The 144,179-nt window shown below is 36.7% G+C and overlaps 7 protein-coding genes and 4 non-coding genes across 11 annotated transcripts; 8 read left to right on the top strand and 3 right to left on the bottom strand.

Annotated features, from left to right (window-relative positions):
• Positions 1-10,241: 10,241 nt before the first annotated feature.
• Positions 10,242-10,345, top strand: LOC113341692. The gene has a single exon (XR_003356096.1). It is a non-coding gene; the product is annotated as a small nucleolar RNA R71 (small nucleolar RNA).
• A 19,979-nt stretch (positions 10,346-30,324) lies between these two features.
• LOC113324664 (wall-associated receptor kinase 2-like) lies at positions 30,325-32,875 on the top strand. The gene is made up of 3 exons (XM_026572965.1): positions 30,325-31,240; positions 31,340-31,519; positions 31,644-32,875. Exons 1-3 carry the CDS (start codon positions 30,325-30,327, stop codon positions 32,873-32,875), a joined length of 2,328 nt encoding a protein of 775 aa, XP_026428750.1.
• A 15,001-nt stretch (positions 32,876-47,876) lies between these two features.
• LOC113276629 (peroxisome biogenesis protein 7-like) lies at positions 47,877-49,184 on the top strand. Its single transcript, XM_026526257.1, has one exon. The coding sequence runs from the start codon at positions 48,026-48,028 to the stop codon at positions 48,977-48,979; it is 954 nt and encodes a 317-aa protein (XP_026382042.1). The 5' UTR covers positions 47,877-48,025; the 3' UTR covers positions 48,980-49,184.
• A 9,509-nt stretch (positions 49,185-58,693) lies between these two features.
• Positions 58,694-61,303, top strand: LOC113276618 (F-box/LRR-repeat MAX2 homolog A-like). Its single transcript, XM_026526246.1, has one exon. The coding sequence runs from the start codon at positions 58,821-58,823 to the stop codon at positions 61,020-61,022; it is 2,202 nt and encodes a 733-aa protein (XP_026382031.1). The 5' UTR covers positions 58,694-58,820; the 3' UTR covers positions 61,023-61,303.
• Positions 61,200-71,167, bottom strand: LOC113276609 (probable serine/threonine-protein kinase SIS8). Its single transcript, XM_026526237.1, has 17 exons — positions 71,000-71,167; positions 69,407-69,800; positions 68,881-69,084; positions 67,870-68,061; positions 67,467-67,726; positions 67,070-67,195; positions 66,863-66,952; positions 66,282-66,380; positions 65,356-65,448; positions 64,646-64,754; positions 64,063-64,363; positions 62,950-63,073; positions 62,845-62,864; positions 62,537-62,693; positions 62,055-62,343; positions 61,858-61,930; positions 61,200-61,481 (listed from the first exon to the last, which is right to left on the bottom strand). Exons 2-17 carry the CDS (start codon positions 69,653-69,655, stop codon positions 61,399-61,401), a joined length of 2,469 nt encoding a protein of 822 aa, XP_026382022.1. The 5' UTR covers positions 69,656-69,800; positions 71,000-71,167; the 3' UTR covers positions 61,200-61,398.
• Positions 71,168-88,584: 17,417 nt separating this feature from the next.
• On the top strand, positions 88,585-88,656 carry TRNAP-AGG. Its single transcript has one exon. It is a non-coding gene; the product is annotated as a tRNA-Pro (tRNA).
• A 1,088-nt stretch (positions 88,657-89,744) lies between these two features.
• Positions 89,745-91,949, bottom strand: LOC113276601 (peptide-N4-(N-acetyl-beta-glucosaminyl)asparagine amidase A-like). The gene has a single exon (XM_026526225.1). The coding sequence runs from the start codon at positions 91,829-91,831 to the stop codon at positions 90,035-90,037; it is 1,797 nt and encodes a 598-aa protein (XP_026382010.1). The 5' UTR covers positions 91,832-91,949; the 3' UTR covers positions 89,745-90,034.
• Positions 91,950-107,470: 15,521 nt separating this feature from the next.
• On the top strand, positions 107,471-110,744 carry LOC113324655. The gene is made up of 4 exons (XM_026572955.1): positions 107,471-107,474; positions 108,321-108,480; positions 108,823-108,872; positions 109,032-110,744. Exons 1-4 carry the CDS (start codon positions 107,471-107,473, stop codon positions 109,415-109,417), a joined length of 600 nt encoding a protein of 199 aa, XP_026428740.1. The 3' UTR covers positions 109,418-110,744.
• On the top strand, positions 108,227-108,298 carry TRNAP-AGG. The gene has a single exon. It is a non-coding gene; the product is annotated as a tRNA-Pro (tRNA).
• Positions 110,745-110,921: 177 nt separating the features above from the next.
• On the bottom strand, positions 110,922-111,002 carry TRNAL-AAG. The gene has a single exon. It is a non-coding gene; the product is annotated as a tRNA-Leu (tRNA).
• Positions 111,003-131,436: 20,434 nt separating this feature from the next.
• Positions 131,437-132,690, top strand: LOC113324651 (pentatricopeptide repeat-containing protein At1g31790-like). Its single transcript, XM_026572951.1, has one exon. It carries the CDS (start codon positions 131,437-131,439, stop codon positions 132,688-132,690), a length of 1,254 nt encoding a protein of 417 aa, XP_026428736.1.
• Positions 132,691-144,179: the final 11,489 nt, after the last annotated feature.

Raw genomic sequence — 144,179 nt, 5'->3', positions numbered from 1 at the left:
AATGCGCGCCGCTCTGGTTGCGAAATCAAGAGGATTCGTTCGGAAAGAAAACGAGACGAGGTGCTTCTATGGCTAGTGGGTGTCTTAGTGGTTTCCCGATGGGTTGGAGCCGAATCAGAAGAATAGTACACTTCATGTCGCAGCGTTCTTGGCTCTTTGGTTATCCAGAGATATTTTCGATAACAGCTCGGGTAAAAAGGAGATAAAACAGGAACTTATCAAGTTTTCCATAAAATTTGCAAAAGGTGTCGTTCTTCCTATTTGCGGCTTGTTTCTTGGTTCTCTGTACACACACTTGGATCAGCTGGTCGCGGACATGTGCGCTTCAAATGGTTACATGAAATTGGATTTGTATATTCATGCCGCCTTTCTCCAAGCGTGGTTGTGGGAGAACTTCGAAAGGTATGCTCCAAAACCGTTGGCCGTACTTCCCGAGTCTTGGGATGGCTCTAGGATACTACGTTGGTCAAATAGGAGCCCAAAGATTGGTTCGAACCTGGTTGGATTCCTTAACAACTCGCACAGGGTCAATTTTCATCCATGGGCTACGGTGCATGCATCCATAACTCAGATCAGTACCTTTGCTCCTGCTCCGAGCATGTCTTTGTATTCTGATAAAGAGGATATGAGTATTGGAGAGATGGTGTTCATGCGAAGATGGACGCCCGGTTATGTGTCGTCTTTCTTTCGAGGATCTTGCAAAGCAGTCTCTTACAATATCGATAGGGCAGCTCGGCATATGGGTTTTGACCAAGGGGTCCCACTTGTTCGCCAGCCGGTTGTTTCAGAAGTATCGTTGCCAACTGTTCTCGATGCTATTGTTCTTGTGTCGGGTAAAAGTCTCCCTTTCCTGCTTGCGGAACGAAATCCATCAACAACCTCCAAATATAACATATTTTGGCAGGATGAGTTTCTCGTTTTCCATGGATTCGTGAATGATGTGGTAGAAAACCGTCACGGTAAGCCTTCTCCTGCAGTTTTAGCGGATCATCCACTGCTGAGGGATCCTTCTTTTGCCCAAGCGAAAATTCGTTATCCCGAATGCATATAGTCCCCAAGTGAAGGAGCGAAGATCTAAAAGCCGTGCAGATGGTTCCCAGTCAGTTTCGACATCTCTACCGACTTGTAGTTCGTCCAATACGTGGGTACGTGTGATTTTTCTCTTGACTTTAGTTGGATCGTTTATATCCTTGTTTCTTTCCTGAGTATCCGTCTTTGTATCTTTCCTAGGGTGTCAGCAGCATGAACGCCCTTACCAAACTTGCAAGTAGTCAGAAAACATCACTTCTCGAGATGGAGGGTGGCGGTGCTAATCCTATCCGTGGCGATGGGGAACCCTAGAAGGATGAAAGCTCAGAGTTCAGTGATGGCGAGAGTAGTTCTTCCGACAGCAATGCTGAATCTTCCTCTATCCAGTCTGAAAGCGAATCAGTGAGTCTCCCACATGTTTTTTTTCTTTCTCTTTGGAAAATATCTAATCCGTGATGTCATAGAGGGAAACCGTTTCTGAAGATGTCCCTGAGACGGAGACTGGTGGTGATATAGCTTTGTCTCCAATTGTGGCAGCCGCACCGGGCGACCTTGAAATGGATGTTGATCGAGATGAAAACGTCATTTTGACTCAGACAATGGAGAGTACTCCAGTGGCCGCAGGTGCAATTGTCGTAATCCCTTGCCGGTTGCTGATGTAGACGCGGGCGCCACTTTCAACCCTCCATACCTGGTTCCTTATCCGGATCATGTGTTGATCGGGGGATTTAGCGTTCCAGCCAAACATGCGGCGCTATACACCAAGATATGGGAAAGTTACGGACATATCGCCACGACCAAGAAGGTTATTAGTCAATTTGCGTTGGTTAAGCGTGTGGAGGAAGCTTTGTCTTCGATTAACGACATGTGCAACGTGACTTGTAATACTGTTTCTGAGGATGTAATCTCGAGCTGGAGGTTCCATCGTGACATGTGTGTAAACTTCGAGTTCAATTTTCCTTGGTTCGTTGACGGTTTCTTTGAGGTTGAAAAGTTGTTGGTCGAAACAGTCGAAGGTCCTTCTGCGAATATGGTGAAGAAGCAGGAATCAAAAGTCGAAAAATTGTCCAGGAAGCTGAAGTTGAAGATGGCGGCTCTCCAAAGCACGAAAGAGGCTCTTGATAAGAAGAGCAAGCCATTGTTGAAACAATTTCCTTGAATGTATTTATGTCTTCTGAACTTCTTATTTTTAGGGTTTTTTTTTTGAAAGGCGAATGAAACGCCTAGTTTATGGTTTTGATTTTTTATATTTTTGGGTTGATAGACAAATGTCACCTTGATGGTTTTGGATTATTATTTTGGAATGAATTGTTTTGGGAATGATGTTGTCTTGGTTACGATTGCAAGTGATGTAAACATCCCAGGAAAACCATGGAACCGTGAGCATTGCGTGTCGGTAGATGACATGGGGTGAAACATAACATGGATATCGGTTTTATTATTCCCGTGAAAACTTGAAATAACAAACCATGTATTTTGTCTAGGTAAGACTTACTCGGTTTTTCAGGTCTCCTGATGAAAAGGGAATCTTCCGGGTGTAAGACCGAGTTTTACGGGAGGCACCGCCGTGATTGTGGAAAGTCCCCAATCGTCTCATCTGATAATTGAGTCGTCGATCCCTGGTTGGATCGTTAGCTTTTAACCTCTAGGTAGTCCTCAGTCATCCCTCGCCGTGTCAAGACTGATAATCGGGTCGTCTGGTAACTGAGTCGTCGATCCCTGGACGGATCGCTGATGTGATTTGTAGATAGTGGTAAAAGTGGTTCGATTCTCAGACTTGCGAAGGATATTAATTAGACTTAAATTCTAATATTAAAATAGAAAACTCATTAAAAATTATAGCAAACTCAATCAAAGTTGATATCAATATTAAAAGAACACTGAGGCTAAGATTCCATTATTTTCCAAGTTCAAAGTGATTTAATCCAATATTTATATTCATACAATTTTTTTCGTTCAATTTGATTCTAAACTATTTCAACAAATAGATTCCCAAAATAACAAGTGTATATCCGAAGCATAGAACATCAAAAACCTAGGTCCAAGCGTGCTGTATCAAAATAAATAACAATTGCTTAACAAGAATCATTCAAACAATTTTCACTCAAGGCAAAATAATCATAAAAATAATTACGATAAATAAATAATTAATAATATGCCACTTTTTGTTAGAAAAATAGCTTCCTCTATCGTCTCAGCAATGGGGTTTAGCTCCTCATATTAATCACTTGCTCAAAATACATGTTTGTTGCTCAAAAGTTGATTAAAAGAGTGAAATGTGTAAAGCAGCTGATTTGAAACAGCGTAAAAGTGTTACAGAACTCTGGTACAAAGAGGAACAATGATTACTGTTGTATATAAACGTTACTTATCTTCTGCAGTTGAACAACGACAGTTTTCTGCGACAGTTGCTTGTGCGTCAATGTTCTTCGTGTTCTTCCTCTTCAGCAGCAGCAGCAGCAGAAACAAAGTTTGATAAAACTCTGATTTCCTCTTCTCTGGCTCTCTTCAGGTCCCCAAACTCTCGACACCCCTTCTATATGACCCAAGCAATCTATTTATATCAAAAATACCGATTAAATCTCTCCCAAATCTTCCAAAATCTCTTTCCTTCTCTTCACGGCAAAGTTGCGGCAATTTCTTGTTTTAGAATTTCTACGTGTTTCTGAGCTTTCCTTTTTATTCCAAACTCTTCCTTAGATAGATACAAATATTTGGGAAGGTTTACAGCACTTTAATCTCTCTAAAATTCCCTAAAACAGGTCACACACGTGACTTTCCATATATTTCTGTTGTGATAAAAATCCGTCGATTGATCCCAGTCTAATCGATTTCAACACCCATATCAGATTCTTAGACCCATAAGGAGTCTATTTTATGAAAATCAGAGATTTAATCGACCTCAAACTCCTCCAAATCAAGAACCCTAATCTGTTCTTCACTGCAAAGATATTTCCCGCCAAAACTTATAATTCAAATGTAGAAGATGGTCGCCCCCTATCCAGAGTAGGGGTGCGATTAGCAGCTGCATGGAAATGGGATGCCCCTTAGTAATTAGGTTACCCCTTATCCAAAGTGAGGGTCCGAATAGCAAATGTCCTCCCATGAACGCAAAAAAAACTTTTCGAGCCAATTTCGCCGCAAAATTTTATTTTTCCAAAAACACCTACAAAGACATAAAAAGCCAAAATAAATACAAAATCGAGCACTAACAATATATACAATTGAGATTATATCAGACACAAAAATGTGTCTATCAAATACCCCCAAACCTTTTATTTGCTAGTCCTCGAGCAAAAATAAAATAGAAATAAAATCCTAACTCATTGTCGCAAGCAGCGTCGATTGCATTTAGCGTATGCAATAAGCCTTGAAACCTCTAGGTGTCCCTAGTGGCGGAGTGTTGTCTCCGGAGGGCTTACCAGAGGTATACCCACAAAACCTTTATACTCCAGACCCTATCTATCTACACAGAACCTTGGAAGGCACTAAAAAATCTCCTTGGTTGGCATACTTATTGAATACAGGAGGAAGTACCCTGATGTGAAATTCCAATTGTTGTACACGAGCTCGCACTCAAGCATACTAAAATTCATATGAAGTGATAGAGCTCTACTCAGATAGTCGCACTATGGACATCAATATTCGGAGTCAAAATAATCACATGGATAGATCAAGAAGATGAATATAGAAAAACATAGATGGTTTTGATGTTTACTGGTTGAACGGTGTTTCTCATATCTGACTGAAGGCCTCCGCCAAAATGAACCTCCTAATGGACTGAGATACTAGTCTGACTAATATCAAAACACTGGCATATAAAAGGGTACCAGTGGTCGATAATCCTAACTCTAGGTCAACACAGCTGGCATATATCCAGTGGTCGACTTTATTGAATTTATTCCAGTTGGTCTGATGGTCTGGTCTCAATTTTTATTTTTATTTTGTATCTCAATCACTCTAATTCACCCTAGCATTGGTAACAACTTGAATCGTGAGCCCCACCTAATCACTTAGATAAACATAGTTTAAAAACAAAACAAAATAAAAACAGAAGTGAAAAGGACTCAACGAGATATGGTGAAACTATCATGTTATTTCAAACACCTGAGCTCTGTGCTTTTATGAATAGACTCTTTAGATGTTTCCACCTAGTCAGATTGGTTCCTCAACTCCTACAACCAAAATGCTTCCATCCACTTAGATTGGTTAGTGCCATCCTTAATAGGCATAAATTTCTAGGCTCTGGAGTTTATTTATTGCAACGAAAAGGTAAAAAAAAGTTCTACCCTACCCCCAAACTTAAATCTAACATTGTCCTCAATGTTTCTAACTAAAGAACATTACCAAAAATATAAGTAACATGAGGAAATAGTAAAGAGAGAAGCCGGAAAGATAGTACCTGGGTGAAGTGTAACCAAAAACCTACAAAAATATTATACAACATACAAAATCGCCTCAATGGTCAATCAAGGTAAACAGGGTCGTCCAGAGGGACCTCCTCAACATCACCTGTAGAAAAAGGCTCTAAAAAGGGCTTCAATCGCTGACCGTTAACCTTTGAAGAACTACTACCATCTGGTGTCTCAATCTCAACAGCGCCATGAGGAAAAACAGTACGGACCACAAAAGGACCGGTCCACCGAGAGCGCAACTTCCCGGGGAATAGATGCAAACGAATGTCATACAGAAGAACTTTTTGACCTGGAGAAAATGACTTTCGTAAAATATTCCTATCATGCACAAGTTTCATTTTGTTCTTATACTACTTAGCACTATCATATGCATCTCTACGAATCTCGTCCAACTCATTGAGCTGGATATTTCTTTGAGCTCCTGCCTTATCAAGTGAAAAGTTTAAGTTCATAATAGCCCAATAGGCTCGATGCTCTAACTCAACAGGCAGGTGACATGCCTTGCAAAACCCTAAACAATAAGGTGACATTCCAATGGGTGTCTTAAACGCAGTATGATAAGCCCATAATGCATCAGTAAGCCTCGACGACCAGTCTTTCCTATTTGTATTAACTGTTTTCTCTAGAATACGTTTAATTTCTCTATTGGAAACCTCTACCTGACCACTATTCTGAGGGTGATATTGGGTTGCTACTTTATGGGTAATACCGTATTGTTTCATTAAAAGAGCAAACGGTCTATTACAAAAGTGTGAACCTCCATCACTAATTATAGCTCGCGGCGTACCAAAACGTGTAAGTATATTCTCTTTCAAAAACTGGACTACGACCATGTGGTCATTCGTTTTACACGGAACCGCCTCAACCCACTTAGACACATATTCTACAGCGGCAAGTATGTAAAGATAACCAAACGAAATAGGAAATGGACCCATAAAATCAATGCCCCACACATCAAAGACCTCAATCACTAAAATAGGGTTTAAAGGCATCATATTTCTATGGGAAATGGTTCCTAACTTCTGGCAACGCTCACAAGAAACACAATGACTATGGGAATCTTTAAACAACGAAGGCCAGTAAAATCCACACTGCAAAATCTTAGCAGCAGTCTTCTTAGCACTAAAATGACCCCCACATGCATGTTCATGACAAAAGGAGATAATACTAGACTGGTCACTCTCAGATACACATCTCCTAATAATCTGGTCCGGACAATACTTAAACAGATAAGGATCGTCCCAAAAGAAATGCTTAACCTCGGCTAAAAACCTAGAACGATCTTGCTTACCCCAATGTTGAGGCATTCGACCAGTAACAAGATAATTCACTATATTTGCATACCAAGGTGATTGGGAAACAGAGAACAATTGTTCATCAGGAAAACTATCCCTTATAGGAAGGGAATTATTAGGGGAACTAACAACTAGCCTAGACAAGTGGTCTGCTACTACATTTCTGCACCCTTTTTGTCTCTAATGTCTGGAAAATTCTTGTAACAAAAGGATCCATCTAATCAATCTAGGTTTGGTATCCTTCTTAGACAAAAGGTATTTCAAAGCAGCATGATCAGTATAGATTACGATCTTAGAACCTAATAAATAGGATCTAAACTTATCCAAGGCAAACACGATGGCTAAATTCCTTCTCGGTAGTTGTAGTTCATTTGGGCATCATTCAGAGTTTTGCTAGCATAGTAAATCACATGGAGTAATTTGTTTTCTCGCTGACCTAACAACGCCTATAGCATAATCTGAAGCATCACACATAATTCAAAGGGTAGGTTCCAGTTAGGTGCCTGGACTATCGGGGCAGTAGTGAGTAAAGTTTTAAGCTTATCAAAAGCCTTAACAAGCATCATCAAAGACAAACTTAACATCTTTGCAAGCAAATTGCAAAGAGGTCTAGAAATCAAGCTAAAATCCTTAATGAATCGACGGTAAAAACCTGCATGCCCTAAGAATGACCTAATATCTTTTACGGTTTTTGGGACCTGTAAGTCTTAATAAGGTCAACTTTGGCTTTGTCTACCTCTATACCCTTTTAAGAGACGATGTGCCCTAACACAATTCTTGATTTAACCAGGAAATGACATTTTTCCCAATTAAGCACTAAATTTTTTTCCTTACACCTAGTCAACACTAATGTCAAATGATGCAAGCACTCATCGAAAGATGAACTAAACACTGAAAAATCATCCATAAAGACCTCTAATAACCGTTATACCATATTAGAAAATATGCTCATCATACAACGCTGAAAAGTTACAGGGGCATTACATAGCCCGAAAGGCATGCGTCTATACGCAAAGGGACAGGTAAAAGTGGTTTTCTCTTGGTCTTCTGGGGCAATAACGATATGATTATAACCGGAGTAGCCATCTAAGAAGCAATAGTGACTATGTCCAGCTAATCGCTCTAGCATTTGGTCGATAAAAGGAAGTGGAAAGTGATCCTTCCTTATGACCTTGTTCAATTTCCTATAGTCAATACACACACGCCATCCCGTGGTCACTCGGGTTGGGATTAATTCATTATTATCATTCTGGACTACAGTGATACCTTATTTCTTGGGGACAACCTGAACAGGGCTAACCCACTTACTGTCTGAAATTGGGTATACCTGCATCTAACAACATAAGCACCTCTTTTCGAACTACCTCTTTCATGTTAGGGTTCAGTCGTCGTTGCATCTCCCTAGAAGGTTTGGAGTCTTCCTCTAAATGAATCTGATGCATACACACAGTAGGACTTATACCCTTAATGTCTGCTACAGTCTACCCTAAAGCTTCTTTATTGTCTTGAAGTACATTTACTAGCCTACTTTCCTGATCACTATCCAAATCGGAAGCTACAATCACAGGTAAAGTCTCAGATGGGCCTAAAAACACATACTTTAGAGTATCGGGTAGTGGTTTAAGGTCCAACTTTGGGGGCTCTTCTAAAGAAGGAATTAGGGTAGTCTCAGAAACTGGTAATGGTTCGAACCTAGCTTTCCATCTATCAGTGTCTAACATAGGGGTAGAATCTAATAGAGCATTCACCTGTTCAATAGTGCTATCGTCGTCAAAATCTAAACCAAAATGGGATAAACAACTTTCTAATGGGTCTTCAGACAAAATGTTTGGTAATGACTTCTGAACTAAGGCTTCTATCATGTTCACCTCTTCAACACATGTGTCATCTAGCTCATGAGATAGCTTACTGACATTAAAAATGTTCATCTCCATAGTCATATTACCAAAATCTAAACTCATCACACCATTTAGACAGTTAATGATCGCATTAGACGTAGCTAAAAATGGGCAACTTAAATTAACAGGTATCTGGTTCTCTGGGTCAGGGATAGGTTGGGTATCTAGGACCACAAAATATACTGGATAAATAAACTTGTCGACCTCAATAAGAACATCCTCGATAAAACCTCGAGGGATTTTAACAGACCTATCAGCTAACTGCAGTGTCATCTGAGTAGGTTTCATTTCACCAAGTCCTAGCTGTAAGTACATGGAATGGCAGTAAGTTCACACTGGCTCCTAAGTCAAGTAAAGCTTTTTCTACCCGGAAGTTACCTATTGTGCAAGCAATGGTAGGAGAACCTGGGTCTTTGTACTTTGGAGTTGTGGTGTTCTGAATGATTGAACTTACGTGACTAGCTAAAAAGGCTTTCTTATGAACGCTAAGTTTTCGCTTTCGCGTACACATATCCTTGAGGAACTTGGCATAAACAGGAATTTGCCTAATTGCATCTAATAAAGGAAGGTTTATGGTAACTTGCTTAGAAACCTCCACTATGTCATTAAAGTTCGATTCCTTCTTTGTTGGTACTAATAGCTAAGGAAATGGGGATCTAGGCACAGATTCAGACCTCTCAGGGACTGAGTTGGCATCATCAAAAATTTTATCAGTTTCCTTAGCTAGTGGTCCTGATGGGTGAACTACAGTATGTTCACTATCGGGCATGGTTACCTGATTGTCTACTATTCTACCACTCCTAAGGGCTCTAATAGCATTCAATTGATTCGATGGTTTTGTACTTACTTCATGAACTCCTCTAGGATTTGGATTAGTCTGACTATGGAACCTACCATTATCTCTTTCACTTAAGGTCTTATCTATTTGGCCGACTTGAAGTTCTAACTTAGCAAGGCTCTGAGCATTAGTTTGAAAATTGTGCTTGGTTTCTTGTTGAAAACTAACATGGCTCTGTGCTAACATTTCCTGAGTTTTTGCTAACATTTTAATAGATTCCTGTAAGCTAGTTGTTTTATTTTCTTGGCCTGATGTATTCCTAGTGTAGCCAAAACCTAGGGGAGGATTAGAATTATTAGACTGACCCTGACTCTGGCCCTTAGACCATGAAAAGTTCGGATGGTTCCTCCAACAAGGATTATAGGTTTCTGAATATGGGTCAAACTTCTGACGATTATCAAACCTAGTGTTATTATATAGAGCATTGACTTGCTCTTCATTATTATGGCCTTCCCAAAAAGTCTCCAATCTACCACTAGTGTTGCCCACTTCTAAAGCTTCTAACCTTTTCGCTATAGCAGCAATTTTGGCATCTGATTCACAGCCACCTTCTACCCTATTAACGTTTCCTCTGCCGAGAAGAATTGTTTTCTGGGGTCCCCTACTACTTTCCCATTGTTGGGTCTTTTCGGAGACTTCATGAAAATATGTCATCGCGTCATCAACTGTTTGGTTCTCAAATCCACCAGTACACATAGATTATATTTTGGTTGTGGTGGGATAATCTAAACCCTCGTAAAGGATCTGAACTAACCTAACCTTCTATAAACCATGATGAGGACATTGGGCTAATAAATCATTGAACCTTTCCAAATACCTATACAAAGTTTCTCCCTCCTGTTGAGAAAACGTGCAGATTTCCATCCTAATAGACGATGTTTTATGCCTAGGGAAAAACTTGTTCAAAAAGGCAGATGTAAGTTGTTCATACGTTTCGATTGACCCGGAAGCCAAACTATATGGCCACGATTTAGCTTTATCTTTCAGGGAAAAGGGAAATAACCTAAGTTTCAAAGCATCATCATCTAAGTTTCTAATCCTGAGGGTACTGCAAATTTCCTCAAAGTCCCTAACATGGAAATAGGGGTTTTCATTTTCTTTCCCTAAAAAGATTGGGAGAAGTTGTAAGGTCTCAGGTTTAAGTTCATAAGTTGCTTCCGTCTCAGCTAACCTGATACATGAGGGACGAGTAGTCTTAGTTGGATTCAACAAAGCTTTCAAAGTTGCCATTTCTGGCACTATCGGAGCAACAAGGATTCTCTCCTCAGTCAAAGGACGTTCAAAAACAGACTCTTCAAAAGTCGGACTCTCTAGATTAAGGCAATCGAGACGCTTCGATCTACTAGGTTTCTCTGTAATAAATCTACCTAGTGCGTCTCTTTTACGTTCAGGCATACAATAGAATTTTCTAAATTGGAAGGGTAAGCAAACACAGATCAAGGCCGACTCAACCAAATCAAACCTATTGATTTCTAGCAAACAAAAAGCATGATGGATCCACTTAGATTGTTTCTAGACCAGCTTCTAATCCTTCGAACAGGAATTCGCTAAAATTTAAGCAAACCCCTCTGGAATCAATCCGAGTTAACGTAAGTTGAATAGAGGCGAGGGAAGCTCGGTGGAGCTTTGATACCCAAGGCCACTCCGGTATTACAAGGCGGTGCAGTCACGCATTCAACTTACAGAAACCGTCAAGAAGTTCGAAGTATGCTTAAGAGAGTAACCAATATTTTTCGAATGACTTTACTGTTAAGCTCGTTACTCTATCGGTCTCGTTCTAGTCAAAATTTTAGGCTTAGGTTCGCGTAGGTTATGTGTTCCTAAAGCGGGCAAGAAGAGAACGGTGATGAAATCTGAACCCTTATCTTGTATGGCCAGGCCTTGCCCTTTACTACAAAAATAAATGTCCGTATTCAGTCCTCAACATATATGCATACGAAGGAGTCCAGTAACTCGCTGACAGGGGATTCACGAGTGTTTAGAATCTTACCTTCCGTTCCAGACGGGGGATGAATCGGTTGTAGTCGACTCAGGTCACTAACTCTGATGTCAAGTGTACGAACTCAAGGTGCAGAGACAATATCGTAATTGTCCTCCTTCTCTGCAAACAGTTTATATTTAAAGTACCCTTTCGTAGGGTAATAAAAAGAATAAAACAAATAATGTCCCAAAGTTCAAAAGTCCAAAAAGAAAAGAAAAAGTACAAAAATAATAAGCCCTAATACAGTTTTATTTTATTTTCTAAAAGAAAATAAACAAACCCTAAACTAAAATTGTATAAAATAAAATTGTCTTCTTTTCTGTTATTTTTGCTTTAATATTTAGCTCCGAGTCTTTATGAAATCACCAAACTCTTTGGCTCAATTTTCTTTATGATCCAGAACCTGTAGACACAAGATAAATACCCAAAAACATAAAAAAGAACAAAAATAATAAAAAAATAAAAATAAAATAAATCTAAAAACCTAAAAACAAGTCCGCGTCGGCGGCGCCAAAAATTGATGTGATTTGTAGATAGTGGTAAAAGTGGTTCGATTCTCAGACTTGCGAAGGATATTAATTAGACTTAAATTCTAATATTAAAATAGAAAACTCACTAAAAATTATAGCAAACTCAATCAAAGAAGATGTCAATATTAAAAGAACACTGAGGCTAAGATTCCACTATTTTCCAAGTTCAAAGTGATTTAATCCAATATTTATATGCATGCAATTTTTTTCGTTCAATTTGATTCTAAACTATTGCAACAAGTAGATTCTCAAAATAACAAGTGTAAATCCGAAGCATAGAACATCAAAAACCTAGGTCCAACCATGCTCTATCAAAAGAAATAACAATTGCTTAACAAGAATCAGTCAAACAATTTTCACTCAAGGAAAAACAATCATAAAAATAATTGCGATAAATAAATAAATAAGAATATACCACTTTTTGTTAGAAAAATAGCTTTCTCTATCGCCTCAGCAATGAGGTTTAGCTCCTCATGTTAATCACTTGCTCAAAATACATGTTTGTTGCTCAAAAGTTGATTAAAAGAGTGAAAGGTGTAAAGCAGCTGATTTGCAACAGCGTAAAAGTGTTACAGATCTCTGGTACAAAGAGGAACAATGATTACTGTTGTATATAAACGTTACTTATCTTCTGTTGTTGAACAACGACAGTTTTCTGCGATAGTTGCTTGTGCGTCAATGTTCTTCGTGTTCTTGCTCTTCAGCAGCAGCAGCAGCAGAAACAGAGTTTGATAAAACTCTGATTTCCTCTTCTCTGGCTCTCCTCAGGTCCCCAAACTCTCGACACCCCTTCTATATGACCCAAGAAATCTATTTATATCAAAAATACCGATTAAATCTCTCCCAAATCTTCCAAAATCTCTTTCCTTCTCTTCACGGCAAAGTTGCGGCAATTTCTTGTTTTAGACTTTCTACGCGTTTCTGAGCTTTCCTTTTTATTCCAAACTCTTCCTTACATAGATACAAATATTTGGGAAGGTTTAAAGCACTTTAATCTCTCTAAAATTCCCTAAAACAGGTCACACACGTGACTTTCCATATATTTCTCTTGTGATAAAAATCCGTCGATTGATCCCAGTCTAATCGATTTCAACACCCATATCAGATTCCTAGACCCAGAAGGAGTCTATCCTATGAAAATCAGAGGTTTGATCGACCTCAAACTCCTCCAAATCAAGAACCCTAATCTGTTCTTCACTGCCAAGATATTTCCCGCCAAAACTTATAATTCAAATGTAAAAGATGGTCGCCCCCTATACAGAGTAGGGGTGCGATTATCAGCTGCCTGGAAATGGGATGCCCCTTAGTAATTAGGTTACCCCTTATCCAAAGTGAGGGTCCGAATAGCAAATGTCCTCCCATGAACGCAAAAACACTTTTTGAGCCAATTTCGCCGCAAAATTTTATTTTTCCAAAAACACCTACAAAGACATAAAAAGCCAAAATAAATACAAAATCGAGCACTAACAATATATACAATTGAGATTATATCAGACACAAAAATGTGTCTATCAATCGCCTGCTTCTACCGCCTTGATGTCTGTGTCGAAGCATGAGATCGATGGTCGAAAATTGACATTGTAACCGAAAGACCAATCTTCCACTGTGGTCGCCAATTGTTTGAGGGTGAAAACGGTTTCTGCTGATTTCGGTAATTTCGGACGTGTGGGTGAGAAACGAGTCTAAACCCTAAACAATGTACTGCAAGGGAGTACTTTAGATTCGAGAGATCAATCTGTACAAATCCGGCCTAAGCCAAGAAATGGCCGTTCCAGACTTGCTTCGGTCACAAAGTGAAGGAGAATGGTTGGTTTTGTGGAGGGAAGCGAAGAGAGTGTTGAGACCAGAATAGTTGATTCTGGAAGAGTAGTTGTTTAGTGACTTGTATCAGAAAGTGGGAAGCTAACATATGGGAAAGCTAGCAAACGTTTTCTGAGTGTTGTATGCTCCTGACCAGAACTTGTTTTTCGGTGTAAATAGGTAATGCATATTTATACAAGTCGAAGTGAAAGTACTCTTGTCTCGTTAAGAAATGGAAAACAGGTGAGTAAATGGGAGAAGGTGGTAACCGGTAATGCTTGGAATTGATTTTCCATAAAAGAAAGCGTTTCACCATTACTCCCTATAATTACTAACCCCCTCATCCTTATGACACTTTCTTATAACGAGTGTAGTATACGCCGCACGCTGTAAACCGCCAAACCAATACCCAATGAGCATCCCCCAGTTTGTGACATGTGTTGATGTCTCGAGTGTTTTCGTGGAAAACATGTAACATGTTTTTGTTGTCTTGCAAGTTGAGCTTGGGAGACTTGCCGGCTCGGTGGTGACCTTCAACGGTCGATATTTTGTATCTTAAGAGGAAGGTAGCCGTTGATTATTGCAACCTTTCGTTTCGTAGCCAGTGGCATGAAAGTATGATCAGTATGGCTTTAATGTGTCCCAGTTTAGGCGCGGCCAAAAGTTAGAGTTTTAGTTTTGTTTAGGCGCGACCAAACTAGGGCCAAAGGTTGCCATGCGTTAGCTGGTAACCTTGGACGGCTAAGATTTGCATCTTAGATGAAAAAGTGGCCGTTGATTGTTGCAGTCCTTCATTTTGGTAGCCGCATAGGGAAGGCCGGCATGGTATGGCGCGGCAAGGTGATTGGCATGCCATTTGGCACATGTGGCACGGCATGCCTTGGCGCGGTTTGGCGTGGCCAAAACTAGGGTTTTGGGCCAAAGGTTACCACGCGTTGTTTGGCGACCTTGGACGTCTAGGATTTGCGTCTATGATGGAAGAGTGGACGTTGATCGTCGCATGCCTTCGTTTTGGTAGCCGCATGGGGAAGGCCGGCATGGTATGGCGCGGCAAGGTCGTTGGCATGCCATTGGCACATGTGGCATGGCATGCCTTGGCGCGGTTTGTCGTTGCCAAAACTATGGTTTGGGGCCAAAGTTTACCATCCGTTGTTTGGCGACCTTGAAAGGATAGGATTTGCATCTAGGATGGAAAGGTGGCCGTTGATCATCGCACGCCTTCGTTTTGGTAGTCGCATAGGGAAGGCCGGCATGGTATGGTGCGGCAAGGTGGTTGGCATGCCATTGGCACATGTGGCATGGCATGCCTTGGAGCGGTTTGGCGTGGCTAAAACTAGGGTTTTGGGCCAAAGGTTACCATGCGTTGTTTGGCGACCTTGGACGGCTAGGATTTGCATCTAGCATGGAAGGGTGGTCATTGATCGTCGCACGCCTTCGTTTTGGTAGCGACATAGGGATGTCCGACATGATGTGGCGCGGCAAGGTGGTTGGCATGCCATTGGCACATGTGGCATGGCATGCCTTGGCGCGGTTTGGCGTGGAAAAAACTAGTATTTTGGGACAAAGGTTACCATGCGTTGTTTGACGACCTTGGACGGCTAGGATTTGCATCCAGGATGAAGGGTGTCCGTTGATCGTCGCACGCCTTCGTTTTGGTAGCCGCATGGGGATGGCTGGCATGGTGGGGTCAAGGAAAATGTCGTGGATGGCTTGGCATAGTGGGGCCAAGGGTTTGGTACGGACGGCTTTGCAGGGTGGGGCCAAGGAAATGTGTGGTTGTCTTGGCATGGATGGGCAAAGGGTTTGGCATGCCATTGGAGCATGGTGCGGCTAACACGGTTGGGGCCAAGGCAAGGAGCGGTTGGCTTGGCATGGTGGGGCCAAAGGGTTTGGCATGCCATTGGCGCATGGCGCGGCTAGCATGGTTGGGGCCAAGGCAAGGGTTGGTTGGCTTGACATGGTGGGGCTAAGGGTTTGGCATGCCATTGGCGCATGGTGCGGCTAGCATGGTTGGCATGCCTTGGCGCGGAGATGTGGTTGGCATGGTTTGCTATTGGCACAGTGGTGCGGCTGGCATGGTTGGCATGCCTTGGCGTGGAGATGTGGCTGGCATGGTTTTCCATTGGCACAGTGGTGGGGCTGGCATGCCTTGGCGTGGAGATGTGGATGGCATGGTTTGCCATTGGCACAGTGGTACGGCTGGCATGGTTGGCATGCCTTGGCGCGGAGATGTGGCTGGCATGGTTGGCATGCCTTAGCGCGGAGATGTGGCTGGCATGGTTTTCCATTGGCACAGTGGTGCGGCTGGCATGGTTGGAATGCCTTGGTGCGGAGATGTGGCTAGCATGGTTTTCCATTGGCACGGTGGCGCGGCTTGCATGGTTGGCATTCCTTGGCGTGGTAGCATGAGAATTAGGGTTTCGCATAGATGATGTCGGTAAATGTTAAGGGTTCTGCCGTGGAACATGACACATAAAAAAAAAAGGTACCATGGTAATTCTTACGTGGGCATGCTGATTGATTCAATAAATTTGCTGACGGTCATAGCGACGTCATGTCAGTTGTACGGTTTTACGATTTTAACCCTAAGCTAAAAACCACCATCAACTCATATATATAGGGAGGGATAGTTGGTTGAAGGTGCATATGCGGACTTGTACCAAGTAAGCTTTCTAGCTTAGCCGGAAGAGTATAAATGATGCCTGAGGCTCATTTATAGTTGCGTAGCTTTGCAAAGAGGGCATTTGATGCTTAGGCATGCATCACTATGCCATGTCGAGGACCCGAAGATGCATAATCATTGTGAATCTTGACGGAACGGCCTATATGGACCAGGCCATTACCATTATTGCAAGGACACAGCCTTGCAAATGAGTTTGCTTAAGTTTCTGACCCTTCGAGGATGAACTACGGTCTGTGCTTCGTCCCTTTATAATAGGGAAGGGTACGTAGGCAGCCGCAATGAGTTGCAGCATTTCCGGTCCAGCACGTTGGCCCTTCATATCATCTAATCACGGTAGCTCGACGCAAGAGATGATTGTGGCCAAGATTGATGAGGCTTAGTTGCATGCCAGCAAGTGCGTGCCAGGCGTAATTTTCAGGTCCGTCACATTTGGTATCAGAGGAAGTTCCGAGAAACTCTAGGGACTGTGAGTAATGGACTCATCAAGCGAGTACTTTCCTTAATGGAATCTTAAAGTTGGGGAGTATGCCAACTTTTACGCGGTAAGAGTTGGTAACTGCTTTGCCAGTTACTTTGCGAATCGAGTTAAGCTTGTACTAGTGTTGTGAGTTTCCTGGCCTAAGTGGCACCCCACTTACGAGTGGATATACGGAAAACCATCTGGGACAGTGCGTAGACAATGGGACTGATCATCCCCACATGTTGGCAACTGGCCAATGGTATGCGTTGTCAGGCCCGGCTAGCATCCCACTTACGAGTGGCAACCTAGATGACCGTCAGGGTCGGTGGGCAAATGGATCCTGTTCCACACAGTACTGCGCTAAAATATTTTCATTTCGATGACATCTCCAACCCTGTGAGCTTTAGGGACTCCTGAGTGTGTAGTATGGGATGCACATTTGGGATACCTTGTTGAGATATCCTTTTGGCCTTTAGCCAATTGAGATTCTTGGTAAAGTTTTGGACTCTTTTTGGATTCCTGGGCAGGCAGTATGTGACGTTTTCTCAGAAGGTCCTAATTGATGCTCCACGACAAACTAAAGAAACCCGTGATTTCTGAGCATCTGGTATGGTACTTTTGCTCAAGAAATCCAAACCGAAGACACTGTCCACAATAGTTTTTGTTTTGAATTTCAGGAACGAAATTCTTTAAAGGGGTGAATAATGTAACACCCCGTGTTTTTAGGATGGCGCATGCTGAAGGATGCGCCATGGCATGAGATGAAGCTACATCTCAAGTTTTTGTCGCGTTAAGAGGAATATTGGCCTAGAGAGCCAATCTTGCATCATCATGATGCATTAAGCCAGTTGGGTAGATGGCCTTGAGCTTGCAGCGAAATCATTGCGCATTACGAAGGCTATTGGTTTAGAACCAATATCGCATAATCATTGTGCATCAGGCCAGAGAGGGATGGCCGAACGAGTATTGTGCAATCATTACATGCAATCATTGTGTGTATACGCAATCATTACGCGCAATAATTGTGCGCATACGCAATCATTACGAATGAATATTGAAGCAAGCATGTCAATTTGCTCCCTTTTTCCCAGTTGTAGAAATTGCAAGTTAACATATATAGGTAGGGGTAGTTGGTTGAAGGTATAAATGATGTCTAAGGCTCATTTATAGTTGCGCAGCCTTGCAAAGAGGGAATTTGATGCTTAGGCATAACTGTGCCATGTCGTGGACACGATGATGCATAATCACTGTGCAACTTGACGGAACGACCTATAGGACCAGGACATTACCATTATTGCTAGGCCATATCCTTGTAAACGAGTTTGGCTTAAGTTGCTGACCCTTCGAGGATTAACTACAGTCTTTGCTTCATCCCTTTAGAGTAAGGAAGGGTACGTATGCATTCGCAATGAGTTGCAGCATTATCGGTCTAGCACGATGGACCCTCATATCATCTAAGCTCAGTAGCTCGATGCAAGAGATGATTGTGGCCAAACTTGATGAGGTAAGTTGCATTCTACTCCTTGGATGCTCATACTTCCTATCAAGCTACACAGAGTTGGTAAGACAAGTCGGTAATGCATGCAAGAATGCATTGGTCTTGTCCTTCTGGACTTCTACCCTTTTGCGGACAAGGGTAAATTTGGAACAGTGTGGAAGCTAAGTTAGATGCATTATGCTCCCCGAGCATGTTTGCAAGGGAAAATGGACGTGCATTTTCCTAGCTTTAAGGCCCGGATGGTAGCATCATCTTGGCGCATCGGAGAAGTTATGGCCTGCATGCCTAGGCATGCCAGGCGTAATTTTCCGGTCCGTCACAGGATTGGTAAGAAATATCAGCATCCAAGAAAATGAAACTTAACTCATCAAGTATGGAAACAATTTTATCTTTCTTCACATTGCCAATCCATATTATATAAGCTACCACAATATCGAAATAACCTCGCAATTAGATGATGTGAGTGACAGTGTACTGGACTATTAATGTTGCAACTCATTTCGGATGCCTATGTACCCTCCTCCGTGGATCGAAGGAATCAAACAATGACCATAGTTCATCATGTCATGACAAAAAACTAAAGCAAACTCGTGTTGCAAGTCCAAAGGCCAAGAAAAGCCTACACCATATAGGCCAAAGGGTCCTTTTCAAATGATGCGCAAGAGGGTGCATTATTCGCTATTCATTCATTTTCCACCTTGGTGGTGCGACCTTAGTTTCATACCATCGCAACAATGATGCCTAAGCATCATGAAACTCTCTCGAGTAAGCAATGCGCCATAATGATGCTTTGAAATCTTATAAGATTTATCAGCTAAGATTTGAAGCTTATTAGCGCATTCCTCCTAAATGCACCTTCGAAAAACTTCCCCTCCATATATATGTCTTATTTACAATTCTACAAATTAAATTTGGCGAGCAATTTGATATGATTTCTTTGTTATTCATGGTATTTATGCCATACACCCTTGAGTAATGCACCATGGTATTGCATTATCGAGTTTTGTCCCGATGGCCAACTTGAGTATTGCATCATAGTGGAACATTATCGAGTTCTTGTTTAACCTTTCACTAGCCTGATGCACCATGAAGGTTCGGTTTTAGCCTTGGGCCAACTTTGCCTAAATACACAACATAGGCTTGAGATGAAGCTTCATACAATTCAATGACGCATCTTTGAGCATGCATTATGAGAGTGGGTGTTATATTACTACCCCCTTTTAAAAAGTTCGTCCCTGAAATTCAAAAGAAAAACTATTATGGACAATTTTCATCGGTTTGGTTTTACTGGGATATGTCTCTGTTAGAGCACTGCTCGGTCGAACTCGCATGTGTTGCTATCTCAAGCATGTTTGCCAATGTTAGTGATCAAAAGTATAAGTCTTGATTTATAGTCTGTTTATAGATGTCTCGGACTAGGACATAGTTTGTGTAGTTGAGCTTAGACTTCACGACGCTTATCACTTGAAGACGAAGAACTACTAAGGAGAGCTTATGGAACTTCATCGACAAAAGATATGTGGAGACTTAAACTTATCTATCACTTGGAAAGTCTATTTCTACTTTATCTCCTATATTGATACATAAATCGTGTTATGATATAGTTTTCTCTATACACATTTGAGATTTCGAGCTGAGTATATCTCGCTTACATATTTATCGAAATATGTGTTGGTAAGCTTTCGCTTTGACCAAGTTCATCTTATATCATGAGAAAATTTTCGAGTAACATCTTACATGGTTTGTGTGATAAAATCATTTGATGTAAGACTTGGAATATTTCAATAATGATTATTTCAATATCTTGAAAATTGCTTTGATGCTAATAGTGTGTGAAAACGGCTATAGTCATTATAGAAGAATGTTTTAATGATTGAAATAAAGAGTTTAGAATCTTGTAACCATGTTTGGATATAACCATAGTGTGTTCGCACATTAGTGTATAAAGCTAAAACCGGGAGCCTAAAGTATGCATACTTGTGTGTATACAAAAAGATTGTAGGAGACTGGGTAAGTATGCGTACCCGTACGCATACTGGAGGAAGTTCACGTCCGTGAATTTATGCTGAGTTTGAAAACCAAAACAAAACTTATCCGGTTACCTAAAATAAGCGTACCCGTTATCATAGTGGCGAAAAGTTCACGACCGTGAATTTCTGTTGATTTTGAAAATTAAAACAAACTCAAATGCGGTTACTTAAGTACGCATACCCATAGGCATACTTAAGTGGTTAATTTCTAAGATCGGTTTGTACACGAACCTAAAACATTTATCAATAAGGAATGCAATCTTTGCAAACCGTGGCTATAATGTTCATGTATCGATTCAAGTGAATCAAAACGATTTTGATTCAATTGTGTTTTTGTATAAATCCATGAGAATATAGCAATTGAACAACTCTTTAACTAGTTTCATTTGAGTCATTTGAACTAGTTATTGTTAAGATGAATTAGGTTGATATGAGAGTAATCATATGGCTAACCTCAGTTAACTATTTGTGAACCAACATGGTGTACACATTTAAGTAAGGTTACATAAATCTAAATGAGGGTACATTTCATTTGTGTGTAACAAACTAAGTTCGATATGATGGTTGAAAGATATTAGCTTGGCTGAATCAGGATTTTTCATCTAACGGTGATTATTGAATGTTTTGTTACCAAGGTAACTGGGATTGCAAACCCATATTTGAAAACTATATAAAGGAAAACTCTAGCACCAGGGAAACCTAATCCCCACACCTCATGTGTGTTACTAGTTGTATAACTAGAGTCGATTCTCCTTTAACCTTAGGTTTCTTCTCGAGACCATGTAGGTTAACGACTTGAAGACTTCATTGGGATTGTGAAGCCAGACCCAACTATTCTCTTTGTAGTTACGTGATCTGATCTTGTTGTTTCTATCGTGATTGAGTGTAATTGTAAAATTGTCTAGAGATTTATATCTCCGATAGGCAAGATAGAAAAGTAATCACAAACACCTTCGTCTCATCGTTTTTGATTCCACAATAACTTGTTTCGCTAGTCGATTAAGTTTATTATGAGGTGATTGATAATACTAGGATGTTCTTCGGGAATATAAGTCTGGTTTATCAATCGGTTCATGTTCACCTTGATTTATAAAAATACGGAACAAAAACTCGTGGGTATTTCTGTTGGAGACAGATTTATTCAATCATATAGACTTTTCTGTGTGAGACAGATTTGTCTATCAAGTCTTCGACTTTGGTTCGTTGCAACTCTAAGTTGTGGGTGAGATCAGCTAAGGGAATCAAGTGCATAGTATCCTGCTGGGATCAGAGACGTAAGGAGCGCAATTGTACCTTGAATCAGTGTAAGGTTGATTAGGGTTCAAATACAATCCAGTCCGAAGTTAATTGGTAGTAGGCTAGTGTTTGTAGCTTCTTAATACAGTGTGGTATTCAAACTGCACTAGGTCCCGGGGTTTTTCTTCATTTGCAGTTTCCTCGTTAATCTGGTGTTTGTGTTATTTCTTTTCCGCATTATATTTTGTTATATAATTGAAATATCACAGGTTGTGCGTTAATATCAATCAATTAGAATATCCAACCTTTGGTTGTTGATTTACATTGATTGACACTTGAGCATTGGTCTTTGGTATCGTTCAAGTAATTCCTCTTATATTCAATCGGGCTCGCAGATTTCTATTTGCTGGTTGCAGATTGAATTAGGAGTTATAGATATTAAACTCTTTGATATACTTTATTCTAGATTGAGTCTGAATGTCTAGTTGATTCTCTAGAAAGTGTATTGGAGTAAGTCCTCTCAGATTGTCAAACGAATTGTTGGGTGTGGTTGTTAGACCCCCGCATTTTCAATTGTTATCAGAGCAGGCAAACACGTTAAAGACCTTATAAGTCTGTATTTGTAACGATCTGAGGATGGATGATATTGTCTCTGATAAACGCATCGCCAGAAATAAAAGTTATGTTTCATTAAAGTCTATTAAAGAGAAAGATTTGTCAATCTCGAATATAGATGAACCTAGTGATCCAATGAAATAGATGTACATTGACAAGTGTTTCCCTGACTACCTTATTGGGGAGTCTGTCTCAGAAGTTGAAAGGAATGCAGCCAAAGAGAGTTCAACGATTCTAAAAAAATTTAGGATCCAGGCTGATAATGTCAATCAATTGAAACATAAAGTCAATGTACTTGCGTTGGTATGTCTAATAAGCATGACTCTCTTCTAAAGGTACTTCGAGAGGAAAACACCTCATTCATTGAGTAAAACCTCAAAAAGGATGCTTTGGAAATTGAACATCTTTTGAGTAAACTATCTATTTAAGAATGTTCCAAAGAATCCACAATACCAACTGCTTGTGATAAAACTGTAAAAGTTTATGTCTTAGAAGCAAAACAGAAATCCCTTCTTGTTGGAAATAATGTGGTTGTATCTTCCTCTAATCAAGGAATGTTCACATCAATTGGAAGGAAGAAGTCTCCCAAAAATAATGTTGATTTTGTTATTTCTAATCACTTAAGTGATCAAAAACTATGTCTCTTTTGTGATTCAAAAGGTCATGGTGAACAAAAAAAGAAATCTAGGTTGAATGACAATTCTTTTAGTCGTCTTCAACACAACTTAGACTTAATTCTCGAAGGTGTAACCGACATTCGTATGTATAAACCAATTGGCTTTAATACTTACCTTGTGTATTCTACCAGGAAAGTCAGTTCGAGGTGTTCTTCAAATGTTCAAGAATTTAACAGACTCCCCAATGTTGTTCGATCAAGAAGAACTCATAGTTTTTCTTCTTTCAAAAAGGAAGATAATGTTGTGAAAAAGGTACCAGAAGAAGGAAGCAAAAATGGAGGTATGGAAGACAACTTAAAAATGATAATTGAAGGATATAAAGAAATTATCAACAGGCTGTCTATTCCCTCTAGGAAAAATCCTTCAGGTGAGAATAAGCACTATGCGTCATATTTTGATGATATCAACTTTTATGATAACTTTTCACATCATAATAGTTTTCCTCCAAAGATCGGGAAAAAGAGGTTTAACCAGAAACAACGTTCATTTAATGAGCTCAAGGATCATACTTGTGCTAATTAATCACAAGGTTGAAATCTCACTCACAACAAATCCTGGTTGAGTGAGATATGGTTAGGTATACTTGATGGCAAAGTGTTTCATGAGTCTCTAGCTATTTTCTTATCACTCTTAGCTGGATTATCAATCACAAACATTTTTTCATAAGTCTTTGTGTTTGTCTTGTCAAGCTTTTAATTTCTTAATTTCTGTTAGAAATTTTGTGTATCAGAATTTCTACTCTTATGCTCTAAATTTTCTCTCATACGAGTATACAAAATTTATTGAGCTAAGATCTGTGAAACTTCTCACATAGGCAAACATTCCGTGTTGAAAAGTTTTTTTTATTGAGATATTCTCTTCTTGAGTTGTTTATGTATAACGGGCCAAGTTTGTGTTCGTACATGTATCCTTGCTTCATACTACGGACCGACTTTAGAAACCCTAATCTCCTGGTTCCTGTGAAATCTTTTAAATACCAAACCCTGTTTAAAAAGTACGCATACTCAGGCTGCGTTTTCGTCAAGAATGGCTTATCTGTCTGGAACTTGTAATTTTCCAAGAGGATTTCTTGATAAGGGTTTTTGTTTCGAAGAGAAAGAGGAAAATTCTCTAGTGGAAGTTGATACATCTTCTCAATCTCCTGATAACTTATCAGATTTTGAGGATGATGAAGAGATTTCTAATGAATTTGTTTGAAACTTTATTGATCAGTTTAATGATGCAAAGAAGTTACTTGGAAACACTCTCAAAGATCTTGGTGTGTTAAGAACCGAGTTGATAAATGTAAACTCTGAAATTTCTCTTATGAGGACACGACTTAAGGATCGCCTCAATGTCGTGTCTGAAGATGCTGTCAACTCTGTCAGTCAAAAACTTGAAGGTCTAGGTACCAGTGAAGCCTCCGTAATTGAACTCTGATCTCTCCCTGAGAAGTGTTTTTGATTTTTTAGATTGGTTCTTTTTGGTCTAGTAAATCTTCTCTTTTTATGTTTTTAGAAGAATAACTAGGGTTTGGAATAGCCATTATTGTGAGTACACATAGCTATGTCCAACGATTTTCATCTTCAATGTTTTTATATTTATTTATTTAAATTCTAAGTTTTTGGAAGATGATTTATGCAATTTTAATCTTTATGATTTTACATATTGCAAATTGTTATGAGATATGTTGTTTACGTCCGTGAACCTGTGACTATCCCATATTTGTTCAAAAGTTATCTCTATTATGTCGGTATGAAAGTATTGATAGAAGATAAAATGAACTTTTGACATTACAAAAGTTAAAGCCTTTTATGTCACTGTTTTGATGGAAGAAAGGATAAAACTTTTGTTTACAAGGATTAAGTCTATTATATGTCATTGTGCAAATAGTTTTGGAAAATAGAATGAATCTTTGTCTATTCCGTAGTATTGGTCGATCTCCGATCCACATTTTTGTGCATATATTGTGTTGCTCCATAAGTTTTCTTATGTTTGAGCATGACCAATTGAATTGATAATTTTCTTGTGGTCAGTTTAGTTGTTGCTCCGTAAGTTCTCTTATGACGAGCATGACCAATTGAATTGATCACTTTTTGTAGACGGAAGAGCATCCGCTTTACTAAGTAATATTGTAGACGGAAGAGCATCTGCCTTACTTAACTTAGCAAGGAGCCGTGGGGAAACACGGTCACTCCTTGCATGGAAATCTCACAATACATATCACACAAAAACACATCATAGCAAACATCGTACATACAGATACCACATAAACATTATACTCAAAGATACAGGAATGGTACATCAAAGTTCACGCAATCATGCACAAAGATAGTAAAGTCTCATCATGCCCGCAAATAAAGGAAAGATTAATGATTACAAGAACGTTACAAGGTTCCCACCTGTTTTGATGACAAGCCATACATTACCTCGGGATCCACAATCCACTGGTTCATCTTTTAGATCGATCGTTGTTAATAAAGAGTAACTTAGCCTTTGGAGGATGTTCTATATGTTTTACATTATATCTAATCACTATCAGTAAGAACTCCATTAATTATTTTCTTTATTATTTCATGAACAATAAACCTCTCTTCTTCTTGCTCATCATCATCAACACAATTAAAAACTTCTTCCAAGTTAATCTCTAGTTATTTCTGTTCTCTACTCTCATGAAGGTAAGAAATTTGGGATAAACATATATTTCTCCATATATATATCTAAGATAAATATTTAAGTTCCTTGGGATTACTCACCCTATGACTCACCTCTTCTTACACAACAGCAGCAACTTAGAATTTGAAGAGGATAACCTTGTTTTCAAACGAAAATATCTAACAATATACTATTAATAATTAATTAAGACTAATTAGCTAATAAACATAATCTAACCTAATTAGTTATTAACTTAATTTAAACAGGACAAATTTAGGTTTTACCATTTCAATCATACATAAAAAATTATAAGGGGTAACCCTTTGGTTAAAGAAATATTCGGTCAACTCAGGTTGACTCTCGCGGTCAAGGTCAAACGTTGGTTATTTCGACGTCTGAATTCTAAATGTAATATCTTCCTCGATTCATTTCTGAATGATCTGTTCGAATAGTCCATTTTGAATAAATTTTCGAGATCTAACTAATGGTACTATTTTTTTGATCAAAATATTTTTAGATTATTTTTATAGATTATTATTCATAATTAATTTATTATGTCATTAGCGGCTTAAATCGTCTCTTGACTAGTCTAATAGCGTTGACGAGCTTGAGGGTCCTTACATTCTCCCCATCTTATATATTTTCTTCCTCGAAAATCGAACCATCCTTCTGATCTTCATAACTTCCTACCTTATAGAGAAATGTTATCTCTCGCCTAAGAAAAATACTGCTCATACGTACAAAGGCGCGAAAACTAACTCATTTCAAATGAGTTCAAAACAATTTGAAACGAAACACGAATCTATATGGCTTTCTATCAGAAAGTTTCTATATGAATCTGAAATATATCAAATCAAAGTCGACCTAATCTGCACTTATCTAAACACTAACCAATAAACAAGTCTAAGTTCCTCACGCTAATTTTCCGTCCCATTAAATTGATAGCTCTGCGTATAAGTCAAGGTACTCCATATATTCCTATATGAATTTCAAGATCTATCAATATACTAATCTCACTATTTATTTATTTTTTTATTATTATTTTTTTCAGTCCTGGATTTGATTAAGAACTCATAATTTTTAAATTAATTTTTCCTAACTTCTATAGAAGCTTCTAAACCATTATATAATTTGTTCAACCTATAATTTTTACTTTGCAATAAATATACAAACCAAAAAGAAAACGAAATCAATCAATCAAATAAATCTTTTAGTTCTTGATAGATTTTAGTGATTAAGATTTATCTCACACCCAAATCGGTTCTAAACTATTCTAATTCAATGACTGGCACTAGTTATTATCTATTGTTGACCATGCAAGATATAATAGTGAGCTCTGATACCAACTTGTGACGCTCCAACCATACACAAAAAATTATAAGGGGTAACCCTTTGGTTAAAGAAATATCCGGTCAACTCAAGTTGACTCTCGCGGTCAAGGTCGAACGTTGGTATTTCGACGTCGAATTCTAAATGTAATATCTTCCTCGATCGGTTTCCGAATGATGTGTTCGAATAGTCCATTTTGAATAAACTTTCGAGATCTAATTAATGGTACTATTTGTTTGATCAAAATATTTATAGATTATTTTTATAAATTATTATTCATAACTACTTAATTATGTCATTAGCGGCTTAAAACGTCTCTTGACTAGTCTAATAGCGTTGGCGAGCTTCAGGGTCTTTACAGATGATCAATCCCTTTGTGTACCTACTATTTGCAAAAGTCTTTGGGTCACCAATTATCTCTTGGGTCGCCATTTAAGGCATGGAAAACTCATGACACTCGACTAAGTCTAACATGATTCCAAAATAAGTACAATAGCAGTTACAACTTCTTTTTCCGCACAACAGTTGGTCTACTCTTCCGACTTATCATTTCCTTTTTGAAGCAAATTTGTTTGTCGTCTCATTACAAAATTTTCGACAACGAATCTATAACACACAGTTCCAGGTGTTTTCTTGGGACTTTCTCTGATACGCAATCATGACGGACTTGAAAATTTCTTCTCCAGCTCCCAACCGCACAGGCAAAGACATCCCGACGCCTTGCTCGTAAAAGCAGTGACAGGGTCATAAAACTTCACTTCTCACCTGGGAAATGCACGTCGATTTTCATTTCCAAGTATGATTTGCAATCATGATGCCTTCAACGTGGCTTCCATAAGTATCTCCAAATTGTTCCAAACTTACCCTTGTTCTGCAAAGTGTATATCGCCGTGAAGGCTAATGCTGATACATTTGCATGCATCACTGGCTTCCGGGTTCTATCCAGGCATACTACGTGCCTTGGACTTGCACATAGGCCATTGCAAGCGTATTTTCAGCTTGCTTACTTCGCTTTGTCCTTGCTGAAGGCATGCACTGATGATCTTACACGTGACAAGGGTGTATCAGTCAGGCTCATGCTATTCTTTCCATGCATTATCTCTGTGATATGACTGACTTATGTAAAGCATACTTGGAAAGTGTCACCAAGTGACAAATAATTCTTGGTGAAGTACTGTGAGAACCCAACTCTAATCCCAATGCGGCTTGATGAAAGGCACCATCTATGACGTATTTCCAGTTACCTATAATAATAGGTTTCTAGCCAACGTGACAATATCCTCCCAGATGGGTGTTGGGTGATCAGTCACAGTGCCATTAATAGTCAGATACCAGTCACCGCCCTTGACGAATTTCCTGGCAGACTCACAGTGCTCGAACAAGCTCAACTCGACTTACAAAGTAACTTGCTGAACAATTAAGAAGTTTTTTCCGCATAAAAGTTGGCATACTTTTCGAACTTTATCTTTTCCTTTCAAGGAAAAGTTTGTAGTCTTATTAAAAAATACTTATTGGTAAGTTTATAACGTTATTCCACTCGTGTTATCTCGGAACTTTCTCTTGTACCAACTGTGACAGACCGGAAAAATTTTCATACGGCCCGCAGCCGAAATTCCCTGATGTACCACTCTGACGCTAGTGACCGGATCCTAAATCTTATTATCCCACCTGAAAAATGCACGTCTATTTTTCCTTGCAAGCATGCTTAGAAAGCATGATAACTTAAATATAGCTTCCACACTGTTCCAACTTTCCCTTGACTGTAAACGGTATAAAGTCATGAAGTGTAATGCTGATGCATTTTGCATGCATCACTGATTTTCGAGTTTTGTCAAGGCATGGCGCATGCCTTGTATTTGCACATAGTCCATTACAAGCCTATTTCCGCTTGGCATTTTAGATGAATGCATGCACTTGTCTTCCTTGTGACAATTATATCGCATCAGTCAGGCTCATGCCGTATTTTCCTTGCATCATCCTCGTGATGCAAGTGTGTATGCAAGCTCCCCCTTACTTACATACTGATTTAAATTCCTTTCCTGGTCATGCACAATTCACAATCGTGCATGCCTACCTCGAAATGACTTGATAAGAAGTATGAGCATCCAAGGAATAGTCTACAACTTAACTCATCAAGTATGGCAACAATCATCTCAGGTGTCGTAATGCCGAACCATATGGTATGAGTTACCATAATGTCGCAATCACCTCGTATAGATGATATGAGGGACAAGATACTGGACCACTAATAGTTCAACTCATTGCGGCTGTCTACGTACCCTTCTCCATACTCTGAACAGATTAAGCATGGACCGTAGTTCATCCATCGTCGGGACAAGCAACTAAATTCAACTCGTCTTGTAAGGGAAAATCCAAGCAATAACCTAGTCCATATAGACCAAAAGGTCATCTGCAAATGATGCAATCAAATGAGTGTACATCATTGACATTTCCTTCGTTTTGCACCATGATGCTGCATCTTTAGTATAGCAAAGCCGCAACGAATGATGCCAGATTTCACTTTATCACCCATGATAATATTATTTCTTTTAAATTTTTTGAATGGTAACAATGATAATTAATGAATAATAGATAAATTTTCATTACTTTAAGTCAAGGAATTATCACAACTTAATATTTTCATTTTGATGTAAAGTGTATTTTGATCTTAGGGGTTGGATTTAATTTTTGCAGTGGTGGTAATGGATAGGAGAAAACGATGAGAGGTGTCAGATTTTAGTTAATGATAAACGTGTGTGAAAAATTTGTGTCATCACTGAGAGTAATTTAATCTGACTCGGACATTTATATCAAATCCGTCCTAGTTACTAAGTCAACTAGGATTTTTATTCTTCTCAAATCTGCTCTCCCTCCAACCAAGATCTGCTCGCCCTGATACAAAAATCAAATCAAAACAGTTGCACTTAGAATGTGATCTCCACATTGGAAAAGAGTTTGACATTTTGAAGGAAACAACAGGTGGTATTGTGGGGTCCATGTTGGTGTGCACATAATTGGAACCAAGGAATTTTAAACTGTTTTCCATCTCAACGACATGGAACGGACTACATAATTTAACTATATATTGATTGGATATCAATTAGTTTGGTATAGGGCGGGCACGTTGTGATTTGTGGAGCTCCACTAAGGGAGAATAGACTGTACTTGGTCATAAGGTGCACATAGACTTTCTCAAAGTTTATGAAGTGCAATACAACATTTCTAATTCTCTATGGAAATTAGAGTGTTCACGTTCAAAAAAGCTCAAACAGATGCAATGTAAGATTGGTAACTAATGATCGATAATTAATCCATCTCTGATCTCTTCCTTTAGAGCTAGCTAGCAAAAGAAATTAACATTCAGTTATCTAAAATTATGGATCCACGGTGTTTCTTATTAATCCAGATCTCCTGCTGGTTAGCTTCAGTATCGTTTGCTGCTGCATTGGAGGGGACGAAGCAAGGTTGCCAACAAAAATGCGGTAATATTACCGTTCCGTACCCTTTTGGTATAACTCCTGGAGGTGCGGATGACATTCGAGGAGCAGAAGGGTGCGCCATTAATGGAATTGGATATGGCTATAGCGTCAACTGTAATACTTCATATGAACCTCCCAAGCTTTTCATAGGAACAGGTAATGTCGAAATATTAAGTATATCAGAAACCGAAATGCGCATAAAAAACTTCGTACCTAGTGTATGTAACAGTATGAATGGTGATTTGGGGAAAAATCATTCGGACGTCGCCATAAGCTTCTCCAAGACTCATTTTACATTGTCGGACACAAAGAACAGGTTTTTTGTGGTCGGGTGCGACACTGGAGGGCTTATTTCAGGGTATGATCAGCTTGGAAAACCCTACTCAAGCACCTGCCTATCGTCATGTCAGAACATGGAAAAGGTGAAGGAAGGATCTTGCAACGGCAGTGGCTGTTGCCAGAGTACCATCCCAAAACGGATACAAAATTATAACACAACGGTGACGACGAATATCAATACTACTAAGACATCTTTCTTGTCCTTCGACCCTTGCGTTTTCGCCTTTGTGGCTGAATATGAGCAGTTCACATTCTCAATAGCATATCTTCTGGCCATGCCCGATGCAAGAGACATCCCGATCGTTCTTGATTGGGCAGTAGGGAATAAGACATGTGATGAAGCACAAAAAGATCCGACCACTTTCGCGTGCAAAGAAAACAGTCGTTGTAGCAATTCAACCAACTGTTCTGGGTATCATTGCACTTGCCTTGAAGGCTACAAAGGGAACCCTTATATCAGTCCTGGATGCCAAGGTATGTTTGTATGTCTGTCCTTCCCTGTATCATTGGAATTTCATTATTCGTGTAAAACTTAACAAGTTCAAAGTTGTGTATTATTTTGTGACTCAACAGACATCAATGAGTGTGAGGATGCAAAAAATAATCCCTGCGCAGGTATCTGCATCAATACGAAGGGTAGCTTCAACTGTACTTGCCCAGCAGGCAGTCTTGGCGATGGGAGAAAAGACGGGACAGGCTGCACTAGCAATATCGTCAAAACCGAAGAATTTCCAATCATAAAAGTTACTCTTGGTACGTACTGCTTCCTTGATAAGCACATAATACTGTTTTTTCGCTTGAACCTGTCTTATATGTAGCAATAATGCACGTACTTTGTCCGGCTAGTACTTTTTATGAACTTTTACTATTAACGCAGGTATTGGTTTGGGGCTATTGTTTCTGATTATTGCAACTTCTTGGATATACTTGATTATAAGAAAAAGAAAGCTGATTGAACTGAAAGAGAAATTTTTCCAACAAAATGGTGGGTTGATATTAAAACAACAACTATCATCAAATGAAGGTAGTGCAGAGACTTCTTCAAAGATATTCACAGCAGCAGAGCTAAAACTAGCAACCAATAATTATGACGAGAGTTTGATCCTGGGAAAAGGAGGCTACGGAACCGTTTACAAAGGAACCTTGTCAGATGGCCGGGTAGTTGCCATCAAAAAGTCCAAAATAGTTGATCAGAGTCAGATCGAGCAGTTTATAAATGAAGTTGTTATTCTAACTCAGGTTAATCATCGAAACGTGGTGAAACTCTTGGGTTGTTGTTTAGAAACTGAAGTTCCGTTACTTGTGTATGAATACGTTTCTAATGGAACCCTCTTCGAGCATATTCATTCCGGTGGTGGAGCGCCGTCGCTCTCCTGGGAAGCCCGTTTGAGGATTGCTGTTGAAACTGCCGGTGCACTTACTTATTTACACTCATCAGCTTCAATACCCATAATTCATAGAGATATCAAGTCTCCCAACATACTTTTAGACGAAAATTACACAGCGAAAGTAGCAGACTTTGGAGCCTCCAGGCTGATTCCTTTGGACCAAACAGAATTATCCACGCTGGTACTGGGAACGTTAGGATATCTGGATCCAGAATACTTCAACACAAGCCAACTAACAGAGAAGAGCGATGTTTATAGTTTTGGTGTAGTTCTTGTAGAGCTCTTGACGTCAGAGATGCCCATTTCTCAAGAGAGATCTGAAAAGCAGATAAATCTTGCTCCCTACTTCACTTCGTTCGTGAAAGAAAATAAACTGTTCCAACTTATTGATCGTCGAATACTCAACGAGGGGACTCCAGAACAGTTCATTGCAGCTGCTGATCTTGCAATAAGATGCCTGAGGTTCAACGGTGAAGAAAGGCCAACAATGAGACAAGTAACAACCGAGCTAGAAAGTTTGAGAGGGGCAGAGAAACAATCTTTGTCTTTACAACCAAACCACGGGAAGAAGAAATCGAACTCCCAGTTTGAAGTACCGGCCGATCTCTGTAGTGTACCAATAACCTGGGCAACACCTGCTGATCACTCTGGGCAGTTCAGCGTGTATTCTGAGGAATCTGAGCAATATGGTCTCATAGGTCAAACGAACATGCCTCGATGATTGTGTAATGTTTGTATCTCGATTGGTATATGATAAATCGAGTTCGGTTGGATTTTGAGTTGATTGCAGTTTGCTGTTAGCAGTCCAAACGTGCGTTCACCATCTTTTTGTAAATTCCAGGAATGTTGTGTATGTTAAAATACAGTACAAATATTTTGGTGCATTAGAACATAAATTAATAAACAGATTGTTTCTAATATAATTTGCTTCAAGATGTCGATCATGGAGAATACAAAGCTCAATCTTGTTCATTCCATATCAGTATTGTTTTTCTTGGTTCTCATTCTATCGGTATCGGCACAAAAAAATGCAACACATCCTGTTTGATGGTAAGATTCTAGTTGCATTTGCTAGCTCATTGATAAATCTTCCGTTCCTATTTTGTTTCCAAAAATACTAATACCAATTAAGATAATCAATATTTTCTCCAAAAATACAAAAAAAAATACATTTGTTTTTGTATTTTTGGAAGCAGAATTCATTGAAATCAATTAACATGATAAACACATGTCAACATATTATTTGTCCCTCATGCACCCATCAAAAAACGCCCCCATCAAAAAATTTCTCTCAAAACCGTAACCGAAACTCAAACAAGGTGTATATTTGGATCTTCCGGTCTCAAGTTCAGGCAACAATGTTAAAATCAGATAATTGTCCTTTTGATACTGAGGTTCTGGAAGAACTCGTAGAGGCTGAGAAAATCTATAATTTAAAAGAAGTGCAATTAAATAGCAAGCAAATTTCCTCCACACTTCTATTAAAAATAGGCAATCTAGAAACTGTATTAGTGAGCTTGAGGATGCGAGATATCATTACAGACCAAAAGAAGATTATGAATATGTTGATTCAACACTTTGAGAAAAAATTTGAATATCAAGAAATAGATAAAGTTGATTCATTATTAGAAGATATTCCTTCAGTTATCACTTTTGAGGACCAAGAGATGTTAGATGCTAATCCAAATGAGGAAGAAATTAAAACTACTCTTTTTAATATGGAACCTGGCAATTCCTCAGGCCCTGGTGGCTTTTCAGGCAGTTTTTATAGAGCATGCTGGAATATTATTCAACAAGATGTTATTAAAACTGTGCAATTCTGTTGGGGTATAGAAGGTTCATTCCAAAGGGGTTGAATTCAAATTTTCTTGTTCTGCTTCCTAAGACAGAAGGTGCCAAATCTCCTAATTAATTTCGACCAATTGGTCTTAGTAATGTGAGTTTTAAAAAATTTACCAAGATTATAACAATAAGAATGACCTCACTTATGTCAAAGCTTGTATCTCCTCAACAAGTTTCCTATATAAAAGGAAGATGTATTCAAATTGTACTAGCTTCTGAGTTGGTGAATGAGATGAAAAAGAAAAGAAGTTGTGGAAATGTGGGTCTAAAATTAGATATATCCCAGGCATATGATTCAGTTAGCAGGGAATTTCTGCTTCAAGTTCTTAGCAAATATGGCTTTTCTGCTTCTTGGTGTGAATGGATTCATACAATTCTTAAATCTGCTAAAATATCAGTGATGCTAAATGGTGGACTCAAGGTTTTTTCTCTGTTATAAGGGGCTTAAGACAAGGAGATTTGTTCTTATGGAAGATGTCCTCAGCAGAAGATTATCTCAACTGGTTCATAATGGTTCAATACTTCCAACGGTTATTAGAAAAGGTATTCATCCAACCCATATATTCTTTGTTGATGATGTTTTTATTTTTTGCAATGGTGCCAAGAAAAGTTTAGAGTGTATGGTGAATTTGTTAGATGATTATCAAAGAAGCTCAGGTCAACTCATTAATAAAGTTAAAAGCAAATTGCTTGATGATGGTACTTCAGAGGTTAGGAAAATGCTAATAAAAGATGTTATTCAAATGAAACTAAGTGCCTTTCCAGATAAATATTTAGGTGTCATCCTTCATTCAGGAAGAGTTAAAGTCTCCACAGTTTGGCCCATGGTTGAAATAATTCAAAAGAAGCTAGTTGCATGGAAGGGGAATTTTTTATACTTTCAGGAAATATTGGTTCTTATTAAGTCAGTGCTTTGTAGCATTCCCATTTATAATATGGTTGTGTACCTGCTTCAGTTATAAAAAGGATTATTAGGAACTTTCTGTGGTCCGGTGATGGAGATACAAGAAAGTATACTATTCTTGCTTGGGAAAAGGTGTGCACTCCATATAGTGAAGGTGGTTTGGGAATTAAAAGATTAGAGGTGGTCAACAAATCTTTATTAATGAAATTGATGTGGAAAATAGTTAATTCTAACGAAGAATGGGTTATATTTATAAAGGCAAAGTTTCAAGACAAAAATGCACAATGGAGCAATATCTGGCAATTGTCTACTGTCTGGCCTGGCATGAAATGGGATTGGGATTGCTTAAAAGAAGATATCAGATAGTGTGTTGGGGATGGTCAAGAAATCTCTTTACGGTTTGACAACTGGTTAGGTGAATCTGCACTTATTGATAAAACTGGATACATTATATTTGTTAAAAGTAATATGAAGTTAAGGGCGGCTGACATTCTCAAGGAGGGTAAATGGAATATACCTCATAAAATTTAACAGTACTTTACATCTGTAACCATGCCTGAGGTAGGGGGTTTGAAGGATGAAATGATTTGGAATTGTGAATTAAAAGGGGTCTTTACTACTTCAACTGCAATCAATAAAACAAGAAGTAAGGAGCCTGTGTTAAGTTGGCCAAGGAAAATTTGGAACTAATTTCTATATCCAAGCGCAGCTAGCAATGTGTGGAAAATTATACAAGAAATTTATGTTGATGATTCTGTGATGGTCAAGAATGGTTATGAAATGGCATCAAGGTGCTGCATCATCTCCTGTGACATCAAGATGCTGCATCATCTACTTTCTACATACTGTCTCTGAGGAAGAACAAAACAGTATGCATCATCTCCTGTGGGAATGTTCCTTTAGTAGTGACATATGGAATTGGCTATGTGCAAGTTAACCCTCCAAAAAATTTCAGTGACATATGGAATAGTGCAAAGAATAAAAGTTCCCTTATTAAAGAAGTGTGGATTACTACAAGTTGCTCTATCTTGAAGGAACTTTGGTTTCAAAAAAACAAAAGAATTTTTGATGAAGTAAATCTCAATTCTCGGTGGTTCAAAAGTAAGATCAAAAAAATGTTCTTTGAAGGAGGCTTCAGAATGAAAGGTAATCAATGGAATCAAAACTATGATTTGCAGGTGATTTCATTTTTTAACCTAGGGCCAAGGATCATTAAATTTCAAAAAATCAGTGTTTGTCAATGGTATCCTCCAAATATAGGATAAATTATGTTCTGGTGTGGTGGTGCTTCTATTAGAAATCCTGGAGCCGCTGGATCTGGAGTGGTAATTAAAGACCACCTTTGTCAGGTATTGGGTACTCTAACTGGAGGTATTAGAAATGCAACTAATTATATTGCAGAAGTTTATGCATTAATATGTGCTTCTGAATTGGTTGTTGAATGGAAACTGAGTCATATAATCTTAAACTATGACTCCAAAACTGCAATAACTAAGTTTGCAATAGGTCAAGTTCCATGGTTTGTTAAAATTAGATGTGATAAAGCAGTGAGTAAAATTGAAGCCATCAGATTCTGTCATAGTTACAGAAAAGCAAATTTTTCAGCAGAAGCAATATCCAAGAAGGGGACCCAACTAAGGCCTTCCCATCTATCAAGGATTGAAATACCTGGAGTAGACTACTATAGATTCAGTTAAGTCTAGATTGGGCTTATATTTTTCTTAAATGTGCCTATGTAGTTGGCCTTCTATTTTAAGTGTCTTTCTGTTTTGGTTGTGTAATAACTCATAATTTCATTAATAAAATTCGCGTGATTCGGCAAAATATATATATATATATATATATATATATATATATATATATATATTTGGATCTTCTTAAATTGTATCTGGGTATACAAGTTAAGGAAGGATAAAGTAATTTTGGCAATATATATATATGGATCTTCTTAACTTGTATCTGGGTATACAAGTTAAGGAAGGATAAAGTAATATCTATTTGCTTTGGGTGTTGTAATTGTCCTTTGGTATTTGAAACTTCTTGGAAATCCGATTTAATTTTTCCTAAAAAAGGTTAGTTCCTTAAATACCCTTTAAAATTTATATCTTTTTACTCTAGGATTCTCTTTGTTTCGTAAAAAGATCTACTATATGGGATTGAGACTGGTGATTCTATATCTTCATATTTATTGATTTTAGTAATTGAGATTCTGTCTAAACTTACGAATCGGGCAGTATAATATCCCACTTACAGATTGCGGTCAATACTCTCATCTTTATTGATGCTAATGTTAAAGAAGTTACAAGAATTTTCGTCATTCTTTACATCTTTGAAGCTCTCACAGGTATGAAGCTTAATTTAGAAAAGATGTACCATGATTAGAGTTTGAGATGACGACGTTGTAAAAATTTTGTCTAAAAAGCTGGGATGTAAAAATGAGAAGCTTTCTGGAAAATACTTGGTTTTTCCCATTGATGCTAGCTCTAGAAGTCTTTCTTTTTAAAACCTTTTAGAATCTCTTGGCCTTTGCCAAATATTCTGAAATAATATTTTCGAAGATTGGTAATGTTATGTCATGAGGTGCGATGTAAAGAGCCATGAAATATTATTATCTATTATGTGATTATGTGAAATATTTGGAAAAATAAAAATAATCGTGATTGCCAAGGAAAGTCAATGACTGATTTTATTATTCTTGTCAAGCATTTAGTGATTTCTTTTGAAAGAAGAAGGGGATTCGAAGATCCACTAAGAAATTGAGGTTCGAAGGGTTACATAGAAGAGGTGGTAATGACATGATTCTCCGCAATTGGATAGAAACACCTTCAGTTTCATTCGTAATGACATGATTCTCCACAATTGGGAAAATGTGTTGCATATGTAAAAGATATGTTCTTTGTATTGGGTTCTTATTTATTTTTTAATATAAATTTTAACATACTTCGTTCTGTGTGTGATTGATCACAAGAGATTCAAGTGGTATTTTACGGGTTTTGAAGATAAAAGAAGATTTGAAGACGAAAAAGAATTCTTATTAGTTTTTGTATCTTTTGGATTTAGTGCACAAACCTTGATCGGATGGGATCCAACTAGAATCGATTTATCTTTGATAAATCTGATTGATTAGTTGCATGTGATCGGCATTCTCCATATTTATCTTTGAGATCTATATTGATTGAGTGTGAATCTATACTTGACTATTTTGGTAGTTAAAGTTAGATTGATCTAACCAGACACAGGAGTTTATTAGATTAAACGGAAGAGCCTTTGTCAACGACTCATCTATATCTTTAGCAAGATTGATTTGAGTGGTTAGCAAACAGATTCTTCCTTTGTTGTTTGGAATACGATCCAAAGGACTTGCTATTCACGTGCGTGACTCTAGAATTCAAAGGCGTAGGGATACTGAGGAACTAAGTAGCTAGGATTAGTTTGCTTGGTCTCAACTATACGAAGTTGGTATTAGATTTTGTATATCGGCTTAATTCTGAGAGTATTCAAAACTGGACTAGGTCCCGGGGTTTTTCCTGCATTTTCGGTTTCCTCGTTAACAAAATCTTACTGTGTCATTTACTTTTCTATTCCGCGATTATAATTTTTTTTATTAATTAAAAGTAAATTACACTTGTATGTTAACTCCGCAATACTTGATAGTGTTCCTACAGAGTTTGGTGATTTCTGAACCTATTATCAAGTAACACACTTTGTTGTTATATTGTCTTGATCTTCTATCCATAGTCAATCACGCAAGTTATCTTGTTGTCGTACTGTCTCGATCTCGTATCGATCCATAGATGATCACATGAAGTGCGAACCGAATTTTCATATTGTCTCGAATTTGTCCATAGAAGATCACATTCGGTAAAATACTTATAGGTTGAAATAAAAAGATTGTGGTGTATTTGGGTACCCTCATCTTTTCAATATGTTAGATACATTCATGTCGAATAACTTCTACCATTCCCACAAAAACAACAAGTAGATCTAAGTTGATGCTGACTATATTTGAAATTAGTATTACCTTTATTGTTACCATTCTTGAACCTTGGTCGATTTCCATTATGAGAAGAACCATAACCATTTCTATAAGTGACATCACGACCATAAAAACCGGCTGGTTTTTGAGTGTCAAACATAACATAAGAATCTTATTCTTTATCAATGAGCAACTGCTCATGAGTTAGCAATCTAGCCTTCATCTCAAGATATGTGAATGGCATTTCATGATTTTTTTCAAAAATTACAAAATTTACATAATTAATCTCTCCCAAAACCATTCATAATGTGCATCATAAGATCTGACTCACTAACACGGTGTCCCATAGTTGTTAATGAATCATAAATAGTCTTGATATTATGAAGATAATCAAAAACAAAAAAACTTCTCTTCCTAGCATTATGTAATTTATTCCTTAACGTTGTTTTCCTAGCAAGAAATTGAGATCTGAAATTATTTTCAAGAAACAACCATATTACAAGAGAAGTAGTAAGACCAAGAATGTCACCTGAAATGGTATGAGTAATCGTAGCTTTGAGACAGATAGTGACAAACCTATCTAACTTCCTCCAATAGATCCATCGTGGATTAACAATCAAAACGCTACCATGAACAACTTGTTCTGTAGGTGCAATATATTCACCATTAACATAACCATAAAGATCAGTAGAGACCAGAATGGATTCAAATTAATCTCGAAATAACTGATAATTAGTTGAATCTAATTTGTATGAAACAAAATTAGAGATGTTAGTAATGAAATTTTTTATTTACTGAATCGGCAATGGAAGAATGCTCCATTAATATTGATTGGTGACCAAGGATTCTGAAATCTTTGTTGTTGAAGTTGATTTTTCAATGCTTCGAGTTGTAGGCATTAAAGATTTCAAAAAAGAAGATGAAAGATTTTAGGATAAAATTTCAGATCGAAATACATGATATAACAACCTTGAAGAAAAGATGAATAAAGATGTAAATAATCGTAATCAATAGTTGAAAAAAGATGTGTAGATATTAAAGATAAAGATGTACTGAATAATTGATGAAAAATTTTAAAGAAATTTTGTGGGAAAAAGATCGGCCCTAACTGATACCATGAGAATGTTTAGAGAGAAATCATACTTGTTTATTACAAAATAATGGAATGTGATAATGCTTTTACAAGACTTACACACAATATATAAAGGGAGTCCACACTAGTCAACACCTTGACTCAGGGAGTCCACGCAAGTCAATAGCGATTTTGAGTCTTATACTAAACAAAAATAAAAGTAAGTAAAACAATCTTTTACCTCCTGGTTTTTCTTTATTTGAATAAACTTCCATTCGATGCGCTCTTGAAGAAATTTTTCTTTGTTCTTCTGACTAGTATGGTGAACTTTTTAAAATGTGTATATGTATTTTCCTTGAATTCTTCTTGCCTTTTAGCTTCAGGTTTTACTTGGTTAATATCCAAAACTTATAGAACTTCTTTTCTTTTTACCTATTTTATATAACTATCACATATCTTGTTAACAACAGTTTCAAGTATTACTCCAGAAAAATCAAGTTGAGTTGACAAATCAAGTTGGGTATTATATTCTGGCATTTGGAAAAATTTGAGAAAAAAATATTTGTGTAAACTTTTTGGTGTAAACATCAAGTTGAAAATCACCTACCTATTTGTAGGAGATAGAGAAAGAACAGTTGGAGATAGAGTTTCGACCGAGCGACACAGACTTAATTGCCAAAGATAAAGACTTTATCGTTGGCGCTCTCCACATGGTTTTGCGGCGTTTGCCAGGACATATGGCATGGTGATAAGCACGTATGTGCAACATTTTGTACCCATATTTATATTAAATATGACTCAATAATATTGCCAATAACACTATTTTAATGCTTTTGTAGAAAGTACAAACTAATTCAATCATCCGAAGATAAATGGCTAAATTGAGAAGCTAATTTGGCGTTTGCGAGGATAATAAAAGTGGCTGGCCTGATATGTGTCTATATATCAGCACCATTAAAGTTGCTCGTAGCACCAAAAGAGACGGATTAGGATTGTGGGGTTCCTTATCAACTTGTTATGCACATGGCAAAGAGTTACTTTTATTTGTTTACTCACCTTAATCCCATTAGTGTGCATATATTGTTGATACAAGTGGAATATAAAAAATTGCTTTGTTTTGAGCAAGCACGTGACTGCACTAACGGATCGTGAGATGTGTCCAGATCTTCCCATTTAGTATTGAAACAAAAATAGCAGCCTTCATTCTTATTATTCCATTCAAGCAGCTGCAGCACAACTTTTATTCATGGTGCGAGATTGAGTATTACAGAGAAGTGAAAATGAGCTGGAAAAGCTAACGGCAAAGTAGCAGGGAATGAAGAGTCCATTGCCGATTGATGTTGGCAGTAACAAGAAGATATCAGGCTTTGGAATTTGACTCTTATGCCTACATCGAGAGCAACAACAATTGATATGGGGATTGACTGAAATTGTAAAACAGATGGCTATATGTACGGAGTATGGAATGATACAAGGATGTCAGAACAAAGAAAGTGGAGATGTTATGCGTACGAAGAAGGATGAGGAATGGAAATGGTGTACGCTGAAGTTTATGCAGACAAGGTGGCGATTGAAAACGGACCAAAGCAACCAGTGATGACGGCCAGATAGACGTAAGGATGCAGTGGCCTAGGTTAGAGAACAAGAAAGGTGCTGGGTATGAACTGGTGCCGAGAGATGCTGAGACGAATAGAAGTTGTGTTGTAATGGATCAGATGGACTGGGCCTTGGCTAATGTTGCTCGGGTTTAGTTGAACTTTCCTCAACAGTACATACATATATATTGGATGTGAGAAGAACATACTTGAAGGAGGTCGACTACTGGAGCCATAACTGAAAAAGAAAAGAGACATGGAAGCGAGAGCTTGGAGTTGTCGTGGAGGCTAAGAGCAGAAAAGCAAGAGAAAGGGAAGAAGATCCGTACTGGGGTGACAAACAGTGATATAGGTTTATCATTTCTTACTTTTGTAATTTATTTTTATGGGTTTTGAGAAATCCATAGCCATGTTCTAATTTTTTTGTAACTAGGGTTTTATGGTTGAAACTACTTTGGGTATTTTGATTGATTATATAGCAATAGACCATTATGATTTGAATAAATTCATCTTCGAATATTGTTTATTGATTTATTGAAAAATGAGTTGTTGCTCCACCGGTTTAGTAATAACCTTTGTGCGTAATTGGATAATTTTACAAATAGTTTTGGTCTCGTTATTTGATAGTTCATGCTTGGGTTGAATCCTTTGATGGGTTATACTTAGAAGAGCCGGATACAATTTGTGAATCAATAATTTAGTTTTGTATAACTTTCTTGCTAACACAAATTGATGGTGCTTGTTTGGGTTTAGTCTTTTGATGTGCGATGTTTAGGGTGTACCAATAATATTTGCGACTCTAATACATATAATAGGTGGTGTAGATGGAACGAAGAATAAACATATATTTGCAATCATGTTTCATTTCAGTAATTATATAGAGATAGTAGTGGATACCATGAAACCCTGGTTACCGACTCTCCCATTGAATTTCTTTTATTAGTTTAGTTTAATTTTATTGTTTCATTTTACATTTCTCAATTATAAAAATCTCAAAAACATCACTTCTGATTATTAGAGATATTGATTACAGTATTATCACCGCTCCTCGTGGGAACGACCCGTACTTGCCTCTGTCTACTAGTTGGACACCGTGCGATTGCGGTTATATAAAATAGGTATCTCCGGATCCTATCAATTCTTGGCGCCGCTGCCGGGGAGCGGCTGAGGAATATTGTGATTAGTATTTTTGATTTTGTAAATAGTTAGGTTTTTTATTTTTATTTTTTTGTTATTTTTGTACAATATTTTTATTTTAGGATTTCTTTTTCCTTTTGACTTGTTTTCTTTTGTTAGAATTTTGTTTCAGGTATCTTTTTGAGGATGATGACTCTTTCTCAGGAGATGTCACCTAATATGACATTGGCGGAATATAAGCGTAGAAATTCAAATTATCAGGCAACCTCATCTGAGATGACGCTTGGTGAATATATGCATAGGAAACGGTATGGAGTTTTTTCTCCACATGTGGTAATTGAAGAATCGCCTTTAACGATATATGAGAAGTATTACAAGCATACACCGCTCAGTTTGGAGCAAAGGTTGAGAATTCTAGCATGCCAAGAGTTATATGCAGATGATGATTTAGAGGAACCTATTTATACAGAGGATACTATTATTGAGTCTAACGACTTAGAGACAGTGGAAATTCATAATGAGGTACCATCTAGTCATTGGAATAGTGAGACTCCAATAAATCACTTAGTCGATGAGTCGATTATTCAATATATTGTTGCTCCATTGAGCTCATGCGTTGCTGACCCATCTTATGATCTTCTAATTGCTGATATGAATGTTAAACAGATTGATACTGGTATTGCTGATTTTGAACCAACCTCAGTTTGTTTAGCCCATTTTACAGACTCTGAAGACCCCATGCTTATTGACATTTTCAATGCATTGCGGTCTCCAATAAATAATATAGGAAACTCAGCAAATGAAGCTATTTCTTCGGATTTAGAACCAGATTTAGAGTGTACAACGATTGTTGAATTCTCTGAACATTCTTTACTCATTATCCATGATTCAAATTTACTTCAGATAACCACGTATGATGAGAAAGGTTCAAATTGTGTTCCGAATAAGAGTGAATTGAGTTTTGGCTCTTTGGGTACTAATCAATACTATTGTTGCAGGGTCATCTTTTCAGCTAACCTGATTTGTTGGATTGATCCCCAACTTTTCAGACTTTATATATATGCTTTGCAGCTTACTTTGGTGTATCATCACCTTGTTTGGGAGAGCAGATACACAAAGATTATGCTTTATGGGAATCAACCCATACGATTTCGCTTCGTGGGAGTCAACCCATCAGATTTGTTCCCTTTTATCTATCTTTTATTTTTATTTGTTTATGTTTTTTATTTTATAATTTCACACCTTAATTCATATATGTTGGATGATTCAATTACATTGAGGACAATGTAATGTTTAAGTGTGGGGGAGTGGTTAAGGTTTTCGCTTTCGTTATTTATTTTAAAAAAATTGCATTAGAAAAAAAACAACAACTATGATCAGTTGTTTAGCGGGTCTTAAAAAAAATTGCATGATGTGATCAGCTGTTTAGCGGGTCTTTTTTTCTAGCTGTTTAGCAGACATCTCTATCCATTGTTTAGTGGATCCGTCTAACTGTTTAGCAGACATCTCTATACCGCTGTTTAGTGGTTCCGTCTAGTTGTTTAGCAGACAATCTGTCTCGTTGTTTAGCAGACATCTCCCCATATCTAGTTGTTTAGCAGATATTTATCCAGTTGTGGAACGGATATATTCTTTTTTTTTTTTGCTCGAGGACTAGCAAAATATAAGTGTGGGGGTGTTGATAAGCACGTATGTGCTACATTTTGTACCCATATTTATATTAACTAGGACCGAATAATATTGCTAATAACACTATTTTAATGCTTTTGTAGAAAGTACAAACTAATTCAATCATCCGAAGATAAATGGCTAAAATGAGAAGATAATTTGGGGTTTGCGAGGATAATAAAAGTGGCTGGCCTGGTATGTGTCTATATATCAGCACCACTAAAACTTCTCATAGCACCAAAAGACACGGATTAGGATTGTAGGGTTCCTTATCAACTTGTTATGCACATGGAAAAGAGTTACTTTTATTTGTTTACTCACCTTAATCCCATTAGTGTGCATGTACTGTTGATACAAGTGGAATATAAAAAATTGCTTTGTTTTGAGCAAGCACGTGACTGCACTAACGGATCGTGAGATGTGTCCAGATCTTCCCATTTAGTATTGAAAAAAAAATAGCAGTCTTCATTCTTATTATTCCATTCAAGCAGCTGCAGCACAACTTTTATTCATGGTGCGAGATTGAGTATTACAGAGAAGTGAAAATGAGCTGGAAAAGCTAACGGCAAAGTAGCAGGGAATGAAGAGGCCATTGCCGATTGATGTTGGCAGTAACAAGAAGATATCAGGCTTTGGAATTTGACTCTTATGCCTACATCGAGAGCAACAACAATTGATATGGGGCTTGACTGAAATTGTAAAACAGATGGCTATATGTACGGAGTATGGAATGATACAAGGATGTCAGAACAAATAAAGTGGAGATGTTATGCGTACGAAGAAGGATGAGGAATGGAAATGGTGTACGCTGGAGTTTATGCAGACAAGGTGGCGATTGATAAACGGACCAAAGCAACCAGTAATGACGGCCAGATAGACGTAAGGATGCAGTGGCCTAGGTTAGAGAACAAGAAAGGTGCTGGGTATGAACTGGTGCCGAGAGATGCTGAGACGAATAGAAGTTGTGCTGTAATGGATCAGATGGACTGGGCCTTGGCTAATGTTGCTCGGGTTTAGTTGAACTTTCCTCAACAGTATATACATATATATTGGATGTGAGAAGAACATACTTGAAGAAGGCCGACTACTGGAGCCGTAACTGAAAAAGAAAGGAGACATGGAAGCGAGAGTTTGGAGTTGCCATGGAGGCTAAGAGCAGAAAAGCAAGAGAAAGGGAAGAAGATCCGTACCGGGGTGACAAACAGTGATACCGGTTTATCATTTCTTACTTTTGTAATTTATTTTTATGGGTTTTGAGAAATCCATAGCCATGTTCTAATTTCTTTGTAACTAGGGTTTTATGGTTGAAACTACTTTGGGTATTTTGATTGATTATATAGCAATAGACCATTATGATTTGAATAAATTCATCTTCGAATATTGTTTATTGATTTATTGAAAAATGAGTTGTTGCTCCACCGGTTTAGTAATAACCTTTGTGCGTAATTGGATAATTTTACAAATAGTTTTGGTCTCGTTATTTGATAGTTCATGCTTGGGTTGAATCCTTTGATGGGTTATACTTAGAAGAGCCGGATACAATTTGTGAATCAATAATTTAGTTTCGTATAACTTTCTTGCTAACACAATTTGATGGTGCTTGCTTGGGTTTAGTCTTTTGATGTGCGATGCTTAGGGTGTACCAGTGATATTTGCGACTCTAATACATATAATAGGTGGTGTAGATGGAACGAAGAATAAACATATATTTGCAATCATGTTTCATTTCAGTAATTATATAGAGATAGTAGTGGATACCATGAAACCCTGGTTACCGACTCTCCCATCGAATTTCTTTTATTAGTTTAGTTTAATTTTATTGTTTCATTTTACATTTCTCAATTATAAAAATCTCAAAAACATCATTTCTGATTATTAGAGATATTGATTACAGTATTTTCACCGCTCCTCATAGGAACGACCCGTACTTGCCTCTGTCTACTAGTTGGACACCGTGCGATTGCGGTTATATAAAATAGGTATCTCTGGATCCTATCACATGGAAAAAGAATTTTTTTATGTCACTATGCAGCAGAACCGGCGTTACATAAAGTAGTCAAAATTTCTCCCCGATCCTCCTCGGTTGTGGTTGGGACCTATTTATTATAGACATCATGAGTCATGAGTTGTGCCTAATTTAAATTAATTATTTTATACTATCTTGTAATTAAGTGTGTAACATTGTTATATTGAACCTATTAATCATGTTTTTGGAGGTTTTTACATTTGATAACTCTCATCTCATCTGAGGGGTTATGAAACTTTTTCTTTTCTATTTTGATGCATGTAAGGCCAATTCGGAAAAATCGTCAACTCGTTTTTCTCAAAAATCGTTCCAATTCGGGGAAATCGGTCGCCTTAACCGCTAAAAATCGAAAAGGACTTGGAATGGGTAATCACACCGGTATAGCGAGCAACGATTGCTCGACGACTAATTAGCTTTGGAGAACGATTTTGACCATACTTACAGACCTCTATCTGGCCGTCCAAATTGAACGTGTTGGATTAAACGTTATTAGTTGACCTAACTATATCGTAGCATAATAGTTACAACAAATAGCACCTGAACTCTCTGAGCCTTAAATCTAAATCTCAAACAACGATGGAGTATAAACTTAGAGAGAACTCGAAAGACTCGAGAAATTGCAGAAAATTAAAGGAGATATTAGTTTTTTGTCCTCTTAGTTTTCTTTAAATTTTTTTTTTACTTTTTACCCATTTCTTTAATACTATCACATATCTTACTAACAACAACTTCAAGTACTAATTCAGAAAAATTAAGATATGTTCAAATTTTTGGCAACGTACACTCCACAGATGATCTATCTTTTTTCGAGTTTCATCATAGTGGCAAACTTGATGTGCCAATCTAGCCAGATTGTTAAATTTTAGGATTTGTTACAATAAGGAATACGTTACAAAAATTCAAAACAAATTCCAAAAAAACCTCTCCAAAACCGAACGTAAAAAATGAGTCATGGCTAGATTTGGGAGGTATGCAATTATGTTCCCTCCTTGTAGAAGGAAGGAGGTCCATCCATGGACCTTGTAATCGACATTTAGGGCCTACTAAATGAACACTGTACGAATCGGGTTAACGTAACTGAACGTGCTGGATTGAAAGTTACACCATGTTTGTTTGCATCTGACTCGCGATCTGAATCTGAGTCAACTCCTGACTCGTCGCGAGCCAGATGTCAGACCGTTTGTTTTCTATTTTGAGCCAGATCTGACTCGATCTCTGACTCAGACCTAACCTCTGACTCGGACTCGTTTGAGTCAGATAACTAAATACCCCTGATTCATGGAAGCAAATTACTGACTCACATTTTTTTGAGTCAGTTGCGTCAGATCTGACTTAAAACAAATATATTGAATCAGATCTGACTCAAATCAGGTAATTTCACTCTGATTCAGACGACTCAGATACAGATGAGTCAGAAGTAAACAAACAGGGTCTTCGTGGTTGACCAAACCATATCGTACCATAATAAGTTACAACCATTAGCACCTAAACTCACTGGACTCCTAAATCCTAATCTGGACTCCTGAAGAATACTCGAAAGACTCGAGAAATCGCAGAAAATTCAATGGATAGATCAGTGAGAGATAGATAGCTAAAATAAAGATTTCTGCGAGCAAAGAATTTGAAAAATTTTATCAAAAAATCAGAAATCATGCCGATGTTTAAAACCCCATTTAACGGATACTCAGTGAAATTCAGTCCATTCTATGAACACAAATTAGCAGTAGCAACATCACAGAACTTCGGCATACTTGGTAATGGAAGAATTCATGTCCTCGACGTAAATCCAGCAGGAGGTCCAATGGCGGAGATATCATCATTCGAAACAGCTGATGGAGTTTACGATGTTACATGGTCTGAAGAAAATGAAAATCTTCTCGTTGCTGCAATCGCCGATGGTTCTGTGAAACTATACGATTTAGCTTTACCACCAGCAGGTAATCCAATTCGATCATTATCTGAACATACTCGTGAAGTTCATTCTGTTGATTGGAATCCAGTTCGTCGCGATTCGTTTATTACGTCTTCGTGGGACGATACGATTAAATTATGGACTGTAGATCGTCCGACGAGTGTGAGGACGTTTAAAGAGCATGCTTATTGTGTTTATCAATCTGTGTGGAACCCTAGACATGCTGATATATTTTGTTCCGCTTCGGGGGATTGTACTGTTAGGGTTTGGGATGTGAGGGAGCCTGTTTCGACTATGATACTGCCTGCTCATGAATTTGAGGTTTTGTCTTGTGATTGGAATAAGTATGATGATTGTTTGATTGTTACGGCTTCGGTTGATAAGTCGATTAAGGTTTGGGATGTGAGGAATTTTAGGGTCCCGATTACTGTGTTGAATGGGCATAGTTATGCGGTTAGGAAGGTTAAATTCTCGCCGCATAGGCAGAGTTTGATTGCGTCGTGTTCGTATGATATGACGGTTTGTTTGTGGGATTATCAAGTTGAAGATGCACTTGTTGGGAGATATGATCATCATACTGAATTTGCGGTAGGTGTTGATATGAGTGTGCTTGTCGAAGGTTTACTGGCTAGTACCGGTTGGGACGAGATGGTTTATGTATGGCCGCATGGGACTGATCCAAGAGCACCATGAAGATTGGACAAGGTAAAATGAGGCAAATGTATCTGGTATGTTTTTTTCTTCTTTTCGTGTTTGTGTTTGTGAAAGTATGAATAAATTACTAAATCGAATTAGATGAGAAAGATAAACCCTGACTCCAATTTAATAAGACTGAGATTTTGTAATTCTGATTTTTGCTAATGGGGTTTACTTCAATTTAGTGTGCGTATATCTTCTAGTTCTTCTACTGGCGACTCTAATACCTTAGACATTGTTTTTGTTACTAAGTGGTAAAGAAATGCTTTTGTTCGAGATAATCTGGCAACAATTTGCTTAGTAAGCATTTGAGGTTTAGTCATGGCATTCATAGTCTATTTATGGCATTAGTGATGTTCTTAACTTCTGAAGAGAATGTCTACCCTTTGTCCATGTTAGTGAAGCATCCACACAATTGTCTTTATGCTTGTCTGTGGCTTGTGAATGAATTTATCCGAGACTATGGTCAGATTGAATTTGTAAAATTGGAATTCCCTCTTGGGATCCTAACTGTGTGGAAGTTGATTTTTTCGAGGTTCTCCAAGGAGCTTCATCATAGACTATCCTAGTAAGTCATCTTAGGGCAGGTAGTAATGCTAAGTGATCCCAGATTCTTTTGGACTCATTGAAGTCTTAACCTTGAAGCTCATATGCTTGAGTTATGCAACCTTTGCTTCTATTATTTTGTGATCTTGGGCAGTGTTTCACCTCTTACTGGTTTCTGTCGTTGGTAAATTGAAGATGCTATTCTAATGTATTGGAAGAAAATGACCAAATTCTCTAGCATAAAATTTTTATAATCATCTGAAAGGCCTTCCTTATTATGTTTTTGTAGCATTTTTCCTTGCTATAATATAATATTTTCTCTTTATTTCTTTTTCCTCCTCCTTCCTTTCTATACTTCATTCCTTTTTGTGTTTGTATTTGTGAAAGTATGAATAAATGACTAAATCGAATTAGATGAGAAAGATAAACCCTGAATCCAATTTAATAAACTGAGATTGTAATTCTGATTTTTCCTATGGGGTTTACTTCAGTTTAGTGTGTGTATATCTTCTAATTCTTTTACTGGCAATTCTAATTCCTTAGACACTGTCTTAGTTGCTGACAAAACTAAAGTGGTAAAGGAATGCTTTTGTTTGAGATAATCTGGCAACAATTTATTTCAAAACATTTGAGGTTTGATTATGGCAATTGTAGTCTATTTATGACATGGGTGATGTTCTATATTTTTCTGATGAGAACGCCTACCCATTGTCCATGTTACTGAACCATCCACACTATTCTCTTTATGCTTGTGTGTTTTTTTTATGAATGAGATTATTCGAAACCACGTTCGGATTGAACTAGTGAAGTTGTATTCCATCTGGACATGCTAACTGTGTGGAACTTGATTTGTTCGATGTTCTCCAAGGAGCCATATCATAGACTATCATCCTAGGGTAGGTAACAAAGCTAAGTGATCCTAGGTCTTTTTAAACTCGTTGAAACCTTAACCTAGAAGCTCATATGCTTCAGTTCTGTAACCTTAGTGTCTATTGTTCTGAGATCTAGAGCACTGTTTCACCTCTTGCCGGTGTCCAAGGCCGGTCAGTTAAGACTTCTAATGCAGTGGAAGAAATGACCAAATTATCTAGCATACAAAATCTAAGAATTATCTGCACGCCTTTTTCTCTAGGGCGTCTTTGTTAAGTTATGATATTATTTTTTCTTTGCTATATCATATTTGCTCCTTCTTTCTTTTTTTCTGTACTTTCATTCCTTTGCTTTGCAGTTGCAATTAGGATTCACTGGGAACTATCAAATATCTACGGACAACAATCTGTCACGGCATGAATTTGATCAACTAAGACCAGTCTCGTGAAAATGTTTCATTTCTTTATATGATATATATATACACTTGTACTCTTTATCGGTATCCATTTCGAATAAAATTTTCATCGCATTCCTTATTTTAGCCTTAATAACTAAGTGTTTATTATGGAGATACAACTATATCTGAAAAGGAAACTGAAGAAAGTAGAGATGGAGGATAAGTAGTGTTTTTTATGTGGACAGAAACGGTATTGCAGTAGTAGCGTCAAGAGAACATTGTGCACTTTAGTGGATATCCTGATATCTTGAGTTTGCTGGATATCCTTTAATTCTGAGGGTAGTGTATTTTGGTCTTAGGTTTGTGCATTAGAACATCAACTTAATAAACCGATTATTCGACCTTTATAAGGTGTATCAGAGAGTTGGAAGTAGATTGACTTAAACCAGTTACAAGAGTGCTTCTTTTGAACCTGTCCATCCTACTTTCGTGTAGCTTGGGTTGCTTCTCCGAGTTTGTTCTTGTATTGAGTTAACTTGGAGTTGGTTACCACATGGCAGTTCTCAGAATTTCCATTGAAAGAGTTAAAGTCTGAGATTTTACTTTGTACCTCTAGGTGGAAGAATTCAGAGTTGCAGGGTTTTCCTCGTAAAACCCTAAGATGTTTTGAGATATATGCATGTTTAGTACTTTCTGTGCAACGGAACATCAACTTAGTTAACTGATTTGTGGACCTTTATAGGGTGAATCAGAGGGTTTCAGGTAGTTTATTAGATTTGACTTAAATCAGCTGCAAGAGTTCTTCTTTTAAACCTATCCTTTTTTCTTTTTTTTTTTGGTGTAGCTTGGGTTGCATCTCCAAGTTTTTGTATCTGTTTCGTCTTACCTTAGTTTGTTACTTGTATTGCATTATCTTGGGGTAGGTTAGCACATGGTAGTTCTCAGGTTTTCCATCTAACGAGTTAAAGTCTGAGATATTACGCCGCCGACTTGTAGTACCTCTATGTGGAAGAAATCAGGGTTGCAGGGTTTTCCTCTTTAAGACTGACCGGACCACCTCCAGCCTTGGTTGGTGTGTTTTGAGATATATGCATGTTTAGTACTGTCGCCTAGGATGAATGTTGTTAAACTAACAGGTCTGTTGTAAGATTCTAGAATATGTAATATTTGAGCACTTTGTTTTCAGAGTATGTATAGTTTGCTAGCATATCAATGGAAGCAAGAAATGAAATCTGGATGGGACAAATGACTTGTCTAGACCATACGGACTACAGACTATTGTTGCTCCAAGTGTGTGTCAACTTGAGAACCTCATAACCATCAAAAGCTGGATCTTGTAACCTTTATTTTTCAACCAAAGCTGCAGGGATTTGGGATTAAATCAAGCGGGCCACACTGGCTCATTCATTGGTCTTGTTGGTTCATGATTTTTGCGTTTGTACTTTGTTCTCTGCATATAATCATTTTATATGCACACTGATAAAAAAATAAGATAGTGGATAGACAATAAGTGTAAAAATGAAAGAAATCATGATTTTTGTGTGATGATTGTTTTTTTTTTATCAGTGATGCTACACACATCGAGAATTCACCGACACTCACAGTCCCGGGATCTCACCACCGTGAAAAAAAATGACTGTGAATCTAGACTTACTGTTTTTTGATTTCGAAGGCAGTAGTACTACTTTGGACGATCAAAACCCAGAGCACTACATCAAATCTAAACCATATTTCTTATTGTCTGAAGGCCGCAGGAGTGAAGAAAAGTGACCCCATAGTACTACTTCCTCTTAGTGGAGTTTCCAGGCCAATTATGGCATTTGTCCTTGTTACTGAGGTCACGGGATTGATAGATTTTGTTAATACAGAGGATTGATAACAGACAAATCAGTCAACAATAACACCAATCCATCACCATCCTTGTTGCCAAAGGAGGATTTGACGAAGAGAAAAGAGATCTAATCTGATCATGACTCACCTCTGTGATACCCTCGAGGATAACATAAGGATTTGATTGTTCGCATTCTCTTTGGGCAACCAACGAAGTGCTCACATGTGGTTGTTTTTTCTGCCGACTCGATGTACCAGTCAGATGTGAGATTTTTTATTTTTTTTAATTTTGAGTTAGATCTGACTGACTGACTACTTAATTAGATTGATATACCGCCGAGTAAATCAGTAACTCCTGTAGCAATGATAGATAATGATTTTGACGTCTCAATTTTTGTGTTTTTGATAGTGGTCTTGGATGTTGGATGAGCTTTGAGACCGTGAACGTTTGACATCATTTTCCAAGTGATTTGAAGATGCTTTGTCCACTAATAGAAAGAAAAATTGAATTATCAAATCCAGATTAAGCTACTCGTGCAAAGAACTTTTTTACTTTTCCTTATTGGTTCCCATCTATTCTCTCTTGGTGATATATATCAACCATCCAAATAATCTGGTATATCAAATGGCATAAAGCTTCATTTGCATATAGGAAATGACATTCTACTTGGAATATGCTTACCTAACATCGTTAAAAAGGGTAAATCATTATACAACATCGCTAATGGGGTTGCCGAATTATTTGGGAGGATACCAAAACCTACATAAGATAAAGGATTTTTTAATTTGTCTTATATGAGTTCAGGTACCTTCATCAATAAACGAGTACCCTATTAATAGCCATGATCATTATACATACAATCTTTTTCTTTCTTTCTTCTTTTTAATATTTTTTTTTCTTTTCTGTAAAGAGTGATTCTACAGTCTACACTCCCAATGTTTTTTCCCGAGATTTATCCCAAAAGGAATTCGTACGGTAGTTGGGATAAACCTCTCAACACTTGGATATGTGCGGGCCACGTGGGTCCAACATTTTGTCTCTACCGGTGTGTATTTCGGGATTTTATCCACGGGATATCTAAAGTTATTTTTCGGTAAATTTAATAACTAAGCTAGTCAGTTTATATGCAGCTCTCTTCTCATAAAGGAGGTCCTCCCTGTTTTAATAACAATTTTGGGCATTACAGATACCTATGCATACACAAGTTACCGATGCTTGTGCATATACAAGTATTTGGAGGAGGAGTTCACACCTACGCAAATATTAGTAGTAAGGCCAAGCACAATGGTGGAGCATTTCGTTTCGCTACAACTTAATTGAAGTTAAGCGAAATGCATATAAGGTGCATCTCATTATGGGTGAGGGACATCTGAGTTTACGTATAAATAGTGCCAAAAGGAAACTGAGATACTGTTTTTTTTCTTTTCTGCAAAGTTTATTTCAACTGTCTTAGATAACATATTATTTGTGGGTAAAAAAAACTTTTAAGAGAAGAAAAATAGAGATATAATAAGAAGAAAAAAATGAGTTTTGGTAAAATAAGAACCAAAGGCGAAAAATTAGGAGTAAAACTGAAATTTGGAAACGGAAACTAAGTATTTGTTGAAAATCACTTGGCAGCTGAGTTTCTGTACAGTAACTTTTCAGTGTTCGTGCGATTTTCGTTCGCTTAAAGGGGATCAATACTGATCAACTTTTTAAAATAGCAAAGAGATTTCGCCACATTAAAGCGAAACGAAGAAACCATAGTAGTTGGATTTCGCTACACTTAAGCTACAGCGAAACGAAATCTAACACCATTGTGCTTGGCCTAATAGGAAGAGATGTTTCTTTAGTGGTTGGTGCATATAAAGGATGATCAAATTTTGCAGGACTTTCTCAGAAAATTTGGGATTATATTAGCAACTCCATTGGAACCGTTAATTTGCTCCTTTGTCCTTCAAAGTTGATAGGCAAATTCAGTTTTTCACACGTCTCAATGGCATATTAAATTATGGGGATTTTATATATAATTTTAATACTCTTTTGTCCATGTTTAGATGAAAGTTTAGGTGTTTTTACGCAGATTAAGGAAATGAAAAACAATAAATATCATCTCATAAGGCCCTATTTATCTTAAAAATCTTAAATTTTTTATAATTTGTATGTAAAATATTATCAATTACCGGATATAACTAACATTCATAGGTTTTTAGATTATAAAACTAATGTATGGCGAGAAGGTTTGGCTGATAGGTCAAGCCTTGGATGAGCCTCGTCCAATCGTTAGCTGATCGACAAAAACGGATTTGATCGTCTCAAGTTGAATTGATCGATTTAGTTTGAGATGGGATGGGAAAATTCTCAGATTTCTCTCTAAACCATATCGATGTTATTGTCTCATCTTCCCCTCCTTGGCTCTTCATTGACTACTATGCTATCCCTTATGACTTGAATCAAAAAGCTGAGTCACGAACAGTGGTTGAGAAAATTGTTTCCCCCAATAACTTCCCATGGTTGGTTATAGGAGATTTCAATATCATTCTGCATGAATCTGAAAAGTATAGTTCTTACTCCATAGACACCAATTGAGCAACCTTCTTTAGTAACAAAACTGATGATCTGGAACTTGTTGACATTGGTTATACTGGTTGTCCCTTCACTTGGTCAAATAAGAGAACTAGTCATACTCTCACTGAACGAAAACTTTATAGGGGCCTGGTCTCTGAAGATTGACTTTTTATTTTTTCCCAACTAGTATTATTTCCACAATACTTGTTATCGACTCTTATCACCATCCCATTCTTCTCAAGACCAATCCTTATTAGAAATGTGGCAGTATACCTTTAAAATTTGTTGGCCCTTGGATGGATCATGTATCAAGAAGATCATTGTTGAATATTGAAATAGAGGGTTATTTGAGTCTTCCACTTTTAGTATAATTCAGGTAAAAACTTGGAACAAGGAAGTGTATGACAACATCAAGATTGACCTAAAGGACTGCAAGAATCATCTGGAATGGATCTTCAAGAATTAGTTTAGGGAAGACAGAGGCAACTAATCAACAAAGTCAGGAAAAAAGTCAGTGAATGGTGTGGTATTTAGAAGAAAAAAAATGGAAGACTAAAAGTAGACATCAAACCATTAAGCATGGAGATAGAAAAACTAAAATTCTTTCATCAACCAAGAGAAGATTGAGAGCATCAAATATGAAAATGGAAAGTGGATAACTGACTCGAAAGATGTTTCCTCTTGTTTTATATCCCACTTCATTATCATGGATTCTGCTGAAGACAACATGCTCAAACCAGATATCATTAACCTCATCTCTTCTACCATAACCCAAAATCAAAATGATATCCTCAATAAAATACTTGACTCTCAAGAATTCAAATCTATCATATTCAGCATGGTTGGTGACAAACCTCCAGGACTTGATGGATTTCCACCAAATTTCTTCCAAGTAAATTAGGATGTAGTGGGAGCATACCTGGTTAAGATAGCCCAACAATTCTTTTCCCCTTGACCATATATTATTAAGGAAAAAAACTCAAACTCTATTACCCTCATAGCCAAAGTTGATAACCCCTCAATCCCAAGATAATTCAGACCCATCAGTCTTTGCAACATCATATACAAAATCATCTCTAAACTATTAGATCAAAGAATGCTTAACAAAATCATATCCGCATATAAAATGGCATCATGGGTATTAAGATTGATACGTCAAAGGTCTTTGACAGGGTTGACTGGAACTTCTTAATTGATATCACAAAGCAAATAGGCATTAATGATAAATGGTGTAACAAAATGTATCAGTGCATATCAACATCTACCTCAGTTGTTCTAATAAATGGTTTCCCAGGAAATTTCTTCAAGCCCTCTAGGGGGATCATACATGGGGACACCCTATCCCCATACTTATTTCCCTTATGCATGGATGCCCTCTCCAGAACACTTATGCATGCTGAAAAATTGGGTCTAATAACAGGCATAAAAATCTACAATTGAGCCACCTTCTGTTTGTTGATGATTGCATGGTCTTTTCCAAGGAAAACAAAATGGAAAACCAAAATTAAGTTGATATCTTCAAAATCTTCGGTGCAACCTCATGACATCTTATCACTAACTATGGAGTCTTCTTCAGAAAATATACTGAGAGGACATTGGTCTCTCTATAAGTAACAACATGGAGGTTCAGATGATTTCAATTGAGGATAAGTTTCTAGGCTCTCCCATTTTCACTCAATAGAAGTAAAATTCTCTTTTTCCAAGCCCTATCTGGAGTAGCTTAAGTTGAGACTTGCTAGACGGAAAAACAACTCTCTCAACCCAGTAGGAGGAGCCATATTAATAAGCTTTGTGACATTTACTTCTAGCATTTGTTGAATTGTTTCAAGCTACCCAAACATACCTGTTAGGACTTAAACAAGATTAGAAGGGACTTTTTTTGGGCAAGGACATTTATAACCCAAAACGCTATTATCCAAAGGCTTGAGCTACTATCTGCAAATCAAAGGAGTTAGGTGTATTAGGTTTCATGAATATGGAATTTTTTTAACAGTGCAATGACAACCAAGTTTGGTTTGCGCCTTGAAGAAGAGAAGGTCTCCCTCTTGTCTCAACTCTTGAATGCCAATTATCTGGCAAGAAAGAAAACCTCAATATGGATATGAAACAAAAAGCTAGTGACTCTTGAACCTATAAAGGAATTCTGGAAGGCATAGGTAACATACATGAGCGTAGCTCTTGGAAAATTGAGACTTACAAAAGAATCAGCACTCGAGAAGACAACTGGTTGGAATTTACCACTATGTTTTTATCCAAACCTGATAACTGCCCAAGAGATATTTTTAGGATTGAACACCGCTTCCTTACAAAACTACTTATGCCAATGCTTGCTGGTAGATTTGGAAAGCAAAGTGTGATATTTTTTTCAATCATATTGAGCCAAATGCAAGGCAAACCGCTCAAAACATTAAGCAGCATATATGTTCTCAGTGGTGCATAACATGAAACATATTTCCCAACACCGTCTCACCCTCTCCCACAGAGGGGGTACTCGGGGCAGTGATCAAAATCCACACTCCAAGACCATGTTTTCTAATTTTTAATTCTATACTAGTGGCTTATGACTTTGTAGGAGTTTATATCGGGTTTAGAGGACATCCAGAATACAATGAGGAATGAGAAAAAAACAGTAGAAGCAGATTTAGTTTTTCAATAAGCCAAAGATGTGCAATGCACCGATGTAGAGTTCAAACAGAGGACATGAAAATGCTAGTCAAATTCACTATGCTTTATCAAAATGTATTTCAAGGAAGCTATCACAAATAATATGGAAGAGATTAGGAGAAAGAGTTGTAAGAATTCTCAAACCAATCCGAATTCGAGAACATGATGTAACCTAAAATTTTCCTTGCCTACAATTTTCAATTAGAAAAAAAAAAATCAAGATTATGTTGATTTCCTTTTTTGTGTTTTACAGCACACTTTGTCTTGATGTAATAATGTTTTCCTAATTTTTCTTTTCTCTGTAAAATAAAACAAACATAACTACAATAATATTATTATTATTATTATTATATATTCTCTCAAGCTCTTGCAAACTTCCTCTCCTTTTTTTGTCTGGTGCTCTGATCTGGTCCATACTCCATAATACAGGATAAAATCCACTGAATTATTTCTTAGCATCACACCAATTATTATTTGCTATTAATAATAAATAATTTTATTATTATTGGATAAAAAAGTATTTCATTAGCTTCAACAACATACTACTACATTAATTGAACAGGTTGTTGAGCTAGCCTGTTATGGGTAACCTAGTCAAGAAAAGTATCAGTAAGGGATAAATTAACTTTACATTTCATATTAATTTCTACAATATTATATCATTGAGGGTTCGAAACTGGAACCTCCATGAAATTTTGGGAAGTATCAGCTGAGATAGGTATCTATTTAAATTTTTTTATTAATTTTGAAAACATGAAAAACAAAAATAAGAAAACAATGATAATAAAATCACATGGCCCCCCTCAGAAACATGTCACGACAAACCCACCTGTTTCCATCCATCACTCCTCCATTTACTCTTCCTCTCTACCTCATCTCATCTTCTTCTTTTCTTCCTCCCCAAAACTCAAAACCTCTTCTTCACCTAAAAAAACCCTCAACAAAAAACTCCAATTCATTTCAATTTTTCATATCAAATCATGGGTTCTTTGATGTTAAACGGAAACAGCAGTAATCTTCACAGCAACACCCATTTATACGATTTACCGGATGTAATCCTCTCGACTGTATTCTCACTAGTCCAAGACACCCGAACAAGAAACTCCATGTCTTTGGTTTGCAAGAAATGGTGTTGTCTTGAAAGAAGTACAAGAATTTCACTAACCCTTCGTGGTAATGTTCGTGATTTGTTCATGATACCGAATTGTTTCAAATCAGTAACAAATCTTGATTTATCACTGTTATCACCATGGGGACATTCATTTCTCGATTCATCGCCTTATCCGTCTCTGTTACCTCATCTTCTCCGGCAAGCTTTTCCGCTAGTTACTAATTTGACTATATATTCTCGCAATCCGTCGACGCTTCAGTATCTTGCACCGGAATGGCCGAATCTGAGCCATGTCAAGCTCGTCCGTTGGCATCAGCGGTCGCCGTCGCCGATCGGTTCAGATTTCTTGCCGTTGTTCCAGACGTGTGCGTCTTTGAATTCGCTTGATCTGTCGAATTTCTACTGTTGGACTGAAGATCTGCCACAGGCTTTACAGGCTTATCCGGTTGTTTCGTCTTCGTTGACGAAACTAGATCTGCTTACTTGTTCTTCAGCTGAAGGGTTTAAATCTCATGAATTGTTGGCTATTTCAGTGGCTTGTCCTAATTTGAGACATTTGCTGGCTGGTTGTATGTTTGATCCTAGGTACATTGATTTTGTGGGTGATGATGCTTTACAGGGTGTTGCTACTAATTGTCCTAAGCTAACGCATCTTCATCTTGTGGATACTTCTTCGCTTTCGAATGTCAGGGTGGATCCTGAACATGATGGGTATACTGCTGAAGATGCTAGGATTAGTCCTCTGACACTTGAACAGGTTTTTACTGGACTCCCTTTGCTTGAAGATTGTGTTCTTGATGTTTGTCATAATGTTAGAAACCCTGGGGTTGCATTGGAGGTTTTGAATTCGAAATGCAAGAGATTGAAATCTTTGAAATTAGGACAGTTTCATGAGATCTGTAGAGCTGTGGAGCATAAACTAGATGGGATTGCTTTGTGCCAGGGCTTGGAAACCTTGTGTATAAGGAATTCTGCTGATCTGAATGATTCCGGTATGATGGCGATATCTAGAGGTTGCCAGAAATTAGTCAAGTTTGAAATTACTGGTTGTAAGATGGTGACGGAGACTGGGTTGAGGAATTTAGTTGGTATGCTTCGGAAAACGTTGGTTGATGTCAAGATTTCATCTTGTAAGAATATTGATGCTGCTTGTGCACTATGGGCATTAGAACCAATTCAAGATAAAATTCAGAGGCTTCATATTGACTGTATCTGGGAAGAAGAATCTGAAGAACAAGTTGTCAATGGTGGTGGTAATCTAGCTGAGGAATGCAGGCGGGGTTATTCATCGACAAAAATGACTTTGGATTGCAATGGAGAAGGAAACAGCAAGACAGAGCTTAAGTACACTAATGGTGAAGAATGCAGTGGGGGTAATTCATCGTTGAAAAGGAGTTTGAATTGCGATGATGGAGGAGGAAACAAGAAGAAGAAGCTTAAGTACACTAATGAGAACTATTGGGAAAGAAGTTGGAGTAGATTGAAGTACCTCTCACTTTGGATTGCTGTTGGAGATCTGTTGACTCCACTCATTTCTGCAGGCCTCGAAGATTGCCCTAGTTTGGAAGAGATCGTTATAAGAGTCGAAGGAGATTGTAGAAGACGAGGGAGACCAAAAGAAGCAGCATTCGGGTTGGCTTCCCTTGCGCAATTTCCGCAGCTGGTGAAAATGAAGTTAGACTGTGGAGATACAATTGGGTATGCACTAACAGCTCCAACGGGACAAATGGATTTGAGTTTATGGGAAAGATTTTACCTGAATGGAATCAGCTACTTGAATTTGAACGAACTGGATTACTGGCCACCACAGGATAGAGATGTCAATCAGAGAAGTCTTTCGCTTCCTGCAGCTGGATTGTTACAAGAGTGTGCAACTATAAGGAAGCTTTTCATTCATGGAACTGCTCATGAACATTGGTTGAGTTTTCTTCTTAGAATTGCAAATCTCAGAGATGTGCAGTTGAGAGAAGATTACTATCCGGCACCAGAAGATGATATGAGTACAGAAATGAGAGTCCATTCATGTAGCCGGTTTGAAGATGCATTGAACGCCCGCAGGATCCTCGACTAATATGTGACAGATTGATTATATGTGTCTGATTGATTTCTTGCTCGGCTTTACTTTGTATCTTTTCTGTTTCTTTCTTTTGCCTCCACATTGTATGCGAACTGGATCAAAATACCTGTTTAGAGTTTCGAGTTTAATAACTCTTTGTTTCCCCGGTTATTTTAACATTCATAGAGTTGAGGAATCTTGTATTTTTCTACTGTTTTTAAAGTCACAGCTTTGCCATGAGATTATTCGAAAACTTGAGGCTGAAAATTTGATGATAAATGATAATTATTTGTTTATGCAATGGTACAAAAACAATGATTTACTTTACAACTTGAGATGATCAAGTTTCAAAATCTCTAGTATGATGTTTCTATACAAATGATAAATCAAATCAGCACTCCATGAGCTCACAGCTAACCAAGCGAGAAAGGATTTCCTCGCAGTTCGGCCTATCATCTGGTTCGGCCCAGCAATCTGCAGTCAAATCAGGATGCAAAAAAGAAAGCTTTAACTAAAATGTCAACGAGGAAGGGAACCCGCAGTTCATGATTCAGAGGTTGCTATTGTCATTGATTCATTGCTTCTGAGAACAGGAGAATACGAAAAACCGTAGGAAATGCGTGCACACGCACACCACTAAGCGATTTTAATGTTCTCATCTCTAGCGAAAATTAGATATTTGAAATTTGGAAAACATAACTTACAAAAAAAAAAAAAAATTGGAAAACATTTTGGGTTTAATACCAAATGTGCTTTCGAATATCAAAAGTACGAAACAAACCCTACAGCTGTATCTTAGTTTAGAAAAGTCATTCTTTGTACAAGAAAATTTTGCAGCACAAAATATTACCTGCAATCAACTTGCTGAGGGGACCTTCAGGAATCTCTAGACGTGATCCCTCATTAGCAACTGCATAAACAACCTGAAAAGCAAGGAAATTATTTATAGTGGCAATCTTTCTATATCTCTATCCTCCTGTATACTTTTTTTGGAAGCATATATTGTGCTCTATATCATTATAAGAAAATGAAATCATCTGGACCTACTTGCATTGATGGTATTCCCTCCCATGGCCTATTTAGGGTGCACAGCTCCCAAATTATCACGCCGAGGCTAAAGACATCACATTTCTCTGTGAAAGGTTCATTGCGGATGAGTTCGGGAGCCATCCATTCTGGAGTTCCTGCAGATGCTGAATCTCTCATTGGAACTTCTGTCATTACTCGTGACAGCCCGAAATCACAAATCTTAACAGTCCAGTGTTTGTTTACAAGGCAATTTGCACTTTTTAGATCACGGTGAACGATTTTCATTCGGTGTATGCACATCAACCCCCTGCATTGCCAGCAATATACTTAATTACTGAGAACTCTGAGTAACAACAGACTAAGGTCACAATCTGACCAAACTGACTCAGATGTCTCATTATACCATACAATGGTAGCTGCTAGTTGACCCTTCATCTTACTATTTAGGTTGAAAATACCTGATCATAAATAAAGGGAAAACAGGTTTAGGTTGAAAATACCTGGTTATGTCGCACATCATCTTCAACCTCTTACGCCAGCTAAGTTTCTTCTTCTGGCCACTCATGTGGATCAAATAATAAAGAGATCCCATCTCCATGTACTCGGTAACAAATGATAAATGACTAAGATTCATGCATGCCCCCAGGAACAGGATTACTGCAATAAACACCACGAATAATGTCATAAAAGGATATTTTAAAACAAAAACTTTAAAAGCTCGCTCATAAATTCAAGAATATGCTTTCACAGTCATGCTAGAACTAGATGCAATAAATTAAATTCAACCACTGGAGATGTTATGGAGTACCATTCGGATGTCGAAGCCGGCTGGAAAAAAAGACGAAACAAGACCAAGTTAGAAAAGAATAATGAGATGGAGCCATCTAAGGATTTTCCAAAGATCAATAAGAACCTTAGAATCGAAATTTCATTGCAGAAGTCCTCCATATTTTCTGTTGTCAAATCTTGCTCTAGGAAAATCTTGATTGCAACATCAGTTCCATTCCAAATTCCACGAAAAACTTCCCCAAAGAATCCTAAGAAATGATATCAAAGGCTTAGGTAAATCCATAAAGTTTAAAAAGGCAATGCTATGTTGAGGAAACAGTGGCATGCAAGAGAAGATTGAACGAAACCCTGATGGTGCTGACACAGCGGTTAAGAGACTTTTAAAAGGAAATTGAGAGAATGAGAAGATGCAACTGTAACTTAACAAACCACATAGGTAGTATGGGGTTAAAATGAAGAGCAGTGATCAGACGTAATCAAACTATACAATTTTATTACAGATCTTTCAGTTTTCTCTAGATTGGTCAAGTATTCTAGAGTCTTTTTCCAATCGGCAGGCTGCCCAAGCATTATAGGCCAATTTGACTTGGCCACTTAAAAGGCGCCTATAACACCCAAAAACTTCCATCAAAGTGGTCACTATGTTATATCAGTATTAATTACTTCCGCATGCAAGTATAAGTTTGTCATCCATATTGTATCAATCACGATATACTATCATACCTGGGAAACCATGGATATCTCTGTATTTCAAAGACAAAGTAATCAGACATCAAGGTAAACTAGTAGATGCAAAAAATGGTAAGATAATTTAAAAACAAATTTAAACCCTATTTAGAAGTAATGCCTTTTCAAGAATGATGGAAATTTGGCATACAAAAAGAATTTACGGGAGAATTCTTTTGAAAAACAAAAATTTAAATTTGTGACACTCATTAAGGCATCAGTAACAAAGTCGCATTTGAACAGAGTATGTAGGTGCTTTCAATACGTCTGTGTTCACCACTTCCACAACATCATTCATTGACCTTTTCAAAACCATGATTTCACAATATCCAAAGATTCCTAGTGAATACAAGGTCATATGCATGAGAATTGTTTTAAATGCTGAAATCAGGAAGGAAATGTAACCAGCATATGGTATGGTGTGTAAAACGAACAAAATATCTAGCAGTCACCTAACCAGCATCTATATATGTAGAGATCTAAGTCACTAACTCTGAAGAAGATTTCTTACCAATCCCAACACGAATTCCAACAGTTAATTCCGAGAAATCAATATTCCATTCATGAAAAGGCAACACGGGATTGTTTTGAAACTTTGAGGATTCTAACACTTTGTTCCATGTCGAGATCAATCTGGGATTTCTAACCATGGTGGTAGGCTCACTTCTGTCGGATGACTGACCCCTGAATTGGTGAGGTGACGAGGGTAGTGATATTGCCTTCTGGGAACTGAATTGCTTCCTACAAATATCGTAAGGGGCAGGACTTCCAACGGAAACTTCGTCATTGCCATCTGCATCGAAATTTGATACCTGGAGCATCCCAAACAGTTAATGACAATCACCAGTGCAGTACGAATGAAAGAAACATCTAGCAGTAAATAGTAACCAAGTAATGAAATTCAGAAGTTCCATACAAATGGAAGATGAGAATTCAGCAGATAGATGAGAAAACATTTCATCACATAACCATACTCCCCAGTACATAATTGATATTTATAGGAGTAGGTCAAACAGACAGAAAATCAACAGTAAAAGAAAGAAACTTCCTAAAAAGGGAGACATTATTTGAGGACAAGGAAAAGACCAGCATACGTTTTGAAGACTAGCATTGTTCTCTGTAGAATAAGAAGCTGATCCTTCATCACCTTGTTCTTTCAAAAGACGCTGTTGTTTGAGTTTTTCATTCATTGCTCGCACAGCCCTGTCAAATAAGACTTTCTTTAAATCATCGGAGAGCAATAACTAACAAGTTTAATATAACTGAGATACATCCCCAACCCACAAATATGGGCATGCTTCCAATTGAGAGCCACAGAATAAGTTCAATAAAACCAAAAATGTCATTTATATAACAAACTCAGTGGTAGCATTAAAAATGTCTTCAAGCTTCTCCTGCTCAATGAAGCGCATCATTTATAGTATACTGGCCCCATGGTACAACTAGTTTGTGAAGTTATATCATATACGATTAAATATAAGCATTCTTTTTCTTTCTTCCTGTGCTTCTAAGTCCATTTCAGTTAACCAGGACTAACTAATAAACTGGTCAAACCAGCTACGCTAGCTGAGGCTCAAAACACCACCATGTATCTTGTTTCTTAAAACCACAAACCAGTAAGCTACATATATTCGTATTACACATGCCATCATTCTGTGGTACAGAGCGAGGATAAATAGGGCAGGGATGTTGCTAACATGTGCCATCTTAACCCATGACACCACTAAACTAAGACAGGATAATATTGTTTTATAGTACTTAACAAGAAGCTGATGCGATTCATGATAAAGCAAAAGAAATCAACCTTACAATATCATCACCAATCTCTGGAGTAAAACTAATGCTCCGCCTCCTCATTCTTCGAGATTCTAACGTAGGTGCTCCTTCTGACCTGTAACTACACTTGGAAATAACGAACCAAATTACAAACATGTAATTGTGGCATGCATAAGGGAAAAGTGAATCCACGATAAAATAATGATAATAAAATGGGCCTGGTCTTTACAAGATAAGAACAACAAAAGCAAGGCTTCTAAATACTGAAGCAAGTTAAGCACATACAAGCAAACATTCGTAGTACTCTAGCCCTGCTGATAGCAAAACTGCAAATAATCATGATATCATCATGACTTTACACGTTTACAGCTTCTCAAACTCAGAAACAACCATGTCAGTATTCAATATTTTAAAGAAAAAAGAAGGCATAAAACCCACACAACGCCACCAGCATCAATGATAACACTTCAGCGGTTCAGCCTACATATTGTAACTTCCTGTGTACTGACTGAACATCTACTTCGATCTTATTTGGCTTTCAAATCAAAAGCTGAACTTTCTGTAGATGGTTAAAAGAAATTGAAAAATATGTATTGCGTGCAATCCTTTTCCAACATTCAAGAGCTATTTAAACAAATCTCCAAGGTCTGTATCAACTGATAAATTATTCAGTAAAGGCTACGGAAGATTAGGTCCAAGTTAAGAGTTTAGGTAGTCAACAAGGAACATAGGGATGCATTCATTAGCTATTGAGTCAGTGGACCAATGGGACATCTCGTTGTTGTATGAATTATGAAAAACTAAATCAGGTCAAACAACTCAAACCAAAAACAGAAACAGGATATGCAACAAATGGTGTTTCTAAAACGATTAAAGCATCAAACAACATTGCCTGTGAATGCTAGAAATAGTTTTGTAATGACAAAATTAATAGCATGTGTTTATGTTAGAAACCTTGTTGCAGAATTCATGTCATCAGCATAGTCCCTAAATGATTGTCTGTGGCCACCAAGCATAGAGCGTCCACGTGCTCGAAGCAAAGGATGCTCTGGACTGCAAAAAAATTATGTAGTTACACTATAAAGCTTATCATACTTTTATGTGAGCCAAGCAGATTGCATTATCTGAAATATCCAATGTGAGCATTCAAACTAGAATCCTAACATGATGGAGATTTAATACCACTATGGGCCTATGGCTAAATAATAATTAAACCAAACCAAACCAAAAATAATAATCAGAAATCATGAAACATTGGTTACATGCGTCCTCTATCGGGATTAAAAAGACAATATATGACTTGAAGATTGAACAATCATCTGAATTTGTTAAATTGAAATTTTTTCTGCTTGACCATGCTTACACCAACTAAAATTTAACCTTAAATTTGGAGCTCCCGTTTAATAACCTTTAACTTTAAAATTTCAACAAATTTTGTTTGGGTGTAGCAATCACATGAAGTACTTCCAACCATAAGGTGGATCATAATTCATCTGGATAACCTGATAACGAAATTAAACTTTAAAAAGTGACACCTTGAACTAGCCGTCCGTTGCTCAGCAATGACTTTTCTCCGACTGCGTCTCCAGAACGTGTTAGCAATATTGGGTTCACTATGAGATATGCTGATGCAAGCCAAAACGCACATTCATCAGTGATCAAGCCATTGAATCAATATAGTTTTAATTCGTCAAAATCACTCCATACAGAAAGTGCATATGAAGATTAACAAGTAATACTACCTTAATGATCTGTCGATTGAGTTTGTAGGTCGCATCATTATATTTCGTAATGAAGGACCTAATGCATTTGAAGATGCTTCTAGCCTGCGCTGGCGTAAAGATTGAAGGGTTTCATCTTGCTCAGCACTGCAATACAGAGGAGAGAGAATCACAGAAACTCAAATAATTAGTTTTTGAATTACACAAATGAACTAAACAAAGAGGTAAAATCTCCCCAAAGTGAAGATAGAAGTTTATTTGCACATACAGTGAAAGCTCTACAAGATGCTTATATAGAAAATGATAAAGTAACAACCACAGACCTTCATTACGAAAAGACTCCATTACTATACGTTTTTCATGCCAAGGTATGCCAAAGAATTTTTTTTGAAGCACAAAATAAAAAATATCTGCATACCTATCTATTTCAGCTCTTTCAGAAAACCCATACAAAGGGCTATTTGGTTCAAGGGGTGAATCACAGGAGTCATTCTCTGCAGAATCACTCTCCCCAGCAGCAGAAATATGAGACATAAGTACGGCCCTAGTCGAGCAAGGTATTAGTTTGCCAGGAAAACGAACGAGATCGACCAGTAGTTCTACTGAATTCAGAACAACTAGCACTGACATATGCTTGTATGAGTCTGTGTGTTGAATAGCTCCATCGTTAGGCAGACCCTGGAAAAGTAGAAGCAATATATAAGTTTTGAAGATACGATAGGTACTATTGTGAATTTCAATAATGACAAAAGATATCCAAATGAAATACAAAGCATTATAAGAAATTACCAAGTAATATACTCCAAAGGAAGAAATCTTACCACCATGAGTCTGCTCTCAAGACCTACAGTGTCTGCAAGAACTTTGAACAATATTGAACGAGCTCGGCATGAACCATTCCTAATCTGCCCCAGTAGCTGAACACCTCGATTCTCTGAGAAATGAGAGATTTCATCAGCTGCAGCCTTTGATGGACTTGGTTCAGAAGTTGGTCGTTTATAAAAATCAGAAACCTGTAAATCATGAAAATTTAAATGACAATCAACATATGTATGTATGAAAAATCAAACCATTTCTTCTAATAACTGCACAACAACTGAAGTTAGCAGTGAGGTGCACTAAATGCCATGAAAATTATCTTAACTGGAGACCTAAAAATTAAAATAGACCAAGGATATGTAGGATGAAGATAGCAAAAAAATAATGCCACATGGGGTTTGACAGATGGTAAGGTTCCAATAGTTTGAACTGAAATGATAAACAACTTCGTATGATATTCCAACATTTAGGATGCAGATCATTAGGATGATCCTTGAGCAATAATTACTGAATATCAAATTTCCAATGGTGAGAATGTCCCTATGGTGCTGCACTTATCCACTTAAAGCATCAAAATCCACAATGACCAAACCGACACACCCTCATGTAATAAAAGCTTACAAACGAAGCTTAACCTGAAATCAAATGTGCAAAGTATGCATTCTACACAAAAAAAAAAAATAAAAAAATGCACGCACATCTATGCTAGCGACACGACTTCAGATTTTGAGTTATCTTTTACGTGAACTTCGGTATTGAGACGAGTGCAGAGGCGTGTACAAATAGTATAAAAGTAAATGGTATTCATGTCTTCTTCCGCACTCCTAAGACTTCCACAATACCATCTTCCATTAATCCACTACTCATTCTATAGGTTAACAGATGAAGGTTCAGGATAGCAAACTAGCAAATAGTCGAGTGAGAGGTGCAGTAACAATCATAAAGTAAGTCCATAGACTCCTTAGTCATAGAAGTGATATAGATTGTGACGACAGGATTTCTGAAAAACTTACCAACCCAGCAATCTTTTTAATTAATGCAGGGGGATTCGAATTCAATCCTTTAGCCAGCGCCACGATAAGGTTCTTTAGCATACAAAGCTTCTTATCCTTTTCTGTATCTACAAGAATGATTTCAGCTCTAAGACCCTCAACTCCCAAAGCATAAAGCTCATCTGGAGAAGGAATATTGTCAAATAGCTCCTTATATATATTTTCCTGCGCATAACAGAAGTTATATAAGTAACATGCTTCCTAGTGACAGAATCAAATAAGAGAAAATCAATTATGTAGAGGGGAATAATTTCAGCAAAAAATAATTAAAAAATATAAACTGTTCTCATTAGATCTTATCACGCAAAAAATTGTACAGTGAGGTGTAAATTAAATCCAGATAAACACATTTGTAGGAAGTCTGTCCTTGAAATTGTCAATAAGTTGCACTCTATACTTTTCATATACTTAGCGATCTTTATACATTCTATCTTCCACAAAGAACATAAGCATGGAAAGTAGTAGCTAAAAATAAATTGTTTCTCACCGGAATGACAGAGTAGAAACCGTTACAAAGTGGTCCAGAAAATGTTCCAGTTCTCCATAAAATCTGTGATTCCGTCTGAGATGACACCTCATCCTGTTCTCCATAGCACCTTGAATCTTCACTGCTCAGAGTCTCATCTTGAGAAGCCAGAGAGACGGACCTGAATTTTTCCATGAAATTTGATGACCACCAAGCGGCGCCAGAAGTCCCAGCTTCCACTGACCCTGAATCTTCTCGTGTTTCTTCCATCTACTTAGAGTTTTCAGATACAAAACCATATCGTTTCACTTCTCACCAGTGTAACAACTTTTAACTTAAGTGGAATTCTTAGATACATATCTACATTTGTGGACCTTCTATACAACCAAATTCCTTGGCAAGGAAGTCCCTTAACCTGCGAATAAATAATAAGTTCAATAAATAGTCCACAAAAATGTAGGTGATGGGAAACTATTCAGGAAAGTAAGACTGTACAAAAGGTCTTTAGAGCATACGACTGACGTCACGGGTATACCCAACATTTCAAATGCCTTTTTTTTTACCATAACAAATATGATTTGAATTTACAAAGAATATTAGCTTCAAACAAAAATTATCCCTTTAGCAGTCAATCTACCAATCACAGGGTTTGGACCTGCTTACCAATGCTACTTTATGGGATTGACTCTACTCAGTTGTGGGTACGCTAATTACAACACCTCATATTCGTGGATGCAATCGCGCTGTCTCATGTACACAATTGACTCCAGAATTTTATCTAGTTTGCAGACATGACCGACGGAAGCAATTGGTAAAATGTTGATTATGATTTCTACTCTACATTAAACTAGAGAAATTAAACTCAATAGGTTATACAAATGTACTATGTCTTTATAATCTACTTTAGAAGATCATTCTTCTCTCTTCAAAATACAGTACCCCAGGTCACTCAGATCATACTACATTTTATAATTAATTCCTCACATGACAATGTTGACCTTGTTTCATCTGCAATGGCTGAAAATTGATGTAACGACTTTACACCTAGTCATTCTAGGATTACCTTTGCTAATGTTGGGAGAAACGCCACTACCTCTTCCTTTGATTTAAATTGAAACTAACTTACTGCTAGTCTGGTCTAGTGTGACATTCTGAAATTCAGTACCGACAATGGAAATCTTTCTTGAAGCACATCTATGTATCTAGCAAATGTCAACTTATTCCACTTCGAAAAATCTTGAAAATAGATTTGAAATTCCAATTGAAGATCCAACGAATTCATACATAACAGAAAGAACAGAAGTAATGGCACACAATGCAACAATCAAATTAGAGTTGGTCAAATTCTGTGTGTTTGAAGTAATCATAAATCCGATTTCAAAGATCTAAAAACCCTACATAATCTAAAACCTCTAATTTCCCACCACATTTAATCCGAAACTGAAATTAACAACTCTAAATCTTCTTTCAATGATGACGAACCATTCAAATACCAAAACCAAAACCTAGTTTCCATTGCAGAATCTTAATTAGTTCAATCAAAATTTCCTCAGATCAATCTGAAAAAACAAGAAGAAAAAGAGAAGAAGAATGTGTAGAAATGAAGTTACTGACCTGGAAGAGATCCGTGAATCTGAATCGGATTGATTATTATTATTGGTATGACCAGAAATTATCCAACACATCTTAAATTAATTTAACTCTGAGATTTGTATCTTCATTAATCCAAAAACTGAAACCCAGATAGGAGGGAGGAGGAGACAAAGAAGAAGAAAGTCGAATGATGATGATATTTATAAAGGTCAGACTCAGACTACGCTTTCATTTCCCTTTTTTATTTTATTTTTCTACTTTTTGGCACTTACTCAAAAAATAAATTAATGTAAAAAATGGAAATATTAATGATGATTCTTTTTTTCTTTTTCTTGATGCCGCCGCATAATCAGGCCTAACTCGCCCCGGCATTGTCCAAGGATTCGACCAGATCCCTACCCAAATCCAGCCAGTTGTTTGGGCTTTATTGTCTGATCCAATTTCTCCAAATCCTCGACTTCTTTCTTATGAACGGTTTCTTGGGACCATGATTTTTTGGGACCATGGTGTTATAAGGTCACTTTCCCTATATTTATAAGAGGTGTCCTAAAATGTGGAAATGACTAACTTATCCTTAACTTAACTTAAATTAAAACTAACCTAATAATCACATATATATATATACATATATATAAATAACCATCACTTCCTCCCACCGCCGCCGCTACCACTACCGACCATCACCTACCATCTCCGACCACCACCACCAACAACCACCACCACCTCTCTCTATATATATACATATATATCATCAAAATATGTATATATATCGTTTTTGGTTGGAAAAAATGAGAAGTAATCACCAAAATGAGTTGAAAATGAAAGTTGTAGAGAGAAGTTCGGTTAGGAATTATGTGAAAAACTTTGTCGAACTAACCGAACTCAACTTTAATGGAGGTTTTTCTTTTTCCGGAGAAAAGTTCGATTTCGTCGCAAAAAATGTCCCAACCGAACTTCGAGTTCGGTTACGTCGCAAAAATGTCCCAACCGAACTTTGAGTTCGGTTACGTCGCAAAAAAATCAATTACGTCGCAAAAAAAAAAGTTCGGTTTCGCCGCGAAAAAATGTCTCAACCGAACTTTGGGTTCGGTTACGTCGCAAAAAATGTCCCAACCGAACTACATTTGCAGAAAGTTCGGTTACATGTTCTTCATATAATATAACCGAACTTTATTGACTTGGTTGAAATTTTTTGTTACTTTTATGATTTTGACGATATTTTAGGCTATTTATAACAATATTCACCAAGTTACAAGCATATTTCGGTACCGAGAGAATATTTTTTCTCCATATTTACCAATCTCAAAATAATTTTTTTCTCCATCTTCTTCTTCTATTACTTTGGTTACTCAATAATTCTATTTCTTTTAAATACAATCAACTATTAATTTAATCTTAATCAATGATTAATCACATTAACTAATCATTATACAAAAATAATCAGGAGGACAATTTTGGTATTAATATAAATATTTAGATAAGAGGTGACCTAGATTTACTTCCAATGTCTTACCCAAATAAAACAATGATCCCGAAAAAAAAAACTGGTCCCCAAAAAACCATTCTTTCTCACCGGAGTTGATGGACTAGAAAAGTAGGCACTACTGACGGTGTACCATATGAGAACGCTAAATGAGTTCAGCCCAGTTTATGCTTTAGAAAAAAAAAATAAAAGAAAAAAAGTGAATTTTATTTTATTTATTTATTTATTTTTGTTTTTTTAGGAGAATAGGGTTCGTTAATCTCTTTTTTAAAATTAAATAATGATAGTAATAAAGTAAAGTGTGATTGGAGTGTAGTGGTGGTAATAAAGAGAAGGGATGAGAGAGTCACGAAGGTCACGTGGTATGGTGGTAGGAACAGTACGATTGCGAAAGAGAGGGTGTGTTTCTTCTTCTGCCCGACACCATGAGCTGGCAACTGCCTGGATTTGGATGCAACATCCATGGCTTTCTTTAAAGTTAGTGTTGGTGATTGTTCTGGGTTGATAAGATTACTGTTTAAATTCAAACCAGTAAAGTGGTCAAAATTACAAAAGATAAACTTGGCTGGCCGAGGACCGAGAAGATGATGGTAAAATGGTAAAGAGATATTCCTTTGCAGAATATGAGATAAGCATATCCAGCGGCGGCTCTAGAAACTAGACTAAGGGGAAGCGGAATTCCATTAGGAGTAGCAAGAAAGCAAGATTAGGCTTGCCGGAAAATTTGGGTTTGGAGATTTAGACCATGTGTGTTTACTCCTGACTCATCTGAATCATCTGGATCTGAGTCGTCTAGATCTGACTAAAATCACCTGATTAGAGTCAGATCTAACTCAATATATTTGTTTTGAGTAAGATTTGACTCAACTGACTCAAAATATATGAATCAGTGGTTTGGTCCCATGAGTCAGGGGTATATTATTACCTGACTCAAACGGGTCTGAATCAGGGGTTAGATTTGAGTCAGAGGACGAGTCAGATCTGACTCAAAATGGAAAACAAACGGTATGACATCTGACTTGCGACGAGTCAGGGGTTGACTCAGATCCAAATCGCGAGTCAGACGCAAACAAACATGGTCTTAGGTTTGGGAGACCAACGAATAGGGGTTCCAACTGCACAGCCTTGTTGTATGTTTGACCGCTACTGAGAATAACCAATCATGTTAAAAGTATCACTCTGGGGATTAGGGGTATATACAAACTAATTGGGTATAAAGGAATCTAAGTGGACCTAAAAGCAAGGCTAAGAGAAACTCCAGTGGGCTAGTGCAAATTCGCACATTTGATGGGTCAGGTGATGAAAAATTAATGACTTTCGTGCGGTGAGAAAAGGATTCCTCGACCCTAATTGAACCGACCATAGCAACATGAGACGGTCATCTCAGATTGAGATGACAGTCGGCTCAAATTAAGTCGAGCCTCGTCTCAGGTAGGGCCTACCTTCCCTAATTGTTACATTAACAACTAATTGTTATTTAAACACTAAAGGCTATATGTCCTAGTACCTATATAAACACACGAAATCTATCAATTTTAGACAACCTTAACTAATGTCCATTTTCTATTTTCATAAAAAATATTCAAATTTCTTAAATATATTTCTTTTTTTCATTCGTTTCATTCATTATGGATCCAAATTTGGAATATAGGGAAGAGCAATTGTTAGTGGTAATATATTTGCAACAACTACAAGGGTTTATGCAGCAGCTGCATCAAATGGATACAAATTCAAACGATGATAGAACAATCACAAACACCATGATACAGTTATATACGGGTCAAGTTCCGCGAGATCCAGAACCAGGAGTTGTATTGAGAAGAAGATATACGTGGAGATTTTGAGAGGAATGTCACGAATAAATAATGTGTCATTATTTTATTAATAAAAGTGTGCACTCTGATCAAGATTTTCAATGTCGCTACCGCATGCCACAACATTTGGTTATGCGGGTTATGGAGAGCTTAGTCCGGTGAACCCTCAATTTAACTACCAATTTGATGCACAAAACATATGAGGACATAAAACAAAAGGTCACTGCAGCCTTAAGGATTCTAGGTTATGGTGTGCATGCAGATGCTTGTGATGACTGCATTTTCATGGCCAAAACAACAGCATACCAAAATATCAAAATGTTTTGTGAATCCGTAGTCAACCATTTTCGTCAACGCCTTTTACAACAACCAAGAGAGGTTAACCCGAAATGCTAGGTAGCCTTGATTGCATGCATTGGGTGTCACTACACAAAACAAGTCGTGGCTCTTGAAGCGGCAACTTCTTATGATTGTTGGATATGACATGTTTTTTTGGCCTCCCGGGTTGCATCGACGACATCAATATCTTTCAAGAATCATCATTGTTTCGAAGAATTAAAGTACATCAATAACTATAACATTGGGTATTTTCTGGGGAACGAAATTTATCCAGCATGGTCAACTTTAACTCAAGCTTACGAGGTGGTACCCATACACGAGGAATTTGTTCGTATTAATTAACAAAAAAAAAGATGGCGTGTAAGAAGGATGTCGAACGAGCATTTGGGATTTTGAATAGGAAGTTCCATATAATTTTAGAACCATTTAGACCAATAAAAATGAACATGATTATGCTCACCTACATCATTTTGTATAATATGGTAATTAAGGAAACTCGAAGGGGTAAAAGTTTGACAAGTTATCCAGATAAGGATTTAAGGAAAGAAGTTCAACCCGTCTGGGGTGTCCCTGCAAGAGAGTATAGAATGGTAGAAGAGAGAATTCAAAACAGAGGATTATATTTAAGACTAAGGGATGATCTCACTTCACACTTGTAGGCTGATTTTGGAACAAGAAACCTTCACAGGATTTAGAGTTCTTTCTTTTAATTGAAGATTTAGTTCTCTTTCTTTTAATGAGGGTTTAGTTTCGTTATTTTAATTTAATGTGATTCTTGTGATTGAACACAAATATTGAAAGCAAAATTAAGGATCAAAACGGAATAAACCAACACTAAAATCGAAACTTAAACTAAGGATTAAACTGAATTTAGATCAAAGGATTACATCGAAATTAAATAAAATATTGTAACCAGAATTTAAAATTAATTACTAAGCCAGTGTAATGGTAGTATTGGATTCCTCATCTAAGGTTTCCTTCTCATCAGAATCAACATTGGATGGTGTTGGTATGCCTTTTATGCTAGAATTTCATCAAATTCTTCTTGCCATAGTTTCAGTTATGTCTGATTCATCTTTGTCGTGTCCATGCCCATTATTCCTCTCATGTGTGCATTAAAAATATTCTTTTCAACTGCCTTACGACCTTTCTTCATTTTTGAGGACATTTTCTTACGCTCAACTATTTTGACAATTAATATCAAGCCGCAATTCTGAAGTTGATGATTGTGCAACATCTTGAGCTTTCTTTCCGAGTTTTATTTATTTTTTTCAAAACCCCTTCACCCTATTTATCAGCGTTTCCATTAAAATTCAAATTAGAATTAACAGGTGTTGATCCACTAGTTGGAGTGAGGGTTTAAGTTTGTTTCTGGTGAATAAGGAGAACCTTGAAATCCATGTTGGGATCCACCACGTTGGGATCTACCATGTTGGGGTTGACTACCATGTTGGCATCCACCAGTCTCATAAAGGGATTCATTTGGGACAGCATATCCGTTCAACATATCACAGTCATATTGGTTCATCTTTATGAGGATGTGGAAGCATGCTTCGTGCTTGAAAGTAGAACTTCTTGTTCTTTATCATTCCTCTCGAGTTTTCCGTTGCTACAGTTTTACCAATATATAAATTACAACAAATTGATAAAGGATTTCAAATTTAATTAAACAATTTGAAATGCAACTTACTACATCGACATCAGTGTTAGAGCACTGCTCGGTCGAACTCGTAAGCGTCGCTATCTCAAGTTTGTTTGTCAAGTTTAGGTGTCAAAACTATAAGTCTTGATTTCTAATCTACTTATTGCTATGTCACAGATTATGATAGAATGTGTAGTTGAGCTTTAGACTTCACGACGTTCATCGATTGAAGACGAAGATCTACTAAGGGGAGCTTGGAGGAACTTCATCAACAAAAGGTATGTGGAGACTTGAACTCATCTATCACTCAGAAGTCTATTCTATTATATATCCTATTGAGACTAAGTCATATAGATATATAGACTTTATATTATACACATTTGATATTTCGAGCTGAGTTTAACTAGCTTATATCTTTCTCGAAATATGTGTTGAAAAGCTTTTTGCTTTAACTACGTTCATCATTATTCTTGACGATTTTAGTTAGACATAATTTATTTGTTGGAAACTAAATAATGAGTCAAAAGATGATCATGTGAAAATCGCCTTGTAACATCTTACATGATTTGTGTAAGACAATCATTTGTGAGGACTCTGAATGTTTCGTATTGATCATTCGATCACTTGAAAATTACTTATGAGCTAATAGTTTGTGTGACACGACTATTGTCGTCTTCTAAGGATGTTTCAATGATTGAAATGGGAGTTTAGAACAATTAACCATTGTCTGGATATAGCATAATATGCATACCCGTATGCAAACTTTTGTAACAATGATTCAGGTCTGGGAACCAAGTTTGCGCACTCTTTTGCAAATTGTTTCACCTGAGTTCGATCCGGAACGACAGTATGCGTAACCGTTTGCGAACTGTCGGAAAAGATCAAAGTCCGGAACTCTAGTTTGCGTACCCGTTTGCAAACTGAGTTGGTTTAAGTTCTAAAATCGGTTAAGCATGATTTCATACTCATGAAAAAAATACATTTATAAATTAAGAAATGCAATCTTTGCAAACCGCGGATAAAGTGTTCATGATCTGATTCTTTTGAATCAATCCGATTTTGCTTCAGTTGTGTCCTGTATACTTCTATGAGAATGTAAACAATTGAAAAACTCTATGAGTAATACAATTAGATTCATTTAATTATCATTTGATCTAAAAGTGTTATGATGAGTGTGGTTAATACAAAAGTGTTCATATGGCTAACTTCGGTTAAGTATTGTTGAGGCAACTCAATATACACATTTAGGTACGGTTACCCATGTCTAAATAAAAGTATATTTCATTTGTGTGTAACAAGCTAAGACCATCTGACGTGGAGAAATATTTCTTTGGTTTTAAGCAAACTTAGCTTGAATCTTAAATCAGGTTTTCATCTAACTGTGAATATTTATTGCTTTGCTTCAAAGTTATCAAACCCTAATTTGAAGACTATACAAGGGAGAACTCTAGCAACTGGAAAACCTAATCCTTACACCTCATGTGTGATACTAGTTGCGACTAGAGTCGATTCTCCTTTAACCTAAGTTTTTCCTAAAACCATTATAGTTTAACGACTTGAAGACTTTATTGGTATTCTGAAGCCATACCCAACTATTTTCTCTGTCGTTGTGCATTCTGATCTTACTTGTTCTATCGTATTGCGTACTATCTTATCTAACATTTGGTCGAGATTTATCTCCGATAGGTAAGATATAAAAAGTAATCACAAATCTTTTCGTCTCATTCTTTGTGATTCCACTATAACTTGTTCTACTACCAGATTATCAATTGGTAGGTTGTTCTTCGGGAATATAAGACCAGATTATCAATTGGTTCCTGTTCACCTTAATTTATCAAAATACGGAACAAAAACTTCATAGGTATTTCTGTGGGAGACAGATTTATCTATCAGAATAGACTTTTTTGTAAGAGACAGATTTTTTTTATCAAGTCTTCGACTTTGGGTCGTAGCAACTCTTAGTTGTGGGTGAGATCAGCTAAGGGAATCAAGTGCGTAGAGTCCTGCTGGGATTCAGAGGCATAAGGAACGCGACTATACCTTAATCAGTGTGAGATTGGTCAGGGCTCAACTACATTCCAGTCCGAAAATAACTTGTAGTAGGCTAGAGGCTGTAGCAGCTTAATACAGTGTGGTGTTCAAAACTAGACTAGGTCCCGGGTTTTTTCTGCATTTTCGGTTTCCTCGTTAACAAAACTTCTGGTGTTTGTGTTATTTCTTTTTCGCATTATATTTTTATATAATTAAAATATCACAGGTTGTGCATAGTTCAATCAATTGGTAAATCCGACCTTTAGTTGTTGATTGAAATTGATTGACACTTGAACATTGGTTTTGGATACCGTTCAAGTTATTTCTCATGTCAATCGAGCTCACAGTTTTCTATCTGTTCGATTGCAGATTGTATTGAGAAATTGAGATGTAACTCTTGGATGTTTTTCCTTGATTGAGTCTGACTGTCTAGTTGATTCTCTTGGAATTATATTGGAGTTAGTCCATACAGATTGGTGAACGAAATATTGGGTGTGGTTGTTAGACCCCCGTTTTTTCAATTGGTATCAGAGCAAGCAAACACTTTTAAGACCTCATAAGTCTGTGTTTGTAGCAATCTGACTCTATGGACAGAAGCGTTATCTCAATAAACGTACCATCGGATCTAGGGATCTCAGAGTTTTCTTCCATGATTGATTTAATAAAATCTCTAGAAGAAATTCTTTATAAGCCTCCATCAGGTTTAAATTCACTTGAATTTCAGAGCTTGAAGAGAAACTTGAAAATTTATCTTTTGATTTTGAGTCTTATCTCCAGAAAGAACAAGACTCTCTTGATAAACTAAACCAAGTTATGGTGAATATTCTTCATGTTGAGATTGATGTTGATCTACTTATTAGTGAGACTACTTCTCTCATTTGTATTCCAAAAGATTGTAACAAAATGGATATAATACATCATTAGTCTAAATCTCATATAACAACCTGTCTTATCTCAGAACATGACTTTGTTCATCAGTCAAACCCTGATACACTGCGTGATGATAATTGTTTTACTTATTGTTGTATACATATCAGGATGTCTCTTTACACCAAAAGAGTTTCCCTGCGCAGTACTAAACATTATCTGCAGACACTGTTTTTATTAAGTTTTAAAATGAGACATCAGAGACTCAATTTTTTGTGTATCCGTCTAATGTATTTTGTAAAACTTGTAAAAACAAACTCTTGGATACTTCTCAATTTTGTTGTGTGCAAAAGTAGTTGGAAGGAAACTCTTTCTTGGTATCATGGTGTGCAAGGATACTTTGTGTTGTGTTTTCCTCTCCATACAAAGAATTGCTTAAAAAAAAAAATTGAGTTGATACTCAAAAATTTCTCGTCTATATTTTGATTGTCCAAAATAAATTTGTTTTGTGCTCCAAATATCCATAGGATTTTTGTTTGAGCCAAAAGATTCTTGGATTAACAAAATATAGTGTAGCATAAAACAAACAAGCCTTTGTGTGCACGCGTGCAGTTCATGTATGTTGAACTTATAACCACTATGTGTGAGAAACGTGTTCGCAAACGTACACAACCGGTTCAGGTACCAGCCTATCCACACATAAAAATAGGAAGAGTTTTTTTCTTCTTCTTTTCACCTTCATCTTGATAGTTCGATAACAGAAAAGAAAAAACCAAGAGTTCGTAAACTTATAATCTCACAAACCCATTTCTCGATTGTTTTGAGCATTCGTGGTACCATTGGATTCACAAAATGAATTTTCACAACGGGTTAGTCTTTGTTTCATATTCTCATCCAGTTTCGGAGCTTATCCATCATCAACAGTACGCGTACCCGATAAGTTCTTCATCGATTTTTAGCTTCACTTTGGTTTCAATGACATCTAGGAAGAGATTGAGTCGTGGTGAGAGTTCGGGTGCTAATGCTTGTGGTGAAACTTATTATGATTCAAGTTTGAGAACTAGGTTTGTTAGCAAAGAGGCTCGTGCCCATTTTTTGTAATATAGCAAGAAACTTCCTATCATGGAAAGATACTATGATTCTTCAAAAATTAGTGTAGAACATCTCTCTAGGTTTTTTAGAGGTTTTGAATGGGGCATAATTCATCAACCCATGGGAAATGCTCATGTTGAAATGACTGCCCAGTTTTATGCTAATTTACATGAACCGGACCTTGTCAACTGCATTTTTAAGACTATTGTGGGGAATGAAATCATTCTGGTAAATCGTCAAGTTATTGCTGAGATCCTGAACTTGACCCGGGTTGGTAAGTTCCAATTTCCACCCCCTGAGCATGAAAGGTCGTCTCCAAACGTGCTGTCGAATCGTCTTCTTAATAAAGATGTTTCCTGGAAAGATGGAAAGATTGATGTTCATGGTGCTGAGTTGTTTCTTAAAGTTGCTGGAAAACTGGTTGTGGCGAACATGATGCCGAGTACAATTGACAAAATGTTATGTACCAGGTATCTTGTCTCATTTCAAGGATTTGTAGTCATTTCGGCATCGTTGCTTTTGAAACTGATTTTGGAGGGCCAAAAGTCTTAACCATGGCAAGCATCGAAAATATGAAGAAAAATTCAACTAGAACCTCAGCAATAACTTCAACAGTCTCAAACACTGAAATTATTCATCTTCGACAAGAGGTGGAGTGCTTGAAAGAGCAGTTGGAGTATGCGTCTGCAGCTTATCCTAAACTGATTGAGAAGTTTGATGAAATTGCTAGGGACTATTATGAGATGTTGGGTTAAATAATGTTTAATTGTTTTGTTTGTTATGTCTCTACTTATGGTATTTTCTGTTGAATTTCTTATGTCGAACTTATTAAAACTGTTATTTTTTAATGGTTGTAATAACTTTATTGGTATTTTAGCTGTGAATGATTTTATCTTTAAATTAAATTTCCAAATGTGTTAAATCCATAAGAAGTTTAGCTGAATGTATGTCAAAAGTTAAGTCTATTATGTCATTATGCAAACATTGATAAAAGATAAAATGAACTTTTGTATATTCCACGGTGTTGATCTTTCCCTGATTCACTTCTATGTGAAAGTATTGTATGGCTCCGTAAGTTTTCTTATGTTGAGTGTTTCCGATTAAATTAATCATTAAGGTTCTCTTGTGGTTAATTTATTCGATTTTACTGGATACAAATTCATGTTTCATGTGATTTGTTAATGTCCAAAGAAATCCTTCTTTTCTTGTAAAAGTAAGATCGTTCTTGTTGTTCTTTCGGGGATAACATTTTATGGGGGAGAGTTCTTAATTGAACTTGTGCTTATTTGTTTGTAGGGAGTGCGGCTGTGGAATATTGTAGGATTTATCTTGTATCTTTATAAACTCCTTGGTGAATACACTAAGTTTAGACTATACGAAATCATCGAAACTAAGTTGATATGTTCTCTTTTAGTCATGAAGTATCTCTATGATAATTTTATTATGATCCCGTTAATTTCGTACCTTTGCCAATTTATATTGACAAAAATGAGGAGAATTATTTTGTAGTTCACACTACATATATATGGTTTACGAATCATTATCTAAGGGGGAGTGATGGGTTTTCAAAGTTGTTGTAGTAATAGGTTCATTGAGACTTGTGAAAGCAATAGATTTTAGACTTATAAAACTTAAAAATAAAGAAAACTTAATGCAAAATTGATTTCAAGATATTAAAAATAACCAAGATACTGATTCCATATTACACAAGAATGAATGATGGTAAATAACCAAAAACTCTAATTATCTTTTAAGTCTATTGTTTCTTAATTCACAAATAATCAGGCATATTCTCAAATATTAATTGTATTCCCTAAGCATAAATTATCAATTGACTAAACAAAGTATAACCTATTAAATTGAATCACAACTAGTTAGGAAAATTACGCAAACAATTTAAAACTCTGCAAAAGCAGTGATTGAGTGAATTATAAATTAGAGAAAATAAAATAGTTACCAATTATTCATGCGCAAATAGCTTCCTCAGTGCCTTGGTTGTGGGAGAATTAGCCTCCCATCATGTTGGAAACACGCTCAAAAGTTGATTTCATTGCTCAAAGTGTTTACAAATGAGGAAAATGGGAGAAAATGATTAAAACCGGGTTTGTAACAATTATATTTGTTTAACCGAACTGTTCCAGAGAACGATAAAAATAAACTGTCACTGACACTGTAGCATAAACGACTGTTGCATGTGCGTCTTATGTTCTTCGTGTTCTTCACTACACCAACAGAAATTTTTTTTCCTGGTACTCGATCTTACGCCTCTGTGATGCTCTAAACTCTCCCAATTCTCTCTGTAGTGCCTTCTCTGACCTCCGAACACTCATTATATACTCGACCGAGCCTCAAAATATCTGCAATAACTCCAAAATTATTCTCCTTAACTCTGCGAGCCTCGGGAATATTTTGTTTCCTTTTCTTCTCCTGCACGCGTCTGTAACAGTCCAATTCACTCCAAACTCTTCGTATTTATCTCTGTCACCTTCCAAATGGTTGTTAGAGTCATCCTAGCATACGCAAACTCATTCCAACTCATGCAAATCCCGTGAATATCTCCATCCATGATGTGCTCCCTGTTTGACGAGATTACGTGAAATCTTCCCCTTCAATCGAATTGAAAGCTCTTAGAAATCCTGTTTAGTCTTAACAGGGTGGTATCAATCCAAAACAGGCAATAAATCCGACCAAATCGTAATGCAGAATCCGACCAAATTATATTGAAAAATCCTGTGAATATCAAACTCCCCTGTCTTGCTCCGAATGGATTATCCAGCCAATTTTAGCTGATTCCAAAGCCCATACCATCCCTGTCTAGCTGAATTGAGCCCATCCAACAAAAATCAGCCATCGAATCTCATGAAATCACGGCCAAACGGTGAACCCTAAATTTGCAAGTTGCCTGCAAAGCTTTCCCGCCAAAACTGAAATTTGAAATGAAGAAGAAGTGCTCTGATCCAAAACGTGGGCGCCTTTAACAAATGGGGTGCCTGAGGGTGCCCTTATCCAAAATGAGGGTGCCTTTAATACTTTTTCGGGGGTGCCTTTAACACTTTTTCGAGCTAATTTTTCCGAAAATGTTTATTTCCAAAAATACCTAAAAATACATAAAAAACACAATATTAGTACAAAATCCAGTTCTAACAATATAGACATTGAGGACAATTCAGACACAAAAATGTGTCTATCAAGGAGTAATTTTCATTGTGAGATGAAGTATTGACTAAGGGGGAGTGATACATATCACCATAGTATTATTGTCAAAGTTGTGATACAATTGAACTTTGATGTTGTGTAATAATACTGTGACACTGTATAACAATATTTGAGAACAATTGTTTTCGTATTGTTATGGATACGAATCTTCAACAACTGTGATGCTGAGTTGAACACGTTCAGAATCACTGGAGTACTTAGAGTGAAGAAGAATTCAAGCAATGTTGAAGAACCGAGGAAATCAAGCATTTGGATGAGAAGCTACAAAGTTTATTTTGTAATCCATATGTATTGATAGTTTTATCACTAAAATTGACAAAGGGGGGGATTATTAGAGTACTGCTCGGTCGAACTCGCAAGGTTGCTATCTCAAGCTTGTTTTTCAAGTTTATGGGTCAAAACAATAAGTCTTAATTTCTAGTCTACTTATATCTATGCTCGGATTAGGATAAAATGTGTAGTTGAGCTTTAGACTTCATGGCGTTCATCAATTGAAGACGAAGATCTACTAAGGGGAGCTTGGAGGAACTTCATCAACAAAAGGTATGTGGAGACTTGAACTCATCTATCACTCAGAAGTTTATTCTATTATATCTTATATTGAGACTAAGTCGTATAGCTATATAGACTTTATATTATACACATTTGGTATTTCGAGCTGAGTTTAACTCGCTTATATCTTTCTCGAAATATGTGTTGGAAAGCTTTTTGCTTTAACTACGTTCATCATTATTCTTGACGAGTTTAGTTAGACATAATTTATTTGTTGGAAACTAAATAATGAGTCAAAAGATGATCATGTGAAAATCGCCTTGTAACATCTTACATGATTTGTGTAAGACAATCATTTGTGAAGAATCTGAATGTTTCATATTGATCATTCGATCACTTGAAAATTATCTATAAGCTAATAATTTGTGTAAGATAGCTATTGTCGTCTTCTTAGGATGTTTCAATGATTGAAATGTAAGTTTATAACAATTAACCATTGTTTGGATATAACACAATATGCATACCCTATGCAAACTATTGTAAGAATGATTCAGGCCCGAGAACCAAGTATGCATACCCGTATGCGAGCGGTTTTAACTGTTAAAGTCCGGGAACCAAGTTTGCGCACTCTTTTGCAAATTGTTTCACCTGAGTTCGATCCGGAACGACAGTATGCGTAACCGTTTGCGAACTGTCGGAAAAGATCAAAGTCCGGAACTCTAGTTTGCGTACCCGTTTGCAAACTGAGTTGGTTTAAGTTCTAAAATCGGTTAAGCATGATTTCATACTCATGAAAAAATAGATTTATAAATTAAGAAATGCAATCTTTGCAAACCGCGGATAAAGTGTTCATGATCTGATTCTTTTGAATCAATCCGATTTTGCTTCAGTTGTGTCGTGTATACTTCTATGAGAATGTAAACAATTGAAAAACTCTATGAGTAATACAATTAGATTCATTTAATTATCATTTGATCTAAAAGTGTTATGATGAGTGTGGTTAATACAAAAGTGTTCATATGGCTAACTTCGGTTAAGTATTGTTGAGGCAACTCAATATACACATTTAGGTACGGTTACCCATATCTAAATATAAGTATATTTCATTTGTGTGTAACAAGCTAAGACCATCTGACGTGGAGAAATATTGTTTTGGTTTTAAGCAAACTTAGCTTGAATCTTAAATCAGGTTGTCATCTAACGGTGAATATTGATTGCTTTCTTACAAAGTTATCAAACCTTGATTTGAAGACTATATAAGGGAGAAATATAGCAACTGAAAAACCTAATCCCCACACCTCATGTGTGATACTAGTTGCGACTAGAGTCGATTCTCCGTTAACCTAGGTTTTTCCTAAAACCATTATAGGTTAACGACTTGAAGACTTCATTGGGATTCTGAAGCCAGACCCAACTATTTTCCCTGTAGTTGCATGTTCTGATTTTACTTGTTATATCGTATTGAGTACTATCTTCTCTAAGATTTGATCGAGATTTATCTCCGATAGGTAAGATATAAAAAGTAACCACAAAGCACTTCGTCTTATTCTTTATGATTCCACAATAACTTGTTCTACTACCATACAGTTAAGTTATTGTGAGGTGATTGATATTTCTAGGATGTTCTTCGGGAATATAAGACCGGATTAACAATTGGTTTTTGTTCACCTTGATTGATCAAAAGACGGAACAAAAACTTCATAGGTATTTCTATGGGAGACAGATTTATGTATCATAATAGACTTTTCTGTGGGAGACAGATTTGTTTATCAAGTCTTCGACTTTGGGTCGTAGCAACTCTTACATGTGGGTGAGATCAGCTAAGGGAATCAAGTGCGTAGAGTCCTGCTGGGATTCATGGGTGTAAGAAACGCGATTGTACCTTAATTAGTGTGAGATTGGTTAGGTTCAACCACATTCCAGTCCGAAGTTAACTTGTAGTAGGCTAGAGTCTGTAGCGGGTTAATACAGTGTGGTGTTCAAAACTGGACTAGGTCCCGAGGTTTTTCTGCATTTGCGGTTTCCTCGTTAACAAAACTTCTGGTGTCTGTGTTATTTATTTTCCGCATTATATTTATTTATGTAATTGAAATATCACATGTTGTGTGTAGTTCAATCGATTAGATAATCCAACCTTTGGTTGTAGATATAAATTGATTGACACTTGAATATTGGTCTTTGGTACCGTTCAAGTTATTTCTCATATCAATCGGTCTCACATATTTTTATCTGTTCGATTGCAGATTGTATTGAGAAATTGAGATATAACTCTTGGATGTTTTTCCTTGATTGAGTCTGACTGTCTAGTGGATTCTCTTGGAATTATATTGGAGTTAGTCCATATGATTGCCGAACGAAAGATTGGGTGTGGTTGTTAGACCCCCGCTTTTTCAATCAGTATCACCGCTTCCTATTTGTCGTTTCATTTGTATCATGAAAGATACCTAACTGTTCAGGTCTTTGTTAATTGTACCAAAATGACTTGACAACCTGGAAGCATCACAGTTTTTTGGATTCCCAGTTTCTTGATAAAATTATGTAAAAAATTTCCCCTAAAGCGTATGATGTGGATGTTAAACACCCTCGATTGGAAGCGTAAATGCTACGTAATCTCTGCAAATAGCTTTATCTTCATCCAAACTAAACATTGGAGCGCGAACTCTTTGTGATGAAGTATTTTTTATTTCCGAGAGGATTGCCATTTTTTTGAGAGTTTTTTCTAAGATTGAGGTAAAATTAATGAGGTGTTTGAGATTGAAAGATTAAATTGAGGAGTTTTAAGGAGTTTGAGATTAAAATTGAGGTGAAATTGTTAGAAGTTATGGGTGTAGAAGGTGGATAAGGTGTGTTTTTGGAGTTGAAATTGATTCTATTTATAAGGAGTGGAATTGGACTCGTGGGATGGTAGCCGTTGACAGATCAATGAAGGACGCTTGTCTTAATGTGAGACGAGACTCGTCTCTGTATGAGCCGAGCATCGGCCCAGAAGAGGTCGACCGACCCAAGATAATGCTGTCATCTTAAGTTTAGACGTGATGGACCCCTTTTATTGGTTTTTCCATCCATTTTACTCGTTTGCCAGTCCCACTGTAGGGGTAAATGGGAAAATATTTTATTTTTCTAGTCTCACTGGATTGCTCTAACGGGTAAAGTTACGAAAATATCTTTGCATATTCTGATTAAATCTAACCCATTTGTAATATCAATTTCATTTACTCTTTTCCCTTTCCTTCTTCGTCAATCTAATGAACAATTTTTTTCTCCTTCTCTATGTTTTCAATGAAAAAAATTCGATTTTTAGAAATTTTTTATTGTCGACTAATTGAATGGCATATTAGGTCGAAAAAATTGAAATTGTTGAAATGCAGTTATAAGATTGTCATGGTATCTCTTCATCTATCATGACGACTTTTCATATTTATTTACAGTCGTCAAGATTGTAAGATGAATATCATGACGACTTTTCAAAGTGCTTTTATTTCTGAAAGTAACATTCACAGGGTCGTCATGGTATTCATCCCTAAATCTTGACGTCTAGTGATACAGTATGAATATCACGCATCGAAAATCTAAACCATGACGATTAATAATTCCTAGAAAACAAGTTCTCCTTTGCCCAATTTTGTTACTGGTCGTCATGATTTTGTAAAAATAAGATGACGATTAATAGACAGTCGTCAATGTGTTTCATTGCCGATCATGATAATTGTAAATGGGAAAACCAATATTTGGATTGCATGTTTTGTTTCGGTCAAGCATGCCGACTAAGTTTGGTCGGCGTGCTTTGTTGCAGTCGAGCATGGCAGCTAAATTTGGTTGCCATGCTTTGTTTTAGTGGAGCATGCCAACTTTTCATGGACTAAATTCTGAAAGTATTTAGTTTGCGTGCTTTTCCAATCGGGCATGCCAACTAAGTTTGGTCAGCATGCTTTGTTTCAGTGGAGCATACCGACTTTTCTTGGACTGAATTCTGAAAGTACTTAGTTGGCGTGATTTTTCTTAGTCGAGCATGCCGACTTTTAATAGGCTGAATTTTGAAAGTCTAAATTCCTGCAATCGTTTGACGAATTAAACCAATAAAACCATATTCAGTTCCATCTTGAGAAGTGTTTTACTAGAGTAATTCATTTTCGTTAATAAAATCTCAAAAACCAAAAATATTCCAATTTCTTCGTAACAAGATTCATAAGTTAAATCTAACACAAAGAATAATCACAATGTTTACTTAACAAATTTAGTCTAACATTATTAATTTAATAGATTAGTGCTAATTAATCTAGGGAAATTAAGCATTACTAAAAATATATGGATAAGGAGCTCTGGATTTTACTTTCAAGTGATCCTATTTTATCTTTCACCATCCCCAATTAGCTTGGGTATATCCCAATTCGGGCGAGTAAAGTATCATTTCCTATTTTTCCTTTTCAATTTTTTTTTTTTAATATTAGTATTATTACACACTCCAGTGCAGAACCCTTCATTTTTAAACCATCGGGCGTGTAATTGGTGTTGGTATCACTTTGAATTGTTACCGGGTAGAAAATTTTGTATTTATGCCACGATCTGCTTTGAAATCAGTGGTGCTGGAAGTTGAGTTTATATAGATTTATTAAGATAACCTCACCACAAAGGGCAATTGGTCTAGTGGTATGATTCTCGCTTAGGGTGCGAGAGGTCCCGAGTTCAATTCTCGGATTGCCCCAATTTTTATTTATTTTTTTGTTTAAAACACAGCATGCAAGTCTGACAAAAGCTGTACAATCCACCTGAGTTACTTTGGAAAGCTGTTGATTTTATCAGCCTTTTGTCATCCAAGTCTGACAAATTTTGAGCTCGACTTCTTTGAATGTAGTGATGTGGAAGCAATTGTTGAGATGGTGTGTACCAGACTATATTAGTCTTCTTAACCACACTGCTGCTGCACTTTTTGATTGTTGAGAATGCAAAAAAACAGGCAAACAGACTCTGATATCGTTACAGAGATGTACCAGCAGGGCACAAGCAAGACTCTGGTAGCCCCTGTGCATTAAGCTATTCACTGAATTACAAATGAGAAGCACAATGTCTGTTTATAGGAAAGTATACTAGACCAATGTCATGTTCTTAATTTGTAAGCAAGCAATTCGATAATAAGTTGAATTTTAGTAACCAGCAGTTTTGCTTCATAATCTAAAAAGCGTCTCAGGAGTTCTGTACGAACTACAAACCTATGTTATGCTCGTCTATCACTTCATCCCTACGCTAACAACACATAATCTGCTCAGCTGACTATAATGCCGCATTTGTTTTTCAGAACTCCAGGAAGTAACTTTTATGTCTCTACAAGAACATACCTCTTTTAGTTTTTAGACTCCAATCACAAAGGAGTTAAACTAACAGTAACTAACTTTGTCATAACATAAGACCATTCTCCATATCTCTAATCTTAAACTCTTAGGTTTCATCACAGTTGCGCACAGGGATAACAGTCTCTTGTTTCAGCTATACAAGTTCTAAGGATACCAAACCATCTAACTATATACCAATAATGTAACATCTATGCAGAACAATAATGGATAAGCTGAAGCGGGTGTGTGTTCAGCAAGAACAGGCGATTCACCAAATGCATTGCCAAAATCACGTTGACTAACAGGCGATTCAATCGGTTAGGTTATTTAGAACTAAGTTGTGTTCAGGGTACCATCAATTTTCTGTAATTGGCCTGAAGGTTTGATGAGGCATATATGTTTCATTAACCTAATCAGGAAAGACAAATTATTAAGCAGCACTTTTCTTTTATGAGCAGCAGAGAAGAGAAAAACGCTAATGAACACTTTACACACATAGATAACTATTAAGGTTGAAACTGTTAGACCTGAACATAGTATTGAGATATACATCTAGGAACATTCATTACAGGCCAGCTGAACAGCAAAATGCAGAACATTCGAGAGCAAGATAACAAGGACCAGTTATTAATGTGTCACTGAAGTTAGGTATTTGAAACATGATCATCAAAGACTTACATGCTTAGTGCACAAAACCGTAGCGTAAAAACACCGATCCCCCCCCTCTCTTCAGAGCGACTTCCCACAGTGTAATCATCCAGGTAGATGCTCTCCAAGAGTGAAACGAATAATTTTTTCATTTCTAAAGCCTGAGTCGTACTGTCCTTTCTGCTGGCATGGGTCACCTGTTACATTGTAAAGAATAGTGTAGTTTGAACTACTCACGTTCCAAAAGTAACATCCATCAGGACCATCAAGGTGGTATACTTGTTGAGTACTTCCCAATCCACTTGTCACCAAGTGCCCACTAACATTCATCGCACCCTGTGCTTGTTGTGAGTTGTTTAGAACGCTGGACACCCAAGGAGACGAACTTGAACCCCCTAAACGTTTCTCGTTAAATCCCAAGGAGACGTACGAAAGCGAAGTGTAGTTCCCATGGCCTAGAGGGACCTCTTCAGTACGGAAATATATCGGAAAACTTTGATATCTTTCATTTGTGTATATATAAGAAGATGAAGATGGAGTTATGGCATAAACACGGCTACTTGCATCTGTTGTCTGATTCACAATTTGTGAACTTCCACCCAATGTCATTGCGTTAGTGAAACTGAATTCCTGAAATGAGTTAGTAGTGATATTCCCATGAGAAGATTTAACCCAACCTGACGATGAAATCGACCTGACTGCGCTGGTAACATAAGAACCCTTTTTGTTCGAAACCAAAGTGATTTTAGAAGGTGGATTTTCATTTCTAATCAACTCTCCTGTAGTTGCGCCACTCTTACGATCCAACCAAATATGCAAATTTGCATCAATGTACCATTCATTCAAAGCATTCGTAACACCAAACCCAAACTCATGTTGTTTCCCATCCAAAATCTTCCCTAAAAAAGGCGTAATTTCGATATCATAAGAAGGGAGATCAAATGACCCAATGGCAGTAATGGGTCTCCATAGCAGAGGATTAATCCCACCAGTGAAAACCACTGTAAACGGCCAAACTGCACCAACATCCTCACCATTTAATCTAACAACAACCTCTCTGAAAGGTCCATTCCCAGGCGTATTCGTAAGATTATACGCCTTTATATACTCATTCGGAGGATTCCCATACCAAAACTCATCATCAGAATGAAATGACACATACACTTCAAGCACTGCCCTATAAGAATTCCGAGGTACTGCAAACCTTTTAGACTGAATATCAGTGGAATTCTGAACCAAAAACCATAACCCATCATTCAAAGGAAGGTTTCTTGAAATGGGTATGATCAAATCAGCTGGGTTTTCAACATTTGATAATTTATGATCAAGTGGATAAAAATGAAATGTCAAATTGACATGGTAAATCCCAGTATAAGTAGAATCAACAAGATTACCAAGATAAACAGCTAGAGTCTGTCGCTTTACAAGAAGTGAATTATACCTTGTGATATCTTTCTGGGCAGTCCATATAATCCCAGATGCTCTTGGTTCAGCAGTACAACTTCTGAAAATCTCAACACCACTTAACCAAATTCCAAAGATTCTATCAAATTGTCTTCCTCTAGCTGTCGATTTCCATTCTAGAACGATTTTTGAGAAACCCTTTTGTGATGATGGGCAATTTGATGGGGGTTTGTAATTGGCAAGTACTGGTGATTTCCCATATGTGTATCCAAAATCTTGCTGAAGAACAAGAAGGGAAGCACATGGTTTTTTTGCATTTGGGGGTGGTTTTATAGGTTTTGTTACTTGGAAATAAGTTGTGATTTGGGGATTATCATCATTTTCCAATTGTGATGAACTGAATAAGTTATTGGTTTTATGGAGATCTGCAATGGAAGAAGTGATATAATGTGTGAGCAGATAGAGGATGAAAAGAGCAGCTGAAGAAGAAGAATCCATGGAAAATGTTAGATTCCAATTTTATAAAAACAATAACTAGAGAATCAGTAATGGGGATTAGTAAATTAATGTATCTTAGTCATTAAAATATCAGATTAGATAATATTTTGATTATAATTGGTGATTGGGGTTTTGTCTCTCTCTCACACACTCATCAAGTGCTTTGTGGTTCAACTGGCCTTCTGCCGTAAAGTCTTCTGTTTCTTTTACGCTAAGAAGTGGTAATTGGTAAATGCGGACACCACTATGTGCCAAATGCTCAGTGGTTACATCTTGTTTTAAATCATACAAAGGAGTTTGCACACTGGGTAAAGACATGGTTTCTAGACCGAAAACCAAATAAAAGTTTTTTTATTTTTTTTTAAATTCTGCAAATGAAATGTGGTTTTTTGCCATAAGACTATAAATATCGGCACTGAAATTGTCATAAGAGTCTACTCCTGAAACAATAGTTCTAGCTAATTTTCCTATTGTATGCGCAACTTGGTTGTCATTCCGACTAATAAAAAAAAGAATTACAATAATGAAAACCGGAAGATAAGTGTTTAATCTCTTTTAAGATCATTCTATTCTCCCACTAAATAAAAAGATTGTCAAATGTGATAGATTGTATGACAACTTTAGCATCTGCTTCAATACGTTGTTAATGACTCCCTCTTTACCAAAAATGATGCCTCACAAATCGTCATACATTCTCCTTCCTCTGGGTCTAACAGGGGGTTAGTCGTGGGAGAATTCGAGAGATTTTAATGTATTTAGGTTTTCTCCTGTTAGTCCTGAGGGAGTTTAAGAAAATCTCTCCAAATCTCCGTTAGTCGTGGGGGAGTTTAGAGGAGTCTCCTAAACTCTCTAGAAAACACCTGTTAGTCGCTGGGGAGTTTAAAAAAAGCTCTTGAACTCCCTGTTAGTCATAAAACCCTACAATACTAGGAAGTTGGTTGCTTTGGGGAGTTCGAAGGAGTTTTTAGTGTATTTTGGTCTCACAACAAATCTCTCAAAAGAGTAGAGATTTGGGAAGGAGTTTGGTGCGTAGAAAACCATAGGAGAAAGAAAAGGAAACGTTTTTTCCAGGTATGTTTTTTTTTCTTCTTTGATCTCCATGATTGTTTATAATAGTTTGATTTGTGTACTATTTTGATTGTTTTCATATCTTTGATCTCCATGATTGTTTATTTTGATTGTGTGTCTAGTTTTTTTTTTGTGGGTACTCTCTCTCTGTCAAAACCCTAATTTGTGGTTCAAAAGATCTTGGTAAGAAATTGCATGATTTGATTATAATGATATATTTAAATTCAACCGTTGGAATATGATGAAATTTGAGTATGTCGTAGATTACCTTGCTATATAAGTACAGTAAAATTTTCACGCGGATCAGGTCACGTTTGCTACTGCAAAGCTTGCACAATATATGACTATGGTCTGCTGAGTTTAAATCCCGAATAGGGGACTGATTCCTATTCATCTCATTCTCCGCTTATCGGACAAAGCTGAAATTTTAGTACGATGTTTGTATATATGAAGGTTACCTACTGTAGAAATTTCATGAAGTTCTGATCACTTTAGGTACACCAAAGTGTGAGAAATCCGGAACTGAATTCTGTATGCACGTATTGAAAGTAGTCGGGTTATGAGTAATGTATCTTTTTAATGAACCGTTGGAATGCTATGATTTTTGATTGTATTGTGGAATATTGAGTTGTAAGTGTACCATAAAAATTTAAAGAGGATCAGGTAAGTATTAGTGCTGCAAATATTGGACAATCTGAAACTGTGTTTCGGTGAAACAGAATTCCTTTACAGCTATCTTCATAATTTGTTATGTCATCATGCATTAATTGGCTTGCTACTTTGCATGGGTGTCATTGAGAATCACTATGAATTGTTAAGTCATCTTATTTAGACACATACTTCTCTTCTATTCTATATGCCAAAGTTCAATACAGTGGCGTACTTCATTCCGTATTGGCGTGTTTTAGCCAATTCATATGGTGCTTTTGTTATAATGATATCTTTAAATTCAACCGTTGGAATATGATGAAATTTTAGTATGTCGTAGTTTACCTTGTTATAGAAGTACAGTAAAATTTTCACGCGGATCAGGTCACGTTTGCTACTGAAAAGATTGCACAACATATGACTATGGTCTGCTGAGTTTAAATCCCGAATAGGGGACTGATTCCTATTTATCTCATTCTCCGCTTATCGAACAAAACTGAAATTTTGGTATGATGTTTGTATATATGAAGGTTTCCTACTGTAGAAACTTCATGAAGTTCTGATCACTTTAGGTACACCAAAGTGTGAGAAATCCGGAACTGAATTCTGTATGCACGTATTGAAAGTAGTCGGGTTCTGAGTAATGTATCTTTTTAATGAACCGTTGGAATGCTATTATTTTTGAGTGTGTTGTGGAATATTGAGTTGTAAGTGTAACGTAGAAATTTCAAGAGGATCAGGTAAGTATTAGTACTGCAAAGATTGGACAATCTGAAACTGTGTTTCGGTGAAACAGAATTCCTTTACAGCTATCTTCATAATTTGCTATGTCATCATGCATTAATTGGCTTGCTACTTTGCATGGGTGTCATTGAGAATCACTACCACTTGTTAAGTCATCTTATTTAGACACATACTTCTCTTCTATTCTATATGCCAAAGTTCAATACAGTGGCGTACTTCATTCCGTATTGGTGTGTTTTAGCCAATTCATACGGTGCTTTTGTTGTAAGGAGTTGCTAAGGGATTTTCTTTGATTAACAATTTGGATAAGTAGCTCTGCGTGTTAATACTGTATAATCTAGTATCACATTTTTTTATCATGTTTACATTAGACTATTTGGTGTTATTACTATCCTTGCTTTGTTAAGTTCTAGTATTAGTCTAAGTACTAATGTATCTAACATGTCACACCATAGAATGGAAAAATCCAGCCAACCTGCTGAAAACAACAAGAAGAAAAAGAATGTTAGGAAGAATAAGAATACAGAACCGGAAACGGAAGTGACTACGAATTACAAACAATGGACAACTCGAGAGACTGAGAAATTATTGGAACTGTTGGTAGAAGCTACACTTGAGAAGAAGAAAGACACTAGTGGATGTTTTAGTAAGAGAATAGTGGAAGAGGAGATACTTCCAAAAATTAACCAAGCATGTGGTTGTGACAAATCTTTTGAGAACTATAAAGGGAAACATAGATGGCTAAATACTAGATTTGGTCAATACCAGGATTTGTTTAAATCTTGTACTTCTGGATTCGGTTGGGATGATGCTAACAAGATGATTACTGGATCCGAAGAGATGTGGAACAATTACTTTGAGGTATGTGTGTGTTACTTACTGAAAACTAAATTTGATATTTTTTTCTTCTATTTTGTGCAGAGTTCTAATTCATGCTTTATCCTTTATTTATTTTCTGGTATGGGTAATCATGCGAAAAAGGCTGAAGAATTATTTAACATGCGTCATGCTTCTTTGAGGAATGTAGTAGAAAGATTGTTCGGTGTTGTGAAGTCTCGTTTCTTGATCTTTAAGTCTCAACCTCCATTTCCGTATCAGGTGCAAGCGGAGATAATGACAGCTTGTGCAGGCGCACACAACTTCTTACTAGGAAGAGGAAGATAGCCATCCATCAACACTTGTAAATGACGATGAAATTTTGACACAATAAACTCAAGAACAACAACGTCAAGAAGCTAATGCATGGAGAAAGAGTATAGCGGATGATATGTGAGAAAATGTTCGTGAACAAAGGGAGTTAGAATTGTATGGAGACCGTTAAATTGAAGGGAAAAAAAATTATCTCGTTGCACAAAATAACATACTATTGATACAGAGATATGATCATTTTCATTTATTTTTTTCTTTTGATTAAAGATCAATGTTATTTGCAAATAAGGGTTTATTGTTTCTTAAAAGAGAATGAGTTAGGAGTGAACTCTCTCAAACTCCCTTTAATAAACTCTCTCAAACTCCCTACACTCCCTGAACTCAAAAACACAAAACTCTCTCAAACTCCCTACACTCTCTCAAAATCCCTGAGATTTAAAATACACTCAACTCCCCCGAAATCACTCGAGGACTAACCCCCTGTAAGACTCCATATGCGTAACGGCCTTTGATCCCTCCACAAGTCCCTGTATAATCACGGATAACTAGTCATATACCTAGTTTATTAGTTAATTGATCAAATGATGCATCAACATTAGTCTTAATAATTCCTTGTGATGGTATATGGTTGCCATCAACATTAATCAAATGATGCATCAATATTATTTATAATCTTAACAATACCTAGTTTATTAGTTTATGGTTGCCATTGTGATAGTCTATGATTACTTGCAGATGAAATAATGATGCTAGTTTCATGCAGACGTGACCCTAAATAAAAGTTTGCTTTATGAACAGAATTACGAGGATTAAGATCTCCAAGAAAGACTTAATCACATTTGTACTTCCATATACTCGATGCACCAATCATAAGGGTGTAAAACCACACCAGCTTGTAACCTATTCCGAGACATTAGAGCGGCTGCTTCTTACTGCATCTATGTTGATGTTGAACCCTCTCCAAACAGCTCTTGTATGTCTACAATCCAAAAGTAAATGCTCAATTATCTTTTCCCCTGTTCCGTAACAGTAATTGAGTTTCTATGCTGCTATTATAAATAGCTAGGCTTGCTCTAGTTGAATTTATTTCTCTGATACATTTCCATATAAAAGATTTAATTATATGAGCTATGTTAGTGCCCCATAAATCCTTCCATATTGCAGGAGCTTATTATAAGTGCTCTTAACATATAATTTACTATCTTTTGCAAGCATCCATACCATTACACCTTCTCTAGAAATGTCCAGAAACATACTTTGAATTTTGGATAAAGTAGATGCATCAAACAATCGTCCCAAGACATTTATGTTGCAAGAATTGCTGTCAGGAATGGGCAACTCCATAACATCTTCATAGAATCTGAACATATCATTCATAGGGACTGGAGGGTAAGAGAGACCAGTGAAATCTGAACTTATCCCGCCAAATTTTAGTCCTCTTACCATTATTAACTTCCATAAGGTAATTTTGCTGAATAATGAGTAAAGACATATTAGTAATAGCTCAATGAATTGCTTCATTAATGAATCCCGCTTTTTGCTCAACTCAAAAATATTCAAAAAACAGAAAAACAGTCTCAACCGAAAAATATGTTTTCTAATTATTCTCGGCTGGTCAATGACCAACTACACTTACCCTTTTAAAATAGATTCTACACATGCATTTTTTTCCTTGCAACCCTAGCCATCATCATTTATCCTTTAATACTTCTTGGTTTATTCATCCAAGCATTGTAACCCCTAAAACCTTTTTTTATCACAACAATGAAAGGATACAGAGAAAAACTAGTTTAGGCAAGCTACTCTAGATCTGGTAGATACAAGTGAAGTTGTTTATTTCAACAGGATAATAACAATGAAACAAAATAAGAAGATACCACCTGGGAAGCAAGTGCTATTGGTAAGGTTATCGAAGGAAGTATATAAAGAAGAATATTTTTGAAAAGTTTATTCATTTCACATGGCCTTTCATGTCTTCTGAAGATCCTAAAATACTGGAAATCGATCATAACATCTTTATCATCTTTAAATTCAGTAATTGGACTCTACTGGATAAGGTGATTGAATAACGTCCATAGAGTATTAACAAGAAACTTCCGATTATTCATGATTACATACCAGGCATGTACACTAGCAAGCACTAGGGATTCCAACAATTCTGGATTCAATCGAAATACATTTACCTAAACGCACTGCAGTCACAAAGATCAGAGAAATTGTGGGTCAAGTAATTGCTATAGAACCAAACTTAAGATAGTTTAAATATTTTTTTGGCAGAATATTCTTCTGGCTAAATGATATATGCTCGTATAAAAACCTGGCTAATAAGATGCTTATCCAAATTTTGTTCCCAAGATGGAGGATATGGGTATCTAAATTAGATAATTACCAAATTACCCTTCATTAATCCCTAATACTATAGCCTGAAACTATAATCTATTATTTAATTTATATTTTATCTCCACCAACTGATTTTTTTTATTTTTTATATTCAAAATAAAATATCATCGATTATCGACAATTCAAAAAATAATTAATCGTTTTTTCTATATATATAATTTCGAAGGCAACCAAAATTTAAACAAGTCAGTGGGGTTACTTATCCTAGTGAACAATGAATTGAAATCGTGACTCATGACGTGACTCGTTTTCATTGTTAAGATCAAATTGTATATTGAATAACGACTTGAAGATTCATGGTAAAACTATAAAACAACCTTATATGTAGTAATGAGGTAATAAATAAATAAAAAATCATCATAATCATCAAAAACCAATATTTTTCGGTTAGCAACTAGGCTGGATCGTCATTACGGACCCAAAAGGTTTTCTGAAAGAGGTAGAGGTATATTATCCTCCCACATCACTTACTATGATCCTTATGTTCTTCTAAATTGAGTTCATATTTACCTACCCAAAATATGTTGAAAATAATTCATTGTAGGTGTTTTTGCATATATCCAAGTAAATCAGGCTAAATTTTATGTGTCCTATATCCAAGTAATCAAGATATATATTCCGTGTCCTATATCTAAGTAAATCAGGATAAATTCTTTTTCTCTGTTGCTTTTCGTAGATTCTTAGTTCTATAAAGCAATACCTCAATATGAGCAATAACCCAACAAGTATCGTTCATGTATGTATATATTCTTTATTTGCACGTATCAGATTGATTTATTCCATTGTCAATGTGGAAAAATGGTTTTGAAGTCTTCCCTTATAAGCTTGAGTTCATGTGGTTTAATCCCCTCCTTTACATTTTTTGATATAATAAAATTTTCTTTCAAAAACTTAACGATTCAGTTGGACTCGGTCCAAAAAAGTTGACTAATACAATTCAGAGGAACTACAAATCAATAAAAAGGTTCGACTCGATTCAGAAATACTGTTTTAAAGATTTTGCAGATTAAAAGACTGGGTTTGCAGGAAAAGTACTTGGAGGTTCCGCTTCTTTCGTAAATGAACAAATCTCAGTCCTTTGCTCATTTGATAGATAATACAAAGGTTATATGCCTGTGCGAAAAAGGTAAGTTTCTAGCTCCCATGGTAGGAATATCTTAAACCAATCTATGATAGGTAATATAACTAATCACCATTTAGTAGTTTTCTCAATGATAAAATGAATGGATTATGGTCAAACAAATTTTTGGTGGGGTACTAAACAAAAAAAGTGGAGGTGGTGGGGTGTATCCTAAAATATGGGTGAATACTGTTCTTCCAAAAATCTTTAGGAGTTTTGGTTATTAGAATATCTTACATTCTTAATATGAAACTTCTTACCAAATTATCTTGGAGCATGCTCAATCAACATGATGATTTATTGGTTCAAATTTTCATTATAATTTTCTTCTTCTTGTCAATCTAATCCTTCAACTGACGTGGTGTCTTAACAGAGTTGGTCTGGACAGGTATATGTCATGGTCTAGAAATTATTAGAAAACACTAATTATTAGCCTCAAATCTAGGAAAATGCACGTCCATTTTCCCTTGCAAGCAATGCTCGTGGAGCATGATGCGACTAATTTAGCTTCCACACTGTTCCAACTTACCCTTATCCGCAAAAGAGTGTAAGGCCATAAGGCCAAAGCCAATGCATCTCGCATGCATCACTGGCTTTGCCTCAACGTAGGGAATTCATCACTGAATTTCTTATCTAGCTGAGCAACTGTCATACTGCCGAGTCTTGTACAGGAAAAAGGCATGCCTTGGGCTTATGCATAGGCCATTGCAGGCCTCATGCCGTACTTTCCTTAGGCTTATGCAAGCTCCGCTAACTTGCATATAGATGTAGCTCACTTTCGAGGCCATGACCAATGCGCCATTGCTACATGCCTAAGTTGAACGGCTTGATAGGAAGTATGAGCATCCACTGGATGGCATGCAACTATCCGCATCAAATCTGGACACAATCATATTTGCATCAAACTACCGAGCTTAGATGATACGAGGGGCCAACGTGCCGCAATCATCTCTCAAATAGATAATATGAGCGACAAAGTGCTGGCCCGACAATGCTGCAACTCATTGCGGATGCCTACGTACCCTAACCTACTCTAAAGGGATAAAGCACATACCGTAGTTCATCCACGAAGGGACAATAACTAAATCCAACTCGTTTGCAAGGAGTTAACCTAACAAAAATGGTAAAGGCCTGGTCCGTATAGGCCATTCCGTCAAGATGCACAATGATTATGCATCATCGGGTCCGCAACATGGCATAGTGATGCCTAAGAATTAAATTCCCTTTTCCCAAGGCTACGCAACTATAAATGAGCCTTAGGCATCATTTATAATCTTCCGGCTAAGCTATGAAGCTTACTTGGTGCATGGTCCGCTAGTGCACCTTCAACTCGCCACCCCTCCCTATATATGTCTTATTGACATTTCTACAAGTATGGAAAGGGAACCATATTGACATGCTTGCTTCACTATTCATGTGCAATGATTACGCCTACGTACAATGATTGGTCAATATTCGTTCGGCCAACCCTCTCTGGCCTGATACACAATGATTGTGCGATATTGGCTCTAGGCCAATAGCTCCATAATATGCAATGATTATGCTGCAAGCTCAAGGCCATCTACCCAACTGGCCTAATGCATCATTTGATGCGAGATTTGTCCCTTAGCCATTTGGCAAACATAATGCGCCATTTGACGCGACATTGGTCTTAATCCAATCTACTGCTTACCAAGTGACGAAAGCTTTGGATGAAGCTTCATCTCAGCCCATGGCGCATCTTTCAGCATACGCCATGCTAAAAACATTGGGTGTTACACCATGAGTCTACTTAAGCTAGGAATGTCACCGGGTAAAATTGACTTATAACCATTGGGAAAAGAAGTACCCAAAATATGCAAGATAGTCGATATTACAGGGTTAGTTAGTTGCGATCAATAGTTCAGTGGTTGGATTTGACGAACCACTTGTTTTTGCTGTCTCCCGAAGATTTTATGGGGAAAAGGATACTTTCTATCTTCCGTTTGGAGAAATAACAATATAAACCATGTGCAGTTGGTTACTGGGATGAGAATGACTGAGAATATTTATAATTCTGTAAGTATTCTAATTGAATTTAATATTTCAAATTATATGCTAAGAGGTCTAATAACCGAGAATGCAGCAAAAATATGGATGTCAATGGAGCGGGTATGGGACGGGGACCTTGAATCCATCCCATACCCCGTTCAAAAAATAAAAACCCATTCCTACCCATTATCATAAGAACTGGGACATGGACGGGTATGGAAAATACCCATAGGAGATGGTTTCTCGTGGGTTACCTATGATTTACGAAAAAACTATGTCACAATCCAACAAATTGCTATCACGCATATCCAAATTGAAGCCAAAAGTGCAAAAAGAAATTATATCAACAATAAAACTATAAAGTACAAAGTTTTTATTCTTCTCAATCTTGGTTATAATCCAATAAGATTGATTATATATGTGGATTAAAAGAAAATATAGTTAACATTGTAAGATCGATCATCTGTAGTATAATTTGTATGAGTGAGTTTCAAAAATACAAGTTACAAAAATACTTTATGTACATCGTATAGTTGGTAGATTTTTTATGAACATTGAACGAAATAATAAATAAAATCTATCATAACACCTTTTAATAAATTTTTTAAATCCTACATATAATAGGTAGCAGAGGGTATGGGATGCGGACCTTAAATCCAATCCCCACCCCATCCTGCATAACTAAGTTCGGGGATTACCTGTACCCGATCCCATCCCTGTTTACGAGGATAGGTTTGGGTGGGGCGAATTGCCATCCCTAATCAAAAGTAACAAAATGGATTCCTATTTATTTTTAACAACACCCGCGAAAGATTTGTCCAGAATGTCTTACGATCATGATGAATCTCAGTGCTCAGACAAAAAATATCATGTGTAGACCATTGCAAGCTATAGATTCAAGTTTGGAGAAGTTATTGATCCAAGAAAGAACAATCCAAAATATAGGCAAGGAGAAAAGATTTTAATATCACCGAAGAAGTCAAGGGGAAAAAATAGTTTAGAGAAGAGACACTATCAAATCCCAGAAGATGGTTTTCATGTCTCAACAATTTACACTCAGTCTGTTGGTGCTCCTGAACCATCAACATCTCGAAGACCTAAAAGGATTAGAGAAAGCTTAGGAACAAGTAGTCTCCATGCCAGTGTTCATTTCTCTCAGGTTCAAGATGAGCAAATGGAAAGTAAATATTAAGAGGACTATGTGCCACAGGATGATCACAATGTATAACATGATATGCATCCAAGTTTATACATGCCGTATTCTCAGACGGGTGATTGGGTCAACCTTGTTCAACATAATGTTGGGAACCTATATACAGAGCAGGAAGACCAGGTTCAATTTCTATCCTATTTCTTTTGGTTTTACTTCTGGGTTTATAGTATTCCTTGTTTTCTCTTTTTTCAGTTTCCAGTTAAGATTCTTAGTTGGAATAAAAAGGTCTTTAAGTTGTTTAGGTTCACAAACGTGAGATTTTTTCAATGGAATGTTCAAGGTCTAGGTAGTAAACATACTAGACAATATTTAAAGGATTGTATCATCCAATATAGTCCTGATATAATATTTTTATCTGAAACCAAACAACAAAACAAGAAAGCTTTGTTTTGCATGACTTGAATTATACAAATATTTGGTGTCACAATAATAAGATTAGGGCTGGGGGTTTGGCGGTGATACAGAAGGATGGATTTAAAATTAAGTTAATGTATTTTACCGATACTGTGGTAAACTTCATCGTTCATACTGGTCCTACAAATCAACAATGGGTTCTTACTTGTATGTATAGTTCTTGTTATGATAAGGAAATAAATTAACAATGGTAGTGTACAACTGAGATGAGTATGCATATGAATCTCTAATGGGTGATTATAGGAGATCTTAATGTAACCTTGTCCTGTTATGACATACAATCATATTCCATGCATAAAAATTCATCACCTAATATCATATATCAAACAATAACTCAGTTTGGTTTACAAGAAGTTCCATTCACAAGCAACCCTTTTACTCGGTCTAATAATATGAAAGGTATTCATTTTGTTCAGACCATATTGGATGAAGCTTTATCTTCTAATGAGTCTCCTTTTCCCCTAATGCTATAATCAATAATCTCATTCCTCTAGGTTCTGATCATGCCCAATTTTATTATATACTAACCCTCAATCTTATAAATTATATAAACCTTTTTGTTTATATGAGACATGGACTAAACATGAGTTTTTCAAGAAGATGATTCATGAGGAGTGGAAAGCTGAAACAACTGGATCTCCTGCTGCCAAATTTACTAAGAAGCTAAACAATATTCGTCAAGGAATTAAAATATATAAAAAATTAACTTTTAGTAATGTTGTTGATAAAATTCAAGATATGCAGAAAAGGATTCAATAATCTCAAAACTCATTGGTGGTGGATCATAGGGTTATTACTGACTTGCAATTGGAACTTCAACATTAGTATCAAGTTCGCGCATATATTGCTTTACAAAAATCAAGGGATAAAATTCTTCAAAATCAAGATAGAAATACCAAGTTTTTCATGCCAATACCAGTTTCAGAAGACGACACAATCAAATAGATTCTATTAGAGATGATAAGGGCCACTGGTATACTTCTAGAGAGGAAATTCAACAACTTCTTGTGAATCATTTCAGTACTATCACTACCTCTAATAACCCATCGCAAGACTCATATATTTTTCAATTGATTACTCCTTGCATCACTAAGGAAGAGAATGAAGAGCTCACAAAGATTCCTACAAGGCAAGAGATTAAGAAAGTGGTGTTTCAGATTAATGCTTGGGATTCACAAGGCATTGATGGCTTTCAGGAAGGGTTTTATAAAACCTATTGGGATCAATTAGCAGATGATTTGGTGGCTATGGTTTCTCATTTATTCAGAACATGTCATTTACTCAAGCAACTTAATTATACTTATCAGGTGTTAATTCCAAAAAAGATATGTGTTGAAACTCCTTCTGAATTTCGTCATATAGCCTACGTAACATAGCATATAAAGTCATTTCCAAGACATTGGCTAGTACACTGAAGAAATATCTTAGTAAAATTATTTCTCCTTGGCAAGCAGCTTATATGCCTGATAGTAATATATTGGATAACACTATAATTGCGCATGAGGTGATTAATTATATGAACATGACTAAGGATTTTACAGGGGCAGTGGCAATTAAGTTGACATGGCGAAGGCTTTCTATAGAATAGATGGGGATTCATTTTGAAGGTCATGCAACACCTAGGATTCAATGATAAATGGTGTCAGTTAATCAACCAATGCATCAATACTTCATCTATATCAATTCTTCTGAATGGCTCACCTACTCCTTCATTCACTCCTTCTCGTGGTCTTCGACAAGGAGATCCTCTATATCCTTATATTTTTATTCTATGCATGGAGGATCTTAGTAAGATGTTACAAGATGCGGAGAACAAAGGTTTAATCTCTCCTTTACAACCAGATATTACAAGTCCAAAAATTTCACATCTTTTTTCGTTGATGATTTATCTTATTCTCATCTTCCTCTAGAAAATCGGTGGTTAATTTGATGAAGATTATCAATCAATTTTGTGAAGTATCTGGTTAAATGGTTAGTATTCCCAAGTCAAGTATTCATTTTAGTAAAAATCTGAGTGAAACGGCTAAGGAAGATCTTACAACAATGGTGAATGCAAAGAATGTCATTGAAAGAAAAATATCTGGGCATTCCTTTATTCATTGGAATGAATAAAAATGAGTGTTTTGATACTTCTTTGGATAAGATGAGTAACAGGCTTCAGTCGTGGCAAGGAAAGTTAGTGAATCAGGATGGCATGAGTACACAAATTCAAGTTATGGTTGGTTCTATGGCACAATTCCCAATGAGATCACTAGTGGAAAATGGATTTTTTAAGTCTGATTATGATTTATAAATAAGACTTCTCGGGCCTTTATTTATTTTTTGGGCTTCCAAAGACAGTCGTTTTTATGATCCAAAATAAAACAAGTTCCCATGGAAGACGTAATACTAAGGGGCAATTTAGTAAATAATGGAACTTATAGAAGGTTTATGGTTAAGTCTGCGTGGGGGGCTAGTTTCTATGGTTCTAGTTTCCCAGATTTGGTTCCTTATCTCGGTCTTCCTTTACTATTACCTCTCTCTCTCAGATCTCTTACAACATATGAGTTTTTACTCCAAAACGAATGAAAATCCAAACCAAAACCTATTCTCCGCGTCAAAATTATAGACTCTTCATCTTCTCTCTTACTCATTTTCATCATTTTTTTACATCATAACTAACTTGAAATCATTTGTTACTCCATGGAAACTCTATCACTGTGTACATCGATGGAAGATTTTAATATACCAACTCCAATTGCAATCTGAAAATACTGTTGGTAATGAAAGAGCAGGATCAAGTGAAATTCAATCAGATGTCCTATGAACTTTTAAATTTTTACAGAACCATATGGTGAAGGAGGAGTAATTAGTAGTCTTAGAGATCAAAATCTAAGAGGTGGTTTGTTTTTCCTCGTTGTATTTTTGATTGATCTCTTTTAACACTCTCATTGTAGGCAAATATGAAGCTTCTCAAGCACTAATACCGCCATTATTCGACATTTGTTAAAGTAATATTCTGAGGAGAGATAGTCTATTAATACATGAGGAACATGGAAAATGGTTTCGTCTCGTATAAGATTTATGAGATTAGTGCATGCTTTTAGAAATGTATCCACTGATTTTTAAAGATGTAACAAACTAAATAATAGCTACCATCTTATCTAGTATAGTGCATCCTTCTTCTATTCATTTGCACGCATATGCACTTGTCTCATTATTTTATCTGGTTCCGAATAACATTGAAGGCATATACGATTTTTTGTATCCTGTATAAATCAGTTCCAACTTTTTTCAGGCTGATGCTGAAACTGATGTTAATGTGCACATGATTCTAGTATGACCATTTAAGCTATCTACTCCCTGTTGTTTTCTTTCCTTGGGTGTATAATACAGTAAAGTGCAACATTATTAACCATATGATATGTATCTATATCCTTTTTGAGACCATTCAAGTTGATCATAATCATGTCTAGATTAGGAAATTTCGTTTTTATTGTCAGTTTCCTTGGTTTGGTTTCTCTTCACAAGGTATCTTTACTCCGACTATTTCATTTGTTGGTTTACTCTGGAGTTGTTGTTTGTGTGCTTCCAATGATTATGGTCATCTGTACTGTTTATATATTAGTCGCCATGTATGAATGGTGAGATTGATTTGTTTATGTTGTGTCTCATGTGAGGTATACTTGTAATGGTGATGGATTACAGGATGACATACCCCAGTAGAAGAACAACTTGAATGTCTATTAACATCATTTATACAAACACAAGGACTGAGCTTGTCGGGTAGTGGACCTGGTCGGAACTAGTTTGTCAGTAAATGAAGGTATAGATGGTAACTTATAGTGTTGAATATTTCGGGTTGCTACGCTTGTAGTAGGAACATAGAAATTTGAAGTTCTCAGATTTGGAACTTAAAAGCAATTTAGATAGTTGAAGCTGTAAATTGTTAGCATTTTTTACTTGTTTATAAAGTTACTATCAATTTAATTATTGATTACAGTTTTGAAGTAAATATTTAGTTTATTTGTCATTCAGCTTTTATTTTTAGATTCAACTGAATCAGCATTTGATTCAGCTGAATTACCTTTATTTTTTTTATAAAATATGTTCAACATAAACGGCTATTTTTATTGGTAATACTGATAATCTGTTCATGGAAGTCGTTCTGGATGTATTAATGGGCTCCCAGGAACAGTCGTTTCGAGAAATTAGACTACTGATTTAGGGCTCTTAGCCACAGTCGTTTTTACTGGTTGTAAGGCTTTTTCTGGCAGATTTTTTTTTTTTTTTGATTTTCCACTAGTGGATATTAGTATGTTCCAGATAAATCAGTCAAGAAAATGGAAGCTCTTCAACGATATTATTGGTGGAATAAGGTTAACAAGAGTTAAATAAGCCAAAAATATTGGGTGGATTAGGATTTAAGAACATAAGAGTTTTTAATGAAGCCTTGCTAAAACAATTAGCTTGGAGGATGCTTCAGGAGAAGGATGCAAAATGGGTTCAACTGTTGCAGGCTCGACACTTCAGGAATATTAATCCTCTAACTGAAGAAGTAAAGAAAAAAGGTACATGTATTTGGAGTGGGATTCAAAGAGGCTTGACATTGCTTAAAAGATTCCATATATGGGAGATTGGTGATGGCACTAGTATTAATGCTCTTAAAAATAACTGGTTTGGTGAAGTAGATGCTAAAGGCTATTAAATTCCTTTTTTAAATGATCATCAACCTAATCTTCAAGTCTCAGATTTTATACATCATGAAAATAGAATTTGGAGATTACATCAGTTACAATAGTTCTATTCCGAGGAGCAGAGAGCCAAGATAGAACTTTATTTCACATTCCTCAACAACCAGCTGAAGACAGACTGAGATGGTTGTTAACTAAAAATGGGTAATTCACAGTAAATTCGGCCTATCAAGCTATCTTGATGCTACAAAATAATCAGGTGGTTTTTGAGCAACAACAAAGGATGTGGCTGATGATATGGCATCTGGAAGTTCCTTATAAGTGCCAACTTTTTACATGGAAGATGATTAAGAATATTCTTCCGGTGGAATCTAGTTTTATGGGAATTTTTAAAGTGAACAATCCTCGATGTCTGATGTGTAATAATGGAATGGAAACAATAGATCATTGGTTACTTATGTGCCCATTTCCTAGGGCTGTTTGGTTTGGTGTGTCAAATACAGGAAGCCCTAAGATTTTAACAGTATTCAAGATTGGATAATATCATGGTCTTAGAAAGATAATTTGGTGTCAAAAGGTTAGAGGGGAGATGCTCAATTTACCTGTGATAACAGTGTGGCCTATTTGGAAGAGCAAATGTGCAAAAGTTTTTGATGGGAAACCTCAATTGCCTAGGAACATAGTTCAACAAGTTTTGTTATGACTATAAGATTTGCATTCATACTCATAATATCCATGGTAAAAATAGTTGCATTGATAATAAGGATAGTCATTCATCTGCTCATGCTCTAGACTGTGCATTACACATTATTCCTTAAACAAATAAAGCTGGTGCTGCCATTGTTGTTCGTAATCACTCAGGAGACTTGCTGGATGCCATGGTCTGGTTAATGAGAGCAAGGGATATAGATCAAGCATATGCTTTAGCTGCTTTATTAATAAAAAAGAGCACCAAAGGGCAATTGGTCTAGTGGTATGATTCTCGCTTAGGGTGCGAGAGGTCCCGAGTTCAATTCTCGGATTGCCCCTTTATTTTTCCTAGTTGAAAAGGTGAAAAACCACTTTCTTCTATCGCTGGTCCGCTGTACTTTTTTGTTTTTGTTTTGAACATCCTGAACTGTGAATCGAGGTACAGTACACCAGCGACTACGACACACCCAGATTGCAATCTAATCCTTTCAATCTCGAATTTGTTTCTTCAGCTAACAAGGTAATTATTCAACTCAAAATTACAATATATTTCGAATTACAGCCACCAACTTGCATACTCTTATTTGACCTGAATTTTGAATTTTCATTCCCCAATTTCAGTTACTATTGCTTTTGAATTCCTTCAAATTTTGGAGAATGTATGTTTTGTACCTACGTTTACATTCTTCGAACCCAAAATGTTCTTAATTTAATTTTTGCAACTTGTGAAGTTCAGTTGTTTGTTGATTTTCCTGAGAGAAGAACAATGTTTAAATTTCAATTTTCGATTAGATAAGAGTTCTAAGCAGTAAAGAAACTCATATCAACTTGTTTCCTCCCATGCTTCAAATGGTATGATCAGCAAAGGGAATTCATCATCTGACGTTAAGGTCCAGGCTAAAAGCAAGTCAGGTATGTTCAACTCCAAACCTTTTTAAGTTTTAATTAACATTCAGAAAAGTAAAATAATGATTTGCAGCTATAACTTTACAATTTCTTACAAATATGGATTTTTTTCAGAACTTGTTTATTAGTCCAATTTATTTATTAATTTTGTTCCCATGTTACTAGGACACATCAAACACCTTCCGTATGATATTTTGTTAGACATCTTTTCTCGGGTACCAGTTGAGTCCGTTTTAGACTGCAAACAAGTATGCAAAAACTGGCTGAGTCTTCTTACTCGCAAAAGAACTTACTTTACTGACATGCACGTACAGAGGCAGCTTAACCAACTTCACGATGGTGATGCTGCTAATGTGGATAGCGGTCTCCTTTGTGCTCGTACCGTGGATGGAAATTACGAAGAAGTTGCCCTTTTCTACGGGGAAAATACAATGATAAGATTAATACTGAAGAGAAATACACCTACAAGACAACACTTAAAAAGATTAGACATCCTCGAATGTGCTTTGATATGCCAAGGGAATACTTGGTTGGCTCATGCAATGGCTTGATATGCCTAGGTAGACACCACGACACAATCAATGATCCCATCTACATTTGTAATCCTGTTACCAGAGACCATACTTATCTTCCTAAACTCAATGTACCTGTACGAAGTGGTCCCAGGGTTACTCATGTCGCTCGGGGTTTTGGTTACGTTCGTTCCACAAATGAGTACAAAGTTGTTAGAATCTTCTTTGACGGATACGAAGTAACGGGACAAGTCCAAGTATACACTCTTGGTAGTGGTTGTGGGTGGAGAAACAAAAATACACGCTTCCCATGGGGAGGCTATGAAATGCCTGGTATTTTTGCTAATGAAGCTATCTACTGGGTCGACGGCTCTAGCATTTATTCGTTTGATTTGGTCAACGAAGAGTTCCAGATTGTCCCAAACCCTCCTTGTTTCACCGATGCCGTGAGTGTTGATGTCAAAAGTAATTTTGGACTTGTTGTGTTGGGAGGCAAATTACGTTTTTATTATCAAAATTTGGTAGCTCCACATATGGAAATATGGTCCTTGAATAAGAGCAAGATTTGGATCAAGGATTTCAGTATAATGTACCAGATGATTAAGAAGAAGAGTATGATAAGTTTTTGGCCCATATTGCTAACTAAGAACGGCGAAGTTATATTTGCAAAGTTAGAGAGGTGGCTTTACTGTTATAACCCAAGAATAGCAAGTTGGGAATTTCTTGTGGATGATGATGGTGTGGATGAAATTGTAACAATTCCTCATGTCAACACCTTTGTTTCTTTGAAGGCTATCGGAGAAAAGCGGAGCAGAAGAAGAAGAAGCTGTGAAAGACTAATTGACAAAGATGGCGGATATTAGAGAAGCTGATGAGGTAGAACTTGTCTTCGAATTTTAAATTTATTAGACTTGTTTTCAAATTCATTAGTTTGTAGATAATTTTCACTCGGTTTGCTTAGCATTTGCGATCTCTTATTTGCTTCCATGAAACTTTTTTTTCTTCGTATCTTACCTAGATTCCTGGCTCTGCCGTTAGTTGCACTTATCCGGCCAAGTGTCATGATAAGTGAATGAAATTTTCAAATAGAACAAAAAAAGATTGACCAGCAGTGTCATGATTGTCTTGTATAGCACCATTTCCTTTTCTGGAAGGGAAGATGATAGGAATCTACTGCACCACCAAGTAGTTCCTGATAAGATAGATTGCATTGTAGCCGATATGAAATTAGTAGTCAAAATATTGTTTTACAGCGTATGAATGAATGAGTACCAAGAAGAAAATCTGAACTTTTCTTTTACTATGTAATGTTGGCTCTGTTCTATTTTCATAGCTGTATCGAAAACTATTCATGTGATGTATTACAATGGGCATTTCGTTTCCGCAGAGTGAGTTTTTCTTCTCTTAAACATTACAGGATTTGATTTCTTATACATGTTGCATAGTCCTTTTGATTTCGGCAAAACATGACCTGTTATTTGTCTCATTCCAAGAAACAGGAACTGCAGCTAGTAGGTGTTAGTAAAATGAAAAAAAACAATATTGTTGACAGTGGGATTCGAACCCACGCCCTTTCGGACCAGCGCCTTAAGCTGGCGCCTTAGACCAACTCGGCCATATCAACAATTATTGTTCAATTGTTCTCTAATTATTATGAACAGTCAGCATCCACAACATCCTCTTTACAGTACTTTGATCCAATCCTACATTCCTTGGCTCATATTTTAACTCCAGCAAGTCAATTCTTTCAGCCGGATTAAGCTCTCTAGAAAACAGGAAATTCCAGCTCATATTCTTCAGATTTGCCACCATATGATTCTTCTGCAATCTGATTCTGTAAAGTCTTGGATATTTATTTTTCGAAGAGTCTTTTGTCAGCCACCGGTCATTCCAAAATCTGACTGTTCTTCCATCATTAACCTGTAAATAAAAAAATTCATAAACATCTTTTTTAGCTTTTTGAATTTCATACCACATGCTTCTGCCAATCGGTTCATTCACTTGTAAAGGAAACAAGCAAGCTTCTCCTGATTTAGTCTCTCACAAATGATCTTTCTCCACCATGCATTCTTCTCTGTACAATATCTCCCATGTCATTTTCCATAAGAGATCCGTTAACCAATCTTAAACTTCTTATACCCAAACCCCCTTTGCTTTTGGGTTTGCATACTGTCTTGAAAGAGACCCAACTCATTTTCTTCTTATTATCTTCCTCCCCCACAAAAAATTTCTCATAATACTATTCAACTTTTCTCCACAGAAACATGCATATAGCATATGGAAAGAAAATATATTGCTATACTTTCCAAGGAGCTTTTGATTAATGACACTCTACCTGCTTTGTTCAAAACTTTCTCTTCCAAGGTGCTAACTTTTTCTTCATCTTCTGAATGATAATTTCCCAAATAGCTATATTTATTTTAGTAGCACCAATTGGAATATCTAAATAAGTTATTGGTAAACTATCCACTTTACAACCCAATTCTAAAGATAACTCCTGACCAGCTCATCTGCACCTATACTAGTCATAGCACTCTTCTCCAAATTCAAATTAAGACCAATAAGAACCTCAAACATCATGAGAATAATGAACAATCTTCTAACCTCCACCTTAGATGCATCTAGCATGATTATTGTATCATCTGCAAATGAGAGACTATAGTACCTCCTTCCACCAATTGAAAGCCACTAATCCTATTTGAAGCCACTGCATCATTCATTAACATAGAAAGAATTTCCACCATCAACAAAAACAAGAAAGGAGATAATGGATCTCCATGCCTTATTCCTTTAGATGGTTTAATTCTAGAAGTAGCTTTGAATTAACCAAAATGGAAAATTGAGCCTCAGTTACACACCAAGAAAACCATTCAATCCATCTGTCTCCAAAGCCATTTTTTCTTAAGATAGAAATAAAGAACTTCAGCTAACATTATCAAAAGCTTTTTCCATATCTATCTTACATAAAATCCCTGGTTTCTTTTGCCTTAACCTACTATCAATGCATTCATTAGCAATTAAAATTCCATCAAGAATTTGCTTCTTTTTGATAAAAGCTCCTTGTGCATTAGAAATCAAACTATGCATCACCACCTTCAATCTTTCAGCAAATACCTTTGAAATGATCTTATAGAGACTACTAATTAGACTTAGAGGTCTGTAGTCTTTAATAGTTGCTGAAGCATCCTTTTTAGGTATAAGTTTAAGAAAAAACATATTAAGCCTCAAATATATCTTTCCTTTGATATAAAATTCATTAATATATGCCATAACATCAGTCTTCAAAAAACTCCAGCAAGCTCTATAAAACTAAATATTTAAACCATCAGGGCCATGTGCTTTGTTTCTTCCACACTTCTTTATTGCTAAAACCACTTCATCTTCATCAAAAACCCTTTCCAACCAAGCTTGTTGAGTAGCATCTATAGTCTTGAAGTTCATATTATCAAAAGAAGGATTAAGTAAATTAGATGAGGTAAACAACTTTGTGTAATAATCCTTTATTTCCTACTTAATGCTTCCTGGTTAAAGACATCAACCCCACAAATCTCCAATTTAGTGATACAATTTCTCCTCCTTTTAGCATTAGAAATTCTGTTGAAGTAATGAGTGTTCTTATCTCTTTCTTGAAAACCTTTCACTTTAGCCCTTTGTAAAGCCATTCTAGCCCTAGTAATCTTCACAGTGTTGAGCCTGATTAGCAACTCAGGCCCTTTCCTCCCTTTGCAAATTTGTTAAAATAGTAGTCTCCTCAGTAAGATTAAGAACTTTGATTCTTGTAGTTAACTCCTCTTCTTGTTTCTCAACATTACCAAAAGTAGTCTTGCTCCAAGCTTTTAGGAAAAACTTCAAATTCTGCAACTTTCTAAATAGAACATAACCAGGAGTGCCAGTGAAAACCATTGCAGTCCCCCAAGATTCAACCAGCTTCACAAAATCAGGATGTTCCAGCCAGTGACTCTCAATTTCAAAGTTAGAACCAATTTCAAAGTTAGAACCAATCTTGATAGAAGAAGTCAACTCAAATAGTAATGGGTTATGATCTGAAATAGTTCTAACCAAATCTGTCTGTATTGCATTACAAAATTTTGAGTCAAAAGAAGTACAAACCATGACTATTTCCAACCTACATAGCAACGGGTCATCTTGCTTGTTACTCCAAGTAAAAGATCCTTCATTCAATGGAAGATCAATTAACTCCTGATCAGCAATGAAGTCATTCAAAAACTTCATATTTCTTTGATCTCCCCAGTCTTATTCCTCTTTGCATCACTTCTGACAGCATTAAAAACCCCATAATGCACCATGCCTCAGAAGACCATCTCCTTATCTCAGTTAAATCATTCCAAAAACTTTCTCTTAAAATATAATCACAAGGAGAGTAAGAATTAGTGACTACAAATTTGAAATCATTACTTTTGAATCTAAAAAGAAAAGAAATGGAATTGAAACTTATTCTCTTATCAAGCAGTTCTAAGACAGAATTATCCCAAATTGATATTAGACCTCCACTGTTTCCAGCTGTTCCTTGAGAAGGAATGATTTCATAACCAAAAATCATCATCATGCCATAACTGTCTAACAAAATAAGCAGACACATTGCCCAACTTTGTTTCCTGAATTACACACATAAGACATTTATGTGTAGCAATAATGTCTCTCACAGCCACATGCTTATCAAAAGACTTTAGCCCCCTGATGTTCCAATTAATTATTTTAGTTCCCATCAACCACCATCAGCTCCCTAGAACAAACTTCATCAACCTCATTATTCCGGTCCTTTGAGTTAGCTGTGTTAGTTGAATCACAACTATCCTCTACTTGCTTACCAGTTTCAAGGGATCTATACTTGTCTCTGTACTTAAACATGATCTCTGAAATGACATCATTTTCTTCCTTTTCGTTTTTGGTCTTAATTCCCTCCACAATGCAACATAACTCAAAGACCATCTTAGATATTGTAAAGATTACCTCATTTGAGTCGATGTTCTTTTTTTGAATGTCACCAAGATTAATGACAATCTTATCCTCTACTACTGAAAATAAATTCTCAGCAGTTATGTCACGTGGAGAATTAAGAACTTCGTCAGGAGAAGTAAAAACCAAATTTCCAGCACCGGGAGCTTCATGCACAACCAACTGAAGGTTGTCAGTATTATCTGAGGAAGAAAGCCTTCTGTTAGTTTGCATCTCCACTCTTTCATTTCTTCCCATAACATCAGTAGGAATCCCATCTCCACTTCTACTGACTGTATGAGAAAAAATACCATGGCTGACTCAGTTGGTAAAACAGTTGGAATGAGAACCTCTCCTCCTTCATTCAACACCTGTAATCCACTGGATTCAGCCGCCAAAAGACCATAAATAATCTCAAGTCTAGATGAATGTAAATATCCCTCTTCATCTAAAGACTGTTGATTAATGACAGTCAGGTTTTCAACCCTGTTTTTAGTTATGGGCATATCACATACACTTCCATGAAACCCAGAAATAGAGTTAGAAACCCTAATCCCAACAAGATGGTTGTTATCCGCACCTGCATTAACAACCACACCTTGAGATTTCAAGATAGTGGCTTCAACCTCCTGAAACGCATCAATTGATGATGGAGATCCTTCAAGAGTTAAATTCTTAGGCAGTTGTACAGTTTTTTGCTTATAGATCCATTTGCCATTATCGATTTCATAACGATTGAAAACCGATTCCGATTCAGTTATCTAAACCGATTTAACTCCTGAATACGCGGGCGTAGAATGATTTGAATTTGAGTTTTAATTTTTGTCAAACTCATTAATCAAACTACTATACTCCGCCAAAGTAGGCTTAATCTTAGGATCGAACTTGAAATCCCATTCGATCGTAACAACCCATTTCTGATCTCATTCTTCAACCATTAGAACCGCCGGAATCATTGAGAAATCTCCTTTGACAGAGATTCTGAAAAAGCTTGTATATTCCAGTTGAAGAGTACTAGAATCTACCTCAATTAAGCCCCCCAATGATTCTCCTACAGATCTGAAAAGGTTGGGGCTCCAGTTTTGCGGAGGAATTCCTCTAAGGGAAAATTGGGAAACTGCCCCAATTTGGACTGCAATCTTGGAAAACTTCCCCAACGTTAAAAAAAGTTGGAAAACTGCCCCACTGTTAGAAATCTCAGTTAACTCCGCGTGTGCGAGTTCTCACGTGCCAAAAAAGACAAAAATACCCCGAACCGCTAAGATGTTGCCACGTATGCGAAAGATCTGACGGACTGAGATGAAGAAGTAAGCACGTGACTCGCACGTGATATTCAATGAAGTTCATCTACGAGACGTGTCACCGTCCAGTCACGACACATGTCACCTACGTGTCAACTTCTTATGGTGAGATGTGTCACCGTCACACGTGATATCTCACATGGTTGTAAGTTCTGCCCTAAAAGATATCGAGAAGATATTTTCTTCTTTGTTTCATTTAGATCTAACCAGAGACGAGAGAGGAGAAAGAATGAGAAGAATATTAGGTAAGGTGACTGGCACTACAATTTCATCTCGATTGAACTCGAAATTTTTTAACTGTTAATGATTAAGATTCTTCTCTTAATGTTACAGCGATGAAAGATCCTGAAGAACATATTTAGAGACGATGAAAGTATAAGTTTGAAAAATTTGCAGTTTAATTGGTCGATAAACAAGTAAGTTATTGAAACCCAATCGTTGTTTATGCTTGAATCAGATGATATTTTGTGCTAATTTGTAAACGAAATGAAATTATAATTTAAGGGTTTCATGAATTTTTTTTTCTTTTGTAATTTAGGGTTCAATTTGTGTGAAACTGAAAGTTTTGATTGTTATTTAACATGAGTTGTATGTAATATTTTGACTTGCTGGTGTGGATTTTGACATGCTTGTATTGAATTTTGTTTGTATATATATCAGGGTAATATGGATAGGAACATCAGAGTTACTGTGAGCAATGGAAATAATAAGTTTACACCTATGTATTTTCCAAATGTTGTTGCTGGTATTAGTGGTCTTGGGTTTATACAAATGGTGAAGGATAGGATGATCAAAATGGGTATGGAAGAAAAGTTTAACCTTATGTTGTTTGATAAAGAAAATTTTATGTGTGAAAAGGAAAATGACTTTATTAAAATGTGGAACAAAGCTGTCCTAGATGAAGATGGATTTGTTGAGTATAAAGTGTTTATGGTTGATGGTGATGTACCATTTGGTTGTGGCAGTGATAAGATAAATAGTTCAGTTGGTGGTGCACACAGTGGCAGTGGTAGTGGTTTGTCTAGTCTACATAGTACTCCTCCAAAAAAAAGGGTTAGTAAGAAGCTTAATGTTAGGAAGAGTCCAAGACTAGCTGAACTAGCTAAGAAACAGTCTACAAAGCAGCAACAGAAGACAGAGTTCAGACCAACTAGATTGAACTTTGGTAATGAAGATGTGCCTGAAGTTATGACAACACAAGCTAGTGTGGCAAACAATATACATGATCAGCAAGAAACGGAGTTCTGGGATGATGCTGTTACACAATGTTCAATTATTGAAGATGCTAATATTAGTGAAGACCCAGTGAATCTGCAGAATGAAGCGGAAGATCAGTGTCATCCAGATGATAGGCCAGAATTTCAGTATGATCTTAGTGCAGATGATGAGGACGATGAAGACGAAGACGAAGATGCTGTTGATAGTGCCTATTATGAAGAATTTTTGTCCAAGTTTTTTAATAATGAAGATGTTAGGGATGGAGTTGGTGATGTGGAATGGAATTTGGATGGGTCTGGTGATGAGATTTTGCCTGATAGTGGTGGGGCTGGTGATGAGAATTTAGCTGTTAGTAATGGGGCTGGTGATGAGAATTTAGCTCGTGGTACTAGTGGGGATGGTGATGAGAATTTGGGTCGCAATGTTAAAGGAATTGTTGATGGTCATCAGTATGAGATGGATGAAGATGAAGATGAAGAATGGGAAAAAGACTATGGTGGCTATATTGGGAAACAAACTCTGACAATGGAGAATGAAGAAGCACCTGACCCTGAACCTGGTGTGTTGTGTACTAAAATGGCATTTCCAAACATAGTTGCTTTCAAGAAACATCTAAGAGAATATGCAGTACTGAAATTTATGCAGTATGAAATTAAGAAGACAGATAAAGAAAGATGTTATGCTGTTTGCAAGTTCAGACATATCAATGACTGTGAATGGAATGTGAGTGCAAGAGCAATTCCTAATTGTAAGACTGTAACTGTCAGGAGATGCAACTTAGAACACAAATGTAAGAGGACTGGTGCTGATAAAAACCCAAAATGTAATTCTAGATTTGTAGCAGATTACTTGTTGAAGACAATGACTGCTTCCATTTCTTTGAAGAAGGGTAGAAAAATCATGAAAAAAAATCATTTGGCCCCAAATTAAAGGTTGACATACCTTATTGGGTTGCAAATGATGCAAGGGTATGACATTTTTTAACATTATTTCTTCTTCAGTTTATTGGTTCTTTGTTTAAGAAATTCACATGGCTAACTTAAGTGAAAATTCAATTTTTTTTGTGTAAACAGAATCTGGTCCTAGGCAAGTTGAATGGCACTTTTGAGGAAAGTTTCACCAAAGTTCCACAACTTTGTACTGCTGCTACAACTTTGAACCCTGGAAGCATTGGCCACTTCACTTATGCCAAAGATGGAGATGTTGATAGATTTGAGAGTTTATTTATATCATACAGCGCACAACTTAAAGGATTCTCAAATGGTTGTAGATTGGTTATAGGGCTTGATGCAATGCACTTGACAGGTAAATTAGGTGGTGTAATGATGGATGCTACAGGTTTAGATGGTGAAAATAGCATATTCCCAATTGCTATGGGTGTTGGTACGGCAGAGACAGAGGCTAATTGGTACATTTTCTTGAAAGAATTGAAGACAAAAATACCAGATCAGTATGGATTGACATTTATCTCTGACAGACAAAAGGGTCTTACCGAGGCAGTGGCTGAGTTATTTCCACTGGCAAATTATAGGTTTTGCTTTAGGTAATACAACTTTTGTTTATTATTTGTACCACAACAATTTTATTTTGGATAATTTGGATAACCGTTTGTTACCTTTTTTGCAGACATCTATACCAGAATTTCCAGAACAATGGATACAAAGGGGAAAAACTGACAACCCTTCTATGGCAGGCTGCGAAAGCCTATAAGTATAGTCACTGGAAGGTACGTACTATTTGTAAATTTGTTGTAATTTTTTGATGTTGACCCTGCAGAAGAGATGAAGACATATGAGGTGACTAATCAAATCACAAAGAAGGTCTTTACTGTTGAAATTGAAGAAAAAACTTGCACTTGCAGACAATGGCAACTAAGAAAATTTCCATGTGTGCATGCTACCTGTGTTTTGCATAGATTGAATCCCAATTGGGGATTGTGAGTAATCTTTCACAATAATAATCCCTACAATTTATAGAATATAGAGCTTCAATGAATGAGTGGTGTGTGTTATAGGTTGCAGTAATCAATGAATGGGTTATTTATGTTTGCAGGTACTGTAGTAAGTATTATACTGTGGACATGTATAGGACCACTTACTCTTGGTCAATAACTCCACTAGGAGACATTCATGAGTGGGAAAGTCAGGTGACCTTTATTGCTTGTTTTGAGAATCTTTTTTTAAATAACATTATCTTATTTGTACTTTTTCTTTATAATTTTTTTTGTTTTCTTTCTAGATCAAGGTATATAAAGAATACTGAACATAATCCCTTTCTTCATCTTGTGTAGTCTAAGGTGGATCTGGTTGCTCCAATCAGATTAAGAGATCCTGGAAGACCTTGTGTAAGAAAGAAGAAATCTTGGATGGAGAAGAATAAACAAAGAAAACCTAGGCATTGTAGTAGATGTGGTGGTGATGATCACAACAACAGAACATGCAAGGGTGGGCCTGTTGGATCTAATCCAAAGAAGAAAAGAGTGAGAACAGAGATTCTTGTTGATGGAGATACTATTGTTGTAGGAACTATAGACACAAAGAAGATCAGGAAGAAATATGCATTAAAATATGCATCAGCAACTGCATATTCAAGCAAAAGTGTTGCTGCTGATAGAGCTACATCAACCTCTGCTGCTGTTGTTGCTGGATCTACATCTGCTGCTGGATCGAAAAGGAAGGCAAATGGAACTGCTTCTGCTGCACGTTCAACCTCTGTCCCTAAAGCTACATCTGTTGCTGGATCGAAAAGGAAGGCAAATGGAACTGCTGCACCTTTGACCTCTGCCGCTAAAGCTACATCTTCTACTGGATCGAAAAGGAAGGCAAAAGGTATTGCACCCTCAACCTCTGCTGCACCATCAAGTTCTGCCGCTAAAGCTACAACTGTTGTTGCACCATCAACCTCTACAACACCATCTACATCTGTTTCAAAGAAGGTAACTACTGCACCAACCACCTCTTCCGCAGGTGGTGCTGGTTCTTCTTTAGCTGCTGGTTTGTTTAGTCAAACTTACCATGGCACAGTTAACATACAGAACCAGACAAATAATATTTGTGAACCATCATCAAAAAGGCAAAGAAAGCCTAACTCAAAGTATGTCTAGTCTAGTTTTTCTTTGTTCTAGTGGTCAGTGGTATTATGGTTGTATTAAGACTTACGGTTATGTTATGCTTCCCAAAAACTTTGAAGACTGGCTATGTTATGCTTCCCAAAAACTTTGAAGACCGGTTATGTTATGTTACCTAAAGATAATATGGTTGTAATATATTATGATATTATGGTATGGCCTTTATTATGGTATGATGGTATGGTCTTTATTGTTATAAAATTAGTAGTGCAATTCATATGTTATGCTTACATAATGAAAACATTTTACTTTCAAATTGTTCACGTAGAGCATTTTCCTGATCAACAAATTTCTTGTGCTGTGCAACAAAGTGTGCATCGGAAACCCTTTGGAATGCCTTGCATTCTTTACATGACACGTGGAAGAATATGGTAGTGTTATCAATCAACGGCTGTAAGCATTTACTCCAGCGACGTGTCGCAATTTGAGACAATGGTCACAGAAGTCAAAATGGGAAAAGGTAATATTTTTTTGGTAATTTCATTGAATATCATGTGCGAGTCACGTGCTTACTTCTTCATCTCAGTCCGTCAGATCTTTCGCATACGTGGCAACATCTTAGCGGTTCGGGGTATTTTTGTCTTTTTTGGCACGTGAGAACTCGCACACGCGGAGTTAACTGAGATTTCTAACAGTGGGACAGTTTTCCAACTTTTTTTAACGTTGGGGAAGTTTTCCAAGATTGCAGTCCAAATTAGGGCAGTTTTCCAATTTTCCCTTCCTCTAAACTTAAGCCACTTTCCAAATCTTGACATAGCCCGAATATGAAAAATATTACTTTTTGAATGGATAACTTTCTTAAGTACCTGTTTTCTCAAGACATCCTTACGGAATTGAGTGATTTGCACAACTGAGCCGTCTACCACAATCTTCTTTGGTTTCCATAAATCAAGCCAATAATCATGAGTGATTAATATTTTGGCTGATTGTTCACCCAAAACTTCAAAATCAATGAAAGACTCCCAATGCATCTTCTGCAACACCTCCCTTGCAATTCTTTTCCACATGACAATACCTTCAACTCGGATGAAACCAGATCTCTTATTCATACTTTGTTTTGGAATACAAAATGAAAAATCTGAATCTGAAGGAAAAATTTATTTTGCTTTCTGTAATTGCTTTCTGTAACAGGTTATTTTCCCTCAACATTTTATGTAATTCTTATTCTAGAATAGCCCAGTAATAACAACTATCTCCACATGGAACACACAGCGCATAAGATCTTGCCTCATCGCCTCTTCTAACCCTTGAGATTCTTAAATATCTCCCTCTTTCATTCTCCTTATCCTCACACAAGAACGAAGCTTCACCCTCTCTTATAGGCCGTTTTTTCCTACCACTGCTAAAATATCTTGCCTCTTCTAAAACTTCAACCAGCCATCCAGCGATGTCCTAAGACATATGTATCCAAGATGTGAATCCCCTTCTCTTTTTCTCCTCTAATCTTATTCCTTTTTTTGTTACCTAGCGTTTCCATTGACAGGGAAAAAAATTTCTTGTCAAGATACATAGTGAACGGATTTTTCGCTCTTTCTCTCTCCATCTCTAGAGGCCTACCTTAAAATCTTATGAAAAGGGTGGTTTTTTGACAAGAGGTGAAGCACCAGATGTTCATTCTTGCCAAAACTTACGAATATATTTAAATTTTAACATTCAAGAAAACTTCGGTTTTTTCAATTTCACGTGTTCTACTTGTTAAAAATTTGAGCTCGTCTACTTTGCTTTCAATTTGGCCCTCTTATGCAGTGATGTCCAAACAATTCTTGACATGGTGTGTTGGCTCAAATAGACGATATCTGGTTTTTCCCTATGATTATTCCGAGTCAAAAATAAACTAGGGGATGATATAATCATTCAAGGAGGTGTCCTCCACCTACTTGGTCTTTCTTTTAGTGGGTTATAAAAACAGTTAAGGAATTAAAATAATGTCCCACTACATAGAAGATAAAAAAAATCACTGATGATCAGACAAATAATCACGTATTACCATTGAAGATGATAATCATCTCTTTAGGAAATTAAAACAAAGATAAGATGATGATGAATCACTCAAAGATAATGTCAGCACCTGTCTATGGCCTTTCTAAGTGCAGCTACAAGTCAACTGTGAAAGTTGCAACATTCGACACCATGATTCCAAGGCGTCCCTCCTACATTCCAATCCAATCACAAGTGAGAAAGAAAATCACAAGAGACGACGACACCACCACATCTAACAGCAGCAATAACAGAGTCGTTGATGTTTTGAGATTGATGGATAACATGCATTTCCCTATACCGGCCGTTATGTATGCTTCCCTATTGAAAGAATGCACTGACATCAAGGACATAGTTGGTGGTGCTCAGGTGCATGCTCACATGCATGATGACCAACCATCATACTAATATTCAACATTCATTACCACCACCTCCGCCGCACCGACTATTATTAGCTAATGCTGGAAGTTAAACCAAGATATGGTGAAGTTTGGTTTTTAAAATGGGTTTACTTGAGAAACAAGGTGTTTTGGTTCTAGAGAGTTCTAGAAGAGTTCTATTTTAGAGTTTGGTTTATGTTAGGAAAGTGTCTTTGTTTAGAGTTTGATCTTTGTTAGGAAAGTGCATTGAGTGGTCATCAAGTTTATGAACAATATAAATAGGCTGTTGAGCCATGAGAGTTTACACACCAAATTGATTATCAACGTAGTCGTTTTTGCTTTAGCTCATGTGCTCTCATCTCTCTTGCTTGGCCCTACATTTGGTGATAAACAAAATTTGGTTTGGTGCTGCAATATAATAGTTTTGAGGAAGAAGATAATTCTTTGAAGACTTGTCAAAGCCGTGTTGCTGTTTGTCAGAAGAAGAAAGATGCGTCTATTAGAGCAAGGTTAGGGTTAATGGACCATAGATGCTGGGGCCAAGAAGTATGTTGTGAGCTTATCAAAAGCTACGCAACACGTTGTTGGAAGATAAGTTTAGGAAAAGAAATTGATGGTGCAGTAATTGTGCTGGGAACAATTGCGAACTGGTGATGGCAGACGAGTACTGTCAGGGTTTGAGCTTGAGTTGGAATACCGAAGCTTTGATGCTGTTATGTTTGGTTACCTAGAAGTTCACCGAATTGTGATAGAAGAGCTTGGCATGTGAGAATGGCTTGCTGCCAATGCTGAGCAGAAAAGAACTTGACGGTGGCTGGCAGATCAATGATGGAACTCGAGCTACAGAGATTTATCTGCAATTGGTGACAAAAAAAAAGGGCACACAAGGTGTTTGTTCCACTGCGTGAGTAATTTAGAACGATAGTGTTACAGCGTGGAAAATCCGAGGAAGCATGAGTGTTGCAGAAGAACAATCACAGTTGACGATAAAAAGTGAACTGAACAGTTGCACAAAAGCATAACAGAAGAAATAGTCACAATTCGTGACAATATTGTGACAAAAGAGTTATGACAGTGCATAAGTGTGACAGTTTCGCTGCAAAGGCGTTGCAGAAAGCTGTTTGTTTTAAAAAAGAAAAAGAAGTAAGAGTTTGACGATGACGGTGACTGTGAAAGGAGGTGTGGTAGTAAACAAGGAATGTTGTGGCAGAGCGTTAAGGTTTTTAGAAGGTGAAGAAGCTTGGGTGAGTGGTTGTTCCGAAGGGTTAAGTTATGGATTCAAAATAAACACAATAGAAGATCAAATTTAGTATTGCAGATGGAAAAGCATCCTGGTACAATTTGATTAAGTTGATCGAATTCAGAGACTTAAAATGACAAGGAAGGTTGGTGATGTTTGAGCTTAAGGGAGGAAGGTAGCATGTTGGAGTTTAAGCTCAAACATGTTGAAACAAAGTTGTGGTTTAAGAGTTTGTGGCAGAAACTTGGAATACCTACAAAGTATGGCAGACTTTATAATAGTAAAGAAGTACGCTTATGGAAGAAGCGTGACAAGATTGTGAGAGAATCTTGAAAAGTAAAGAAGTGTGAAGGTTTCACAACAATAGCGTAACTGGAACAAGAGAAGAAAACAACAACAAGATTGTAAAGTAAGAGAAGTAATCACCAGGAGGTAATGAGAGAGTGAAGATCAACAAGAGGTAGGTGAGTGCAGCCTATGAGTTGTGGAAGAGACGTTACACGGATGTGATCGATAGAAGTAAAGCAATTCCAGTGTGGAATTTGAAGGGTGAGGTAGAGCTCTTACCTAGATTTAGTTATCTCTATTCCTTACTGTCTCCTAAAAAGGCTCTGCAACTCCATATTCCTTTGTGTACGGGTATATTCGTTTAGATTTAGTTATCTCTAACAACAGTCATCTTCAACCCTTTTTTTTCCATCTAATCTTTAAGGGTTTTGTATTTACTTAGATTAGTTTTCTTCCCGGATCTTGATTTTGTTAAGATCTGCGCAGAGTAGTTTAGGTTTTGTGTATGTATATATATTAATAAATAAAAGTGGATGGCATACTATTGCAATTCAGATTTCCAATACACCATTCTGGTGGTTTATCATATCCTTAAAGGCTTATTTTGTTGGTGTTGCGTTATCATCGAACTCTTTATCGAGGACGATCTATTTCAACAACTTATCGATCAGTTCTTTTAGAGACGAGATCAACAAACATCGAAATTGATCGGGAAAATTGGGGAATATCACTTTCTCTTTATGGAAATATCTAAGTTCTACGGTGAATATCAACTACAATGGCTTGAAACCATTGATGATCAAACAAAATGGGTAAATCCCATTAAAATGACACTTAATTATTTATTGGATTATGTAAACTTAGTCAACTTTTTATTATTCGTATCTTTAAGTTTCGAATTATGTAAACATTGTACTCTCCTTCTTAATCCGTTCATTGATGTAATCGGTGTTATTGTAAGAAATTTAATATTAATGAAAACTTGAGGTATTTTCCTCTTCCATCAAAAAAATAAAAGTAAAAATGTAGAGCTATAATGCTCTGTGTGGAAATCCTGCCTGTAAAGTAGGTAAAAAAAAGAAAGGATGGAAACCCTGTGAGTAAGGTAGCTGCCAGATGCCGGGAAATAACAGAAAATCAGGTAAGATGGATCATGGCAGTAGTGACGAAGAGCAAAGTTGTTGGAAACTGAAATGATACCGGAAATTAACAGAAAATCAGGTAAGATGGATCATGGCAGTAAAATAAAAAAAAAACAAAAAAAAACTATTAGAGACTAAAAATAGAGCTTCGTTGTGTTGATGCCGATGAAGGTATATGTTTGTACTAAATAATTTGGTTTTGTGTTTGGTTAGCAACTTGAATAGAGCACAACAATATTGTTTCTAGCTTGTTAAGGATTTGTCAAGAATATCTTGGTTTAAGGGAGGATGTTGGAAATTAAACCAAGATATGGTGAAGTTTGGTTTGGAAATCGGGTTTACTTGAGAAACAAGGTGTTTTGGTTCTAGAGAGTTCTATTTTATAGTTTGGTTTATCTTAGGAAAGTGTCTTTATTTAGAGTTTGATCTTTGTTAGGAAAGTGCTTTGAGTGGTCGTCAAGCTTGTGAACAATATAAATAGGATGTTGAGCCATGAGAGTGTACACACCGAATTGATTATCAATGTAGTCGTTTTTTCTTTCGCGCGTGTGCTCTCCACTCTCTTGCTCGATCCTACAGCTAACCATTTACTACTCATGTATGCATCATGTGGTCATTAGGATTCTGCCTGTCAACTGTTTGATAAAATGACCAGTAAAGACTCCATCTCTTGGTTGATTATGATTGCTGCTCATGTAGACCAAAACTCTCCGGAAGAAGCACTTTGTCTCTTGAGCCGAATGATTACGATTAAGCATTCCCTCGGTTATGAGGGCGTGCATCCACACTGAAGACTTTGGGCTTGTGAAGCAACTTCACAGCTTGGTATTTAAGTTAGGGCACACTGAGTATCTTATCACATGTACTTCCTTTATTGACCTTTATGCGAAATTCAGATGCCTAGACGACTCACAACGCGTCTTTGATCAAGTATTACCTTGTCATCGTGACACTATGACATGGACATCCCTGATGGTTCCATATTGTAAAGAAGGATATTTCCAGCTGGTCATTGATCAGTTCAAGAAGATGAGCAGAGCAGGTGTGAAGAAGAATGGTTTTACAATCTCGACTGTTCTACATGCATGTGGGAGGCTTAGTAGAGGAGTTGATGACTACAAGAACAATGAGGATGATAGGGGACTGTGTGATAAGCAGGTGCATGCGGACGCCATCAAACCTGGAGTGGTCGAATCTCATCTTTATGTACAGACTAGTTTGGTTGACATGTATGGAAAATGTGGTGTGATGAAAGACTTACATGCAACATGGGTCATACAAAGAAATGATGTGTCATACATGGGTCATACAAAGTTGTAGCAGTAAAAGAAATGATGTGTTTTGGAGCGCAATGCTTAACACTTACATGCAACATGGGTCATACAAAGAAGCCATCAAGCTCCTTTATTTGATGAAAACATAGGCATTGAACCTCCGGAATCGATTCTCAATTCACTTAGAATAGGATGTATTGGGAGTTGAAAAGAACACCAACTTAGTATTAAGTAATCTCACAGAAATTCATTTCTGTGAGATTACATTTCCTCCCATACTTCTTCAAATGGTATGCATTCAAGAATAGCAGCAATAAGGTGCAACAAAGTCACCAATCTTGGTCGAAGCCTTAGAATATAAAACAACTACAACATCTAGGATTGGAGGGTAAAGAGAATGAAGGAAGCAAGTAGCGCTTACATAGGATTGACACAGAACAAAGGCAGCTTTAGCCATAGACATGCCAAACTTGGTGAGTTCAACCAAACTTGACATACCAACGCTTGGTGAGTTCAACCCATCTATGCTCTAACAACTTTGTTGGAAATGTCTTTTCTCAATAACAGGTTCTTGTCCTTGCAACAAAGTATTTATTCTTATTGAATCTTTTTCCCCAGTTCTATCATGGTGATTTCATGAGTCTAATGTCGCAGCCTTCTTTTGTACTCAATCCACGAAGGTGGAAGTTTTTCAATAACCGCAGACACTTGGAAAGCTTCATCAATAAAGATGCCTTCAACAAGAATTTCATTAGTGATCAACTGAAGTTCCAAGTATTGATCAGCCACAAGTTTTTCATTGGTCATGTTGTATTCGAGGAACCTAGCCACCAAGAATTCATGACATCACACAGTACATAAAACAAATATTTTTAGTAATCATAGTATGATGTTATCATATTTTTAGTAATCATAGTCTGCTGTTATCATTGAGCAATGGATGGTACTTCAACGTTCACATCAGTCAACCTTTTTCATGTATATAACAAAACAAACATGTAACTGGTTAGAATATTTTCAATCATCCATTATATCAAACAATTTATATGCATACAGTTGTAATCACAACACACACAAAAATCGTAATTCTTTGATTTAGTTTTAAGATAAACTTAACTGTAGAAAAATTCATCATGACAAAACATGAAATCAGACTCTTAATCTAGGGCACAACCTAGCTCTATATACCACTGTAGGAAAATTAATAAAAATCATATTGATAGAGAGCAGAGAAAGTTAATAATATTGATTCAGTCTCATTTGTTACTATCTCATAATGAGAAGTTATTCCGATGACTAAATCTGTTAGATTAACCTCCACTGAAACTGTTACAGGAAAGTTTTTTAAATTACATACTTCATAAGCTTTGACAGTGTCATAAGCAATTATTGGAATTAAAAAACTAGGATCTTGGTATATCCAGGAGGTTGTGTTGTTGCTTTTCCTTCCCTTCTTTGCCAAAAGATCAGCCACTCTGTTAGCTTTTCTGTCTACATAGTGAAAACCCAAAAAAGAAACTAGATTGTCTGCGATCTTCTTTACTTCTTCGAGAATGGCCATATTTTTCCATTGGATTGATGAAACCTTTCCTTGTAAGTACCTAATTATTTCCTGGTTATCTCCTTCAATGACCAGATTTTGCAAGTTATTTGAGTTGGCTCATTTAGTTGCCTGCAGTACAGTTAGAGCTTCTGCTTCTTCAGCTGTGGAAGTTCTGAAGATGCCTGATTCTGCTCCCTTGAAGGTTCTTGTCCAGTTATGAAAGATAAAACCAAACCCTGCATTAGTATTCTCAGATAACCAAGAAGCATCACAATTCAATTTAAAAGTATTAATGAGTGGAAATTGCCAATTTGGTGTTGGTGTTATGGTTCTACAATGTGGTTTACTCAAACTATTCAATTTAGTTGGATGCAAGTAAGCATAATGTCTAGTGATATCAAGTGTAAGCCGATCAAGTGTTCTAGATTTATCTTAAAAAATTCTAAGACACCTTTCCTTCCAAATAAAACAACATTTGGTTGCTGCGAGTGTGATCGATATATAATTCATATCTCCTACTATCCATTCATTGTATTTGTATAAGAAAGAAATTTTGACAGAGTTTGAGTTATGAGGTGCTCCCTGTAAGGACATTGGCGGCAGATTCCACACAACCTTTGCATAATCGCAGTCAAAGAACAGGTGATATGTAGATTCCACATCATCATTACAGAACACACATTTGTTGTCCACTGATCTTAATTTTTGTCTAGTAGGCAGTGCGTCTTGCAAGCATTTCCTGATGAAAAACTTGATTCTCTGAGAAGTATCCATGATTCATAATCCTTTCCAAAACTTTTTTGTTTTGTTAGGAATTGAATTAGAAGGATTTGGAAGTCTGGCATATAGAGATTTTACTGAAAATTCTCCACTCTTAGTTAAGATCCGTCTTAGTTTATCTCTTTTCAAACTTCCTTCAGCAGTTGTATAAAGTTTAATGTTATTAATTTCTTGTACTATTGAATTTTCGAATAAAAATTGTAACAGTTCCAAATTCCACTTTTTCGTGTTTAAGTATATTAGCTCAGACACAAGTGTTATGTTTGTGTTTCCTTGGTGAATAGACTCTACCAGAGTTTCTTCCCTGGTTGGTAGCCATTTATCATCCCAGATATTGATGGACTTACCATTACCCACTTCCCATATACTGTATTTTTTAATGTGTTATATGCCCTGTAAGATGCACCTCTATACCCAAGAAACTTTTGATTTCTTCTTAGAGTGTAAGACTCCTGATTTCGTAAAATATTTTCCTTTTAGAATTTGATCCCATAGATCATCTGGATTACTTACTAACCACTAAGCTATTTTGATGATATTGCAAACAATCAACTCCCACATGAGAAAAACAACGATATTGTCGCACCCACCTAATTATTCTGTTTTCTTCCAAGAAGTTTTTTAATCTTCTATCTGACTTCTTCTTTTGTCTCTTCTGGCATTCTAGTGCTCTTCCTCCTCTCCACAACAGTGTCTTCATCTCAATATCCACCCCGCGTAAATATGTTAAAGCTCCTCTAATCTCCCAAGGTAAATGTAATCATACTTGTAAACGTTATTTACCACTTTAAAAATCGGTAAATGTGAATGAACAAGATAGGCATTTTGGTATATGTTGTTACCAACTTTCGAGACAATGAATATCCATATTTAAAAAAATAAAACAGCCGAGGGCAATTGGTCTAGTGGTATGATTCTCGCTTAGGGTGCGAGAGGTCCCGAGTTCAATTTTTGAATTGCCCCAATTACCAGTTTAGTTTTTTTTACCAGACAAGCGTGCAAGTATTCGTTAAATTGCCCCTCTTTTTTGTTTTTTTGTTGTTTCAAAGAAGCCAATAGCCTAAAAGGGAGTACCATAATTTTTAGTTATGGAAATTAACTGCTAGATTTTATTTGGCGACAAGGATCTATACATCAAAGTTGATAATCCACATGAATGCAGTTGATTTTGGGGAAAATAATCGTTTGGTCCTTTTAGGTGGTCCCATGTCTGTTTAGTCCTTTGGGAAAACGCCGTTACTGTTTGGTCCATAATTATTTAAAACTATTAAATGGTCCAAAGTACCATTCTGTGTTAATTCCAACTTATTTTCTGTAGCAGTTCATTCGTCAAAATGAACTCCTGTTAGTTTCTACTTAATTATTCAGAAAACCTATATAAACCAGAGTTCATTCCAGAAATGATCTCCTGATAAAAACATATAAACCAGAGTTCATTCCATAAATGAACTCCTGATAAAAACCTATATGAAATCGGAGTTCATTCCAGAAATGAACTCCTGATAAAAACCTATATAAACCAGAGTTCATTCCAGAAATGAACTCCTGATAAAAACATATAAACCAGAGTTCATTACATAAATGAACTCCTGATAAAAACCTATATGAAATCAGAGTTCATTCCAAAAATGAACTCCTGATAAAAACATATAAACCAGAGTGCATTCCAGAAATGAACTCCTGATAAAAAACAGAGTTCATTTGTAAAAATGAACAACATAGTCATCTTCATCTTCTTCGACGTCTTTAATTGCAGCAGCAACAACAACAACATCAATCATCAAAAACAAGATGCAGATGAGTTCGTCTTCATCATCATCATCATCATCTCCAATCGTAGCAACATCAAGAAAACCAAAACCTAATTAAATCTTCAACATTAGCAGATCTATCTTTGAGTTCGTCTTCATCTTCATCATCATCTCCAATCGCAGCAACATCAAGAAAACTAAAACCTAATTAAATCTTCAACAACAACAAATCTATCTTTGAGTTCGTCTTCATCTTCATCATCATCTCCAATCGCCGCAACATCAAGAAAACAAAAACCTAATTAAATCTTCAATAACATCAGATCTATCTTTGACAGCAACAACAGTAGCAGAAGATGAGTTCGTCTTCATCTTCATCATCTTCATTATCATCAACAACATCAAAGATTCGTCATTCATCATCTTCTTCATGTGATTCATCGTCTTCATCATCATCTCTAATCGCATCAACATCAACATAAAAACGTCGTCTTCATCATTTAATCAACAACAACAATTAATTTCTTCTTCATCTTCTTTACAGTAGCAGAGAAAAATTGTTGCAGAGAAAAGAAAAAACTGAGGAGAGAGAAAGTAGATCTGAGAAATGAATATATTTTCTAGGATTCTTTTTCTATATATGTGGTACCAAATGGATATTTCTGTCACCCCACAATGACAATTACATCATCCATGACATCACCCTAGGACCAAACCATTATTTCTATGACCAAGCTATCATTTATTTTTTACCAAAAAGGACCAAACAGACAGTTGACTGAGTCAACTGTACGAAACTCATCCTGATATATTATTTCTAGGACCTATTGGTATTTCCTACTTGATTTTGTCGTCTTTCACCATGTGGAGGTGTCGTCCACCTACTTGGTCTTTCTTTAGTGGGCTTCAAAAACAGTTAGCGAAATTAATATAAATATAATGACCCACTACACAGAAGATGAAAAATTTCATTGATGATCGGACAAACAACCACCACAGAACCGTATTACCATTCAAGATGATAATCAGCTCTTTAGGAAATTAAAACAAAGATAAGATGATGATGAATTACTCAAAGATAATGTCAGCACCTGTCTATGGTCTTTCTAAGTGCAGCTACAACTCAACTGTGGAAGTTGCAACATTCGACACCATGATTCCAAGGCGTCCCTCCTACCGTCCAATCCAATCACAAGTGAGAAAGAAAATGACAAGAGACGACGACAACCTGAAAGAAAATGCATCTAACAGAGTCATTGATGTTTTGAGATTGATGGATAGCATGCATTTCCCTATACCGGCCGATATGTATGCTTCCCTATTGAAAGAATGCACTGACATCAAGGACATAGTTGGCGGTGCTCAGGTGCATGCTCACATGATGAGCAACCATCATCATCAACATTCATTACCACCTTCGCCGCCGCGTCGACTATTATTAGCTAACCGTTTATTACTCATGTATGCATCCTGTGGTCATTTGGATTCTGCCCGTCAGCTGTTTGATAAGATGACAAGCAGAGACTCCATCTCTTGGTTGATTATGATTGCTGCTCATGTAGACCAAAACTCTCCAGAAGAAGCACTCCATCTCTTCATCCGAATGATTACGCAACAACAACCGCGATGCCAGAATTTAAAATTAAGCATTCCCTCGGTTCTGAGGGCGTGCATCCACACTGAAGACTTTGGGCTTGGGAAGCAACTTCACGGCTTGGTATTTAAGTTAGGGCACGCTGAGGATCTTATCACATGTACTTCCTTTATTGACCTTTATGCGAAATTCAGATGCCTAGACGACTCACAACGCGTCTTTGATCAAGTATTACCTTCTTGTCGTGACACTGTGACATGGACATCCCTGATGGTTGCATACTGTAAAGCAGGATATTTTCAGGTGGTCATTGAGCTGTTCAAGAAGATGAGCAGAGCAGGTGTGAAGAAGAATGGTTTTACAATCTCAACTGTTCTACGTGCATGTGGGAGGCTTAGTAGAGGAGCTGAGAACAATGAGGATGATAGGGGACTGTGTGGTAAGCAGGTGCATGCCAACGCCATCAAACTTGGAGTGGTCGAATATGATTTTTATGTGCAGTGCAGTTTGGTTGACATGTATGGAAAATGTGGTCTGATGAAAGATTCACGAATGGCATTCGATTGGACAAGATGTAGCAGTAAAAGAAATGACGTTTGTTGGAGCGCAATACTTAACACTTACATGCAACATGGGTCATACAAAGAAGCCATCGAGCTCCTGTATTTGATGAAAAACACAGGCATTGAACCTCCGGAATCGATTCTCAATTCACTTAGAATAGCATGTGCTGGGAGTTGAAAAGAACACAAACTTAGTATGAAAGGGTTTTTACAAAGTGACGACTACTGAAAGACGAATTATCACTAATCTCACAGAAATTCATTGCTGTGAGATTACATTTCCTCGCATACTTCAAATGGTATGCATTCAAGAATTGCAGCAATGGTGCAACAAAGTCACCAATCTTGGTTGAAGCCTTAGAATATAGAGCAACTTCGGCATCTAGGATTGGAGGGTAAAGAGAATGAAGCAAGTAGCGCTAACATAGGATTGACACTTTAGACACGCTGAATTTTGTGCAGGGCAAGCGAAGTTCAATGCCTGAAACTGAAAAATATCAAGTCTATGAATGTAGTTGTACTGTTCTTAGAAAATATGACGTGGAAATGAAATCAGTGTTGAGTAGGAAGAAGAAACAAATACTGGTGGATTAGAAACAGATAGGTGCATTGTAATATGGGTAGATTTCAGTAGAAAACAAGTTGTGGTTGGTCTACGTTGTGCATATTGTGTAGACCTCCCCTTCTTTATAGAGCTGTACATACACAATGAAGATATAACCCAGTAATTGCATTTCCTCTTCTTTATTTTTCCATCTTCATTGACGTTCGGAGTAAAGTAAAGTCTACATGGGTTTTGCTTCAGACACCCAAGTTGTAAACTCTTTGGTGCATCACAGTGAGTGCGGCTGTCAAATATTTGAGACAGCATCTTATTTGTGTATGGATAAGAAACTATCCAATGAATGGTAATTTTTGCAGGTTTTGGGACAGAACCGTAAGCGCATTGCACGTGCGTGTCTTTGCTAGTCAATCACTAGCCGTAAGATCAGAAATCTGGTGACATATGATAAGGTCACTAACTTTCTTCTCTATGTTTTGATTCCCTTGGAATGGTTGCAGAATTTTCCTTTTGCTCAGGAGGAGGAGAGGTCAGACAAACAACCCCCAAAGTATCAAAATTTGGTATAGCTCCACATATGGAAATATGGTCCTTGAAGAAGAGCAAGATTTGGATCAAGGACTTCAGCATAATGTACCGGATACGGAAATTTGGTATCTCGACATATAGAAAAGAGAGTAGTGGCAGAAAGAGTATGTGATCGACTGGAGAAAAGAGAAAAGCCGAGTAGAAGAAAGACTGTGATCGACCTTTGACAAAGACGGGGGATATTTGTGAAGCTGGCTTGTAGAAGCAGAACAATAGATTTGTCTGTCTTTGGATTTTAAATTATTACTAGGTTTTCAGAAAAATAAATTTCCGAGCTGTTATTCCCTGTCAAGGTGAATGCAGGAGAGAAAAATTAAAAAATACCATCACTTATACTGTAAAAATCAAGTGCCACAGTAAAGAAAGCAACCAACTTGTGAATAGAGCGTATGTATAAATACAAGGAAGATAAAAACAAAAAATTGTTTTGCATTCTTCTTTGTTTTTGTACTTGAGAGAAATTTATGCTAGCACAATGAGTACTGACATTATGAAACAACCAGCACCTGAAGTAATGGTGCAAGCCATGGATGAACATTGAAGCCCAATGGTTGATGCTCGCGCGCTAGATGAGGACCTGTTCATAACCGTCTTCAGAGGCTTAAAATCATCTAAAGGAGCTTCTAATGACCATCGCGACCACCAGTAGCATTGCGTTTGAAACCAGTTCCGGCACCACTTTTTTTTAGATAAGTCATAAGATTATAATTACAAGAGACTAAAGAGCCTTATCAGGACCTTAAACAAGCTTTTTAGATAACATCAATGCTCTCGTTGTAAAACCGTCCTAATTGTAGCTCTAGCTCTAACACCTAGATCCCAGACATTTGAGCAACAAAACTTCATTTAAAACTTTGTTTCTGTGGCTGCAGAGGACCACAGTCTGCAAGACGCTTTCTGTTACGCTGCAAACTTTTGTCGAACACCCACAATCTTCAAGTGTCCCATTCCACATGATAAATAACCAAGTTCCTCCTTTCGGTACTATTACGCATGATCTTATCCAATCAAATGAAATTAATATCAGAATCAGACAAATTGGATGATAACTGTATATGACCCATAAGGCATTTATGAACACAATGAAAAATCAAAATCCATTCCTCAAATTGGTAGCAGTCAATTTGTTTCAGTTCAGTCTATCATCTTTCTCACTAACCTAAGAGAAACAATCTTATTATCCATGCTTGTGTTTACGTTATTACACCAGTCTGCAGAACTTAGATGTGGCAAGGTCTGAGGACAAATCACAAGCAAAACACTAAATTTGACCGATCCTTACTTGTGCTCCATAAGGAAAGAGTTTCCGAACTGTCCCTTCCGGATACTTCTTGCAGGGGCGTCATATCCTGAAATTCACAGAACAGTCACACCTTTGATATGATAAACAAACCTAGAGCGGCAATGTATCAGGACTTGCAATGTGAAGCTGTTAATTATTGGCTGAAACAACCTGATCAGTTTCAGTAATATCACAGGTCATTTTTTTATAGTTGGTTCTTATGTTCCCTATTAAGCCAATGATTTTGGTATTGAACCTCGTTTCCATTTAGACATTCTGGAAAACCTTGAAGTGAGACCTTCGCAAAAATGGTAGAATGCAATGGTTACTTGCATTACCTTGTCTCCAATATAAGTGTCCATGTGGCCAATAGCATCACTTATTTATACTGAGAATTGGTAAACAAATACAACAGGAAACGTAAAATAAATTGCTCTTGTGATAAAGGTCAAATGAACATAACAGACAATACAACTTGTGACTGCCACCTAACTACATATAAGATATAAAACTTACATTCATCAGGCAAGGAAGTCATCTGTTTTTCTCATCAATAGTAAGAACTTTTAGAGGCTGAAGTCTCCCCAGGTTCACTTGGAGGCGCTCGATAAAGTTATCAGCTAAGACATGAAAGAAGTTCACAAAATTGATTAAAAAGATCAAAATCAACAATTTCTGGGTGAAAAGGACAGTTAGATTTTGATAATGTTTAAATGGTCAAAAGTTATTTTGATACTGTTTAAATGGCCAAAAATTTAAAAATAGCTAGGATATAACCGGTTTCATCCTGCCAATTTTCAAATATTTTTTTTTATTTTTAATTTATACAGGATATATCCAGTTTTATCCTTGCTATTTTTTAAGTTTAAGCTAGGATGAATCCAATTTCATCCTTACTAAATTTTTTTTGTCCATTTCATCCAACTATTTTTTACTCATCCATTTGAACCGTGATTTAAAAATATTTGGACAAATGACCAATTTTCCCAAAGAAGTTTTAGCAAGATGTTTAGTCAAATCTTGTTTTGAACTTCATAAAGAAAACTGCTCAGATGGAGGATATATACTTGTCAAATGGCAAAAGCTAATGTCACAGTTTCATAAAACCGTGGAACGAAATTAGTTACTCAAAAGTTTGGAGATAGTTTCGACACGAGTGTTCCCAAAATCAAAGTCCAAATTGCGGAGATCTTAAATTCATGCATATAAAACTATTTTAATGTACGTCACAAATTCATATTTTGCTAATATGACTCTTCTACACCTACCGGGATACCCATCTCTCACAGTTGAGTATGAAATATCTCAGCATACATGGATAAATATATGAGTAATACTTTCGAGGATTTAGTAGGTTTTGGTAGTGCAAAGTTCTGTAAGATGTTCTAGCAAATCTAAGTGAATGTATTTACCTTGCACAACTTCAACACAGTAAGTGTCAGGCCTGAGGAGAATCTCCACCAACAGCAGGAAATTCACTTACTTAACCTGCAACATAAGCTAGTGCTTGTTAATTCGCATTATCTTCGTCTACAATACTGATATACTGCCTCTTGTTCCTGTTATCCTAAAAGGAGGCTTGTAAACAAATTCTATGGTGAGATTACTCTACCCTCTGTGGTCTTAATATCGATGCAGAAAAAATATGATGTGAGATACCGAGACCATAAAGGGCTTGAAAGTACAAGCAAATACTATATGTACCAGGGCATATTCAAAATAAGCCTTTTACCATGAAAATACAGACATAAATTTAAATCTTGAAAGTATGGTACAGGAAGTAATCAGTGTGAGAGAGGAATCTAAACATGAATTTATACCAAACATAAACATCAAAACGCAAGGATGTGATGCTCAATCAAAAAAACTAGACTTAAAAGACATTCAATGAACTTGGCATAATTTCCATACTTAAAAAAACTATCAAGATTTCATTTCTTTCTTTAGTTGTTGGTAACGAGTTATGAACTCAGGTCCAACGACCTTTCCAAGATTAAGAAAATGCCGGAATTCAGTAATATAGTATCAGTATCAACTGAAATGTCCCCGCCGGCCCAATGAAAGAGCAAGTTTTAGAAAACCACTCTACCATATCACTACACAACTGAAATTATCAACCTCGCTCAATCTTGGTCATTTAAAGACATTAATGGTCCGGCAAAGGAAATTTGGGACATGGTTCCGGCGGCTATTATATGGGCTATCTGGAATGAGCGAAACAACCGAATCTTTGAAGAAAAGTATCTTTCGGATTTTCAAATCAGTGTGGAGGTCAAAGCATTGATCTTGGCTTGGAGCTCTGCCTTCAAAAGGAATTTCAACTTCAGGCTTGATGAGTGCATATTTTCTTGGGAAAGCATGTTCCACTGACATCAATTTCTATTTGTTTTATCTTTCTACTTCCTGTATTAGGATTGTATCTCTTTTTGATTCTGTTTAACACAAACTAGTTGTACTATCATTTTTTCTCCTCTCCTTAATAAAATTCTCCTTTCACGATCAAAAAAAAAAAAAACAAGTTAAAATGAAAAAGAAAAGAAACTAATTCATGACACCGGCCCGTTTCTCATACACAGAGTTCTTATAATCAATGAACTTAAACTCAAATTCCATTTTAACTGAAGGAAAAAACTCACTAATATCTTAATTGAGAAGGTAACCAAAAACAACAACTATGAATTGCTTATCATAAAAAAGATAGTGCAGTAGTTTGCCTCTTCATATGACAATCACAACTCTACCAATAGCATTTATAACACTCCAGTCGATAATCAAAGACCATAATTTTTTTTAATGAAAGTTACCTTTGCCAGCTTCTCCTGGTGCTGTTTGTCAGTTCGAGCAGCACTCAACCCAGTGACAACTGTGATTTGCCGCTTGATTTTGCGACACTCACTAAACATTGAACCTGGGAGAATGAAAAAGAATCACCTCATCACTGGGAGAGTGAATAGATAAAAATTATGAGACGACATGGATATGCAGTAGGTGAACTTCAGAAAAGATAAATACATGAGTTTAGATTATACCCCATCTCCAGGTCCTCCTCAGTCTCGTTGATCTCGCTGATCTCTTTGTGCAGGGCTGTGGAAAAAAATGGAAAATGCACCAACAATTGTTATTAAATTTTTTTGTATCCGGGTTTCTTTCTTACGTTTTCTCCTTGACAATATTTAGCTAGTAGGGACAGAACCACGGAATGTATTTGTTTTGATATGGTGATAAACCATATTAGACGGTCCAGAACTTTCATTGGCTGAATGAGATAACATGTACTCCCATTTGCTTATTTTCAGCACCAAGAAGAAAAGCTCTAACATTGACAGAGGTGAACCCTAAACTACATTACAGATGAGGATTACAGACTTTTTAACCATGACTCAAGTCCTTCCACACATTTCAAGATCTTTACTAATTAGAAATATTAAATGTTGGAAAAAGAGACATCTCTTCCGGTTTTGAAATCTTGTTCACATTGTTGATATTATGTACTTAATAATTTATTATTTGTATGTTCTGTTTTTTCTCTAATAATATAGCTTTTATTTTAGAAAGTACTGGTACAAGTTACATCATACTCTATAACTACTTGAATTAGTGAATCCACTGATGTCCCTTTTTATTTGTGAAATTTGTGTAGTTGTGATCCATTTCCATACTTGAGATGTTCATATGTAACATAGTTTGATGTATTCTTCTTATTTATGAGTTTGAGGAGTCGGTGTTGTTTGTTGTGAAATTTGTGTTGGTCATAATGGTTAAATAATATGTTATGCAACTATGAAAATGGTTGCATAACCTTCCATGCATTTACTAGAAAATGGTTGCATAACACGTTATGTAACAATTTTTTTGTTAGTATTGATAAAAAACAAGACTGCATAACTTGTGATGCACCTACATTAATATCTGCATAACATGTTATGCAGTCATGAAAATGGATGCATGAAGCATTGTGCAACCACTTTTTTGTAAGCGCTGAAATAAAAAAATTGATGCATAACTTAATATGCATCCAAAAATATGGCTGCATAACGCATTATGTATCAACTTTTTTTGTAAGCACTGAAATTTACCAAAACAATGGATGCATAACTTGTTATGTAGTCGAGAAAATTATTGCATAACTCATTATGCGTCTTTTTTGTTTTGTTTTTGTGTTGTTACTTTTTTAGGCGTTGCAGTAAATACAAGAACGAAAACATGGTTGCATAACGTTTTATGCATCTTTTTGTTGTGTCTGCATAATGCGTGATGCATCTTTTTCGGTGGCTGCATAATGGTTATGTATCAATTTTACAAAAATTTTGCCTAAAATGAAGATCACCTCCGATTTTTTTATTGAAAAACAAAAATTTGATATTGTTGTTTGTACTCGTTGTGTAGCTCTCTTAAAAAGCTTTCCAACGACATAAAACTTGTAAAATTCCAAGGCGCGGTTTTTTAGATATGTTATATCCAAGTTGCGTTGCCAATTATACCCTGAAAATTAGGATGCATAGCCCGTTATGCAGACATTTTTCAAAATTTCATATAATTATGGGTGTCACGGAAACTGAAAATAATCTTGGACCTGACAATAAGAATATATTGTTTCTGGGCTTGCGTCTAATTTCCCCATTACTCATTGGACTTTTATTAGGCTATCTCGTTGAATAGCGCAATTAGCTCGAGTGGAATCATGATTGCTGATGGGTGTCCAGTCCGTTTGCTAATGGCATGGATGTGGATGCAATTATTGAAATCGAATGTATTTTGGATTTGATGCGGTTGTAGTCTTATATAGTGTGGACTATTAAAGATACTTAACTAAACTTGTATTGTATAAAAATACATGGTAGGTTTAGATGCAAAATTTGGAATCTATGGTTCCAGGAAATTTGGTGGGATTAGATTTCCCTCGGTATATTTGGCGGTTAAAATCCCTGGAATCACGTATCCCAAGAGAATTATTTTTCCAGCAAATTCTTCTATATATCCCATCATTTTTTTTCGGGCCTTGATTAAGTCATTTTTTTTCTTGATTGGTAATTGTATTCACGTCATTTTTATTAGTTTTTCTTTTTCCAATCTAAAACTGTAATTATGAAAAATTTTGCTGGATTATCGCATCCAATCCGTACATCCACGTATTCATTGGATGCAATTCGTTGGATATTGGATTGAATGCGGATGCCAAATTAGAAATCCAAAATAAACTGAATTGGACAAGAAGAGGTGAAAACAGGTCCATGCTCGCCCCCTAATTTGGCTTTGGCATAGTCACAATTTTAAGTTTTCATGGTCAACCGTTAATCCAGGTAGCTAACTCTTAGTTTTGAAATAATATCCGGATAATCAATCAAGGTTTTCTTCCAACCTAGGTACCAAAATATAAACATCCCTCATATATATTCACATAAATAAGGCGAAAATGATAAGGAACTTTATTTTTACTCGAAACTAGGCTATAGTTATTAAAAAGGGATCTATTCACAAACAAGTGGCAAAACACAGGAGAAAAACAAACAATGCAACAACTCACTTATGGTAAAGTTCAGTAAGTAACATTACATGTGCACGACATCCTCCAAGTTATGCAAAAATGTTTGAAGGGTAAAGTTATCAAATTTTTTTGAGCCTGAAGACCAGTTATACGTAAGGACCTTTATACCATCGATGATTGTTCCTCTTAAATTGCTCGTAAATTTTGTTGAAATTTTCCATTTATCTCAATCCAGATTTCCCATCATATAACAAATGAAATTCCATCCCTAATGTTCCTTTTAATATTCTGGTCAGATCCTTTCTTCCTTCTCCATTCCCATATACTTTTCCTAGCATAATCTTGGAGACCTTAATTCAATCGGTACTAATATAAAAAACAAATAATACCCATATTGCTCTAGTAAACTCATAATGTAAAAAAATGTGCTGATTGGACTCAGCGTCTTACTTATAAATTAGGGTAAAGAGTTGAAATGCCCCAATTTGGGATGTCATTTGCGAAAATGTCTCAGGTTTTCAAAAAAAAGTTAAAATGTCCCAATTCGTTAGTTTTTCCATCCAAACTAGTTAAATGGTCAATTTTGCACACATGTGAAGAAAAATCATTTTTAACCCCAATTTTTATTAAATTGACATTTTCTTCTTATAATTAACAAACCCTTAATATTACGACACGTATCATATTTTCTCCACCACCACCTTAACCATTGCTGCACCACCGCCATCGCCGACGTCGCCACCTCCACCGCCTCCATCATTGCTACCTCCGCCACCGCCACCGCTACCTCCTCCACCACCACCAATAGCACCGCCATCTCCAGACCACCGCCACCAACTCCACCACCACCACCAGAACCACCACCATCGCCGCCGCCACCACCACAACCACAACCACCACCACCACAACCACAACCACCATCACCACCACCCTGAAATCCTTAACCCTGAACCCTAAAACCCTTAACCCTAAAGGGTTATTATTGTCTTTTTTTACATGTGTGAAGTCATATGTGTGCCAAATTCACTATTTAACTAGCTTGATGAAAAAGTTAACAGATTGGAACATTTTAACTTTGTTTTAAAATCTGAGACATTTTCGCAACCATGCCTCCCAAATTGGAACATTTTGGCTATTTTTCCTATAAATTAAACAACCCATTACAATTATGTATAGCATTCTTTTTGGTATTAAGAGTGGGAGTTACATTATAGCAAACGTTGCAGACAAAAAATATTATTTTTAGTGGAATTTTTGGATTCCACTAAAATTAATAGTATTAAGCAGTTAGGTTCCAGCAATCATTCCTGGATTACTTTAAGATCTCGTAAAAGAGAACTTCCATCCATTTCTACACTGCACCATTTTTCTGATTCGAAACGGTTTCGAGCGTTACAAATCGGGGTTGTAACGGTTCTTGACCGTTATGAAAAGGGGTGCTACAATTTTTTCGCAATGGCCCACTACCTGTTACGAAATTTTTTCATAACGGCCCTTGTAACAGCTTAGAGCCGTTACTACGTGGCACCGTCGTAACATGCTCAAGCGTTACGAATTTATTTAGTAACATAACGTTGTAACAGGTTAAAGCCGTTACGATTTTTTCTGTAACTGTAAAAATATTACTGTCGGTCAACCTTGACCTGGTCAAAATCAGTCAGCAATGACCAATTTTGACCGGATCAAGGTTGACCGGCAGCTCATTTTCGACCGGGATACGCCGGAATTCCAAATAAATACACATTTAATTCTACCAATCATCCATATCTAACAATAGTTTCAATCAGTTCATACTCTACTCAATCAATTCATATCTACACATTCATATAAAAAACACAAATTTTTCTAAGTACCATTTTTTTTTTGTTAAGTATCAAATTCTGAGGGAATACATAGATAGAAATTTACTAAGTTCCAAAGTTCAGTTCATAGAAACTTAAAAAACTTTCTAAGTTCATAACTTATATCTAAGTTTTCCCATGTCACATGCTAACAGGAACAGAAACACGACTCACATAAAAGCCTTCTCATGCCGCAGACTGCTGCATCTGAAGTAGGATTCACAAAGCTGATGGAAGCCAACGCGACAACAACTATGCATCTTCAATCCAATGGCCATTGCTCTTACAGGATCTCTCTACCAAGAAAGAAGCAGCTACGTAGTACTTCACCTGCAGACACAAAACACTGTTAACAACGGTTTAAGATGTCAAGAGAAAAGCTTTAAACTACAGAACTGGTAAAAGGTTTAATGCATACATCAGGTCCACGAGAGATATAATCACCAGCGTAGCTGGTGTACATTTCACTGACATCATTGCTTCCATAAGATCCTGGCACCATATCATTCATGTAAATAGGAATCATACACACAATTGGTAAACACTCAGACCACCCAAAAAAGACTCGAACTCGAAACAACACCAAAAATAAATAATTAAACTCCCTACCTCCACTATAACCTAGACTCTAACGACTGCCATAAATCCCATGCGTGTCCTGAGCAGAGTGAGAACTTCTGTTGCTAGCACCATACCCCAGGTGAGATCTCCCAAGCCTAAATCATAACGGGGTATTATAAATAGGTGCTTAAAAGAAACCAATTACAGCTACTAGCAGTAAGATGAAACTCACAAACCTGTCATTGTAAGTTTCCCCGTAATGAGAAGCACTGCCACCTTCCCCATAATCTAGCTGAGCCCTTTGGCGCGGACCAGCATCAGCATAACGTTGAGGTACATCCCCCTAAGGTAACATACATACAAAAAATAATCATACTACTAAAAAAACAAATAAGTACAACTATTGCAATAATTGTACTCAAGACTAAAACCCCTGAAACTAATCAAACAAGGACCAAGGTTATTAGATGTGCGTACTTGGTCTCCTTGTGTAGGACCAAAGTTTGATAACCATTTCACCACAGAAGATGGTACATTTATATCCATGGCTTCTGTTGGATCTGTTTCGTATACACGAGGTAGAGACAACGCAACACAGTTCACAATCACATCAGGCTGGCAATACATCAATTAAACTTATTATAAGATTTTGAAATCAGTACATGATTGCCCACATCAAAAATTAAAATAATTACGAGTTTGCAAACCTTTTCAAATGTAGTGGAGATTGAATCAAGACCTTGTCCAGTTTGTAAAAACCCAGGACTATATGTAAAACTTATGCAGGACTAGGAGCAGTTCCAGATTTGTCTGTGTCCATCTGCTCGCCTGCAGCGAATTCACCCTCCCCTGCGCTCGCATAGACGTCAGCACCATCGGTTTGGGGTTCGGCTATGCTTTGTGGTGTAGGTAATGGTGATTCTGCTGGAGTAGGTGGCTTTGGCGCTGCTGTCTTGGGTTTCGTCATCACTGGCCTGCAAAACCTGTTCCAACGAAACAAACAAAATATATTCATTACTCAGGAGAAAGTGGATGATGCAATCAATCATGAAGCCAAACTTGATTGCAAGAGTTTCAAACAAATACCCATCCAATAAAATGGCGAACCTCAGCGAATCACGAGACTCGTCAAGTGCAGTACCAATCGCAGATTACCAAACTACAAGAGTTTTAAACAACTTCACATCTTCAGAACAATAAATCTTTGAAATGGAGAAAAGATAATCATAAAACAGAGAGGAAAATAAAATCTTATCCACCTCTACATTCTGCTTTTTTTCCTTGTATACGTTCAGTCCACATATTACGAATAATGGCACGCCGTCCTTCAACAACTGGGTTTTCCAGA

This window comes from Papaver somniferum, chromosome 1, assembly GCF_003573695.1.
Source record: "Papaver somniferum cultivar HN1 chromosome 1, ASM357369v1, whole genome shotgun sequence".
Taxonomy (NCBI): domain Eukaryota; kingdom Viridiplantae; phylum Streptophyta; class Magnoliopsida; order Ranunculales; family Papaveraceae; genus Papaver; species Papaver somniferum.
This window is presented reverse-complemented; position numbering and strand designations above follow the sequence as displayed.

Bases quoted from the DNA above. Each gene is read 5' to 3' on its own strand.
- LOC113324651 (XM_026572951.1), top strand. From the start codon at position 131,437: ATGTCAGCACCTGTCTATGGTCTTTCTAAGTGCAGCTACAACTCAACT.
- LOC113324655 (XM_026572955.1), top strand. The intron at 108,481-108,822 runs GTAATTATTCAA...TGGTATGATCAG, and splicing joins TTGTTTCTTCAGCTAACAAG to CAAAGGGAATTCATCATCTG. The intron at 108,873-109,031 runs GTATGTTCAACT...CCATGTTACTAG, and splicing joins CCAGGCTAAAAGCAAGTCAG to GACACATCAAACACCTTCCG.
- LOC113276609 (XM_026526237.1), bottom strand. From the start codon at position 69,655: ATGGAAGAAACACGAGAAGATTCAGGGTCAGTGGAAGCTGGGACTTCT. The intron at 69,085-69,406 runs GTGAGAAACAAT...TGTTATGCGCAG, and splicing joins GTTTCTACTCTGTCATTCCG to GAAAATATATATAAGGAGCT. The intron at 66,381-66,862 runs GTGTCACTTTTT...ATTTTTTTGCAG, and splicing joins CAACGGACGGCTAGTTCAAG to TCCAGAGCATCCTTTGCTTC.
- LOC113276629 (XM_026526257.1), top strand. From the start codon at position 48,026: ATGCCGATGTTTAAAACCCCATTTAACGGATACTCAGTGAAATTCAGT.
- LOC113276601 (XM_026526225.1), bottom strand. From the start codon at position 91,831: ATGGATTCTTCTTCTTCAGCTGCTCTTTTCATCCTCTATCTGCTCACA.
- LOC113276618 (XM_026526246.1), top strand. From the start codon at position 58,821: ATGGGTTCTTTGATGTTAAACGGAAACAGCAGTAATCTTCACAGCAAC.
- LOC113324664 (XM_026572965.1), top strand. From the start codon at position 30,325: ATGGATCCACGGTGTTTCTTATTAATCCAGATCTCCTGCTGGTTAGCT. The intron at 31,241-31,339 runs GTATGTTTGTAT...GTGACTCAACAG, and splicing joins TATCAGTCCTGGATGCCAAG to ACATCAATGAGTGTGAGGAT. The intron at 31,520-31,643 runs GTACGTACTGCT...CTATTAACGCAG, and splicing joins AATCATAAAAGTTACTCTTG to GTATTGGTTTGGGGCTATTG.